Source organism: Meriones unguiculatus, chromosome 1 (assembly GCF_030254825.1).
Source record: "Meriones unguiculatus strain TT.TT164.6M chromosome 1, Bangor_MerUng_6.1, whole genome shotgun sequence".
In the NCBI taxonomy this organism is placed as follows: domain Eukaryota; kingdom Metazoa; phylum Chordata; class Mammalia; order Rodentia; family Muridae; genus Meriones; species Meriones unguiculatus.
Genome location: NC_083349.1, coordinates 56,719 through 176,746, shown reverse-complemented (window position 1 = coordinate 176,746; position 120,028 = coordinate 56,719). Strand labels below are relative to the sequence as shown.

Genomic DNA, 120,028 nt, shown 5'->3' with positions numbered 1-120,028 from the left:
CTGTTGTTCATGAGTGATCTTGAAAGTGAAAGTGAAAGTGAAAGGGAAAGTGACCTAATATACTTCTTGGGGCTTTGAGGAATGAAAGACAAACGTGGCGGTAATTGATGCTAATCAGGTGTTTCTTGGTAACTGCTATCCACTGTTATAAAAGGTTCCTGGGAAAGCATGGAGATGGACTCTGGACTCCCTCACACGTGTTGGCATAGGAGGAGAGGGAAATGGGGTCACTAAAAGCTCTTGCCCTTGCTAGGGCCACTTTGACCATTGCTCTATTCCTCCCCACCCCCACATTACCTACTGAGACTGTCCAGGTCTGGGCTTAAGGCTTAGCTGTTCTGATGCCTGTGGCATGCAGAATCTCCGCCTCCCTGACCCTATGACCCCCTCATGGTGGCTTGGTGCAGCACACGGCGAGAATGATTGTCCCACTGGACAGATGCAGAATCTCCTCTGAGCATGGGAAGGAAACATGATTCCACCCAATGGATGCAGAACCTGAGGCCCACTGTAAGTCAAGTGCCTGGGTCAGAGCAAGCCAATGGTCATCTTGCTTGTCCAGCTGGGCCTCTGTGCACTGGAAGAGCACTCTCATGGAGCCGGGGCTAATAACTTCCTAGACCATGGGGAAGAACTACTTTCAATCCAGTTCTATTGAGGAAGCTGCGAGGGTCACAGCTCATTTCTTGAAGACTTAGCCTCCTCCTGGCCTGCACAACAGCCCTGCTGTGGCACACACTGTGATCCCAAGGAGTCTGTTTCCTCCGGGTTTGGCCTTTGTCAACTGAGGGCTGGAGTGGCTGGCAGAATTCCTTGGGGATCCTTGGGTCTAAAATGTCATGGGAGGCCTGGCACACACCTGTAATCCCAGCACTTGGGAAGCAGAGGTAGGTGGATTTCTGTGAGTTCAAGGCCAGCCAGGTCTACAGAGTCCAGGAGAGCCAAGGCTACAGAGAGAAACCATTTTTTTTAAGATTTATTTATTTAAGTGTACAATGTTTTGTCTGACATGTACATGAGCATGCCAGAAGAAGGCACCAGATCTGGTTGTGAGCTACCATATAGTTGCTGGGACTCAGGACCTCTGGGAAAGCAGACAGTGCTCTTAAGCTCTGAGCCATCTCTCCAGTCCGAGAAATATTATAGATCTATGCTGAGGTTGTGCGTTCTCTGGGTGTGGGTGCCTGAGGCGGTAGGTCAGCGGAGGCCGAGGGGCTGGCCTGGCTGCCAGCACCTTGTAGGAGAGGAAGTACATGTTCAGTTTTCATTTCAGACAGGAAACTGGAGTCCGCTAGCACAGGGATTCTTCAGACTTAAATCTACAGGATAGCCCCTTCCCTAAGCCTTCCTCCTCTGGCCTTTGAAGCAAGGCTGGACAGGATCCAGACCTGTCTCCACAGACCTGCAACCAGGAAGGATTTTCATATTTAGTTGTACACACATATCCCATTGCCCACTTGGATGGCCCTAAGGTTGAAAGGAGCCAGCTATGCTGGGCAGGGTAGAATTACCAAGAATTCAGTCTCTGGGAAGCTCCGGCTCAGGAAGAACTCTTGCTGAGAGCATGGCCCTGGGAGCCAGAGAACAGATATGCAGAACCCATGGCTCTCTCCACGAATGAGACAGAGATGGTGCTCACTGTTGAGTTTGCCTTAATGCACAACTGTGTCCATCACTGCTTCGTGAAGAATGTACCAGACCCATGAGAAAAAGTTTGCCTTCGCTGGGGCCTGGGGTCTCCTTGGGGACAAGAGAGAAGCAAACTTCCTGCTGGTCCTTGGCTTACTATCCGGCTTCCCTGTCACCTCTGCAGCCTCTGGGGCAGCCTTCTTGCCTCAAAGTTGCCTCCGATCCCTTCTACACACTCCTGCTTGAGGTAAGGTTGACAAATAAGTCTATGACCAAATCCAGATGCTTTTTTTTTTAATTTTAAAATTGCTTGCTAAGTCAGAATATCTTTTTAAAAATACAATTTATTTTTATTTTATGTGCATTGGTGTTTTGCCTGTGTAAGGATGTCAGATGCCCTGGAATAGGAGTTAAAGCCGTTTGTGAGCTGCTATGTGGGTACTGGGAATTGAACCTGGGTCCTCTAGGAAGAACAGTGGTCTTATTCACTGAGCCATCTCTCCAGCCCACATATGGTGGAGTTGGTTAGTTACAACAGAAACTCAAAGTCTCAGAGAGCGTAAACAATCTACTTTGGACTGAATGCAGGTAATAGACAGAAGCTGAAAGAGGACAGAAAATGCTAATTGTTTCCCTAGTTCTAATTCTGTCATGGATTTGTTTGGTTTTGGTGGTGGGTAAAGCTTAAGAATATTCAGGGGGGCTGGCGAGATGGCTCAGTGGTTAAGAACACTGTCTGCTCTTCCAAAGGTCATGAGTTCAATTCCCAGCAACCACATGGTGGCTCACAACCATCTATAATGTGAACTGATTCCCTCTTCTGGCAGGTGTAAATGCAGATAGAACACTCATGTAAATAAAATAAATAAATCTTTAAAAAAAAAAAGAATATTCAGTTTGAGAGTGTAAAGTGTTTTTTTTTTTTTTTTTTTTTAATATTTCAAGACAGGGTTTCTCTATATAGCCCTGGCTGTCCTGGACTTGCTTTGTAGACCAGGCTGGCCTCCAACTCACAAAGATCTGCCTTCATCTGCCCCTCTGAGTGCTGAAATTACAGGTGCGTGCCACCACACCCATCGAGTGTAGTTTAATGTGAAGCCCCAAAGTTTTTGTTCCAAACGCCTATTCCAACTGTACAAAAGTTCACTGAGTTCTACAGGCTTTGGATCTGGAAAATTTTGGTGTTATATTTTTATTTGCAAGTTTCTTTTGATAATAAACTTTATATTTAAAAAAGTATTTACTTTGGCATCTTCTGGAAAACATCTGTGGACTGCTGATACAGATCATAAATGCAGCCTTGCTACCCTGCTTAGGTTTGCCCATGACTTAGCACATTGCTGTTAGCCTCAAGCCTCATCACCATTTTCTGCCTACTTTGGACAATTAATCCTTCCTCAAGCACATGTGTTTTACCAGTCCCACCATGAGACTGGGACAAGGCCATCTGTTTATCAGGAGAGGCCCAACTGGCATCACATTCTTTACTTGGTTAGTGTTGTAGACATACACTTTCCAGGCCTGTGTGTCATCTGTGGTTCCTTTAACCCTCCCATCTCAGGCTAGGCAGGGAGAGCCCCCACCCTGTCAAATGGCAGGGCTAGAATATGAAGTCAGATTTGCCTCTCGATTTCCTGAGGGGCACACACAGCCAGAGCACTCACTTAGCCTGGACGGCAGCTGCACACGGACTTCCTGTTGGGTGTTGGCTCAGACCCTGTACTGAACAGGCCCAGAGAGGCTTTGTTGTTTCCATCACTTCTCTCCTGTCACCTCAGCCGTTACATCCTCATGATTCCCACACAGACTGTAGTTAGGACCAAAGAGAAGCCTAGCTTTTCCTATAAAATTGAGTATCTCCAATGGGTTTGGGATAGAGGCCTGTGCTCCTAGCACTCAGGAGGCTGAGAGTTTAAGATCTGAATGGGCTTAAGCAATTTAGTGAGATCCTGTCTCAAATAAAATATAAAATAAAATAAAATAAAAAATAAAATAAAAAAGGTGAAAATTAAGTGTCTTGTTTTATGATCCAAGTTTCTGGGGGCTCAAAATTTATTTTAAAGCAAAAAGAAGCCAGACAGTGGTGGCAAACACCTTTACTCCCCACCACTTGGGAGACAGAGGCAGGCGGATCTCTAAGTTCAGGGCTAGACTGTTCTACAGAGTGAGTTCTGGGACATCCAGGGCTACATAGAGAAACCTTGCCTTGAAAAAACCAAGTAACAGTAACAAAAAAGAAGTCTAGCTTGCAATGAAGAGGGGCCAATACGGATGGCCACACAGCTGCCTTAAAGGAAGGAAGCTGAAGAATCCAGACAGTAAGCTGCTTGGCATAAGCTCTGCACTGTCCACACAATTCAGAGCTCAGGTGTAGGGAGAGTCCGTGTGGTGCCGATGGCCTAGGAAAAAAACACAGAACAGCTGTCTATGTGATGTGACAGTCTTTATCAACCAGAAGGGACTTAGAGCTACAGTGGACAGTTCATAGACTCACAGTGTGAATGTGGTAGAAGAAGTTGCTCCAAGTTCTCACCATTATGGGAGACAGTTGAACTGTCCCTGTAGACATGGTAATGCGGTAAAATGCCAGGGACTCGAGAAAATGGAATTCTATAAAACCTCACCAGTCTAGAGAGACATGGGAGCTTTCAGCCAAGTCTAGGTAAGATGGCTATGTTTAAGACGTATGATTACCAACGTGGTTTCCCGATGGTCAGTAGTTCATGTGTCTTCCTACATGAGGAAACTGAGGTACACCAGGAGAACAACTGGGATAACTAAGACTACAGCTAGGTGCCACAAGCCAGTTCGGAATAAAAATCCTGGTTTATCCAAATAAATACTATACTCCCCAACCTCTCCATGGTGGTGTGAGGAGCCTCTTCAAACATCTGACTAGGAATCCTGTGGCCACATAGCCAGAAATCTGGCCACAGCGAGATACTTGGGATAGGAGCCAAGAAGGGGGTTCTGACACACTCATGCTATGGATGTATCAGCACAAGACAGCATGTGTGCTGGGGTTCTGCCACACAAGAACAATGGGCATGATATATCTGCTGGCAAATGAGTCTCCACTACATAGAATCATTCTTTTATCTGAGTGTATCTATCTTCTCAGTCCTGGACATCAAAGTAGTCGATCACTGGCTCCTTCGATATCTTCTGTAAATTACTGCTCCCGGGAGTCCTGCAAAGCAATCGAAGAATAATTAGGCCTTTCTTCTCCAGGGGAAATAATCCTCGGTCTTTACAAAGTTAAGGGTGCATCTCTGGGACAGCGGGAACCCATGTACCAGCATGTGCTGAGATCTGCTAACAGCCTACAGGTGTTCATTACATTAATATTTTCTTCTACTCTAAAAAAAATTCCATAAGAAAGTTTTGTATAGCTGGGCAGTGGTAGCGCATGCCTCTGATCCCAGCACTCTGGAGGCAGAGGCAGGTGGATTTCTGTGAGTTAGAGGCTAGCCTGGTCTATAAAGTGAGTTCAGGATAGCCAAGACTATACAGAAAAACCTGTCTTGAGAAAGAAAGAAAAATCAAAATCACTGCCTGTTGGGATACACAGACTCTGCTGACCTGGTTTCAGTAGTAAAGAGAAGACACTCTTGGTGGAGGCTGTACCTGTGTCCTCTGCCCACACAAGTTCTGCTTGGAAAGCAGCTAGTTCTTACTTGTCTGTCTGGTGTCGGTGATGAGGAATCGGTGGTGGAGGCCGTGTCTGCATTTCTCTGTCGAGCACACTGGTCAGTGTGGTAGGAGGACAAATGGACTTCCCTCTGAGGAGTGAAGTGCAACTCTGAGAATGTGATAATGACAAGCAGAAACCGCAGATCCAGAAACCCGGCCTTTGACCGGGCAGCATGCTGTCAGCACACCCTAACTCAAGTGTGGTCAACTTGGTTTCAACCTGCCCTTTACACTCATCCTGGCCAGACCCACTTGCCCACAGCCTCCCATGCCATGCTTCATTGCTCTTCACTGTGACATTCTCTTGACACCGTCAGGTACAGATGGTCCTTTCTGCCCCCTTCCTATCTCACACTGCCACCTCCATTTCCTCTGATGGCAACACTGAGTCAGAGTACAGCATTCTTTCTGTCCTGCCACGCTGAGGTTAGAGCCAGGAAGGTCGGAGGGAGAAACAGGAGACAGAGTGATAGGATCACAGAAGTGATAAGGAGGCATTCTGCTCAGAGTCCCTCCACCTGCAGAAATGCCACCTCCAACATGTAAAATGGATGAGGGCAGCTGTGAGACCTGGGTATACTTGGGTTTATCTGTCCTGAGGGCTTTGCTCTCTGGTTTGGATCTTTAGGTAATGGTGAAAAGATTGTTCCAGAGAAATGGGATATGCCTGTCCTGCTGAAGAGCTCTCCCCATGATGGCAAGGTCAACCTACCTGATGGCAGTGACCACAACATTTCTCTTTGGTTCACTGTCATAGCTCACACTCTCCAGGCCATAAACCTGGGCCAGGTCATGAATGATGCGGCGGTGGTCCCTGTTCATAGGAGGGAAGCTGTAGCTTTTCTTAGTATTCTTTCCCTGTTGGAAGGAAAGAAGACTGCTGAGTACCAGCCCCTGGAAACAGAGTGCTCATGACTTATTCTTACCACAAGAACACAACTAGTGAAGAGTGGCTGAGTTTAGCTTTATTGTTTCCTGCTTCAATCTTTATTATTATTACCGTGTAGGCCAGATGATTACTTTGGGAGTTGGTTCTGTCCTTTTACTGTAGGCTCCTGGACTCAAACTCAGGTTATCAGGCTTGTATGAGCGCCTTTACCATGGAGTCATTGACTCAGCCTGCGACTCAATTTTCAGAGGTTGAAAATCCTAACATTCTGTGTGAGCGTGGGATCTCATGCGCTTCTTAACTTACAATGGGAAAGCAGATGGGCAGACAGACAAGGCTAGAGACTAGGAGTATGTGGTGGGGTTAGTGGTTCTTCCTGGGAGTCCATAACTTGGGAGTGATGGTCCCAAGAAACACCTAGATACACTGAAGGCTTCAAAAACAAGAAACCCTCACTTACTGTAGCAGTTAGTTCTACTCAAGCAACAAACATAGAAATACATTTGCTCAGGTTTCCTATGCAGAAAAGCAACAACTAAGCTTGTCCTTTAGGTCAGTGTCCTGCTGGAAGTAGAAACAGGAAGGGAAAAGGAGGGAAGTGGGAATCAAACACTGGGAAGGGTAGCCATCATTAGAAACAGTCCTAAAACAGCTGACCTCACACCCAGGGACTGAAGAGGAAGCCAGAGCAGTACTAGCTACTGCTTACCAAATCACTTTTTTTGAGACAGGATCTTACTGTGTAGCCCTGATTTTCCTACAACTTGCTATGTAGATCAGGCTGGCCCCCAACTCACAGAGATCCACCTATGCCTGTCTCCTAAGAGTGGGATAAATGATAAATGGCATCCATCATTATACCCAGTTAACTAAATTACTTTCCCACGCAGATCTCACTTTGCTATTCCTGGCAGGCTGAAGGCCTTCTCCTCAGCCTGTGCCCTGATCTTCATCTTTAGTCTCCCCACAGGGCTTCTGTCCCAACTTTGAGAAAAGGAAGAGAGTGTGCTCTCCTATCACAGGCAACTGAAGTCATTCAACTATTTCTGTTGAACAGCGTCCCCAACACACACAACACATACATGGTGGTTTCTCTGTGTAGCCTTGCCTGTAGACCAGGCAGGTACTGAACTCAGAGATCCACCTGCCTCTGCCTCCTGAGTGCTGGGATTACAGGCATGTGCCACCATGTCCAGATAAGGGTTATCTATAATGAAAGAAACAACCTAAGTTTCCATGTCTGGGCATTGGGAATCTGCAAACTTTTCCTACAAACATTTCCTACAACCCTCTAGGCTACCACTATTTCTGAAACATATTAGTTTTTTTATTCAAGCTGGTCTCAGAAATGCCTATTGGACGTGTTTACTTCAACCTTATTCACGGCCTCCACAAGTGTTTCCATTTCCTTCTCAACGTCACTGATAAACTTTAAGTCTTTCCTGAAATGAGAAATCATCAGTTAATTTCATCTGTTCTTGCTCTTCTGGGAACCTCTTCCACCCCCCTTCTGCCTACACAGTATAGAGAGGACAATGCTGGCAGAAGGTGTACAGAGGCGAAGAGCTGCCAGATAGTAGGAAGCATGGCAAAACATCAAAGAAGAGAGACAGATAGGAGAAAAGGAGGAGGAGAAACAGCCACCAGAGAGCCAGAAAAGGAGATGATACTGCCCCAGATAAGGACCTTATGATTGTGACTGTGAGGCAGGGATGAGACATGGCTCAGCCATCCATTTTCAGTACAACCTGAACCTGAGTAGCCCTTGGTAGGCTTAGACTCCTATTGTGGGGACCACCCCTCAACTAAGGGACAGCTAAACATGTGATTTCTTACAACATAAGTTAACTTTATCTGGCTTAATAATGGAAGGAAACATGTTAACTACCATATCTTATAATACTAGATAGACACACTCATGAACCACAGGCTAGGAAAGTGGATAATCAGTTGCTTACCTGGCATCATCTTTCAAACTGTCACTGAACTTTGATGCTGAAGAACGCAAATTGAAAGGATCAGAATCATCACTGATGTCAAATGCCTCTGCCAACCTCCTAAAAGTGATCGAGAAATAAGCAGATACAAGGGCAAGACAACAGGAAAATTATACAGCATTTCTCCCTTATTTACAGGTGGTTTGTTTCAAGATTCCCAAGAGATGCCTGAATCCAAAACATTTTGGCTTTAATGTACATGTGTGCATGCAGACAACTTGGGTGTTTTCCTCCATGGTGTCCACCTTGTTTTGTTTTTACTTTTTTGAGTCAGGGTTTCTCTGCATAGCCTTCACTGTCCTGGACTCTTATACATCAGGCTGGGCTTGAAGTCACAGAGATCTGACTGCCTCTGTATCTCTGAGTGCTGGGACTAAAGGTGTGTCCCACCACGCCCAGCTCCACCTTGGTTTTTGAGATAGGACCTTTTTGAGCTACATCCCTGGCCCTATACTGGTTGCTTTCTATACATACAAACCTATGATAGAGTTTAATTTATGACTTTGGTGAAGTAAGAGATAAACATTAGCTTGCTATAGATTATAGGAGTCTCAGCACATGTTTTTACACACATCAAGAACTTTCACCCTTTTTACTACAGAAATCACCCTGGACACACATTTTGTTTTTTTTGAGACAAGATCTCATGTACTCCAGGCTGGCTCAAACTCATTAAGAGCCAAGGAAGGACTTGAACGTCCTCTTTTTTTTTTCCTGAAGTACAAAAGAAATTACAATATTTAATTTATTAATAATAGGATATAAAAGAGATCATCTCAAATCTTTTGATTAAATTTGTTTTAAGTAAGCACTTTATTTTAGATAATTGTATATTAGTGTGCAGTGAAATACTATGAAGAGATGCCATCAACATTTATCCAGTCTCTACCCATGCTAACTTCTTGAAAAAATGCAGTAGAGTATTACAGTGAGCACACTGGCACCAATGTAGGAGTACAGGACATTTCCATTATTGCAGAGATCCCGCTGGTTTGCCTTTTAACAGCTATGCCTACTTGCTTTTTTCTTTTTGCCCCTGCTCAGTATCTGATCTGGCTGGTCTAGTTCTCATTTCTGTAATGTTATCATTTAAATTTCTGTAATGTATGATTATATATACATACATATTTATATATGTATATATATACACATATGTATGATTATATATATGTATTATATATGTGTATGTATATATAATCATACAAATATACATATATATATAAATATATATGTATATATAATCATACAAATAACAACCTTTGGACTTAGTCTTTTTTTTCTTCAGCCTTGAGTCCTGGAGATTCATCACAGCTGTTTGTCAAACAGAAGTGATAGAGGTGGAGGGCCATCTTGCTGGAGAACTGCATTTATGATTCCCCTTAGGGAAATCAGAGCCCTGAGAAAGGTGGACTTGAACTTCTTATTGTCTTGCCTCCACTTTCCAAGTACTGGGACTACAGGCACATGCTGACATTCTGGCTTTTTGTTTTGTCTTGAAACAGGAAAACACTGTATGGCAGGATGGACCTGCCTCAGTCTCTCAAGTACTGGCCGTACAGGTGTGCACCACCACACCTGGCTTATATTGTGCATGTGCAGGCTAGAGATTGATGTTGGGTACTTCCTTGATCAGTCTGCACTTCATTATTTTACTTTTTGAGACAGAGTCTTTCTGCACACCCCTTGCTACCCTGGAACTCATTATGTAGACCATGCTGGCCTCAGACTCACAAGATCCATCTACCTCTGCCTCCAGAGTCTGGGATCCGCTTTATTTTTTGAGACAAGGTCTCTTCTTGAATCCAGAACTTGCTGATCTAGCTACTAGCTGGCTAGGAGACCCCAGGCTTCCTTTGGTTCCTACCTTCCCCATGCTTAATTATAGGTGTCATGCCCAACTTTTCCGTGGGTGCTAGGGGCCTGAATCCAGGTCTTTATACTTGGATGACAAAATATCTTATAGACTGAATTATCTTCTCAGCTCCTTATGTTACACTGCAACAGAAAACCCATTCAACATTCAACATTTTTCATAGCCTCTCTTACCTCTGCTGAATCAGGAAGGTGGCTGGTCACAAAATAAGCTTACGTGAAATGTGTAATTTACACCACGACAAAACTACATAGCTCACATCTCTGAGTGTGCTGAAATTACCTGAATGGTTTATCTTAGACAATCCAATTCTTAGGACCACATTCCTCTGCCGATAGCAGTTAAGACTCAGAACAGAGGCTGAGTGAAAGAAGGGTTGCTCCTCCCATTAGCTACACAGGGCTCAGGAAGTCTGTAGCAAGCTATGGAAACTACTTACTTCTTTCTTTCCAAGGCAGAGCACTCCTCATCACACTGCAGCCTTGATAACAAATGAAACATGTAGTCAGGGCACAGCTCTACAGCTCCTATCTAGTAAGAACACTGCAGGTGGACTATAGGAGAACACAGCATCCCTTCTAAGGACCAGGAAGCAGTGATGAGGCCATGTGTTTTTCAGGCTTCACTAACACCCCACCCCCACCAGAGGAAAGTTACAGTGTTCCCTAAGCCTCCATTGTTGGCTCAATGGGTCCTTTTCAAGTGAGGATGGACAGCCTCCGGGAGCCTAGCAGCCCTTGGGAGGCTTCAGACTGATCCCCACTCCCCTTTCTAGATACAGTCACCACTTTGGATCTGGGTTCTGTGGGTCTAGCTACACAAATTCAGGACTCTGCCTTCTGTCAGCAGACTGAAGTGAGACCTAGAAACCTGACTTTGGTCCTTGTAGTGTCCCAAGCAGGACTCATTGCTGTTGTGCTGAGTCTCAGTACCCAAGTCTGTTGGATACCCACTGTGTGGGCTCTCTATTGCGGAGGGCTGAGATATATGGATTCCTGCAGAGACTGCTTAACTGGAGGAAGAAGGCACAGGCTTCCAGAATTACCTGGCTCGCTGTACTTCTTTCTTGGTAATGAACTTGTTGATCTCCACTGAGTCTCCAAGATGCATGTCTGTTATTTTAGAGGCCATAGAAATAGCAGTTATTCTGAAATACAGAAAAGAAGGAAGATGAGGCACTACAGGATCCTAGGAACCTCCCCATACTAGGGACACAGAAGCTTCCCTTAGAACCCACCAATTACAGGACAGCTTATGTGATTCTAGAAGCTCAGCTGTCATCAGTGTTCACTGAAGTAGTACATGTAAACTATTGATACACTATGGCATACACCCTCAGTTCAATTCTGAGCAGCTTCACAGGAAGTGAAGAGTTAACAGAACCATGTCTATCCCCAGAACATCCAGGCCAATGCCCAACAGACAATCAGGCAAGGCGTTGTGGCATACACCTTTAGCCCCGGCCTTGGGAGGCAGAAGCTTGCAGATCTCTGAGTTGGGGACAGCCTGTTATACACACTGAGTTCAGGCCAGCTAGAGTTACAAAGTAAAACCTTGTCTCTGCTGAGTGGTGGTGGCCCACTTTAATTCCAGCACTTAGAAGGTAGAGGAAGGAGGATCACTGAGTTTGAGGCCAGCCTAGTCTGCAAAGTGAATTCCAGGACAACTAGGGCTGTTACACAGAGAAACCCTATCTTGAAAAATCAAAAGGAAAACAAACAAACAAACAAAAACCCCCCATCAAAACCCCGTCTCCAAAAACAAATGAACAAAACCAACTAACAGCCAATCAGATACGTGTGTAAGCCTGTCCTATAGCTTTGGCATGCCTTCATGCCTAGTTAGAGATGTATATAGCCTTTTATAGCCCACCTCTGTTCTCAGATCTGTGAAACCATATGGGTGTCAATACTTTAGGAGGTCGTAAGGATATTTACTAGGTCAGAGAGCCTATGCTTGTGATGACACAGCGTGCCTTACCTGTGCCACCAACAAGGAAAGGCCGTGAGATATTACACCACCTTACCTGACTTCAAGACACCTTCCCTGCTATCTTACGCTGTAATTAGATGAAAAGGGGGAGGAAAGCATGAGAAAAGAGAAAGCAAAATATTTCCTTCTCCTCCCTTCCCCCCTAGACAGGGTTTTTCTGTGTAGCCTTTGCTGTCCTGGACTCAACTTTGTAGACCAGGCTGTCCTGGAACTCACAGTGCTCCACCTGCCTCTGCCTCCCTGAGTGCTGGGATTAAAGGCATGTGCTACCACGAGGGCTCACAGAATTCTTTTATAAATTATCAGAAAGAAAGGCAGTAACACATTTTTAGTTTCATTACTGCATATTCATGACTGCGTGTGTGTGCTGGTGCAGTGCACATGCATAATGCACAGGTGGAGGTCAGATGACCACTCGTTTATCTGTTCTTTTTTGTCCTCTAAGGGTAAGGGATGTCCCTCCAGGGTTGGAACTCAGGTTAACAGATTTGCACAAGCTGCTACCTGCTGAGCCATTTCACCAGCCCAGAAAGGCACTTAAAAGCACATCAGATACATTAGAATAACCATTTTCTAAAGATTTATTATTTCATTTATTTAATTAATTATCATGTGTGCATGTGTTTATGTGGGTGTCTGAGGTGACTGAATTCCCTGAAGTTGGAGTTATGCCTCATCAGGAGCTGCCTGGGATCCAGAATCAGGCTTTCTGGAAGAGTAATAAATGCTCTTAACAGTTGTGCTACCTCTCCAGCCCTAGATGTAAAATCCTACTTCAAAACAAACAAACAAACAAACAAACAAACAAACAAACAAACAAACAGTTCTAAGGGACTGGCAAGATGGCTCAACAGGTAAAAATATGCTTGTAGCCAAGCCTGGAAATCTCATTTTGATCCCTGGGACCCACACAGAGGTAGAGGTAGAGAACCAACTCTCCCAAGATGTCCCTTTGCTTTCATGTGTGCACTGTGACACGTGTGTGCACATGCAAAACTTCACAGAACCCACAGCAATGACAAAAGCCATCAACTTCCCAGGGCTGGAGCTATCCATCTGCCCAGTAGGTCTCTGGGATTAGAGAAGAGGCACATGAGTAGCCTTCAAGCAGACCCAGCAATTTTGAGAATGCATGTAAACACTGACCTCTGATAAGTACCGGACGCCTCAGAGCACATCACCATCTCCTTTCTTCTCCCACATCCACACTGTAACTCCACCTGAAGTATTAGTTATGAGAACTGGGTGAGAACCAGGCATGTTTCCTTTTAAAGCCTTTCCCAGATCAAAGCATAGGAGAGCACAACTGGAAACTGACGAAGCGGCAATGGGCATGCTACGGGGTGCATGCCCAAGTCATAGCACCCCTTTCTGGAACTACTTCTCTTCTTATTCCCAGTTCAAAGGACAAATCTAGAAGGCAGCTTGCTCCACTGAATCCAGTGTACACACCTGACGAAGGTCCAAGCCTCAATGACTCCAGATAAATCAAACTGAATCTCCCACTTACCTTCCACGAGGCCCTAATTACTCCCCCAGGAGAGCACAGTCCCAACTGCCTGAGTCATCACTGAGCTGTTATCTGTCCTGTCATATTGTAAGGGACCACATATCTCCTGCTCACTAGGTTCAGCACCAGCACCTCACACAGATCATGCAGACTGTATGATTTCCCTTAATGACTGGCAGTTTCTAGATGCACATATATACAGGGGCCACTGAAGTCAACTCTGGATTCACGAGTGGTCGAGTTAACACTTACCTTGGCCTTACAAGCTGACGCAGGGCAGGGTAAACTGGGGTGGCAGGGTGCCATACAGGGGTGGCCACAGTCAGCTCTGGGTGTGGTACAGGGCTGCTTGCAGGCCTCATCCACAAGACAGTCTCCTTTGTGACAGAGTCTTTGACATTTGTGCATCCCACAGGGTAGCATGGCACTGCAGGGTAATCCGCAAGAGATATCAACCAGGTGACAGGGGATGTTGTTTCGTAACTAGGAGAGACAGAAGGAGCCAGATTCTCATCTTTGTGTGGGTTCTGGGTGAGTTTTCATTCTTAGAATGCATTCTTTTACCTTTACTTTTGGCAGTACTGAGACTGAACCAGGAGCCCCAGGCAAATACTGTACCACTGACTTATGTTCCTAGGCTCTTTTGTAAATGAACTGAATGTTGTTTTGACATGTATTAATTTAGTGTGTGCGTGTCACAGTATCCATGAGAGGTTAAAGAAGAGTTTGCAGCTGGGTGGGGTGAAATACTAGCACTTGAGGAGACAGAGGAAGGTGGATCTCTGAGTTCGAGGCCAGCCAAGGCTAAACAAGAAATCCTGTCTTGAAAAACAAACAAACAAACAAACAAACAAACAAACAAACAAACGTAAGTTTTTTGCAGGACTTGTTTCTCTGTTTCTACTATGTGGGTCCCAGGAACTGAACGTAGGCCATCAGGCTTTCTGGCAGGTGCCTTTATCTGCTGAACAATGTGGCTAGCACTGTTTAACAGTTTCTTGAGACAGGATCTCTAATAGCCCAGGCTGGCCTCAAACTCAGAGTACCACCACTGCCTAGCAACAGATTTTCAAAATCTAAGTATCCGAGTGGTTAGGAAAGAAAGACAAACAGAAGCTGTTTAAGGATAAAGCGGTGGCAACAGCCATGTGTGATCCAACAAACTTACCAAGGTGGGTAATAAACAGACAAGACCTGGTAAATAAGGGATATTTTAAAAATGCTGTAACCACAATATCCTAGCATACTCAAGAGCTTAGGCAGGACGAATGAGTTTGAAGTAAGACTGAACTAGACAGCAAGACCCTGTTTTAACATTCCAACTTTTCCGTCCTCTCCCCGAAACTACTAATACAATCTAGGAGGAGATGGTGTCATCACCCAGTCTCATGGCTGAGTTGAGAAACTAACAGAGGTGTGCTTGGCAACTATTCCAGCACATCTCCCAGCTGATGGTCTCATAACCTAGGGTAACCCTGTAAAAAGGAAGGAAGACGGAAGGACTGGCAAGTTGGCTCAGTGGATAAAAGCATGTGCTGCCAAGCCAAACAAATTTAATTCAGTTTCCAGGACCCATACAGGAGGAGAACCAACTCCTGCGAGCTGTCATCTGACCTCCACACACAATTCTGTGGCACACAACCCTTTTCCCTATCTCTCTTACACACACACACAGAAATTTTTAAAAATGAAGAGGCAACAGGAACTCTCAATTCACTTTATTTCCTGAGAAATTACCTGCTTCTAGGCCTCCCATTGCTGGAAACACACCAGAAATTTATTACTAATCAAAGATTACTTTTTTTTTGGATCTAATAGTATAGGTTGACTATTAATAGTAAAGGATCTAATAGTATAGATTGACTTTTAATTCTTTTTTTAAAGATTTATTTATTTATTAATTATATATAGTGTTCTGCCTGCATGTGCACCTGCACGCCAGAAGAGGGCACCAGATCTCATTATAGATGCTTGTGAGCCACCATGTGGTTGCTGGTAATTTAACTCAGGACCTTTGGAAGAGCATCTCTCCAGTCCCAGCTTTTAACTCTTCAATCTGCTTTCACTCCCCCAAGTGCTGGGATTACTATGATCAACTTCAAGGTTACTTTTATATATCCACTCAAATCCTTTAAGAGCCCTTGAAATTTGGAGACTTTTTGTTTTCTATTTTTCGAGGCAGGATTTTTCTGTGTAACAGAGCCCTGGCTGTCCTGGGCATGCGTTGCAGATCAGGCTGGGGTCAAATTCAGAGATCCACCTGGTTCTGCCTCTGCCGGGATTAAAGGCACTTAGTCATCACACTTGGCTTGGAGTCAATTTTTATTCTATTAACACATGACTTCTTATTTTGACACGGAGTCTTGCTGGCCTCAAACTCTCGATCTTTCTCTCAGCCTTCCTAATGCAAAAATTACAAGCACGTGTTACCACATCCAGCTCCTGTGATATATAACTTCTAGATGTCTAGCTCTAAGAGGCCTCCAGATCTAGAACATACATGCTTCCAATTGCTTTGGAGTCAGGGATACCTTCTGCTCATGTTCTGTGCTTTTGTCACTCATCCCTCATATGATTTGCTTATTATATCTTAGTGCCCTTTACAGTGTTATTTCGTCTAGAATGCCTTTCTTTGGCAGGATGTCCCCCAGGACTCTTTATTCTGCACATAACTCTACTTGCAATGGTTTGTTTCTATCTGTCCACACACCCCTGAATCCATAAAAGCAGGGGTGTGTCAGTTTTGTTAACTTCCAAGTTACCCCACACTTACCCTGTTACCTGGCATAAAGCCAGGTATTCAATTATTGACTGAATAAAGATGATGTTTGGCTACATGGCAAGTTTGAGGCCAATTTGAGCTATATAAAATCCTGCCTCAAAGCAAGCAAACACACACACACACACACACACACACACACACACACACATTATAGAGAGGGAATGTGAAGGGCTATGACTTAAGAACTACCAAAAGAGACTGGGTGTGGTGGCTCATGCCTTTAATCCCAGCACTTGGAAGGCAATGGTAGATGGATCTCTCTGAGTCTGAAGGCAGCCTGTGATACAGAGTGAGTTCTAGGACAGTCAGGGCTACACAGAGAAATTCTGTCTCAAAATAAAACAAAAATAAACAGACAAAAAACAACTACCACAAAAAATAATTAATTGCAGAAAATGCCTATTCTGTCTGTTCTTCCAGAGGTCCTGAGTTCAATTCCCAGCAATAACATGGTGGTTCACAACCATCTATAATGGAATCTGATGCCCTCTTCTTGCATGCAGGTATACATGCAGATAAAGCATTCATCTACACAAAACATGTTACAGATATCAAGAGTTATGCTATGAGGTAACAAGAACAGGTCACAAAATATGTTGGAGTGGGAGAAGCATGTATCACATATCCATGGGATATAGTCTAGTCCCAGGACCCTTGCTATTTCTGTTGCTGTGATAAAATAGCCTGACAAAAAGAACACAGAGGAGGAAAGAGTTTATTTATTTGGCTTACAATTCCAGGTTACAGAGTTCATTATTGCATTGAAGTCAAGGCAGGAAAGTCAAGTAGCTAGTCATATCCACAGTCAAGGGAAGAGAGAAATGGATACATGCATGTTGCTTGCTTGCTGCTCATCGTGCTTTCTCCATTCATACAGCTTAGGGTTTTCTGCCTAGGGAACAGTGCCTCTCATAGTGGGCTGTGTCTTCCCCAATCAATTAACAATCAAGAAAAACCCCTGCAGACACACCCATAGGCCAAATCTGATCTAAGTAGTTCCTCATTAGCACCCTCTTTTTGGGTGATTCTGGATTGCATCAAGTTGACAGTTAAACCAACACAATTCATCCCTTTTCAAGATAACACACATATACGTCACTTTGAACAGTAACTTTGCATTTCTTGTCCCCAAATCTCATGGTAATATCTTAGTATAAAATATAGTCCAACTCCAAAAAAGCCCCCAAAGTCTTCAAAAATTCCAACACTTCAAAAGTCCAAAGTCTCTTTAAAAGTCCAAAGTTTCTTAATTGTGAGCTCCTGCAAAATAAAGAACAAGTTACATACTTAAAACATTCTTATTCCAGAAGGGAAGAACTAGGGCATAAAAGCAGCTATGCTAAAGCAAAACCAAAATTCTGCACTGTAAATCCAAATCCTGCAGGTCAATGTCCAATACGTAGAACTCAGTCATAATGTAATCTTCCAGGCTCCCGAGGGCTTAGGCAGCCTCAGTTCTTCAACTCCTTCAACAGGGCACATAGCTTCTTTTAGGTTGGATCCATTCCACACTAGCCGCTCTCGGTGGCATCTCCACTGCTACTGAGACTTCACCTTCACCAATGGCCTCTCCAGGACTCTTTGTAGGGACTTGGACCTTGCTACACGTTGTCTGGCTTCAGCTGCTCTCCATGACCCTTTTGTGCCTTCGAACCAGCATCATGTGGTAACTTACAATGTCAAGTTCTGCTGCAGGCCTGAGCTATAGCCTGGCCCCTGAACAACAGCTATGTTCACTCTTTTGTGCTGACCCCAAGAACCCTACTGTCTCTGGGAGACATGGTAGGTTTCTCCTCATCAATCATGGCTTTTCTTAAGACTTAGTCTGATCAGCACACATAGATTAGCCAAAATATTGTAAGAAAAGGCCCAACTCCTGATAAAGTCCCTGCTTCCCTCTGAAACCTCAAGAATCAGTCCTCACAGGGCACATATTTCTTCCAAGTTTCCACCAGAATGGCCCATTCAGTTCTGCCAACAGCACTCATGAGTCCAGTTCCAAAGTCTTCCATATTTCTCCTCCAAAAACATGGTCAGATTTATCACAGCAACAACCTCACTCCTCAGTGTCTGTTCTAGTCTCATTTATATTGCTGTGACAGAATAGCCTAAGAAAAAGCCACAATTCCAAATTAAATCCATTATGGCAGGAGAAGCCAGGGAGGTACTCAGAAGCTTATCACATCCCATCCACGGCTGAGAGAAAGGGAAAGGCTTGTCTGGTTCTTTGTTTACTTGCTGCTCAGCTTGATCTCCACTCTGACACAGTTCAGGAACCCATGCCTAGGTTTCCACAGTGCACTGGGGTTTCTCATACTTTAACAACTGACAGTTCTCCACAGACAAAGCCACAGGTCAACCTGTTCTAAGTAATTTTCTCTTCTCTGGTCATTGTAGGTTTATCACATGTTATTTAAAACTAACCAATACACCCAAAGTGCAAAGCCCTTGGTTTAGTCCCCAGCATAGCAAACAAAGAAAAACACAGCTATCTACAATCTGCAGAGGTCAGAGGATACTTTGAGAGAGCTGGGTCTCTTCTTCCACCATGTGATCCCAGGATTGAGCTCCGGTGCCAGGCTGGGTAAGCACCTTTTCAGGCCAGAGACGGCAAAGGATTCCTTGAAGTGGAGAAGTGGAGTGACAAATGCTGTGAACTGCCATGTGAGTGCTGGGAACTCTTCCCATGGAAGACCAGTAAGTGCCATCTTGCAGCCTTGTTTATATGCTATTTAAAATGTACTCTTTAAGAATTTCACACTCGTGTACAATGTACTTTGATGATCATGTTCATCCTCCACATCTACTTAATGTGAGTGCGTGCACACACATATGTGCATACACGGAGGTCAAAGAACAACTTGTGGGAGTTGGTTCTTTCCTTTCACCATATGGCTCTGAGGAGCACACTCAGGTCATCAGGTTTGGCAGCAAGTTCCCCTACCCACCAACCCATCTTGCTGGCCCCAATGTGCCCTTAAAAAAGTTTGTGTGGGGGCTGGGAGATGAGTCATCAGTTAAGAGCACATTCTGCTCTTCCAGAAGACCCAGGTTAGTTCCCACATGTGGTCTCATGGTCAACGCAGGTGCATTTCTTGGTTTCAATCAGATTTTAAAATGACAGAACAGGTTTAGAGAAACGGTTCGGCAGTTAAGATCACTAACAACTGTTCTAGGGACCCAAGTTTCACACCCAGCACCCAGCAGCTCACAACCCCACCTGTGGCTATAGTTCCAGGAGACCTGATGTCCTCTTCTGGCCTCCATGGGCACCAGGCAGGCAGACATACATGCAAATATACATGAAGGACACTCATACACATGAAATAAATAATTTTTTTTTATTATTACTGAGTGTATTTAGCATGTATGTATGTGTGCTAAGTTAAAAGGATTAAACTCAGATTGTCAGGTTTGAATGATAAGTGTCTTTACCTTCTGAGCCATTTTGCAAGGCCCTGGTAAATTTTAATGAAAAGATGATAACAGAAATAAACGATTAAGCAATTAAATTATACATTTCTGACTGGAACAAAGAAGAGCTAGGAGAGAAACTTACCTCATGCTTGCCCATGCACCACTTCTGAGTTAAGAAAGTACAAGGGGGACATTTCTCTTCACTATGACAAGAATGATATACTGCAAAATAGAAATATAACTTCAGAAATAATTTGGTCATTCTAATTGGTGTGTAACATCAAACTTCTAGAGTCAGGACTTTCTTTAAAAGGTCATTGCTGCTCTTCCAGAAGACTCATATTTAGGTCCCAGCACCCATATCAGTGGCTCACAATCAGGTGTAACTCTAGGAAATCAAGTGCCCTGTTCTTGTCTTTGCCAGCACTCAATACATACAGAACACACACATACACACACACACACACACACACACACACACACACACACACACACACACGCCAAACTGGGAAAAAGGCATGCTGAATTCAAAGAACAGAGTAGCCTTGCTATCACCCCCAAGAGAGCCATCTGGTCTGCTGTTCTGTTTTGGATTTTTAGCTTTATTTTACACTGCAACTGCTAACCAATGTCCAGACATCGTCACTTATTCTATGTAAATGCTTCTACTGTGGGCTGCTCTTCCAAAGGATGCCAGTTCAATTCCTAGCACCCATATGGTAGTCCACAACCAAATTTGTAAGTTCAGTTCCAGGGAATAAATGGTGCACAGGCATACATGTAAAAAAATGATTTGTACCACTTAGTGCCACTGATGTAAGTAATCTACTCTGAGCTTCCTACCTCATGTCTTTTCGCGTTCCAACACAGGGCTTGCCACCTTGCCCATCTCTATGTAAGGTTTTGAACATAATGGGAGAGTTCTCTCATCCTCTAAGGCTCCCTCTGCCTGACACCATGCTACATATTCAAAAGACACTCAAGAAAACGAAAACAAATGCTAACAAAAGCAGGTCAAAGCAAATTTCTTGCTAAGGATACTTCCCAGCAGGCTTTGGACATTGGCTAGTATTCCCACAAGTTGGTGGGAAAGAGGGGCTAGGTGGGAAGTGGGCTGGTGTGACTACCAAGAAAGGAACTTACAAACCACACTATTCTAAGATTCTCAAAAAAGGGCTTTTCACTTCCAGACAAATTTGTTTAGTTCATTTTTACTATGTTTACTTTAAAAATAAAAAAAAAAAGCTGGTCATCTAATTTTAAGTACAAGTCATACGGCTGGACTTAGTGTATTGATTGGATCTGGTGCCTTGAGTTACTTCCTAGGGGTTGGTAAATGAAATAATGCACTAGTGTGTATCAGTTTTCTCTAAGATTGAAATAGTCTATCCTTAAGCCTGAAGTAAACTCAAAATAGTTTCAGGAAGTACCTGAAACTGACCAGATTCACTAGGTTGGTCCCTCTCTCCCTCCTAGAGTGAACAACACAGAGACACCAGAGAGTCACTCTCAGACAGCCCAAGTTGCAAAAACACTGTGAGAAGACCAGCTGCCTGGTGGAGGCTTTGACCAACTGAACTTGCAGTGTGCAACGTGCTCCAGGTTCCCAGCTTTTGTGAGTTGTCACCTATGTTGGGGTGACAACTACATCAGCCATCACTGAGACATTTCTGTTCCTATAAACACCAATAAAATTCATTGGTTCACCAAGTCGGGAGTAGATGTCTCCTCAGGAAATATGATGTAGACAACAGTTAGCAACCAAGCTGAGCAGACCAAGAAAAACTGAAAACAATTGTCCAACAACAAAAAATGGTGGCCTAGCCAGTAACACCATGGTTCTCAACCTGTGAGCTGTGACCCCTTGTAGGAGAGGGGAGTCAAATGACCCCTTTACAAAGGTTGTCTAAGAGCATTCATAACAGCAGCAAAATTAGAGTTACAAAGTAGCTCTAATTTAATGGTTGGGGTTCACCACAACATGAAAAACTGTATTTAAGGTTTGCAGCATTAGGAAGGTTGAGAACCACTAATTAATAGGTCACTCTACTGATATTTTAAAAATAATGTTCGGGAGAGGGAGGGATGGCTCAGCAGTTAAGAATAGAAGACTTCAGTCTGATTCCCAACAGCTACATGGCAGTTTATAATCATTTGTAAGTCCAGATCCAGAGGATACAACACCCTCTTCTTTAGTGGACACTGCATGCAACTCTAAGATAAACAGACAAACACATAAACATAAAGTTAAATAAATCTATATTGGGGGGCAAGATGGCTCAGTGGATAAAGACGTTTGTCTCCAAATCCAACAACCTGAGCTCTATCCTCAGGACCTAAATGGCAGAAAGAGAGAACTGACTCTTGCCTTCTGTCCTCTGATCTCTATATGTGCTCACTTTAATGTACACATGTATATTCACAAATAAAATTTAAAATAATTAAGAGAGTAAATACAAATTGGCATTACATTGTTCAGATATGGTGCTGTATGCTTGTAACCTCAACATTCAGGATGCTGAGACAGAGGATCAAGAATCTGAGGCCAGCATAAGACATGGCAAGTTGGAGGTCAAGCTGGCCACAACTAAGACTCTCTCAACTCGTCAGAAAACAAAGTACACTTAAAAAAAAAAAAAAGCCAAGTTTAAAATCATTACATTCAGAATAACAAGTCTAAGAAAAAAAGGAAAATATACATAAAACACACATATATTCATATAGAAAATTAATTATTAAAATGTAACATAATGGAAAGCTGGAGAAATAGCTCAGTGGACTAATTCAGTTCTTAGGACTCTAACAGGCAGCTATCAACCACCCCGAACTTCTGCTCCAGGGGATCTGATACTGACTTCTGCTCTGCACTCCTGTACATACCCACACACACACATTAAAAATAAAATAAATCTTTTAAAAAGTGCCATAATAGCTGACTTAATATCAATCTTTCGGCTTAAATTCTTTTATAATTTGCTATCAGGATTGGTTTTCTTTTTCCACCTTAAGGACCAGGAAATTGAGTTCAGGGCGTCAAGCGGGAATACGCATGTCCGTCGTCTGTTCCCCCCCTCCCCCCGCTAGCTCACTGGCTCTAACTAAGTTAACATATGCACCAAAAGTAGAGGTAAAAAAGAAAGAGAAGTCTCTGAAAGAAAACAAAATAGGGTTTCTTCCAAACTGCTGGATGTGCTTGACAGCTTCAGGACTAAAGAAAGGAGAACTGAGCATGCTATGTGTTCTGGCTAGGGCTTAGATCATAGATACACCCTCACAGCAGCAGAGGAGCAAGGAACAGTTGACCCAGAGTGGCCAGAGTACTCTGCAGTTACACTGCAACATTCTATTCTAAAGGACAGGGTATGAGTAGGACACAAGGTATGGCAAAACAGAGTGATTCACCTGGATGGTCACATTCATGGCTCCTGGCACAAGCTTGGGTACACTCAGGAGGTCTAGTCCCACAGGGAACTGGTGGGTAGATCACAGAGGCACCACAGTGGCAGGTTAACTCATCAAAACCTGAGGGAATAGATGGAAAAAAAAAAAAGCCTTCACAATTTGTATACATGGATATAATAATACATATAGATATGTATTTATTTAATGGTTCTCTGTACTTTCATTATAGGAATGCACTACTGTGTTTGGTTAAGAATAACTAAAAAGTCTCAAGATGTTTGAAATAGTAAGGCTTAGTCCAATAACCCTTATCAATCTAAGCAAACTAGCTACTCAAAAAGTTTCTAGGAAACTTTTGTTTTTGAGATAGGGGTTTCTATGTAGCTTTGTCTACATGTGGTCCTGGAACTCACTGTGTAGACCAGGCAATCTCAATCTGACAAAGATCTGTCTGCCTTTGACTCCTAGTGCTGGGAGTAAAGACATGTGCCGCCACGACCAGCTCTAGAACCTAAGCACACAACGAAAATACTCACTGGCTTGCCAGCAGGTCTGACAGTTCCCTCGATGACAAGGTTCCTCACACCGATGAAGGCCACAACGGAGTTTCCTCCCACAAATCAAAGGACACTTGTGCTCCTTGTCCTAAGAGGAGAGATTTCTATTTGTTCAGGATATTTTCTCCATTTTACAAACAAGATGAAAAAAAGCGTACACATTTATGAATGAAAGGATGTGTGGGAAGGAGGGAAGACAGGAATGACTAGTCACTTGCTGCACGTGAGTCTCACTACACTATCTGCTGGTTTTTTTTTTTTAAAGATTTATTTATTTTACATATATGAGTGCTCTGCATGTATACTTGCATGTCAGAAGAGGGCATCAGATCTCAGTATAGATGGTTGGGAGCCACCATGTGGTTGCTGGGAACTGAACTCAGGACGTCTGGAAGAGTAGACAGTGCTCTTAACTGCTGAACCATCTCTCCAGCCCCATGTGTCTGCTTTTGTTTGAAATTTCTGATAATCAGAGGAAGTCTTTAGGCTTCCAAACTGACTTATCAACCTTGGTATAAAACACAACACAGTCACTTTTCACTTTGTGAAGACAATTTTTTTTTTTCCATATTATGTGTGTGAATGTGTGGAGCTGCCTGAGACAACATCAGGTGTCATCCTCAGAACACTGTCTGCTTCCTTTTCTCATTAACCTGGAGTTCATTCATTAGGCTGGCCAGCAAGCTCCAGGGATTCACCTGTCCTGCTCTCCAAAGCACTGGAATTCAAGAACATACCACTATGCCCTGCGTTTGTTATATGTGCTAGGGTTTAAACTCAGGTCGTCATGCTTGTCAGACATGCACTTTACTGACTTAACTGTCTGCCTAGCTGAAGAATATAAAAATTTAAAGAACAATATTGTGCCAGGTATCAGGGTGCATGCCTTTAATACCAGCACTTGGGAGGCAGAGGCAGAGGTAGAGATAGGCAGATCTCTGTGAGTTAAGGCCACACCAGTCTACTTTTCTATAAAGTAAGTTCCAGGCCAGCTAGTGCTACAAAAAACAAAAATTAAAACAAAACAACAAAAAACCCAACTTGTACTTCGTTATTAGTATTAGTCTGCCTTGTTTGATGCATATTGTATGTATCTGTCTATATGTGTGCATATATTTGTATAGATACATGTACACACACACACACACACACACACACACACACACACACATATTCATTGGGTTGGATCAGAGGCCAAATACAGCATCTCTATCTCTTTCTCGCTATATATGTGTATATACATATATGTAACACAATAACAATGTCAGGTAGTGGTCTTACAATTAATTCTATAGAAACAAGTTTTTTATATATTTTTAAATAGACTCTGTGCTTTCCTTTTTAAAAAAAGATTTATTTATTTATGATGCATACAATGTTCTGCATGTACACCTGCAGGCTAGAAGAGGGTACTAGTTGTCATCATAGATGGTTGTGAGCTATCTATGGTTGTTGGGAATTGAACTCAGGACCTCTGGAAGAGCAGACAGTGCTCTTAACCTCTGAGCCATCTCTCCATCCCAGAAATAAGTATTTTAAATAAATGAAACTTCAGCTAGGCATGGTGACTTTACGATACTAATCGCAGCACTAGGAAGGCAGAGGCAGAAGAATCCAGCCTAAATTCAAAGTCAGCTGGTTTACAAGGCAACTAAGTTTCTAGGACAACTAGGGCAATACATTGAGACCTATGTTTAAAAAAACAAAGAGAACCCTGCAAATTCATTTTGACCTCTGATCTGGCCCAATGAAAGCATGAAACCCAAAGCTCAAATTGTTAACTCCACGCCAGTCTGTGCTGGGCAACACAGTCACTTTCCCAGAGGACCATTCTTATCTAAAGTTGTCTTGGAACCTGGAGAGATGGTTCAACAATTAAGAGAATTTACTGCTTTTGCAGATGATCCAAGTTTGGTTCCCCACTCTAATGTGGCCTACAAAACTATAATTCCAGTTTCAGGGGACCTACCACCTCTAGCTCCTGCAGGTACTCGCACTCACGTACACATATCCCCAAACTGACCAACACAGACACAAACCCACAAAACTAAAACAAAAAGAAATCTTAAAAAGAAAAAATAAAGTTGTCTTAGGACTGGGGTTGGAGGCCTTCTCTATGTTCTCTTCTTCTTCTGGGCCAGTGGGTATCACTAAAAGCCTAAAAAAGGCTGTGCCTGCTTGAGTGCACACAGGGACGGGAGCTCTCTCATTGCTGCTTAGGGACTCCTGTTGATTTCTAAATCTGGGTCACATTCCAGAGGACTGAGGCTTCCAGATGAGCGGAATCAGATAACACCAACAAATTACAAGTCCACTTACCACACAGCAGATCTCGTTACATTTATGTCGTCCACACAATCGTTTCTTGTTACACCGCTTGTCACACATAAATGTAGCATCTGTTACAGCCAATTAAAGAAAAAAAAATAAACAAGCAAAAGATGTAAGCATTCATTCAAGACATATCTGGGTGAATTACTGATGAAAATAATTTAAAAATACTATTTCCAACTGTTGAAACAACAACAACAAAAAACCCCGAAGCTGATTAATGCATGGTATGGGTAAGAGTGTGCAGAACAGGTGCAATCATCCTTTGTAGATAGAGTACATGTGTATCCCTAGCGCTACATACAAAAGAAAAGACGGGTCCAATTCTCCCCTCCCCTCTCCAAAAAAAGAAAAGGAGGAGGAAGAGGAGAAGTAGGCGGTGGTGGCCAGGGCACCTAAGCACCTAAGGCACATACAAAAGGCAGAGAACATAAATTGGATTCAACAACAACAACAAAAAAGCTTTTGTGTATGACACTGAAGGACACCATAAAGAAATGGCAACAACTCACAAAACAAATGTTTGCAAAGCATATACCTCAAAAGCATACAAGATCCAGATATTGGATATTACAAAATAGCAACAGAAAGACCAACAACTTAGTTAAAAAAATAAAAAAATATATAAATAACTTAGATCTTTTTTCCCAAAAGACACACAAATGGTCATAGAAACATAAGGTGTATAATGTGTAACATCATTAGCCATTAAGAACATGAAAACAAAAACCCCACTTCACACCCAGTTATGACAGTCATAGTTGTTTTGTCGCTGTGTAGCCCTGGTTAGGCTAGAACTTGGATAAACCAAGTATGGTGGTACACATCTGTAATCCCAGGACTCGGAAGGTATAGGTAGGAGGATCAGAAGTTCAAAGTTATTCTTAGATGCATAGTGAATTCTAGGATGGCCCTGGATATGTGAGAGAACCTGTTCTAAGGCCCCTGGGGGCGTTGGTAACCAAACCTAGGTCCTCTAGAAGAGCAGCTAGTACTCTTAACCTCTGTCGTCTCTCCAGTTTCCCCTTTTATTTATGTAAAAAAAAGATTATGTGTGTGAGTATGAACACATACAGGTGAGTGCATCAGATGTCCTCTATAATTCTGCCTATTCTTTTGTGGTTGAGTTTCTCCAGTTTTTGTAGTTAGGCTGGAAGCCAGCAACATGTAGTTGCTTGGAGCTCAGAGTACAACATGGAGATGATGCCTGCCTTACTTCCTTAACTCTGGCTCTCACGACTGCACAGCAAGCACTCTTGACCACTGGATCATCTCTAGAGAGCCCCCTTTAAAACATTATTTCTGTATTTGAAAATACATGAAAAGCAGAGGTCAGAGAACAACTTTTGGGAGTCGGTTTTCTCTTTCTTCACCCGTTTAGGCAGGTATTTTGTTGTTTCTGTAGCTTTCAGACTGGCTGTCCCTGAGTGTCTAGCCAATTCTCTTGTCTATGCTTCCCATCTTGCATATCTGGCTTATGTGGGGCTTTAGGGTTGAATTCAGGTCATCAGCTTGTATAGCTTTTACTAGCTGAGATATCTCAGCCTTATTTTTATTTTAAAATTGGCAACTATATAGAAATACAATGCAGGTGTGCCTGAAATTGCTATGCTAGAGACTCAGCCAGGCTTCAAATTCTCAATTGTCCCAGAATGCTGGGACTATAGGTACATACCCCTTGACTTCAATTTATTTTTAAAATGTGTTTCAGAGTAAGCTGTAGACATGACTGCATTTAGCTCAACTTTTTAAAAAAGAAATCTACTAATTAGAATTCAATATATGACTTTTCTCCTCTTACTATAAGCTATAAACATAACAGTTATAAATTAAATGGACAAATCTTAATGTTTCCTCACTGAATTTTGACAAACACATAACTCAATATTTTATGAATAAATAGGACATTATCTTCATTCCAGAAAATTCCCTTGTGCCCCTTCACGGTCATACCTTCACTTTTAAGACTGGTACATGGAAGCTCCTACAGAAAAAGAAAAAGAAACAGTAGCTACTTTAGGAATAATTAAAAAGAGCCCTGCAGAAGAATACAAATTATAACACAGTTATTCACCAACCCCAGCCTGGAGCAGGCCCAATTATGTCAGTATGCTTCACTCACAACAGAATGCCAGATTTCCCAACGTTTCATGCAATACAATTCCAACAATCTTTGTTGTCTGGTCTTGAAACTCAGAGAGGATTAGGAATTACAAAGTCTGAAAAGAAAGGGGTGGCTAATGGTATTAAAATACGATTGCCTGACCCAGGGCACAGACAGAAAAACCCATGAAAAGCAGATGGAAGAATGGAAAATTGAAGATGAGCATGCTGCTGCACACCTGTAATCCCAGCACCTGGGAGGCAGGTCAAGACAAAAAATTCCTGATAGCCAAGCAACACTTGGCTTAATACATTGAAAATAGGTAATAGTCTGCCATCACTTAACATATGGTAAAACACTTAATGTGCTCCTGAAAATACCATAAACAAAATACAGCAGGCTTTTGAATGTTGAAACTTTATTTCTGTGGTTTCAACTCTGAGAGAGGAGCCCCAGAGGCTTATCCCATGCTATTTGCTGAGGCATGGTCATGTGGAACATGTGTAGTAAGGATGATGGGAACTGAATCGGTTCATATGAAGTGGCAGGAGCCTAGAGGCTTCATCTCCTGGGCTCATTTTGTAGAAACGTCTGTTTTACAAAACTGGCAAGTGGATCTGTAAATAGATGTGAAGAGGTGTAGAAAACTGAAGCTTCTTATTTGGGCATGATGCCAATAATCTCAGCATTCTGGAGGCCGAGACAGGAAGAGCTCTGAATTCAAGGCTAGCCTCGGAGGTACAGTGTGGGCTACTGAGACACTGTGTCAAAAGAACAAAATACAAACCAATAAGAAAAAGAAAGAAAGAAAGAGTAAGAAAACAACACTGCCACAAATTTGCCTTCTCCCATTACAAGAAACATTTTGTGAAAAATGCACATAGCCAGGCATAGTGATCCATGCTTTGCAGAGGCCAGAGGCCAGAGGCCAGAGGGAGAGGCGGCAGATCTCTGAGATCCACAGAGAGTTATTGGACAGCCAGACTACAGAGAAAACCTGTCTTGAAAAACAAAACAAAGAGAAAAATCAACATGGCTAAATGATGAGGCAATGATATCAGCTTTCTGAAGAGACTCTTTAACTTGTCAAAAGGGTTCACAGAATTCATACTGATAGTCAACTATAGAGAGTTTCAGAATTTCAATTTACAAAGCCTTTGAAGAATATACGCACTGCCATGGGTTAGTGAGCACAAGGACAGCACAAATGAGAAGCAAGAAAGCAGAAATGGCAGTGATGCAAGCATACAACAGTTATTTGTAGTTTGTGTCTGACCATACTTGCAACCCTTGTTCACAAAAGACACTAAGAGCACCCGAGGGCATTACAAAATCAGTGATCATTAAATCACAACATCTCAAACCTGTTCTTTTTTTTTTTTTTTTTTGGGTCTGGAGACTGAACTCTGGGCTTACATGCTAAACACATGCTTGATCACTAAGCTAAGCTACACCCCCAACCCCTTGACAGTCATTAATCTGGCATCGACAAAGTAGAAAGTGATGATTTGAAAGCTGGCATTTACTGTGACTTGCAAAAAAAATACCTCATAATAATTTCCGTCATATAAGTTGTGTTGTTTCCTTTTTTTCTTTTACTCTGAAGCTAACTAAGTCCTCAAAATTATTTGGGAATCAGTTGTTGCCCAGACCTTGGCTACTTTAGGAAAAACAATCAAATGCTGGGGTCTGTCTCCACCCCAGCTCTTCAGAGGAAGTCCTGATAGGCACTGAAATGACAGGACAGCTCATTACTTAGAAGGCTCTATCCCAAGACAGCTATCTTTAACTCTTCTGGTTAAAGATAGAAATGGGCACTAAAGTCTAACTCCAAAATGGCCAGCTGTCCCTCTCTCTAGTGTGCCCAGACACACTACCTAGGAATAAAATCAGAAACTGAAATCTGCCTTCTGGACTTGACTCTCAAGAGGTACTGTTTTGGTTAAATGCCATTATTTGTCTCTGGCTTGTGTCAACTGGAAAGTCTGAACATATGGCACAGAAACAGGCTTGTCACAGCGAATAGTCTTAGGGTCACAGAGTATGACGGTAAACATTCTAGACCCACCGGCTTTTGGGAGCCTTCCTGGCTGGAACATTCCCTACATATCACCACACACAGATACAGAGAAGGAAATGCTGTCCTGATTCCATGTGGAAAGAAAGATGAAGCTTCACATTTGGTCCTTTCTTGGATTCTTTCCTACATGTTTCATCTACTAATTCTAATCTGTGTCCTTTCCTGGCAATAAAACTACAACCATGACTATGACAGTTTTCAGAGTCTACCAAATTAGCAAGCTGTGACTGGTTCTGGGGCCCACTGGCCTTCAGCTCCGATGAGAATGAAGTGAGGAGCTTTGTGGGCCATGTCCAGCTCTCATGTGGCTAAATCACAGCAGTGATTTCTGTTTCTTCCTTTACAAGTGCACTTGGTGATGCCGCCTCACTTTCCAGCCTATCCATGGTACACTGGTGGAGGTCAGTGAATCACACACCACGGTGAAACTGGGCAATCACCATTTTAAAAGGTAATGACAACAGCGATTCTAACAGTCTTTAGACTTACCTTGGTTTTGAAAGAGCATCTACAGGAAATAACTGATGTGCGAGAGCATGGCCCACAGTCTCCTTCATGACAGAGCTTTTCACAGGTATGAATGAAATCTTCAATAAAAAGGAAAAGAATTGGCAGTGAAAACTGCAGTGACTTATTTTGACATTTCCAAATTTATTACCAACGCTGTTATTTTCACCTCTACTTTGAGTAACTCCAGAGTCAGAGCTGGGGGAGCAAGGAAGGGGTTAGTGCTTTGTCCTCAGCTCCCTTCATCCAGTAGGCTGGGTGCTTCCAGAGACACAACCTAACACCAGTCACTGGAATATGCTGAGGCAGAGCAGACTTTGGACCTTTGCTTTGTATTAGATTCGGACCTCCCAGACCCAGGACAAGTCCTCTTTCAGAGGCTCAAGGGAGGTCAACCAGAGTTGTCTTTATTTTTGCAATGCTGAGGATGATCCCAGGAGATTGTGCATGTATAACTGGGAGTTATACTCCCAGTCCAACTCAGCGGCTCCCTTACATTAATTCTTTTATATAGCTTATATTTATCCCATTTATATTTAAGCCAGGAGTGGTGACACATGCCTTTAATATCAGCACTCAGGGAGACAGAGACAGGCAGATCACTAAGTTTGAGGCTAGCCTGGTCTAGAGAGTAAGTTTTAGGATAGCCAGAGGTACACAGTGAGATCCTGTCTCAAAACAAGCCATGAATTTACATTTATTATTTATAGTGTGTGATGTGCACACATGCCACAGTGTATGCAGAGACCTAGTTGATCTTGAACTCTGAGACCTGCCTGCCTCTGCTTCCTGAGTGCTGGGAAAAGGCAAGTGACACCGTTTGTGTGTGTATGTGTATGAAATGAGACAATGTGGAGGTCTGAGGACAACTTGCAGGAGTCAGTTCCCTCTGTCCACCAGTGGGTCCCAGCAACTGAAAACAGTCATTCATCTTGGCAGCAGCACCTTTAAACACTGAGCTATCTCACTACTGCCAGCAGCACTTGCTTTTAAAGTCAACTGGAAAGAAAAATATAGTTTTGTTTTGGAAGACATGGTCTGAAAAATACAATGTAGTTCAGGGTAACATTGACCAGCAAATTCTCTGCTTCTACTTCTCAAGTACTGGGACTTGGTTTGTGTGGTGCTAAGGACTGAGCCCACAGCTTCACTCACGCTAGGAAGAAGTCTACCCGCTGAGCTAACAGTCTCAGCCAGGAAGACAATTCTACTCTATCCTTTAAAATGACTTTTCTAGTACTCTATTTTTTTTGAAGTGGACTTGAATTTCTATCTGTGTTTACTTGCTTTTAGCCTGCAGAATTACATTTAGTATTTATTTACTGTAAGGCTAGCAACGAATCTACAGTTTTTGCTTATATCACTTTCAAAAGATTGCCTAACTACACACAAGAGTCTTGTTAGAAGTGTCTTACTTTTCCTCTTTTTCCTTTCAGTACTTTGAATATGTTGTCTACCTGTGATGTTCTCTGAATGGCTTCTATGACAAACTCATAAGTGATCGAATAGGAAGGAGTTCTCTTGTAGGTCATAACTTATCTTCTCTTGATGCTTTTAAAACTATCTTTTTGTTTTTGATTGTAAATATTTTTATTACCTGTCTGGGCATCAATTTCTTTGCATGGATGACTTTCTTGATACATGTTTTCCAATAAATATGAGTTTCACCCATTATTCAAGCATTTTTCTTTTCTTTCCAACCGTCCTCTTAGTCCTTTCTCTATGTATAACAATGTGTTTAATAACATTTTCATGAGGCTCTATTTTTTTTTTTAAAGATTTATATATCTACTATGTATATAGTGTTCTGCCTGCATGTATGCCTGCATGCCAGAAGGGGGCACCAGATCTCATGTATAGATGGTTGTGAGCTACCATGTGGTCGCTGGGAATTGAATTCAGGACTTTTGGAAGAACAGCTAGCCAGTGCTCTTAACCTCTGAGCCATCTCTCCAGCCCTCTTTTCCTTTTTTTTTTAAATATTTATTTACTTATTTATTTATTTACTTATTTACTTACTTATTTACTTACTTATTTATTTATTTATTTATTATGTATGCACAGAACTCATTATAGATGACTGTGAGCCACCATGTGATTTCTGGGAATTGAACTCAGGACCTTCGGAAGAGCAGACAGTGCTCTTGACCTCTGAGCCATCTCTCCAGCCCCCCTCTTTTCTTTTTATTCTCCCTTCCCTGTTTCTTTTTTTGATTTTCAAAACAGGGTTTCTCTGTGTATTCCTGGCTGTCCTGAAACTTGAGACCAGACTGGCCTTGAACTCAGAGATCCGCATGCCTCTGTCTCCTAAGTGCTGGGATTAAAGGTGTGAGCTACCACCCTGGGCTCCACTTATTTTTTTCTAAGACAGGGTTTTGTGTATCTCTGAATTACTTCAAATTTGCTATGTAGCTGAGACTAACCTTGAACTTCTGATTGGCATTTACGTAGTCAAAGATGGCCCCAAACTCACAAATGCTCCTGAGTGCTGGAATTATAGCTACGTACTGTATATAAATTTTTATAAAGTGCTGGGGATCAAATCCAGCACTTTCTGCAGGTCAGGGAAGCACTCTACTGAGCTACATCTTTAGCTCTCACCCCCCAACCCCTTTTTTGTTACTTGGGATTGAAACCAGAGTCTATAACATACACACCAGGTAAGCAATCCCTCGTATTATCTATCATTTCTTCTGTCAGGTCACACCACTTGCGGAGCACCTTTAAATTTAGTTGTTAAACTTTTCAACTCCAAAATTTCCATTTGGTTCTTTTTGTTTTTAAACAGTCTCAATACACAGCCTCCTAGGACAGACAGGCTCTAAGTCAAGATCCTTCCATCTCAGTCTCCTGAATGCTAGGATTATGGGTATATGCCACCACTCTGAAATTTGTGTTTCTGTAATATGCCTTTCTCCTGTATCCCAGGATGGCTTTTAGGTCACGCTGTACTGAGGATGATCTGAACTCCTAATTCTCTTGCTTCTACTTCTACAGTGCTAGGAGTACTGTGTACGTAAAGTACCATGCCTGACTCCAGTTTCTTTTTCTTTATTGATATTCTCTATTTGATGTGACTCTACCTTATACCTTCTTTTACCTCTTTAACATGGTTTCCTTTGGCTCAGTGAACATAACGGGTACCTTGAAGTTTTTCCTAAGTCTGATATCTGATTACTCTCATAAGCAGTTTCTGTTGCTGCTTTCCTTGCTTTGCTTCTCTGCATACGATGGATTGCCTAAAGAGTCTCCCTTTTCCATAGCTTAAAAAAAAAAAAAAGCATTTATCCACCCACCCATCTACTTATTTACAGTGTATGTATGTTGAGTGGATGAGCATGGGAGTGCCATGGCACTCTTATAGAGGTCATAAGACAATTTGTGGGAATCTGTTTTCTCCTTCCACCATGTATGAGCTCTGGTGGCAAGTGCCTTTACCTACCCCACTGAACTGTTTTTTTTTTTTGGCTTTTCAAGCTAGGATTTCTCTGTGTAGCCCTGGCTGTCCCTGAACTCAGAGTTCTACCTGTGTATGCTGCTGCCACCACCACCAGGTAGCACTGAACTTCCATAGCTTTTTTTTCTTTTGAGACATTGTCTCATGTTGCCTGGCCAGGCACTCTTTAAACAGACTGGGTAGACTGGCTTCTAGCTCACAGAGACTTGCTGCCTTTGTGTCCCAAGTAAGTGCTGGGATTAAAGGTTTGTGATAACATATCCAGCATTTTTAGTTGTTGATTTACTTGTTTTGTGAAGTGGTCAGACTACTTTAGAGCTATCCACTTCCCTTACAGTATGAAGTCACTAGTGTTTTTTGGGCAGCAAAGCCTTAGAAGTACACACTTCAACAGGATGACAGCTATTTTAGCAGGTTTTTTCCCAACCACCTCTTTAAATTTTGTGCCTTGTCTGGACCACACTGAGGCTCCATTGACCCAACAATTTGCTTTTTTCTTTTTAAATTTAAATTTTTATTTTTTAAACTATACCCAGAGCACAGACTTCTCAGCAGTCTGATCCTATTAAATATGGCTAAGAGGACAGTCTTTGAGATTTATCCTGATTCCACAAAGGCTCCTTTTAGACATCTCTTTCCCTGGCATTTTTCTAGTGAAATAGCTGGCCTATACTATGGACTAATGAATTGCTCTTCTTTTGTTTTTTTTTGAGATAGGGTTTCTTTTTGTGGCCTTGGCTGTCCTGGACTCACTCTGTAGAGCAGGCTGTCCTTGAACTCAGAGATCTGCCTGCTTCTGCCTCCCAAGGCTGGGATCACAGGTGTGCGTCACCATGCCTGATTTGGTGAATTGTTGTTAATTAAGAGCATCTATTATTTTCTAAAGGGCCCTTAGGCTTCCACCTCTCAAGTGCTGGGGTTACAGGTCTGTATCACCACATTCTATTCTTTCCTTCCTCTTTTTTTGAGACAAGCCTCATGTAGCTTTGGTTGGCCCTTAGTCCTAATCTTTCTGCCTCCAGTACTAGGGTAGCATGCTGGAATTACAAGCATATACCATTACACCAACTTAAAAGATTAGCTTAGTTATTTCTTTTTAGAAGAAATAAGTTTCAAAAAAGTTTTTTTAAATACTGACCAAATATTATCAACAAAATATTTCATTAGGATGGGGAGATAGCTTATTAGGTAAAGTGTTTACTGTTTTGAAGACCTAAGTTTGGATCTGTAACAGCCACCTAGCAGCCAGGCTGGGCCAGACAGTCTAGCCAAAGAGCAAAGTTCATCAGAGCCCATGTCTGATGATAACTGATCTCTGTCCTCTATGTTATCAAGTACAAAAAGCAAGTTGGCACAACAGCACTTAGGAAAAGTCATAAACACAAGCATATGAGACACAAGCATATGAGACATGAGACTGTCTTAAAAACCAGTAGAGTAGTACTTGTGAAGTCAGAAAGGTGTACAGTAACTCAATTTTCTCCCACATATTTCCATATTGTTTGAAAATTTTAATGAGAATCAAGTGATTAAAAACCAAAGAAAATAAATATACAACAGTCTGTTAGGGGATGGAGATGTAGCCGAGTGATAAAGTAGAGCTTAGCCTGGGCTAAGTAGAAATATCAGCGGTGGCATAGTTACCAAGGTCCAGCAGCACAGCTTACTGCTGTCTCCTGCTGTACTCTTTCACTACCCATCACTAGTTTTTCTCTTATTGCCAGCAGCGTAGCTGAACCTCAGGATAGGGCTTCTGTGCTGTGAAGCTGGTATAAAAGCTCTTCCAGGAGCGTGGTCTTTATTTCACACACAAAGAAAGTTCAAGGTTAGCCTGGGCTACACGAGACTGTATCCAAACCAAACCAAAGAAAAACCTAAAAATAATAAATAATATATACAATTTTAAAATCAGACTGCGGAAAAAGAATTACATAGGGCTCTCCACTGATTTCTACTGGCATTCATAAATCCTCGCTTTTTACTTACATGCAACTGAACTAAGCCTGTCTACTGTTTCATAGGATGCCTACATTTATTTTTCTAAAGTTTTATTTTTCAACCCTCACTCTGCAAAGACACCACCAAGTAACTGCAAAGCTACATCCATACATGCTTCAAAGACCAAGCCACACTCAAAAACTCATATTACTGAGTAAGACAGGTGGTTCATGTCTGTAATCCTGCCATTGAGAAGCGCTGACGGAGGATAGTTGGCTTACACAGTGAAATTCTGTAAGAGCCTGAGCTACATACAAGATCCTGTCTCTGAAAACAAAACTCACAGTATTATTTCATATCTAATTCCAGTGAAATTTTCTGGTTTCTATATCCAAATAATCAAAAGCCACAAAAGAGGAAGAAGCAAGGAATCACTGCAGATCAGAAGGCAGCCACAGTAAAAATATTAAGAAAAATAAAAAGAGCCAGGGCCATATATCACCTTAGTAAGTACATAAAAAGCCTCAGAAAGCACACAATCCAAACTGCACACGTGTGTAGGACACATAGTCTGAAAAGCCTCAGTGGGCCCAAGGTCCACAAGAAAGATATCAACAAGCGGAAAGAAATTATCTTCAGTTACTGGTTTTTTACAAAATAATATGATCTGGGGATGGTGACTCCTATTTATCATTCTAGCCCTGGAGAGGCTGAGTTAGGAAATGATACCAGGCTGAGCTACACAGTACCAGTTTGCCAGGGCTATACAGCAAGACACTGTCTTGAAGGAAAAGTTTAGAAAAGTACTGAGGTATTACCCTCAACCTCAGCTATACAGGAGGCTCAGCTATAAAGCTTTCCTAGAATGCTTTAACTGGCTGAGATTTTGTCACACCTTAGAATTTCAGTTCATCCCATCCATTGTTGTTTTAGCATGTTCCTATTAAAAAAGATTACATTTGGGGCTGGAGAGATGGCTCAGAGGTTAAGGGTACCAGTTGCTCTTCCAGAGGTCCTGAGTTCAATCCCCAGCAACCACATGGTGGCTCACAACCATCGATAATGAGATCTGGTGCCCTCTGCTGGCCTGCAGGCAGAACACTGTATACATAATAAATAAAATAAATATTAAAAAAAAAAAAAAGATTACATTTGAACACCTGTGGAATGCTAGATTAGTAAAAGTATATATGGTGTTTATACTAGAGTAGGCTGCTAAGAGAACTGACAATGCTGGCGATAAAATTGGAGAGATCAGATTGTATTTTCACAAGTGTAGTTTTAGTAAAAGAAAAAAGCATCATTACTGCCAAACATTTATATATATATATTTTAAATAAATCTTTTTTAATTTTTACTTTATCTGTGTGGATATTTTGCCTTCATCTATGTCTGTGTACCATGTGTGGGCTGTGTGTCCATTTAGGTCAGAAGAGGGCATCAGATACCCTGGAACTGGTATGGTCCCCTACATAAATATTTAAAAACAAATTTATGTTAACTAATTACCTGAGGAGCCACAGGACAAGGGTTTGCCACACACTTTTCCACACGAAGGGACAGGGTCCATGCATGTTTTCCGACCATTACTTCCAAGTTCCAGCAACTGGCTAAGAGGGGTTTGGCCACAAGGGCAACATCGCACCAAATGGGGGAGGCGTGGGCAAGGCTGACAGGGCTGTGGGTGGCACACTTGAGAACAGGTATGGCTCCCACATTTCAAGTCCCTGTTGAGAAAAAGAAGAGACAATTACATAACTGTTACATAAAATGAAGCTTTAATCTAAAAGCAACTTTAATATAAGAACAAAAAAAGGGAAACCTTACTTGCCACATATCTTTAAACAGCTGAAGTCCCCATATCCATCAGACTTCCCCACATCTGTTCCACATAACATGTCCCGGGAGGTGCTGCCACAGTAGCACACTTGAGGACACAATTTAAAAGACAAATCAATAACCTATCCATGCATTAACAATATTCCCCAAAACCTATAAATGTTCATTAGTGAGACACAATGCAGAAATTAATGTGGTTGATACAGCAGCTCTCCAACCCACCTAAGAGCTTTACAGGGGACAAATAGAGCTCTGCTCCTCTGCCAGCCTCTTAGGGCCACTGTAGCCCATCCTGCAAACAGACTGCCCTGGGTTAAAAGGACACAATTCTGGATCTAAGGCAATGGTGGAACAGCAGGGGCTGTGAAGCTCCTGTATATGTCACGGGTGCCTGCCAGCTAACCTGGCAGCAGTAGTAGAGGGGTGCATGCTTACATCTCTATTTCAGCATATCCAAAATGGATTTGATACTTTATATTGAAAACATTAGTAATTTAAATAACACTACTGTTAAATTTGAAGCAAGGGTTCATTTTTATTAAACTATGTAATTTCTCTGGTAAGTATCACTTTATATTTTTCACAATGGATATTTATCACAAATTAACCTATGCATGTATACCTCGCCCATAAGAGCAGAAACAAGCTTGGCATGGTGGTGCATGCCTATAATCCCAGCAGAGGCAGGTGGATCTCTGTGAGTTCGAGGCCAGCCTTGTTTACAAAGTCCAGCCAGGACTACACAGAAAAACCCTGTCTCCAAAACAAAACAAAACAAAACAAACAAAATAAAACAACAACAACAACAAACAAGAGTAGAAACGAAACTGAAATTCTGTGGTAATTCCTTCCTAAGGGCAATTTAGGTTATCTACTGGCACAGAAAATTAACATCAGAATAAATGAAATTGATGTCAAGGCCAGACTGGTTTAAAAGCAAGTTCTAGGCAAGACAGGGCTACATAGTGAGAATCTGTTAAAATAATCATATCCATAAAATAAAACAGAATATATTAAACAGAACCAAAAGCTGCTTCTGGCACACAGTAAGAGGAAAGCCTCAAGTCACCGGAACATAAACTTGTTACATTTTAAAAATAAACATTACAGCTGGGCGTGGTGGCCGGACACATGCAATCTCAGCATTTAGGGAGTCAGGGGCAGGCAGATCACTGTTGAGTTTGAGGCCAGCCTAGTCTACAAAGTGAGTCCAGGACAGATGTTACACAGAGAAACCCTGTCTGGAAAAACAAAACACCAACCAACCAAATAAACAAGCCCAGTGCTGGAGAGATGACTTAGTGGATTAAGAGTATTGGTTGCTCTCAGAAAGGATCCAGGTTCAAATCCCAAGCACCTATGCGGTGGCTGTAACTGAGCACTAGGTATGCATGATACAGACACTGGCACACCTACACCCACACCCAAAGACATTCTGTCTTCTAATAAGAACACGTACAAGCCGGGAGTGGTGGTGCATGCCTGTAATCCCTGCACTCAAGGAGGCAGAGGCAGGGGGATCTACAAAACAAGTTCAGGATAGCCAAGGCTACGAAGCAAAACCCTGTCTGAAAAAAACAGAAAACAAGGGGGCTGGAGAGATGGCTCAGCAGATAACACCACTGTCTGCTCTTCCAGAGGTCCTGGGTTCCATTCCCAGCAACCACATGGTAGTTTACAAGCATCTGTACCAGAATCTTATGCCTTATTCTGGCATGCAGGTGTACATGCAGATAAAATACACATACATAAAATAAATAAAATCTTTAAAAACAAAATAAACAAAAAACAAAACAATCTATTTGGGGCCTGGAGAGATGGCTCAGAATTTTAAAACACTGGCTGTTCTTCCAATGGTCCTGAGTTCAATTCCCAGCAACCACATGGTGGCTCCCAACCATCTATAATGTGACTTGATACTGTCTTTCTGGCCTGGAGGTGTACATGCAAAGTATGTGCATCTTTATTACTCTAAAACTCACTTATCTCACCAAACAAACATTTGTCAGATAGATAGATGCAGGGAACAATGAATACTTTTAGAATCAGTGAATTGATGAACATACTAGCCTTGCCAACATTTGGTTTTCAATCTTTTTTCATTTTAGACACTCTAGCAAGTATAAATAGATGCCTCACTGTGAGCTTGATTTTGATCCCCATTCCTTGGATCCCCCATCTAATTCAGGTTTCTATGAAGCAGTCTTGTTGCAATGTAACCGACATACCACACAATTCTAGAAAAGCCCACAGGCATTGCTAACAGGTATGTACACAACTTACCCTGGTTCAGTATGATTCGGCAAGGCTGGCATTGACCCCCATGGCACAGCTCAGCACAGTGGTGCTGGCCACAGTTCAGAATATTCTCACATGCATTAGAACAGTGGACAGAGACAGCCTGGCCACAGCGAACTGTGTGCCTATAAAGACAGACACAGACACATCATCAAGTTCCTACTACAGACTAAAGAACGGTGACACCCACATCCTTCCCTCAACACCCATTAAATGTTTTTCTTGACTTTGCTGTTCCCAACTTTTTCTAAGAGTATGCTTTTGCAAGAGTATGTGAATACGGATACAGGTAGCCATGGTGGCCAGAGATGTCATATCCCCCAGAACTGATGACCAGCAATTATGAGCTGCCCAACACGGGCACTGGGAACTGAGTCAGATCTTTGCCAACAGTCATGCACTCTTGCCAGCCCCCTACCATTTTTTATTTCCTCAACTGTTCTCCCTCCACCTCTTTCTATTCTGTTCCTATTATCTACCCTGTCTTTCTCTTTTTGCTCTTTTCTAATACTGGTGAAATGCAGTTCTGAAAATGTATCCTATTCCATTGGACAGCATGCAGGAGGGAAAGAGCCATGGAAGGGTGGGTCAGACCTGGACTCCACTGCGACTCACACAGGAAAGAAAGGACAGGGTGCCCAGAGCTGATATACTTGACCAGAAGCACAATAATATTTTCTTGGGACCAAGAGTACTTATGCTGCATATGGCCATGACTCTAGTTCGTTCTAATAAATACCCTGATTTTGCTGCCCCATTGCCTTTTATCCCTAGAGGTCCTGAAACCAAGTCCCCAGGGGTACCAAGGGCTAACTTTATTTACACCCACCATTCATTTCTATTTGCTTACTAATCTTTTATGCTAGACACTCACAGGTAAATCATGAAAACTGAGTTTTTCTTCAGTCTAATTCTAACTTTACCTGGTCCGTCCACATTCACAAGTTTTAGTCGTAAAAGCAGGACAGGGTGGGCAGGGTCCAGGATGGCAGAGACTGAGGGGAAAAAGGAAGTGTCAGTGAACAAATCATCTCTATGTATTAAAGCTAAAAACAAAGCTGCCAGAGTTGTGTGCTACTATGAATATAGGCATGGCAGCTAACCTTGGTGTCAACTTGACACAACAGGGAAGAGGAAGCCTCAACTGAGGGACTACCTTCATCAGATTATGAATGCCTCTGGGGACACTGACTGATAACTGATAGGAAAGGATTAGTCCACGGTGGGTAGCATCACCCTAGCAGGCGGTCCTGGGCTTTATAAGAAAACTAACTGGCTGAAAACTAATAGAGGAAGAGAGCCAGTATGCAGTGTTCCTACTGGCCTCTGCTTTAGCCAGGTTCCCACTTAAGCTCTTTCCCTGGCTTTCTTCAACGATAGGTTCCCTTTTCTTCCCAAGATGGTTTTGGTCAGGTTTTTCTTTTCTTTTTTCACCATAGCAACAAAAGCAGACTAGGACAGGCAACAGTAAGTCTACTATGGAATGTCTTAGTATTTCTCAAAGCTACTTAATATTTTTAAAAGGATGAGATAGCACATAATCCCAGAACTAAGAAGGCAGAGGCAGGAGGATCACTGCAAATTTGAGGTAAGTCTGATCTACACAGTGAGTGTTGGGCCAGCTAAGGTAACATAGTAAGAATGCTTCAAAAAAAAAAAAAAATAATAATAATTTTTTTTTTTTTTTTACGTAGAAAAAGCTGACAGCATTATCATTTCTGAATAATAATCATTGCAGAAAAAAAACCTAACTCAAAATATTGGTTTTGTTTGGGTTTAAACTATATGGCCTTTGTTCAACTATAACAGTATGTATATAAAAATACTTGGCCACTCTTGGTGGCAGAGCACTTGCCTAGCATGTGGGAGAGCTGGGAGGAAGGAAGGAAGGAAGGAAGGAAGGAAGGAAGGAGGAGCAAGGAGGAGGAAGTGCTCTCAACCACCAAGACCATGACAAGAAATAGTTGGTGAAATAATAACCAGGCACTGGGCTGATGATGAAAAGGCTGACGTGAACGTCAGCAAGGCTGACGGTGAAAAGGCTGACATGAAGGACAGCATGCTGATAAGAAACAGAAGATGATGGGCACATAATCCTGGCACAGGGGCGAGAGGTTGTGGGAGAAATTGAGCTTAGTGATGTGCTCTAGGAACCAGATATCTGAAGAGAATGTTGAATAGAAGCTAGAACAAAAATAGGTTACAAAATGGAATTTAAATATATTCAGATAAATACTGTCTTTATGAAGAATCAGTGTCAATTATAGACTGGTTAAAAAATTTTACTTACAATATTTTTGGAACTTAAAAAAAATCACATTAGGTGTATGTTTATGTTTGTGTGTGTGCATGGTCCATGGTGCCCACGTGGAGATTCTGAGGACAAGAAGTGGGAGTCAGTTTTCTTCTTTCACTATGTACATTCCTAGGGTTCAAACTCAGGTCTCAGTCTTGGTAGCAAGTACCTTTACCCACAGCCACCTAGCTAACTCAACCCTATTTTTGGAATTTCTACAAACTGGAGGAGCATCTTTAAAAAAGTGAATATATGTCATACAAAACAATGGTTTCTGCTGGGCATGGTGGATCATACCTATAATCTCAGCACTCAAGAGGCTGAGGTATGACGATAACAGAGTGGCTGAGGGCAGTGAAGACGATAGCATGAGATCCTTGTCTTAAAACATAAAACGGGCTGGAAAGATGGCTCAGCAGTTAAAGGCACTGGTTATTGTTCCAGAGGACCAAGAGTTCAATTCCTAGAACCAACACGGTAGCTCACAACTATCTATAAGTTCTGGAGATTCACTGCCTTCTTCCTGCCTTGGAGACGACAGCGTGCTGCACATACACACACGCAGAAGAAATATTCACACACGGAACATACATAAATAAAAAAGCACCTCTTCTGCTTGGCCGGGCAGTCATAGTATGTAACCTTTAATTCCAGCACTGGGAAGGCAGAGGCAGGAGGATCTCTGTGAATTTGAGGCCAGCCTGGTCTACAGAGTTCTAGGACAGCCAAGGCTACATAGTGAAACAGTGTCTCAAAAAACAAAACAAACGTATAACAGGACGGTGGAGATGGCTTGCTCTCTGAGCCAGGTGACCTACTGGATTTCATTTCCAGAGCCCATGTGGAAGGATAGTACTGACTGGCCTCACAGGTACTGTGGCATGCACATACACAAACAATAAAGCCAAAAACATAGATAACGGATTTATGACAGCTCCATACCTGTATATCATGTATATTTGATGCTGCCTACCCTCCCCCACCAACTGCCTTCTCTTATCCCTCCTCCCAATCTAGTGGGTCCCCCTCTCCTTTCATGTCTTTTTCAAAAAACAAAAACAAAAAACTACAACAAAAACCTAGAATCTACAGACTAGAGGGATGCGTTGGTAGTTAAGAGCACTTGCTGCTCTTCTAAAGGACCTGGCTTTAATTCCCAGCAATTTGTATTCTGGGAGGGGCATACTAAATGATGGCAAATGTAATCCTTTGAGAATTAAGGGCAATTGGAGGAAAGTCTAATTAATCATGTGGGTAATGGAATTCCTTACACCTTCAGAGTAACTATCACATAGAATGCTGCACAAAGCCTTTTCCAGGCTATCTTATAAACACCTATAAAGCATCAGAAGCTCTTTCTCCTCAGAGCCAGCATGGTATTAGAGTGGAAGGACCACTGGCTTTTGATACCCAGTTCCATCACATCCTAGCATTTTAAGACTGGGTATGAGGCTTAGCCTTTCTGAGTCTCATCTGTACAGTGGAAACGATCATACCTACGTATCACTGGACTGTGAAAAGGATTTAACTACTTATGTAGTGTGGCTGCTAAAGATTCTAGACTCAGCAAATGGTTCACACCCCTCTTTATCCCATCTTGTTACACAACAATGGTAAGTGCACACAAAGCCACTTGCTAAGTACTCCCACTGGATAGCTGTAAAAGTCTATCTTTCCAACTTACAGGTTACAGGAATGTGGACAGTCCTGGCCAGGCTGTTTCTTTCTACAAACCTCACCACAACTATGTGGGATTTCATTTCTGCTCCATTCAGGATTCTTCACTTTGCCTACAACATAACAGATGAGAATCAACATAACAGATGAAAATCAATGCTATAAATTTCAACCACATTCTCAACTTTTATGAATCAACACAGTACAACTAGAGAGTGTAAAACTTAAGCGTTTTCAGCAGTACAACCATGTTACTGCATATTCTAAAACAAAGAGCTGGCTGCAATAAAGTCATCTTCTGAGCATGATAAATCTTAACGTCAAGATTACCTGAAAAGATAAAGTAATTTTTATCTGTGAAAATAACATTTTGACTATTGAACACAATCTGTTTTTTTAAGATACTGACTAGAGAACTAGAGAGAGGGCTCTTCCAGAAGTCCTGAGTTCAATTTCCAGCAACCACATGATCGCTCACAACTATCTATAATGAGATCTGGTGCCCTCTTTTGGTGTGCAGGTGTATATGCAGGCAGAACATTGTATACATAATAAATAAATCTTTAAAAAAAAAAAGAGAGATACTGTCTGGATAAACCACTAATAAATCCTCTTAGAGTGACAAAAAAGTGTCTATAGTAATGTTAAGAAAGAAAGAAAGAAAAAAAAAAAGAAAGAAGAAAGAAAAAAAGGGTTCGCAGAGTAGAGCATCTCCTTACCATATTCCATGGGCTGGGAGCTATTCTAGTACTAGGGGGGAGCTGAGGGAGTGGGTAAAAATGGGACAGAGGCTCTGGAGTGAACCAGTAAGAGGTTGTGAGCTGGAAAGACAAGAAACTCCTGCAGAGGAGGAGACCGACTCTAAAGCTTCATAGTAGGCAGAAAAGGGCTGCAATTTCATAGTCAATGTCACTATACAGATCTTCATGGAGACCTTCCTGTAGCTTGGACTACAGGGCAAAACTATCTGAAAAAAGCTAACATAAAAAAAAAAAAAGCATACCCTCTAAGGTAATTAAGCCTTGCTATTATTCTGTCTGCCTGATTCCCCAGTGACCTCATATTTCTAATTCACATTACCTTCCCAGTATGATACTCAAGAATATTCATTTCCTTTACTAATAGCAATTAATGTTCAAAACTCAGACTTTGGTAATAACACATTTACAATCAATAGATTCCACACATGGAGAGGCTAAAGTGAGAAGGGGTTATTAACAAAACGACCCTCCTTTGGAAAAAAAGGCATTTGAAGTGAGACAGGTAAATGGAGATAAAATGAAAAGGGTATCTGGGGATATAGCTCAGTGGCAGAGTGCTTGCCTAGCATGTGTGAGAGACCCTGGATTTGACCCTAGGACCAAAAAAAGGTGGGGAGTGAGAACATGTTTGCTAGTGAAAGAATCAAGGAATTAAAAACAGCTTGTCATCATGAAATAAAGAGGACTATGAGCAAATTGGTTAGGACAGACAACAAAGGTAGGATACAAAAAGAAATAGAACAAGCTCCTCCCCTCCCCCCCCAGGTTTTCTCTGTGTAGCCTTGGCTGTCCTGGACTCAATGTATAGACGAGGCTGGCCTCAAACTCACAGAGAACTCCCTGGCTCTGCCTCCCTGAGTGTTGGGATCACAGGTGTGTGCTTCTACACCTGATGCTAATTTTTTTTTTTTTTTAAATGAAGGGAATGGTCAAAGGTGTCAAGGGAGTCATGCTATCAAAATGTTAATTATATACATAAGCCCATATGGCCACTGCCACTGATGACCTTTGAACATAGTTTCAGTGAGACAACAAAAGCAGATGCAAAATCTAATGCATTGTTCAAAGGGAGAAACAAATTGTCAAGAAACAAAATCAACTGGAGATTAGTCACTAAAAGGAGAAAAAAAAAGACATACTGCTAGCAGGAGAAATTGGCATCTAGATCAAAGAAAGCTGCTGCTATTGTACAATAGGAAAAGTGGGCTGAACAGGATAGCACATCTTTTTTTTTTTTTGTTTTTTCAAGATAGGGTTTTCCTGTGTAACAGCCCTGAATGTCCTGGAACTCAGAGATCTACCTGCCTCTGCACGCCTTTAATCCCAGCATGTGGAGGGCAAAAGCAGGTGGGGCTCTGTGAGTTGAAATCCAGCCTTGCCTATATAGTAAGTTCCAGGCTAGTCAGTGCTATACATTAAGATCCTGTCTCAAAACAAACAAAACCAGGAAAAACTATTCTATATAGAGAGAAGATACAAGGATAGTTTACATTACTAGTTTATAGAAAGTCTCTCCATTATAAAGACAAATGATTGATTTTGTAAACACTATTTTTATTCATGCTGCTCAAATCTAGAATGTCAAAGCTGCTACACAGCCAGCACTGAGAGAGAACCCACATATCTTCCTCTGCCATGGGATTGTTCTGGGTTATGCTAAAACCCAGAGGTCAGCACCACAGCTTCAGACATGCATGGGACCCACCTCTAGAATAGCCTGCCAAGAGCACCAAGGCCTATGAGTTTACCTGGTGGCAGAATGCATGAGGACAACAGTAAAGCTTCTTAAAGACTCTCAGGCCTTATCAGTAACTTCTAAAATGAGCCTGGCAGACCACTGAGGTACAACGTATGAATAAAAACTGTCCCAGTGTATGCAAACAAACTTACCACAGAAACAAGTATACGTGTTAGGAACATGTGCAGAAACATTCTGACAAGCAGGGCACCGCCAACCACTCTGGCCATCTGAGAGAGAGAAAATATATATTAAATACAGTTTCTTTCCTCAGCATAAGTTGGATTAGGGATATAGCTCATTGGTAGGGAATATTTTTAGTCTATACAAGGCCCTGGGCTCAATCTTTTGCACCCCCCCTGAAAAAGCAGCACAGTTAAAAAAAAAATTAAAATCTGGCCAAGAATAGTAGCATACACCCTTAATCCGAGCACTCAGAAAGCAGAAACATATTACCTGTGAGTTGAGGCCAGCATGATCTAATGAGACCTTGTCTCAAAAAAGAAAAAGACAAGTAAATCTATTCACACCACTTAAGTAGTTAGAAGTAAACACTGAGTGTTATCAGCTACTTAAGCATCTTAAGTAACTGTCCCCAGAGCTGCCCCTCTGCAGTGCACTAATTCTGTCCTACTGCTTCTGAACAAAGTTCTCTTAAAAAAAATTCACAGTGCTGAATGTGTCATTAAGTCCTGTATTCAGGTTGCAAAGACCTATTAATATGGTGACTCAAGTAGGTTCCATGTTGTTCAACCACTTCTACCATCAATATCTGAACACTGACTTGAAAAGAGACAGCCCTGGGAGCCCACTATCAGCAATATCTGTATTACCCATAATACTAGTGTACTTTAGGTAGGGCCCATAGCACTACAAAGATCTGTGAAATGGAGAGACAATAATTGCCAAAGGAGAAATTAAACAAGTTATATAAATGTCTAAACATACTATATACATATTTGGTTCTTTTGGCTGGGTCTTACTATATAGTTCTGGCTGTCCTGAAACCTGCTATGTAGATAAGGCTGGCCTCAAACTCAGAGATACATCTGCCTTTGCCTCCAGATTAAAGGTGTGTGCCACTACACCTGGTAATGAATACTTTTTCAAGTAATTTTTGTATTAGGTTCCTTTTGTGTGAGCTCTCGAGAGCTGTGACACACGCGGAAGTAGCAGAGGACAACTTTCAGGAGCTGGTTTTCTCCTTCTACCATGCGGCACTTGGGCATCAAATTCAAGCTTGGTAGAAAGTATCCTTTCCCCTTTATGCCATTTCATTAGTCCAACAAATGTTTTTTTTTTTTTTAAATAATTTTTTAAAAAGATTTATTATGTTTTGCATGTACAACTGCATGCCAGAAAAGGGCACCAGATCTCATATAGATGGTGGTGAGCCACCATGTGGTTGCTGGAAACTGAATTCAGGACCTTTGGAAGAATAGTTAGCGCTCCCAACTTCTGAGCCATCGCTCTAGGCTCCCAACAAATGCTTTTTATGATTGCTATTCCAATGAAACCTACCATTTTCAATAAAAATTACTGATTTCATTACTATACCCTATTTTCATATTATGTTTAGCTAGTTTATTTAAGATCTACAACTTAAGTTCAGTAATAAAACATGAGATAAAGTGCTTAAGAGACAGGGTCTCTCTAGATAGCTCCAACTGTCCCTGAACTCAGAGATCTGCCTGCCTCTTCATCCAAAGTGCTGGGATCATAGGTGTGTGCCACCAAGCCCAGCTAGGAATTAGTATTTTTAAGCTAGGTTTAAAACCAAACTTATCAAAGCAGTGAGTGAGAACAACTCAGGAAACAGAAATAAATAACCTGCATGAGATGCTGGAGACCGGGCCCATTTCTTTATGCAGTTCAAATGGAAGACGTGAAAACAGCTCTGACAGCTCCACACTGGGGCTGTAACTTGAACCAGTTCACAGCACACCATACACTCATATTTTTCTGTAGTTAGTTGCTCAATTAGGGAACCTGTTTAAAAAAAAAAATGAAAGACAGAAAACGACCCCTCACTTTAGTCAATAAAGACACAGCCATTTGAAAGGATATTCTAACAGACTGAAAGGGATACCTAATTCTGAGTAAGTGGTTATTCAGACTTTGAGACCAAGAAAGGGCAGACGGTGTTGATAGAGGACAGAGCAAGGAGACATTTAGGTAGGGATTACTCAGAGCTGTAGCTCAGGCCTGTGGTAGACCTAAGAGTCATCTGCTGTATTGATCTTTTCCCTGTAGTGTTATTTTATTTACTTGTTTAAGGTTCCGGGACAGTCTTATATAAGTCAGGCTGGTCTTGAACACCCTTTCCTCCTGTCTCCACTTCTCAAGTACTACCACACCCAGCTAGATTTTCTCTTATTCAAGTAACTTTTGTTGCTGTTGTTGAGATAGTCTTGCTATACTACTCAGGGAAACCTCAGTCCCCCTGCCTCAACCTCCAGGGGGCTGCGACTGCCGACATGTACCACCATGGCTGTCTTATAATTATTGTTTTATAATCCAGTTGCAGTGAATTTGGGCTATTAAGATTTGTATCATATAGACATGTTGATGGATGGCTACCAACTGTGGAAAACCACAAGTTACTGCAAGTCTTTTATAAAGCTTTCTCATACTCCACATTATGCCAGCAACTTGCACATATGTCTATCATCCCATTTCTGATGTTCTCACTCTGACCTAAGCTGCTCTGGCCCAAGTTTGCCTGGATTATCGTAGCGCTCTACTTAGTAGTCTTCCTACTTTTGACCACAACAATGAGAACAGCAAACTAAGGGGCTAGAGAGATGACTCAATGGTTAAGAGTGCTGCCTGCTCTTCCAAATGGACCTGGGTTCAATTCCCAGCACCCACATGCCAGCTCACAACTGTAATGCCAATTCCAAGGAATCTGACATTTTCACACTAATGCACATAAAATAAATAAATAAAGAACAGCAAACTGCAAATTAAGTGTGGCCTGGTGGTTGTAAGCCAGCAATCTTAGCTACTCATGTAGCAGGATCACAAATTTATGACCTACCTGACACAGTAATGGCAAGTCTAGCCCACACAATTTAGTGAGACACTGTCTCAAAATAAGAAGAAAAAGGAGGCAGAAATACAACTCAGCAGTAGAGTGATTAATTCCCAGTTACGGTATAGGGATGGGTGGGTACAGAAAAGTAGATAAACTCTTCTGGTCAGTGCTTACCAATTAAAAAACAAAAATAGTTTATGTGTATGAGTGTTCTGTTCACATGTGCCTTCAGAGGCCAGAACAAAGTGTCAAATACTCTGGAACTGGAGTTATAGACTACTGTGTGCTGTCATGTGGGTGCTAGAACTGAACCTGGGTCCTCCTTAGCCCTTTGTCAAAAGTTTTCAATCTCATGACAATGAAAGCCCAAATCCTCCCAGTGGCCCCACATCTTCCCAGTCCCACTGCTCCTGTTCACACCCTACATGGTTCAAGCCCTCAGTGACTTCCTTCCTATTTCTCACACTGTCAGGCAGTTTCCTGCCTAGGGTCTTTATGCTCCATATCTGCCTAGAAGAATTGCCTTAGACACCTGCATGGCTCATCCCCTTACCCTCGCCAAAATGTGTCTTTCTTATGAAGCATTCCTTGGCCACACTTACAAAAACAGTATTCTTCAACACTGTGTTTTTCCTCAGCAATTTGTAGCTATATGATAGGGCCATCCATCACGGTACATTCCTGCAATCCCAGCACTCAGGATGCTGAGACAGGAGAATCAAAACTCTCAGGCTCACCTAGGCCTGACAGTGTGAAAAAATAGGAAGGAGGTCAGTGAGGGCTTGAAGAACCATACACGGTATGACAGGAACAATAGGACTAGGAGGAGGTAGGGCCACTGGGAGAATTTGGGCTTCTATAGTCAGTCTTATAAAAAGAAAAGGAAACAAAATCTACCTGATAAGCCATTTATTATATTGTTCATTATCTAACTGTATACACAGAATGTACTCTCTTTGGGAGCAAGGATTTTTAGTAAGAGTGGTACCTTAGATATAGTGAGCACCCACAATAAGACATACCAAATGGCTCCAAAGTGGTCCTAGAGAAACAGAAATCTCTTTGGCAATAGTAACTTTCTCTTTAGTTTTATCATAGCATGTCTAATGTGTAAAATATGGTAACTGTGGAATTCTAGAGCAGCTCTGAGCTGGTAAACTATCAGATTTCAGTGCCAAGCCTCCTGTACATGCAAGGTCAGGTCCTATCTAACCACTGGCCTTTTCCCACAAGAACTTCCCCATCACTTCTCAGCCATGGCCATGCCTATTGTATGATCCTAGTTGAACAGTGTGGTGGGAAAGTGAAAGGATATGCCCACTGACATCGACCTAAATGAAGTGCTAACAGACCTTCTACTTCTGTCTCCAGCCCCCAGCTCCCCACCTCAGAAGTCTCAGATGCTTATACCTGTAGTTATGAGGGCTACCCACCAAATAGCCCTGTAAAAAAGCCTCTATTCTAAGCATGCTTTCCCCAACACTTTTGGCTTTGCTTTCTCTAAAGCTCCCGACATATGGCTAACCTCCACATTGGCTTGACTCAGATCGTGTGCTCTCCCTGTACCCATTCTTTTCTCCATTGTTCTCTATCTACAGGCAGCTGCTGAGATTTACAGCTTGCTTTCCTGGGGTTTTTCTTTTAAACTTTAATAAAATTGTCCTTGAGCTTAAAAAGCAAAACCAGCAGCCAGGTGTGGTGGGTGGTGCACACCTTTAATCCCCGCACTCAGGTGGCAGAGGCAGGCAGGTCTCTGAATTGGAGGGCAGCTTGGTCTACAGAGTTTCAGGATAGGCAGGGCTTCACAGAGAAACCCTGTATTGAAAAACAGACAGGAAACTAAAGCTTTCAAGTTTCAAGAGTAAAGACTTTTTGAGATAACCAAGGGGTCTGATTATTGACTATGTGTTAGATAAATTCATTAACGTGTTGCTGACTTCGTGTGAGAGGAGCACTGCAACCATGTGAATAAACTGGCGGACTCTCTTTCGTATGGATGTAAACTGAGAATAGGTGTATGTGGGTAAAATAACTTGATTATCAGAATTTTACTTAAAATACAGCAGCAAAAAAATTATATATACAGAGCCAGGAGCGGTGGCACTCACCTTTAACCCCAACACTTGTATGGCAGAGTTTTGAGGCCACCCTGGTCTATACAGAGTTCCAGGCCAAGCAGGACTACAAAAGTAAAATCTTATGTAAATAAACAAATAAAATGGAAGGGACTACAATGTTGGTTGTACAACCTTGGTTGGCAAAGTGCTTGCACAGCCTGCACTAGGCTCTGGGATTAGAGTCCTAAGAAGGAATCAGGTGAGGAGGTGCACTCTTGTAATTCAATCACTCTGAAGTGGGGGCAAGAGGACCAGAAGTTCAAGACCATCCTCTTTCATAACTGTGTGGTCAATGAAAGGCCAGTCCAACTGAATAAGAACCCTGCCTTTATATTTAAAAATAATTAAAAAAAATTAAAATAAAAGCCCCTTTTCTCCTCACTGGCCCATTTTCAAGAGCGCCTTCCTTTTCTTAATAAACTGTCTCCATTTCTTTTTAAGATTTATTTATTTATTATTTATACAGCACTCTGCCTGCATGTATGCCTACAGACTAGAAGAGCGTACCAGATCTCATTATAAATAGTTACGAGCCACCATGTGGTTGCTGAGAATAAAACTCTGGACCTTTGGAAGAATAGACATTGCTCTTAACCTCTGAGCCATCTCTCCAACCCCAAATGTCTCTACTTCTAAGCAAACAGGGAGTAAACAGGAGAGTGATGAGCTAGATACCTGGCATCCTCCTCTGGCCTCTGAGAACATGACGACACAACTGTGGACACACACCACATACTATGTGGTAGAGTGCTGCGAAAGCATGCTGGGACCTTGAGGTTCAACCTCCAGTACCCACAAAGTAGAAATTCTGTCATGATGACTGAAAATCTAGCTCAGTGGTGAAGTATTTGCCATATTCATGGTGCCTGGGATTTCAATCCCCAGCACAAAGGAAAACCCACAAAGAATCAGAAGGTGAGAAGGTAAGAGCTATTTCAGCTGAAGGTGGAAGGGGCTTTAATGGTTACTGCACTGAAGGTAAAGCCATCCATTCTTAAATAAATTGATATAACCCAAGCATATGGTCAGCTACTTACTCTATAATCTCAAGAGGATGAGGGTCTAAAACTAGTAGCTAACTTGGCCAGGCCCTGCTTCCAAAGCAAACCTCACTTTACATGTATGTTTGAGTCCCCAAAAGGACGAGAGGTTAGTGAAAGCTGGGCATGGTGGCACATGCTTAAAATCCAGCAACTGTGGAGGCAGAGGCAGATATACCTCTGAGTTCTAGGCCAGCTTGAGCTACAAAGAAATGTTGTGGGGACAGGGTCAGGGAAGGGGGAGGCCAGTGAAAAAACAGGCCCAGGGCAGGTGGCAGCTTCATGGATTAGGTTAAAGTCTCACATTAAACCAAAAGGAGAACAATATGGTAAAACTCACAAGGAAGTGCTTACGTCCTGAAGTTATCTGCCCCTCAACACACGAAGGTCTTGCTAAGTACCATAGTCTTATCTTCAAACTCAGTCTTCTTCCCTAGTGCTAGGATTAAAGGTATGCTCAATGCAATACCTAGCTCTTTGCCTTGATAAAATATACACTCAGGGCAGAATGAGGAAGGACGGTAACTGAGGAGAACATGTACCTCTTCAGAAGATATAACCAGAGGATAGAATGTACTTACAGAAAGGCTTCAGTTCAGCATAAGTTCTGTGTAATAGAGATGATGAACAACTGTGTCCAAAAGTTGTGTGGCAAGAGAACCACAGAGGGAAAAAAGAAGAAAGAAAGCAAGATAGATATGGTATCTAGGCCAAGGATAGTGGCCATGCCTCTAATTCCAGCACTCAGAGGCAGAGAAAGGAAGATTTTTTTTTTTTGGTTAGTTCAAGGTTACCCTGTTCTAGATAACAAGTTCCAGACTGGCTAGGGCTAGAGAAGGGAACTCTATCTCAAAAACAAACAAAAAAAGAAGCTGGGTTGTGGTGGTGCACACCTTTAATCCCAGCACTCAAGAGGTCAGGGCCATATAGGGAGACTCAAAAAAAGTAAAGCATCTTCTTTTTAACTAGTCTAAGACTAGCAGCAATGTCATGGAAACAAATTATGGTTCCAAGTGATAAAGTTGGAGACAGAAGTAATATGATACAAATAGACATCCTTGTTAAAGACTGGAAGAGATAAATACTATAGGGGTAAGAAAGGGCTCCCTGGATTAGCTTTTGAAACATCCATAATTTACTAGTAGAACTAGAGTCAAGCTTTTCATCCAGGCACAGGGAAGGGCTGAGGAACTCTTAAAAGAGTTCTAGGCCAGCTTGGTCTATACAGGGACTTCCAAGCTATCCAGGAACTTACAGTGAGACTGTCTAAAAGGTGTTTACTGCTGAGGAAATGCCTCATGGTGTACTAATCTTGCTGTTCAGTTCCCAAAAGTCCCAGGGCAGCTCAAGACCACCTGTAACTTCAGTTCCAGGGGATCTGATACCCTTCTTCTGGCCTCAGAGGGCTTCTCAGCGCGCACACAAACACACACACACACACATTTTTAACTGGTTCTGGGGATGAACGCCTTTAATTCCAGCACTCAGATTCATGTGAGTTCAAGGCCAGCCTAGTCTACATAGCAAGTTCCAGGCTAGCTAGGGCTACATAGTGAGACCCTATCTCAAAAAGAAAAACAAGGAGCTAGAGAGATGCTCAGTGCTTAAGAGCACTCAACAGCTGTTTCTTTCAGAGGCTATGGGTTTCTGGGGGTGATGGTGGGGGGGTGTCTGACATTTTCTTCTGGCCTCCTTATGCACCAGGCATACATATAGGACACAGACATACATACACATAAAAAACTGGCGGTACATACCAGCAGAGGCAGAGGCAGAGGCAGAGGCAGAGGCAGAGGCAGAGGCAGAGGCAGAGGCAGAGGCAGAGGCAGAGGCAGAGGCAGAGGCAGGTAGAACTCTTAGTTCAAGGACAACCTGGTCTACAGAGCAAGTTCCAGGACAACCAGGGCTACAGAGAAATCCTGTCGCAAAAACCAAAAAGGATACACCAAAAACAAAACAAAACAAAAAAACAACCCAAAAACCAACCAACCAAACAACCTCCCCCCTCCCCCCCCAAAAAAAGCAAAAAAGTTTACCAGTGAGCTAAGGGGTAGGAACTCTAGAAAGAGGGAGCTGTGTACATATAGCAACATGGAAAGACAAAAACAGGAAGAAATCTGGAATAAAATGGTAGAGTAAGGCAAAAGAAGATGGAAATGCTGAGCAGAGCAGAAACTGGAGTCTCTAGTGGTGAGAACTAGAAAACAGAAGAATGAGTTCAAGATGTGTTTTGGAAAAACTGTTCACTGATGATGGAGCAAAAGAAAAGAAAGTAAGACATGAGACAAGACCATTGCAAAGATGAGGAGATACAGGCTACAATTAGCAGAGCCAACAGAATGTTAGCATGTCCTCCTTCTGCTACCATAACTCAAAAAAAAAAAAAAGCATAATCAGGTATCTGTAGCATATTTATTGGAGGAACATATATAAACTAAAACAATGCTGGGCCTGGTGGGACAGGCTTGTGATACCAGCTATTCAAGGTGCTGAGGCAGAAGGGCCACAAGCAAGCTCAAGGCCACCCTGGGTAATTCACAAAGATTGTGTTTCAAAAAAGATTTGGGGGTATAACTTGGTGGCAGAGAGCATGCAACCCTGTCCCAAACAAACTTCAAGCAAGCAAACAAGGAAAAATAAGTAAGAGATTACCAATGGCAGACAGCAATGGGTAGTTGACAGAGTCTGAGCAGATACTCAATTAAGTTAGAAACTTCACGGTGTCCTCTCAATTATGTGAATGCTCTGCTTAATAATTAGCACGAGCAACATATTTCCAACCCTGCAGGCACTCACCTGTGTGTGTTTCCACATTCTTCAGCACATGGCTCTGTTTGCCTCTGGGGAAGGGAGACAGCCCTTGAGGCTCCTGTCTCCTGACAGCATTTTTCTCTTGGTTAACCCTTCTGGAAGACTTGTTGACACCTGACAAATTCCCAGTGTCACAGGCTGACTTTGCTGGTCTTTCTCTGAGATTATCCTTTGGAATGGGGGGCATGCTGTTTTTGGGCCCTGCATTTATTTGTCGCTGACTCTCCTGTTTGGGTGGGTTCCTGCCTGGTCGTGGTCTGGCCCCCTCCACTTCCCAAGGAGGCCTCTTCTGCAGGAATCTTCTCTGCTCATTCCGTCTGGACACATATCCATCCACTACAGCTTTTCTACAGGAAGCATCTGAAGAGTCAGTGTGGGAAATCCCCACAGGCCTGGTACTTTCATCCTCAGACTTAGGACTCATTCTGTTACCCCACTCACACTTGGGTTTCCCTTTGGCTTTTGGTCCTCTGCCATAGCTGTAGGTAAGCTGTGCTGCCTTCTTGGGTTTGGCTCCCCTGGGATCTGCAATGACCACCTCCTTCTCACTCTCCGGAGGGCTGTGCTCTCTAGGAGGTGCGCCACTCTCTGATCTGGCTACACTTTCTAAACTCGATGTGTCTGATGTCTGCTCAGTGAGCCCTTGTGCTTTCTTGACTCTGTTCTGGAGCTTCTCATTCCTTAATCTCTGCCATGGCTGGTTTGGAAAGCCATGGTTTCTGAGGGATTTATTAGATGACTGGAAGAAAAGCTGCTGACTCTTAGGTTTGCTTCCAGAGTCATAGTTATGCTGATGAATAGTAGAGATATCATCATAAGGGACCTGTCTAGGAAGGTGACAGAGAGGTGAGGAACTATAATTTCTTCTGCTAATCCTATTAGAGTCTAGTCTTCTTTCAGTCCCACAATTTAGACCAGAATTTTTTCTCTCCTGAGGAATGAACTCAGCAGCATCTGTATTAAATTTAAAAGTGCCTAGGAAATAAGAAATAGACATCTGGTAAGAAATTAATGTCACTTATGAAGCCCACAAGACTCTAAAGGCAAATCTAAAAATTATTTTCCTAAGGGCATTGTATAAAATAGGCTTAATGAGGCAAGGTGTAAGGCTCTCAGTCCTTGTGGAGGATGGTTAGTAAATATCTCATGTCTAGTGGTCACACTGATAGCCACTGATGGCCTAGGCCATCCAGCACTATGAATACATATATCCAAAAGTCTTAGGAGAGGCAAAGCCAGGCATGTACTAGTAATCCCCTCACTTGGGATTCAAATTCTAGGAGATCCTGGGTTACATAAGAACCTATAACCAAAACCAAAACCTAGGAAGAGGGCATGCCTCTAATTCCAGCACTGGAGAGGCTTAGATAGGACCATCACAAGTTTGAGACTATCCCAGGTTTCAGAGTGAGACTTCGTCTCAATAAAACATCAAGGTCAGGTTTAGGGATGAGAAGCCCCATGTGGTCTTTCAAAACACCAAAGCAACATTGCATAACAGTAAGCACACAGGCTTTGAAATCAGCTAAAATGGGTTTGAAATCTGAATGCCCTTAGGGCTATCATCTGACTACCTATAGTCTTAGTTGTCTCATCTATAATAAAGAATAACAATGTTTATTTCAAAGGATCATTAAGGAACCTAAAAGATTCCACACAGTGAGTAAAGTCTCCCTCTTCCCCCTAGAATAGAGTTTGCTTTTTTCATATGTAACTCCTACACTATGTTTTTAAAATTCCCAAGTCTTAAAATTTAACCTTACTTTAATTTCAGCCCACTCAATTTCTCTGCAAGGTGATTCTGAGTACAGGCAGCTCAGTTCCCTGAAGCCCAAAAAAATCATCTGCCAGGGCAGGGACATGGTGGTGCATACTTTTAATCCCAGCACTAAGGAGGTAGAAGCAGGCAGATCTCTGAGTTTGAGGCTGATCTACACAGTGAGTTTCAGGTCAGCCAGGCCTACATAGTGAGACCTGTCTAAAGGGGGAAGAGGAGGAGAAAGAGAAGAGAAACTATTTGCCTACTGACACAAAACCAGTCAGTAACAAAGTCAGAGTTATAGTAGCAATCAACAGTCTATAAGATAAGAATTTAAGTGTGTTAAAAGCCTGTGGATTTAAAGTTTTATAATAAGGCCTGGCACTTAGTATGTGTCGCACAGTGCACTTTGCAGAGGTCAGCTCCCCCCAACCCCCACAGGGTTTCTGTGTTTAGCCCTGGCTAATCTGGACTCACTTTGTAGACCAGGTTGGCTTCTGTCTCCCGAGTGCTGGAATTACAGGCGCGCGCCACGACGCCCAGCTTATATATTACACTCTGTGTGTGTGTGCTTGGGTGCAGAGCGTGTACACCTGAGGCAAGAGTTACAGGAAGTTGTAAGTCACCTATTGTTTTAAATCATCTACCTTTCGAGAAAAGGCCTTATATGCAGCACAGGATGCTTTCAAATTCACTCTATAGCTCAGACTGGCTTCAAACTGACAACTCTCTTTCCTCAACCTTTTGAGTGATACAGGTGTGCACTATCATGTCCTGCTTTAATGTGGTACTTAGCCCATTTTCTTATATGTAATGGAGAACACAATCTCTACATCAGAGTTACTAGGGCTCCTAAATAAAGCAAGTTACAGCAGTTAAAATGGTGCCTTATCATTGCTCTTAGAGCTACTGACTGTCAACACAGACTCCAATGGGTATACTGCAAAACCTGTGGATTTCAAGTTCAGTAATAAGGCCTGGCACTTAATAGGTACTTAGTATGTGTCATATACTCTTAAGAACTTTGCATAGGTTAACTTCTTTATTCTACTTTAAATATGTATATCTCTCTGTGTGTGAGCATACACACGTGTGCTCTTGTATACACCATGAGTGAGTACTGCTGAGGCAAGAGAAGGTATCCAGTCTCCTGGAGCTCGAGTTGAGCCCTCTGGAAAAGCAGAAAGTGCTCTTAACAGCTGAGCCATCTCTCTGGCCCCATTAAGTCATTTAATCTTCAAATTCCTGATGAGAATGCTGCAGCAGAGTAACTTTTCCAAGGCCACAGGCACTCCAAGGCAAGCTCAGCAGTCTAACTTAGGACATGCACCATTGGTGACTGTGCTTATAGTCATGCTGCACACTGAAAGGCAAGGCAGCAGCACTATAGCAACATACTGAATTGCTGGTGAGATCATAAAGGCCATAGAGAAACATCTCACTCAAGCCAGGGTTTGTCCCAAACATTTTCACATAGGTAGTGTTCTGAAGGTAGAGGGAAGGGCTCACAAAATAGCAAGAGGATTGGACAAACACAGAGTGGCAGAGGTATTTGGAGACATGAGAGAGATTTAAAAGTGGGAATAGGTAAATGGTACCAAGTGGCACCATTTAAAAAGTAAGGATGTCAAAAGAGGGGCTAGAGAAAAGGTCAGGAAAGCTGCCCAATAGCCTGGCAAAGAATGTTTCACACTGAACTGCAGTGCACAGATCCAGACAATGCTGTCCCTAGCCACACATAACTATGTTTTCACTAGACCTACGCCAAAGCCCACAGAAAGACCCTTAACGGAGGTTGGTGAGATGGCCCAGCTCACTGGTTGCTCTTCCAGAGGCTCTTGGTTCAATTCCAAGCACTCATTTAGTGGCTTACAACTGGCTATAACTCCAGTTCCAGGGGATCCAATACCCTCACATAGATACCATAACAATGTACAAAAAAATTAAAAAAAAAATTATAAAAGAAAGAATGATCCTTAAAGAGACATAAGGAAAGGGACACATGAATCAGGAAGCTATTCTAAGTGGAAGTTCCTTGGTAAATGAGAGGTCTTCTGAGGAAGGCATCATTACAATTCAAGTAAGGAGTGCCAAAGACCCAACAAAACACTGAAATGTGAAAGGAATCCAACTAGTGCTGGTGTCCACAAAGTTGACATTAGAAACTCTGAGCATAAGAAAAAAAAATCATCCTGGATTAATCTATTTAAAGACCTCAGTCCTATGTGGTTCTCAACCTGTAGGCTGTAACCCCCTTGGGATCATAGAACAACCCTTTCACAGGGATCACCTAAGATCACTGGAAAACACAGGTATTTACAATTCATAAGAGCAGCAAAACTACAGTTATGAAGTAGGAACAAAATATTTTTATGTTTGGGGGTCACCACAGCTTGAAGAACTGTATTAAAGGATCACAGCATTAGCAAGGTTGGGTAACACTTCTTTAGGGAGTGGATAAGCTAGAGACGGTGGTAAGAACAAACACTGTAGAAACACTTTAGGGAGGAGAGGTGGTAACTTAGAGCACAGTCCCAGAGGCTAAAACTATGAGTTACAACCAGCCCTCAACTTAACTCTGCCTCAGATAGCTGAGGGTATGAAAGAAAGTCAGATGTTAACATGCGGATAAGAAGATCAGCAGATCTAGTTTAGAGGGTTAGTGAAGGCCCCAAGACGGTTTTTATATCCAAGTCAAGGCTAGGGCACACTGTTGCAGGAATAATTACACCTCACTTGCTGATTGGCAAACATGCAGCATTACAGAAGCACAGCTATATAGTTCAAGCCAGTGCTGAATGTGCTGCTGTGATGATTTTCAGGAAGAGCATTTAGTCAAATCTACGTAGTGAGTTGTGACAAGTGTTTTTGTTAAATCATAACGTTAGAGTAAGTTGTCGAAAGTAAAAGATATCACTGCTTCTCTACCTTTCATCCTGCCCTTCCTGAAAGAGGCTCTCACTATGTAACCCTGGATGGCCTGGAAGTGGCTATGTAGACCAGGCTGGCCTCGAACTCAAAGATCCTCCTGTTTTGGCCTCCTGATTGCTGGAATTAAAAAGTGTGCGCCACCATGCCGGACACCTCTGTAAACATTTTTGTTTATAAGAAACAAAAAACAAAAACCAACCAAACAAACAAAAATCCTGTGTGCGTGTGTTAGCAAGTACGTGTTGTGGTGGTGGTGGGGGGAAGCGGGATATATGCATCGTGTGTGCTGATGCCCTCCATGTCTAGAAGAGGGTGTCAGATCTCCTACAGCGTACAGGTGGATGTGAGTATTCTGGAAGAGGAGCTAATATTTTTAAACACAGCACTATCATCTCCCCAGTTTCTCGGTTCACTTTTACATTTTAGCAAGTGTGCACTAATACCCGGATGCAAAGTGTTTTTTTGATTGCTGTCCACCAACTTTGAAACCCCGGACCTACTAGCACACCATAAAGAAAATGGAAATAACAAAATTAATAGTCAAATGAGTCAAATAGTCAAATGATAGCCTTTTGACTATCCTCTCTACCTCAGGATAGCTCCAGGAGGGAAAGTGTGCCAACAATTAGGGATGGAAATAGGGAGGTTCCGGCAATTAGTTTACTAACTCCAAACTGACAGAGGAGAAAACTGAGACTGGATCACCCACTCACGCACGGCAAGATGGGATTTTAAACCACTCAAGGCTGGACCCGCTCGCGCGCTCAGCGCGCGCCCGCCACCCGGAGAGGCGGAGAGCACACCCTAGCACGGCGGGCAAACTCGTTGGATTCCAGGGCCCAAGACAGAGACTTGGCCTATGCCTGCCTGCCTGCCCGCCCGCCCGCCCGCCCGCCCGCCCGCCGCGCCGCGCCGCCTCGGGAAGGCCGGGAGGAGCCCCGCTGGCCGCAGGACGCCCGTGTCCGGTCGCTGGGCGCCGGGACCCGCCCGCTGTCCTCGGAAACCCAGAGGCCGAGCTTCCCCGCCCTGTCGAAAATGGTGGAGGGCTCCGTACGTGCAGAGCGCGTGGCTTGGCCCTTGTGAGCCACTGTCCCCGCGCAGCCCTCGCCCCCTCGATAGCCCAAACCCTCTGATCTCCTTGCCTACTAGATTGCCGGACTCAAGAGATCCCGCGTGGGGAGCCAGAAGGTACCTGAGACCGGAGGCGCCTCCGCCATCCCGTGCCGCAGCACCTCAAGCGAGCGCCGCGCGAGCGCTGTCACCTGGTCACGTGTTCCGGATTTCCGGCTCCTGCGTGCGCGCGTGGAGGGCCTCGGGGGTGGTGCCGCCGGAGCAGACAGTGGGATGGCGCACTTGGACGTCAGGCCGATACGACGGGCGGGGGATGGGGCAGGAGGGGTTCAGGACAGCGGGATCTAGGGCCGGCGCTAGCGTAGTTGCTTTTCCTTTCGAGAGGCACAGTGTTCTCTGGCTGCGACACTTTTTAGTCGTGTCCTGCCATCCGCCCAGCTTCAAACGGCCTTCAGAGAATCTCCCTGGAGAGGCCCACTCAGGCGGCAAGGGCCCCTCCCGATTAGAAATCAAAAGACAGTGTGGAGAAAAGACGGCAAAACAATAGGTTACCTGCCGACGGTGGTAGCGTACAACTCCGGGATGCGGGATGCTGAATGGGGGTAAGGCCCAGAACGGGGTTGGGGGTAGGGTGAGTTCCAGGCCATCTTGGGCTACCTGTCCTTGTCTAAGTAAAACTAAACTAAACATATCTAAAGGCTAATTACTTGCAAACGAGCCACAGAATGGTTGGCAGGTAACAAATACAAATGAACATCAACTGAGGGGAAAAGTTTGAAGTTTTTTTTTTTGGGGGGATGGGGCATGGTGTCACGATATAACCCCAGGTTGGCCTTAAAGTAGGATCTTCCTTTACACCAGCGTGCAGTAGCACGCCCAGCTAGAAATACAAACGTTAAGGTTTTAGTTTACTTTGGGTTTTGTTTTTTATGTATAGCCAAGGCAAGGTGTGGTGACCCAGGCCATTAATCCCAGCACTCTGGCAGCACAGACAGCGGTTCTCTGTTGAGCTAGGCCAGCATGTTCAACATAGTCCCAGGCTAGCCTGGGCGACATAGTATGATAATTACAAAGTCAAATGAAGATGGCAGTTTATCACTGACACCAAAATTTAGGAGCCCAATCTTATCTATCTACAACCAGAAGTTCTTTCTGTTGCAGAGCTCTTGCTGACTTTTTAAGCAGTGGACACCCCCACGTTCATTTCACAAAGTTCTACAATTAACTCTGAAGTGAAGTTCTGTAAAGGTTGAAGGTCCTACATTCTACAGTTTCATAATTGTGTTATCCTCAGTCCCTTTAGAGTGGCTTACCACCAACTTCTGTATCTGAAGTGACATCTTTATGACTGTTAGGTAAAACCTTGGAATGTATTGTTAAACTCAGCAGACTACAAGCTGCAACCAAATCTAAAGCTAAGAATGATAAAACATCTGAACTGTAACAGTCTCACCAGTCTGCTGACCCCCACCTACCTGATGTCCCCACTATTGTATCTGATCAAAGCATTGATTTAGACTTTTCATTCTGCAACTATAAGTTTCCATCACCTCTTTCTTTACAGTATAAGTCTTCCAGGGTAACCCTAACCGTTCTCAGGTCACAGTCATTCATGATTGGTCCTGAATATAAAATATCATTTATGTCTTTTAAGCAGGAACTTAGCCTGGTTGTGACTCAACCACCTGTAGATGAGAAGAAATTCTCTCCTACTTCCTTATTCACCCAAGTCTTTCCTGAGATGACTGAACAGGGCTCATCCACTTCCATTCACAATGTACACCTGATGGCTTGAACAAGAAAATCTGTAATTTACAGGATATCACTAAGAGTGGGCCATTCAAAGTTAGCTACATCAATCTCTGTCCAGTTCTTTGATACAATCTCCATTGGTAGCAGATCTTAGATCAGGCCTGTGTACGCTCTTTTCTGTCACTCAGCATTCTAATCTTTAAGAAAATGCTCATGGTTCAATATACACAATACCTGAACTAACTTTCAGAGATAAGATAGTTTAGAAAGCAAATACAATGTAAAAGTCCAATTTTGTAGAACCTAACTTTCCCTGAACTATACCACAACACTGCATTATTGCATAGGATAAGTGAAGACTATGCATTTGTCAAATAATTCAGGCTTCCCCAGGAACATGAAGTAGATCCATCCTGGAACTTTCTGTGTAGAGCAGGCTGGTCTTGAACTCACAGATCTGTCTTGTCTTCCCCTTCCTAGGTGCTGTAATTAAAGGTGTGTGCCAGCACGCAGACATGGTGTAACATCTTATTCTGGTTTTGTCTAAATTACTGAGTTTGACGATTTTTAAAAAACTGTTCTAATTATAAAGTCAAGTTAAGCCTTCAGTCTCATGATCATTCTTAGTCTCTTTACTGCTTGAGTATTGCTACACAACACAATATTCTGGGTTGAACTGGAACATTTCCTTTTTAAAGGTGTTTTAGAATTATACTGTGTGAGCGTGTGCACATGTGCAAGCAGATTTGTGTCATGATATGTATGTAGAGGTCAGAGGACAACTTGTAAGAGTTGGTTGGTTCTCTCCTTTCACCTGTGGGTCTGGGGGATCTGGCTCTGGTCACCAGCTTTAGCAGCAAGCTTGAACATTACTCAATGGCCTTGTGGATTTCCTCTTTTAAACTGCTTATTCATAGCTGTTACACATTTTTTCCTCCTCTTAGGGTTGCAGTGTTTTTCTTGCTAGTGGGCTTTCTTTAAAAAAATATTTATTGTTTGTCTTGTGTGTGTGTATGGCTGTGTGTATAAGTGAGAGCATGCTTGTCTGGGTATATATATGTACATCACATGTGTCCAGGTGTTCTTGGAGGCCAGAGAGGGCACTAGAGCTTGAGTTACAGGTGGTTGTGATGTCAGGGAACTGTTAGTAATTTTAAGTGATTATAGTTGACACACAGACACACACATACATACATATACCACATATACACACATATTTCAGAAAGATTAGTTGTATATGATAAATGAATTCAAGGAATTAAAATTGTGTGTGTAGAGAAAACAAGTCTTTCATTCCAAAAGATTATTTGACATATAGGTAGGCAAGTGAAAACTGAAAAGGGAACTGGGCTTGAGAAACGAGTTAAAGGTTTGAAGCCACTGAAATAACTTAGCAGAAAGGCATTTCCTGCCATGCCTGATGGCTGGAATTCAGTCTCCAGGACCCACATGGTAGGAGAGAATTGACTTCTCCAAGTGTCCTCTGACCTCCACATGCACACTGTAGCATATGTGATCCCTCCAAATAAGTAATGTGACTTTCTAAAAGCAAGGCTTAATGATTTCTTGGCTATGTAAAATGAAGCAAAATGTAAGATTTGAAGACAATTCTAGAGCACTGTTTAGGTGATAAGACAATAGTTTCACTAGCTGGAGGGCTAAAGATTTGGGTCTAGAGAAAGGTGATGGGCTGTCTGTCTTTGCCATATGACTGTGAGGTGCTTGTGAGAGTCCAGTAAAGAGCTGTGTATCTGCAGCTGACACAAACTACTAGAGACCCACAATTGGTTAAAATGTAAAGAATAAGTGAGCATGGGGTGTGCAGCTCCAATGGGGACATCTATAACACACTCTATAGCTAAGGCACGTGGAACATCTTAGTAGATGGAGTATAAAGATTTTAAGAGTTGGAGAAGCTAGGTGGATGCTTGCCATGAGCTAGACAGGGCAGAGACATTTCACTCAGGAAATCACAACAATATGGTGGCCTAAACAAGACCTGTACAATGACAACTGCAGTTGACACACCACCATGAATTGAGGAAATTTCACAAGGCCCCACCGCTAGATGAGGAGCTGCAGGCAGTCAATGCCTGCTGAGGAAGGAAGACAACCATCAGCAGTCTCCTGGATACATAGAAGTTATCCAGTCTCAAGTGTTCAGCCCTAAGCACACTGAGTGGACTCAGTGGGTTACATATATGTGCATGTAATAATTATAGAAGAGGTCATGAGTTCAAGGGAGTGGGGCTATAGGAGGAAGTAAAGCAGGGAGATGGGGTGGGAATGATGTATAGTGTACTCATAGATAAAATTCTCAAAAAAGTTAGAAAACGAACAACTAGGATTCTGAAACTCAGGAGAAAGACCAGAGCTAGAAGTATACAGAGTCAGTAGTGAGGCCATGAGGGTCTAGGGTCACTAAATAACAATTAAGCAAGGAATGTATGGTAAAAAACAAAACAAAACAAAACAAAACAAAACAAAACAAAACAAAAAACTAGAATCCTGGAACACTACCAGTACTTACTAGTACAGTTTCTCAGCTCATACATTCAGGGTCTCTGCCTAGGAATGATATTACCCACAGGGGCTGGGTTCCTGGATCAGTTAAGACAAAAGACCTGCGCACAGCCCAGGCAACATCAGTAATCCCTCAGACTCTCTTCCCTTAGGACTCTAGGTACTGTCAAATTGAAAATTAAAGCACAGACATGAAATGGAAACACCCAGAACTGAAAATAAGAATAGGGAGCTAAGGTTACTACTGACAATTATTTTAGGCCATCACTATGTAAGTAATCCTTGAAACAACTCAGGGACTGAGTGAGAGAGAAGAGTCCATGGAAGAGACTATGGGGCCAGATAGGTAGAAAAACTCAGATAAGTCAGGAAAACCAAAAAGTATTCAAGGAGGTTATGATAAGCACTGTATGTCTGCTCATGGAAGGTTTCTTGAGAAAGTGAGATTTGTGGGCATGGAGAAGGTTTACAGGTCTGTCCTATCTCCATTTGGTGAGCTTCTGAAGGGAGGGATGACTGCTCTTGATAGTCCCTGGACTGTTACAGAGGTTGAAACAGCTGGTATTCAACAAGTTTAATTGATTTGATCTGCAGACACATGAAAAGCTGGTATGCACAACAACATGAATTGCCAAGCCAGGTTGGTGAGGGAATAGATTCATTAAAAGTGAGGTTAAAAGAAAGAAAGAAAAAAAAATGTATTAGCTACTTGCCTGATTGCTGTGAGATAACACTTGATGAACAACTTTAAAAAGAAAGGTTTCTTTTGGCTCACATTTTGAGGGTACAGTCCATCAGGTGGGAAGTCATAGTGCAGAGGCTGAAGGCAGCTGCTCACACTGCATCAGGATCCAGGAAGCAAGAGTGATGAATGCTTGTGCTCAGCTTATCTTCTCCTTTATATCAGCCCAGGAACCCATCCTGTGGACCCCATCCCTTAGATCCTGTCTCATGGAAAGATGCCACCAACAGTTAGGGTGACCTTCCACCTCAACTGACCTAATCTGCATAATTTACCACAGGCATGCACAGAGGCTTGTCTTCTAGGCAATTCTAAATCCCATCAGATTGACTAACAAGATTAACTAACTACCTCAGAAGAATGAGTAAAGAACCTGGAGCTGGGGTCTGGAGAGATGATCAGTATTAAGAGCACTGGCTGTTCTTGCAGAGGACCTGGGTTCAATTCCAAGCTCCCACATGGTAGCTCACAACTGCATGTCTAACTCTAGTTCCAGGGATTCTGACAGACATACATGCAGGCAAAACACCAAACACAGAAAAAATTTAAAAATAATAAAGGCCCTGAAATGAGGTAGCAGCTAGATTTATTGTATGTATTAGTAGTTTAAGTAGGTCACAAGAAAGGGATGAAGCTCTCGTTTTTCCTTTTATTGTTAGTCCCTCATGGGAGAATGTCACATTAAAGTTAGTTTATGACTACTTCCTCACATACTTGTGAGAGCCTCATGAGACAAGTACAATTGTACTAATAAGAAATAGTAGTTAAAAAGTGACACACCCAAAACCCAAGCTGAGGCTGCTTTCTGCTCTTTCCTGTCCATCTCAGTGCTACTGGTTAAGCTTGGTCTCCATACTGGAGGTTTTAGGCTAAAGTGATTATTACAATTACAACCTTTTGAAAAATATTTATTGAATATAAATAAATGTCCTATATATTAAATATCAAGAAATATTCATTATTCATTACAAGTCAGGCTATAATACTGAGGGAACCATGGAATCAAAATAGCAACTCATGATTCAGTAGTGACAGTTCATTTCAACATTAAGCAGAGTATAACTTGCTCACATGACACAACAAAACCTATCAAAAGAAGCCATCACTTAAACCCACCTACAATATCACAATGGACAATGGTTTTGAAGCATACTATCAACAGTCTCAGTCTCACCAATAATCTTTACCTTATCAATGTATCAAGTCACTGAGACTGCATTTAAACTACCATAGAATTTAGCGTTTCATTTCCTTGGTTTTATTTCAAACTACTGTTAATTAATGGAAACAAGTCATACAAAGTCAAAGGTACTTTTCAGTTAGTCTTTCCTAAGAGAAAAAAAAAATCAAATTTTAGTGAAAGAAAGCTTCCTCCAAAGCAATGAAGTTCTTAATGGAAAAAAATAAAAAAAAAAAACTAACAAACACAGGAGCAGTATAATTAGCTTTTCCTTCAAAGAAAGGAGAGAAACCTAAATCTGTTTGGCAAATTAGGAAATATTTCCTAGTCCCAGAATAGGTTTATTTTTGTTTTGTTTTTCGTTTTTGTACATCACGTGTTGGATGCTGCAAGTCTACGAAGCTGGGATCTGTGGCAGTCCAAATTCATCTACCAGTACTCCATCCTGTGAGAAGAAACTGAGGATCAGGGCTGCTCTTTGACTTGGTAAAAAAATAATTATTTAGTAGTCAAAAGTCATGTCCAAATGTTTAAACAATCAGAACTAAAATCTCACTCAGAAACTGACAATGAGCCTTTCCATGAAAGGGAAAGGGCTTGATGAATGACGAAAAGAACTAAAAAGGATTCAAGGGGGAGGTGCTGTGCAGGGTGAGGAAACAAGAGGAGGAACTCGGGAAGAAGAAAGGTGGTGGGCAGCCACAGAAGACACAAGAAGGGCCCTTGCCTCTAAGTACATTATTTTTACCTTCATAGACTGGAAAATCCTTGAAGGGAGTGTCTCAGATGGGCAGTCACTTCACACCCTGTGCTCTGCCATCTTTACAGTGGAAGAACACTTGCCCAGTATATGTGAGGCCCCAAGTTAACATAACACAGATGCCTCAGGGACTTGTCACGAGGAAACCGAAACGGTGAGTCATACCAGTGTCACAAAAATAGCCTCAGTATAATTACAAAACAGTACACAATTATAAAATTTACTTAATTACTGTGCACCTGGGACTTTAAGAAGTCAGAAGTGATAGAGTGGAGTGGGCAGAAGACAAGGTTGAAACCATCCATTCTGAACCCAAGGGAGGAGCACATTCACAGAGGCCGTCTATGAAGACCTAGGAAACTCTCTGCTCCCCACATTTTATAGCGAGGGAAAGTAGTATTTAGAGCTATGCTGCCTAGTTTGTCAACTTGATACAAGCTATAGTTAACCGACAGGAGGGACCAAACTGAGAAAATGCCAGCATGAGATGGGCAGTAGGCAAGCCTATTGAGCTTTTTCTTAATTAGTGATTGATGAGGGATGGCACAGCTCACTGTGGTGGTGCCATAAGAAAGCAGGTTGAGTGAGCCATGAAGAGTAGGTCAGTAAGCAATACCCCTCTCCACAGCCTCTGCATCAGCTCCTGCTTCCATGTTCCTGTCCTATTAGTGTTCTTGCCCTGAATTTCTTCAGTGATGAACTATAATGTGGAAGTAAAAGTTGAAGAACTCTTTCCTTCCCAATTTGCTTTTGGTCATTGTGTTTTATCATAGGAATGGTAACACTAAGACAAGAGAGAAACACAAATTTCTAATTTGCTCAGAACTATATAGTTAATAAAGGCAGATTTAGGACTGGACCCCACACTCAAACATTCTGTCAACTGTACTATGAGTACTCAGTGTCCTTATTAAGACAAAACCAGGGCCATAAATATCCAATGCCAAATAACACATTACGCTAGCAACTAAGAGGGAGTGAGATTTTATAAGCGTAAAGGTACTATTTATGATGACAATTATGCAATATAAGGTAGGGTTTTAAGTCCTTCACATTTCAGTTCATTTCACTTCATATACAAGACCTTAATTGCTTTAAGTAATACTCATGTGAGATACTTCATGTATGTAAGCAAGCAATAGAAAAGCTCAAAGCAGCTCAGTGATGCCAGTGTCAGGAATCCTAGTTTGCTTCCTTTGTTGAACTAGGTTCTTTTAACATGAAGCTTCTCTCCCACCCCAAAGCAGGGTCTTTATGTACCTCAGGTTGGCTTCCAGCTCACTGGGTAGCTAAGATGTCTTTAACTTCTAATCCTCCTGCCTCTACTTCCTCAGTATTGGCATTACAGGGGTGTGGCAGCACACCTATGTAGGAAGCTGGGGATTGCGTCCAAGCCTTTTTGCATACTAGGCAAGCATTCTGTCAACTGAGCTAATCTCAGCCTTACTTTTTAAGTTTTATACTTAAAATTTATACTTCATAGTTTAAACAATCAAATACACAATTAAGTAGTATGTCCAGAGTGGGTGTTCTTTCTCATCTTTCCCTCCCTGCACCCAATATTTCTTTACTTTTTGTGTATGAGTTCCTGTATATATGCCTGTGCACCATGTACATAACTTGTGTCTGTGAAGGCCAGACAAGGGCTTTGGATCCCTTGGAAACTGCAGTTACATATGGTTGTGAGCCAACATGTAGGTGTTGGGAATTGAACTCAGGTCCTCTGCAAGACAGTGAGCACTCAATTACTGAGCCAACATGTTAATCAGGAGTGAGACCACTCAAAAGCTAAGTAGAGAAGTGGGTTGCCTACAGGCTCAGCTACCTATGAGGCTACGGCCAAAGGATTGCTTGATTTCAGGAGTAAAGGACACCTGAGACCCTGTCTCTAAATTAATTTAACAAAACAAAACAAAAACCAGACTGGGAATATTAATCAGTAGAATGTGCTTGCTTAACAAATGTGAGTCTGTAAGATAAATTACCAGCAACACAAAGACACACACACACACACACCAAAACAACTAATACTTTCACTAAGCAAGGCTCATGTACGTATCAACAATGCTTTCCTAGGAAATGGTAAAACCTGTAAATACTACGCAGTGCTAGCGTACAAGCTGAGGACATATATTGTACAAACTGTCATTGTATATGTAAAGATAGCTGGCCTACTGGTAGAGGCCTGAAAGCTCAGAAGCAGTCTGGAGAAGTTGATGAGACCCAACTCAAAAGAAGATATTGCTTCGGTGAAAGAGTACTTGCTCAGTAGGCAGAAGGCCCAGGAAAAACAAAACAAAACAAAACAAAACATTTGTTAGCCTCAGGGCATTGTTTATGCAGCTAATTAGTTGCCCAGTGCAGGAACACTGGACTGCCAAGGGTTTCTAAAACAGTCCACACAGCTGTTAAACTTAAAGATCCTATTTTAGATTTCCAGATTGGTGGACATAAAACCTTTATCATGTTGCATAGAAATACTTAGTATATATGCATACATGCAGGCAAAACTCATAAACAGAAAATAAATCTTAAAAGGAGAACACCTCACCTTGTGGACACAAAGTTTTCTGTTAGACTGTTTGCACTACAGACAGTACCTTGAGGACAAATAATACCTTGTTTTTTGTATCAGTGGGAACACCTTCTGGAATTGCAGGTGCGGAAGCTGCTTCGTCCAGGTAAGAAGTATCTTCATCAGCCAGAAGCTCATCGCCCAGCGCATCCAGCTCTGAAATTAAAGAGGCTGTGTTACAGTAAATGTGAAGAGGAACTGGCTGTTATGTCACAAAGTCAGCAAATGACTTGTTATGAGTAAATACAACGCAAAGGGAAAGAGACTTTAGTTCTTTTTGTTTTTAAGATTTACTTATTTATTATGTATACAGTGTTCTGCCTGCATGTACACCTGCATACCAGAACTCATTATAGATGGTTGTGAAGCACCCATATGGTTGCTGGGAATTGAGCTCAGGACCTCTGTAAGAACAGCCAGTGCTCTGAGCCATCTCTCCAGCCCCATCAACTTTAGTACTTAATCTTTTTATTTGTTCTTTGACACAGGGTCTGACTTGTAATCCTACTTGGCCTGGAACTCAGAGATACACCCATGTTGGGAAAGTGATTAATTTCTAGTTGCAAAGTGAAAGGTGACCATAAGAAAATTTCAAGGAAACCAGTATATAACATTTATGAAAAACAAAAACAAAACAGTCAATCAGCTCACCACAGGTTTACAGGGTCCCTGACTTAATGACAAGGCTATCCTTGTGAGTTGGCAAATTCAAACCTGATAATTCTAACACAAATGTAAAAAAAAAGAAAAAGAAAAATCTCATTTATTGATGGACTTAAAGGAAAGCAGTGCAAAGAGGTGCAGGGCTACCGAACATCATTAGATGTTCAACCATTAGGTGAAGTCAGGCTGTAGGAATAACTGAAGTAAAATACTAGTAGCAGGTAGGGAGTCATCAGGGGAAAACTTAAGACAGAAAATTAAAAAAATAAATTACGCTAAAGGAGAAAATGCTCTAGGTAAAAATGGGGATGAAGAGGGAAGGAGGGGAAAAGGCAGAGTGTGATAGAAAGCCATAGAAAATCCAGTATGGGTTGGTTCAGTTGTGCTATAAACTGACAACGGAGATGATACCTCCCTCTTCTGCATTCAACCAAAGGTCCATCTCTCTGTGTCTGCATCTCTCTCTGTATCTACATCACACTATCTACACCACCATCACTCCTCATGTAACTAGAACAGCTTTATTCTTCCGCCTTCCCACTTGTCATCTCAAGGTCTCATGCTTGTCCCACACCACCACCAGGTTACAGTCCTTGTTCTGTGCTTTCAGTGGCATCTCACACTTCTTCCCAATCATGTATGTGCTTACAAGTAAGGATCACTGCTAGTAGAGAGGTTATATAAATGCAAGGGTGAGGCTGGTAAAATGGCACTGCAATTAAGCCCTACAACTAATTTCAATCCCTGGGATCCACCTAGTAGAAACAGAACTGGCTCCTGCAGTTGCCCTTTGACCTCCACAAGCATGGCCAGGGACTGACATGTCCCTCCATAAATAAATAAAGTGATAACAACAACAACAACAAAAAGAATGTGGGACTCACATTTGTTTTCTTCAACATACCATAAAAACCTCAAGTCAAGAGGAAAATAATAGAGAAAGGCTAAGCCGAAGACACAGACACCAAGCACAGTGAACCTTAGGATTTCTCCACCCCAGTGATGCTGCTCAGGCAGGAAAGAGGATGCAGCTGCCTCACAGGCTCTTTGCCTACAAACTGTACTATAACCAAATCCTAGAGGATCCTGATAGGGATCCTGATAGGAACTGTTTTTCGTGTTTTTTTTTTTTTTTTTTTTTTTTTTTTTTTGAGACAGGGTGTCTCTACATAGCCCTGGCTGTCCTGGAACTCTATGTAGACCAGGTCAGCCTTGAACTCTCACAAATCTGCTTGTCTCTGCCTCTAGGATGTTGAAAGTAAAGGCATATGCCAGCATGCCCAGCAGGCTGATAGGAATGTATTTTTTTGTTTTGTTTTGAGATAGGGTTTCTCTGTAGCCTTGGTTGTCCTGAAACTCACTATGTAGATTAGGCTGGCCTTGAACTTTTAGAGCTCTGCCTGCCTCTGCCTCCCGTGCTGAGATTAAAGGTGTGTGCCACCACTGCCCAGCAAGGCTAGGGTCTGACAGAAATTTTAAGCAGCTTTTGGGTACAGGTCCCAGGCAGGTACTCCTGTCCAGGCTCTGAAGTAATGTACACAGCACTCCCTCACCTGCTTCCAGGTCATCCTCATCCAACTCTGGGGTGCCATAGCTGCGCCCCAATGCTTCTTGGATCTCATTTGCATCTTCCATCATATCTTCCAGTTGGTCTTGTAAATCCTACAGAAATACACATGACAGGGTTTTCTTTCTTTGCCTTTTAAATGAGTTTAATTCAAGGTGACACAGAATTCATAGTAGAACAAAGCAGGCTCTGGAATGACTCAGACTCAGTTTATTCTAAACTGACAGCTGAGATAGTCTTAGCTGAATGAAAAGTAGAGACAGTGAGCCACTGTATAATTTTTTTAAACAAAAGTTAATTATAATGTACAGCAGGCACTAATTTTAGCTATAGGTGGCATAAGATGTCACCGCAGGAACTTCAGATACTTAAACAGGAATGGAAAAGGGTCACTGTCATCTCAGGTAAAAGGAACAGCTTACTTTTTCCCAGATTTCTCAATTCCTCTGCTTTGGCTTCTACCTCCCAAGTTTCTTCTGCCCATCTTTCTGTTTCTGCCTAAAAGCCTTATCTTCCTCGTCCTCCTTGGCTTTTCTTTGACCTTCTGGCCTGACATGACACCTGTAGCCCTTTCTCAACTCTTACTTTAGCATTATTTCTATTTGTGCATCTATGTATGTGCATCTGCACATGGCTGAGGAGGCCAGAAGAGGCTGACAGATGCCTTGGAGCTGGAGTTATAGGCAGTTGTGGGACTCAAACTCTGGACTCTGGTCCTCAGTAACAGCAATATGTGCTCAACTGCTGATCCATCTCTCTAGCCCCATCATTACTGTTATTTATATTATTATTGCTATTATTACTATTTGAAGTGTAAGGAAGCAAGTCTTATTGAGAAGGCCTTATTTTCATCATCTAGATTTTCCCTTGAATCTTAGAAATGAGAATTATAATTATAAATTATTTTTAAAATTAAATTTATTTATTTATTCATACGCACGTGTTTGTGTGTGTGCATACAGGGATGTCGGAGCATGCCATTAGTGCACAAGGAGAAATCAGAACAACCTGCAGGAGTTGGTGCTCTCCTTTCACCGTGTGGGTCCCAGAGACTGAACTCAGGTCATCAGGCTTGGTGATATTTGTGCTCACCTGCTGGGCCATCTTGCTGGCCCCAATGAAATTAAAGCTGCCAGTGACATAACACATTCTCAGGAGCAGTTCACCTCTCTACAGGATGGTAGCTAGAAACTGGCTTCAGTAGACCAGGAAGATGCTCCAGAGGTCTCCTGAAGGTGGCCCAGTTGGACCTCAAATGCACTCTGTAATTAAGGACCTTAAATTCTTAATTCTCTACCTCCCGAATTCTGGGATTAAGGTGTATGTCACCAGGACATCTTCTGGCTTCCACTTTTCCTTCTCCTCAGTACTTGGAATTGAACTTCTTCTTGGTGGTGGTGGTACTGGAGAGTGAACTGGGGCAGTGTGACAAAGGTGTCCTCTGTGGGAGCATTAACCCTGAGCTAAAGACCCTGCACAAGTCTTGTACTGCTTAATGAGAAGCAGTATCAAAGCCTTCAAGGGCTGGAGAGATGGCCCAGTGGTTAACAGCACTGGGTTAGTTAGTGGCTGTTCTTCCAGATGACCTGTGTTTGATTCCCAGCACCCATATGTAACTCCAGTGCTAAGGGATCTGATGTCCTCTTCTGGCTCCTGTGGGACAGATGGTGCACAGACATACATGTAGGCAATCACTAATACACATAAAATGAAAAAAAAAAAATTAAATCTTTTTAAAATCTATTGTTGTTGTTGTTGTTCTGTTTTTCAAGACAGGGTTTCTCTGTGTGGAACCTTGGCTATCCTGGACTTGCTTTTGTAGACCAGGCTGGCCTCGAACTCACAGAGATCCACCTGTCTCTGCCTCCCAAGTGTTAGGATTAAAGGCATATGCCAACCACTGCCTGCCTAATATTTTAAATCTTAAAAACAAAACAGAACACAAATAAACAACAACAAAAAAACTAAGTGCCACCACCCTTCTGGTGGTTCTGGGATGAAGCCAGAGTTTTGACTGCAGTCACCCAGTGTGCCACCACTATGCTCTGGCCTTAGCTCTGTTATTCTCATTTGGATTATTGGACTAGCGATATGGCTTACAGTTAAGACCACATACTGTTCTTCAAGGACCTGAGTTTGGCTGCTAGCACCCATGTAGGAGGCAGTAACTCCAGATACAGGGGACCTGATTCCCTCTTCTGGCCTCACAGTACAACTACACTGACTCACATGCATATACATAATTTAAATCTTTTAAGAAGAGGAGGGGTTACTTGGGTTAATGCTTTAGCAGTTAAGAGCACTTACTGCTCTTGTAGAGGACCTGGGTTCCATTTCCAGAACCCCCAAGATAGCTTACAACTACCTGTAACTCCAGTTTCATGGGATCTGATACCTCTTCTGGCCAGGCACACATATAGTACACATACAAACATGCAGAAAAAACACTCATATGTATTAAATAAATAAACAAACCCTTTTTTGTTTTTTTTTTCAAGACAGGGTTTTCTGTTTAGCCTTGGCTGTCCTGGACTCAATTTATAGACCACGTTGGCCTCAAACTCATAGAGCTCCACCTGCCTCTGCCTCCCTGAGTGTTGGGATTACAGGTGCAGCACCATACCCGGCTTAGTAAACATTTTTTATGGGATCATTAAGAGCCATATTTCATATGGCTGCTGTAAAATTTATTGTAATACTGTATACAAAACAGCCCTTCAGGCCAGCCTGGGCAACTTAGTGAGACCTTGTCTAAAAACTAAATGAATTTTAGAAAGTGGAAAAAGAGAGATGAGGCATAGCACTTGCCTAGCATGCACAAGGCCTTATGTTCAATCTTCAACCACCAAGACCAAAAAAGTGGGCCAAGCATCAGCACGCTCTTAACATACAGAGTATGAAGACACTAGCAGCTTTCCTTCAGTACCAGAGTTTCCTATAGGAGGCATGTAGGTATGTGTACTCTCAGATAAGCACCTGGGAAACCAGGAATGTTAAACAAGAGGGGCTGTCTTTTCAAAGGGAGAGAGATATAGCTTGTTTTTTGCCCAGAAGGCTGGGAGCAGAGGCAGCTAAGAGCCTGGCGACCTCTGAACTACTGGATGGGCAGGCCATAAGACTCCCCGAGCCTCATCATTGGCATTTTACTTTAAGCCTGATAAATTAGTTAATTTATAGAACCTACCTTTATAAAAGTGTCACTTGTACTTTATAAGAATTTTGATGTAATCATGTCTTAACCTTTGTTATACACATGGGATTGAGTTAATTATGACCAGGATTTTTTTTCCAAATTGTGCTGTGCTTATGTATGCCTCAAATAAAGGTCCTGGAGTCAAAATCACAACGTTTGAACCAGCACCAGCTACTGAATCATGTTGAACCAAATTTTCTTCTTGCCTCCCCCCGCCCACTCTGCTGACCATGGTGTTTGCAGTCATATAAAAGCAGCTCACACGTATCTGTAACTCTCACTCCAAGGCATCCAACACACTCTTCTGGCCTTGGAAGAGACTGCATGCACATGCATAAACCCCATACAAAGAATGCCCTTCATTCCTACTGAAGATAGAGATGACCAAAGAACACCTTTGTGAAATTAGAAAAATGCCTGGGACATAGCAACTGTTCACACAACAAAACACTGCTTGACTAGAACAACTAGTTGTTGCCTTTAACTACTACATACTTTCTGGGCCCTAAATGTGGCCAGGTATCGTTCAGAGCAATGGAGATAAAGACTGAATGAACAAAATCTAATCCCTTCCTTCAAGAAGAGACACATTTTGGCCAAGTGGTGGTGGTGCACACCTTTAATCCCAGCACTCGGGAGGCAGAGGCAGGTGAATCTCTGAGTTTGAGGCCAGCCTGGTCTATAGAGTGAGCCCAGGACAGCCAAGGCTACACAGAGAAATCCTGTCTCAAAAAACAAAGAAAAGAAAAGAAAAAAAAGAAAGAAGGGAAAGAAAGAAAGAAAGAAGACAGACATTCTAATGAGAGGGTAAATGCTCTACTGTAGATGAAGAAAAAGAAAGCCTTTTTCCTTTAAGGGCATGACTCACTCCTGCCACCTCTGCAAGCCATGTAGGAAGTTTACCTGACAGCTCACTAACTGTGTACCGAGACTCACAGGTTTAAAACCTAAACCCTAAAAGAAATGTTCTTCAAGAAGCTAATTTATTACCAAAATGTAAAAAAAAAAAAGAAAGAAAGAAAGAAAGAAAATTTACTAGAAAAGGGGACTAACTTGTGTTAAGCACTTTACACACATATTCTCATGTAACATCTGTGGTGCACACCTCTAAGCACTCAGAAGGTTTTTTTTTTTTTTTAATGGAACAATAGTCAAGACAGTTCACTTATTCTAGCTGTATAACAACTGTGTGTGGTGTTAGGGTCTTTGCACTAGCAGTGAGGGAACTGAGAACTCTGGTGTCTTTCCCTTTCCTGAAGTCACCACACCAGCAAACTGCAGGCCCAGGACTCCATTCTTTTTTATGTGTTTCTCACCACATACACTTATTCTCAACCTTGCAACAAGCACACATCTTACAAAAACCAGTAGACAGCTCACCTCAATCTGGTCAACTCTCACTTGCTTATATGCCTTCTTCATTTCCTTTACTCCCAATTTCATGGCATCAACCTAATAAAGGGCAGAAGAAGTACAATGTATTTGTTGTTTTATATTAAAAGACCAAGAAGTTGAACTCACAAATACTAGGCAACCATCCTACCACTGTGTTTCATCCCCAGCCCAGAAAATATACTATATTGAGAAGTCATGTTTGTGATGGAGAGATGTCCCAGTGATTCACAGCATTTGTTGCTCTTACAGAGGACCTGAGTTAGATTCCCAGTATCTACATGCTCACAACCATCTGTAACTCTGGATCCAGGGGATCTGATGCTCTCTTCTGACTCCTTTGGCACTAGGTACACATGCAAGCAAAATATTTAAACACAGAAAGTCATATTTGCTATCCATCTTTTAAAGTCCACTGGAAAGTATATGAGGTTAAAAATTAAAATGAAGCTGGGAGGTGGTACTCAGGAAGCAGAGGCAGGAGGATCTCTGTGAGTTCAAGGCCAGCCTGCTCTACAGAGTGAGTTCCAGAACAGCCAGGGTTACAGAGAGAAACCTTGTCTCGAAAACCAAGCAACAACAACAACGAAAATTAAAACAGGAAAAGGAGCTTTGGGCATACCGTGGTCTTAGTGTCCTTCAGTGACTGGATGGTGTAATTAGCTTGCTCCATGTTAAAGGACTGTTGGGCAAGGTTGTCTCGCTGTTGCTCATACCTTTTTGGAGTGAAAATTAGAAATGTGAGCCAGATATAAACCCTTAAGAAAGCAGCCTTAATACAGACAAACAAGCCAAAATAAAAATCATTTAAGAACTATCCTCTCTTACAAAACACCTCCAGAATCGTTTTCCCTTTTATGTACTTGAGTTTTAACTACCCCACTTAAGAACATAGTGTTTGCTCCTTTTTTAAATTTTTGAGGAAGGTCTTGTAGTCAGGCCAGACACAAACTTGTAGTGATCCTCCTGCTTCAGCTTCCCAAATGCTGGTAATGCAGGTTTGTGTCACCACTCCCAAAACTTGCTCTGTATCTTATTTCATCTTATTTACATTTTTCTAATTATTTCCAAAGATAAATTCTCAGAAGTGAAATTTTTGGCGCAAAGGGTAAGACTTTATTTTTAAGGTTCTTCATATATATTGGTAAGTGTTTTTCAGGTAGACTCAAAATAACCCTGTATTCATAACTAGGTTATCCAGCAGACTTTAATATAATGTCTGATACTTGAAATAGCCTTTAAAATAATGTTTTGTATCATATTATAATACTATGTCAAAGACTATGTCATCATGATCTTTACACAACATTAGGAAACTCTCAAATTAGCAGAAAAAAATTCATGACCTAGGAAACTGGTAGATGAATTCATTAAGTTAGTCATGGTGACACATGGAGGCTGAGCCAGGAGACTGGAGGTGGGGGCCAGCCTTGGGTACATAGCAAAATCCTGTCTCTAAAAACAGACACAGGGAAAAAAGGAAAAAAAAAAAAAAAGATAGCTTATATAGAAAACACAATATAGTTTTAGTTTCCTAGGACTCTAGATATATTTTCCAAGTTTCTGCAATAAATCTATATTTCTTTCCTTTTTTTGTTTGCTTATTTTTATTTTTATTTTTTGAGGCAGGGACTCATGTAGCCTAGGATGATCTAGAATTTATTAGGCAAGGGTAGCTTTGAACCCCTGTTCTTCTTGCCTCCATATGACAAGTGTTAGGTTTACAGGTATGTACCACCATGCTCAGTTTATTTACTTGAGACAGGGTCTTATGTAGCCAAGGCTACCCTTGATTTCTCTATGTAGCCAAGGCTCATAGGCTCCTGGTCCTCCTTCTTCTACCTCCAAAGTGCTAGGATCACAAGCCTAGGCCAACAAAGTCAAACTGTATTCCTTCCATAAGAAAAAACAAAATATTTTAAAACCAATTGCTACTAAGGTTAATAGTTCTAATGTAACATATCTTGGTCATTCTAGACATTATTAGTTCTTTTTCCTAGTGTGATTTAAGACTTTTAAAAAAATGGAAGACAGCATCTGATATATTGTTACAAACTCATTTTAAAATTGGAACACAGCCATCCATAATTTTTCTGTTTTCCTACAAGCTGATTATACCTAGCTTCTACAACTCCACAGATGATCTCATAGGCTGAGCAGTCCACGTATTAGTTGGGTTTTTCACAAACACTGGGGCATAGTAGTCAAAAACAAATTCTGGACATTTATTCTGGTGAGAGAGAATTAATATTTAGTACCCTAACTTTACAAACAAAACCAAAAAGACCATACTAACTAAACAATTGGACACCAAACAATATAAACCTGGCCAGCCAAAATAAGTCACTGGTACCATATGGCTACTTAAACTTAATTTAGTAACATTAAATAGTGGAAGTTTTTGGAACTCTGTAAGAAAATCAAGATTATTTAGAAAATGATATGAAAGCTGGAAAGAATGGAAGACCTTTGCTTTGGGCTTAAACTGTTCTTAGAAAGGAGATGGTGCATATGACTTACATCCGCTTTTGCTTTAAAACCCTCAGGGCTTTCTGTTTGACCATGTTCTGAGGAGAAAAACAGACTTAATAAAAAAAGAGGGAACACATATGGCAAAAGAAGTCTCCCATATGCTCAGACCCGCACACCTACTTGCTTTCTTCTCCAGATAATAGACACAGAGGTTCCTTGGGTCTATTCTTCCCTTCAAGCACAGGCAAGCCTTAGTGCCCTTCATACCCCACACCTCAGTACCCTGAACTACTCTTCCTTTTCCTGATGCATTTTATTTCCATTTCCAGCCCCCAAAGTGCCCTCTGTGTATATCCAGCTGCCTTCAATTTAAACACAACATGCTCAACCTCTATCATGTCCTCATGTTTGAAACAATTTATAATGGCCCCACCAATCTCTCCCTTTCAGAGTCTGAAACCTCTACATCAACCTTTGTTTCCTCCCTTTGTTGGTTCTTCATGCAGATTTATCAAATACTACAATATTGTAAACATAGTGCCATGTAGGTGACTTGTTAATCTTCACACTATAATATATGAATTATTTTAACAGATGAGAATATTGAAGCTCAGTGATGCACTGGCTCACACTGTTAATAAGTTAAGTAGTTGAAAAAAAAAAGATAGTTATATATATCCATAGTCTATTAAGTAGCGATATTATTAGAACATTGGTCTTACATGCTAATTCAGTACTTTTTCCTTGCCTGCCACTGTATTATATATATATATATATATGTATCCTGACCCGATCAGACTGACAATATCTGGATTCTGAGAACAACCAATTCTTCCTCTCCAGAGTGAGACCTTTTCAGTAGAGCATGTTATGCTTTTGGACATGTGATCAGCATCTTCTACAGCCTCCCTCTTGTATCTGGCTATTACTCTCTCTTCTCTGAAGCATTATGTCCTCCCATTTCTCTTCACCAAATTGTGTGTGTGTGTGTGTGTGTGTGTGTGTGTGTATATATATATTTTTTTTTTGGACCCTTCACCATTCCCTACACAGTACTTCCTACAGTTGTCACTAACCTTACCTTGGCAGGACCCTCTCTCATCTTCTTGATTTGATCCTTATATTTCACTAGCTCAGCATCCAATCGGGAAATCTTTTTGTCAATGGATTCTGCCCTGCTATCCACCTGGGAGGAAAATGTCAAATGCAATGGTAATTATTGTAATATCTTTATATGAGCAGGAGGAGAGGAATATAGATAAAACAAACAGGATACAGCAAAAGGTGGAAGTTAGTGGTTTACTTAATTTAAGTGTGCGAAGTTCCTGCCAGGACCTTTAGAGGGCTTCATAAACTCTCTCCCACCTCCCAGAATCTGATGTAGCAGCTCTCCCTCGAGACAAACTGGGCTGGCTGAGATTTCCAAGTGGGAGACTAGTCAGTTTGGGGACTCTGCATGAAGGTATATGCAACGAGCCAATGGACGCAGTTAACATCAAACCTAACGCCATTTCCACCATCAGGTTTAATCTGGACGGGCCAATGTTCAGAATTTTGTGCTACTCAAATCCAGGACTAAGGTACAGATATGCTAACCTTGACATGGGTGAGGAAAGAGGAATGAAAATAGGATTGTTAAAGGGCCAGGTAAGACGAAATGGGGTGTAGGGTCCTAGGTAGGATAGGTTGGAATGTGAGGACCAGAGCGAGAAAGGGATGGGGCACAGTGGGCATCAGAAAGTGCAGTAAGGTGAGGTAGTGATGACGTTAGGGTGTCTCTGGTTTGTGGGTTCAGGGACGACCTAGAAAACAGGAAGGAAAGGGTGGGGATGGAGAAGATTGAGGTTTAATGGGCCCGAACCAAGAATGGGGTGGAGTAGGACTTCAGGATGGGAGGCTCGGAGAGTCTAGGTATACAAAGTCAAATGCCCACCGTCCCAATGCAGTCAGTCAGGCTAGGTGGCGGAGCCTTGGGTTTCGCTTTTCCGAAGAATCGGTTCATCTTGGCCGGCGGCGTAGAAACAAACACTAGAAGAAAACCAGAAACGGAAGCGTACTCGCTCCGGTTTCAGTTTCCGGGTCCCTCCCACCTTTCCCCACATGCGCAAGCGCAATGTGGCGCAAAGTTTCCCAATCCTTTTTCCGGGTTTTCAGCTCCTCCTTCCGGAGAAGGAGCGCGGAGCTCTGGGAGAGGTGGAAAGACTTCTGGGGGCGGGGCTTAGTGAGGGCTAGGGCGGTGCCTTGGAGGAGTGGGTGGGGCCTACTGGCTGGGCGTATGGGGCGGGGCCTGAGGCGGGGGTCGGTTCTGAGGGCGTGGCGAGTAGATGGGGCGGAACCGGTGAGTAGTAGGGCGGGGTTGCAGGCCTGCGCGCTCGGCAGCCACTGCTGGGCGGAGAACAAACGCGGGCCTGGCGGATCGCAGCGGCGCGCGAAGACCGCGAGGCGACCCGGAGCCGCTGGGACTCCGGCTGCGCGCCCCTCGGCCCGGCCGGGAGCCGCGCCAGTCGGAGCCCCGGGCCGAGCGCGGCTTGCCTCCCTCTCAGCGTTCATCTGTCTGCAGTGCAGCCAGCGGGCATGACCGATCCACCAGGGGCGCCGCCGCCGGCGCTTGCGGGCCGCGGTTGAAGAAGAAAGTCCGGCCCCACTCTACTCAGAGCGAGTACGTGGCTCACAGCAGGGAGTTAACCAAAGGTAAGAAAGCGATCCGCAGCAAGAAAGTGACCGGGGCCAAGGAGGAGACCCAGCTGGAGGAGGTGACCACGATCGAGGAGGCAACCCAGACTGAGGAGGTGACCGTGGCCGAAGAGGTGACCCAGACCGAGGTCATGGCCCAGAAGGAGGAAATGGTCCAGACGGAGGAAATGGAAACAGCCGGGCTCAGCGTGACCGTCACCCACAGTGAGCGCCAGGGTGGTCTCCGCAGGTCGGGTTCGGCCACGTGTAGGAAGCACAGGTTCTTGGCTATATCCGTGGGGATGTTTTTATGCCTGACGCTGGTGTCAGGACATCTTTCTGTGTTTTTTCCTGTTTTTTCCCTGGACTTTGTTGGCTCCTCTATTCGGAAGCATAGTTGAGAGTGTTCCGCTAGTAATTGTGGGTCTTTGTGTCAGGCTTGTATTTGGCGGTCCTGTATGTAGAACTTCTGAGGTTCTGGACATCCACCCGCGTCTTGAGTCCGAACTTGGTGCGTGTTTGGGCTGGTCATTACTTATTGAGTACTTTCTGTGTTGGATGTCATCGAACGGCAGGTTCAATGGGCCGTGAGTCCGAAAGTTACTTTCTGGACCCCTGCTGAAATTAACACAGAACTAACACTGGAAAGTACACGAGCTGAATCCACGAGATTTCCTTAGAATTAGGAAAGACTAATATACTTTGCCATCTTGGAACTGTGATTCTGTGTCTGGAAGATTTAAAAGGACCTTGAGATGGATCTCTCTCTCCCTCTCCCTCCGATTTCTGGTCTATGAGGCACAGATAGGAACTAGGGCTCATTTTGATCCTGGATAGGTTGGGAAAGCAGTCTAATAAGCTGGACTTGCACTCCACCTACATAGAAAAGAATTGGCACCTGTGTTTAAACAAAACAAAACCTCCTCGTAGTTTGATTAGATTCATTCATTTGTCTTTACTAAGCATTAACTATGGTGTACTTAGGTGTGCCCAGTAAGAAAGACTTGGAGGAGGAAAGCAGTCCGTTGCTGGTGACTTCATGGTTTACAAGACCAGTGCCACAGAGACACAGGGCTGTGTGGCCACAGGAGGCAGGGTGGCTTGTGATGGAAAAGTGTGGACTTTGGAATCATTTGTATCTAACGCCAAATTGACAGTTGAAGGTTTCTCCAAGCAAGTCTTAATTAGACTGATAGCTGCTTTATGGTGTTGTCCTGGGGTTTTAAGATAATGTATGGAACAAGTCTTATATAGCTTATTATGTATAATTGCTTAAAATGTCAGCTGTCATTAAAATGGTCTTTTTATTTTAGGGGAGACAGATCCTTGAGAAGGTCACCAAAGGCAAGCTTTGTAATAAGCAGCATATGAACTGTGCCTTGGATCTAGTGTGAGCTGGGGATAGGGCTCAGAAGTAGAGCACTGGCCCAGCAAGCCCCCAGCACTGTGTTCAGCTCAGCTCCCTAGGAATGCATCTGCTTATATTCTGGCTTATGTGGAAGAGTCACCTTAATTGAATGCTTTTTTTTTCTGCAGGCAATGAGAGGTATGACCTTCTTGTTACCCCACAGCAAGGTAATAGTGAACCAATTGTCCAAGACCTGGCTCAGCTTGTTGAAGAGGCCACAGGGGTTCCGCTGCCTTTTCAGAAGCTCATATTTAAGGGTAGGTGTTTTTCATTCATCTTTGAGTACTTCTGGCTAAAGGACAGATTTCATTTTATTTATTTATTATTTTTTTTCAATATAGAATTTCTCTGTGTAGCCCTGGCTGTCCTGGAACTCACTCTGTAGACCAGGCTGGCCTGGAACTCAGAGAGCTGCCTGCCTCTGTCTCCTAAGCTCTGGGATTAAAGGTGTGTGCCACCACTGCCCAGCAAGGACATATTTTAAACAGCTTAGTCTTACCTAATGGTGACTTTCAGTTTTCTATGTGTGTGTGTGTTGGGTGGGGGTTACTTGCTTACATGTCTGTATACTGTGTATCTGCAGTGCCCACAAGTCTGGGAGAGGATGTTAAACATCTGTACAGCTAAGTTTCAGAGGGTTGTTAGCTACCATTTGGGTGCTGGGACCTGAACTCTGTTTCTCTGCAAGAGCAAGAAATGCTCAACCACTGAGCCATTTCTTTAGTCCTCAGGGTACTCTTTTACTCACTCACTCACTTACTCACTCAACAGATATTTGTTAAGGGCCTTTTCTACACTAGATTTTGCAAACATCTGGGTGAGTATCAGATTTGAAGTGACATGATGATGGAGATGTCAACTTTTTTGAGGAAACAATGGACAGTCTTCTCTGGCTAGGCTATATATCCTTGTTCCATTATATGTTCATTTGGTACTCCTTACTACTTCTGCATGATTGTAGTTACTGTTAAGTTGCCTAGTATCTGATTTCTGTTAGTATGACAACAGAGATACTGCTTTTGCTGTTTTTCCACCATGCTAGTTAGAGAGGTTCTCAGCAAACTGGCTGTGACCCTGGACAGAGCATTAGATGATGCTGATGATGCTGATTTCTGAGGCACTAGCACCTCCCTACCCCTATCCTTTGTTTTCCCACTGAGGCACTAGCACCTCCCTACCCCTATCCTTTGTTTTCCCATTCCCATAGGAACCCATTATTTTTGGTAGGGCCAGATTTATCTCATTAGGTTTCAGTCATTGTAAAGAATTTAATAATGAACATTATGGCCGTGGTAGAGCTTTTAGCTATAGGAATAGGAAGCATTTTTATTTATATTTCATATTATAGATATTTGCTTTTTTTTTTTTCTGGGTAGGAGAGTGGTGGCTTCTTATATAGCCCAAGCCATCTTGAAACTGGCTATATGTAATATGCACCATGTCTTATTTATTTTTTTAAAAAAATATTTAATTTTGAATGATAAAGGCAAAAGAAATTTATCTGTCAAAGTTAAATATGGCAACTCACACCTGGAAACAAATCAGCTCCATGCCAACCTGGGTAATATGGTCAGACCCTGTCAGAGAGGAGGGTGTGGGGAGACAGGAGGAAAAGGAGACGGGAGGAGAAAGGAAAGAAAAGAAGATCAAGTCTTAAAATAGAAAGCCTGAAAAAGGAAATGTTCCATGGATAAAGCTTTTTTTTTTTTTAAAGTGATGTTCTTGATCAATAGAACATGCTAGGCAAGTTATCACTAACCCTATTCTCAGCCCATGTATTTTACACTTCACTTTGTATTATATCGAGTTCACCAACACTCATTGAAGTATCCTCAGAAAAAAAGAGCTTTCATGACTATAAAATCTTTTATTATACAGAAATTATCTGTTGGGGCTATAGAAATGGCATCCGCATTCATATGCACATACACACACAATTAAAAATAAAATAAAACCTTAAAACAAAACCTTTAGGAACTAGAGAGGTGGTTCTGCAGTTAAAAGTACTGACTCTTCTTCCAAAGGACCCAGGTTCAATTCCCAGTATCCTCACAGAGGCTCTACACTGGTCAGTAACTCCAGTTCCAGGGGATCTGACCTCTGCTAGCACCAGGCTCACACATGACACACAAGTGTACATCCAGGCAAACTACCCTTACACATAAAAAAAATAATAAAAAGTTTTAAAAAGAAATTTATCTATTATATGAATTATATTATTCCTTTGTCTCTTAATATTAGTTTTAGTAACTATTATTTAAGTACATTTCCAATTATTTGTTTAGGATAAATATCTCGAAATAACATTATCAGATAGAGAAAGCTTCCAAAAAAATTCCAATTTATCCTTTTTTTTTTCTTTTTTTCTTGTTTGGTTTGGTTTTTTGAGACAGGGTTTCTTTGTGTAGCCTTGGCTGGAACTCATTCTGTAGACAAGGCTAGCTTTGAACTCAGAGATCCACCTGCCTCTGCTTTTCAAGTGCTGGGGTTAAAGTCGAATTTATCCTTTTCTTGTTAGCAAACATGAAGTGTTTTATTTGTTTGTTTGGTTTTGTTAGTTTTTGAAACAGGGTCTTATATGTAGTTTGTGCTGGCCTGGAACTTGGTCTTGGTCTACAGACATTCTTGGCTTGAACTCACAGAGGTCTGCGTGTCTCTGCCTCTTAAGTCCTCAGAATAGGTGTGCATCACCATGCGCAGTTTTCTCAGTTGTTTGGAAGAGCAGCCACTGCTGTTAACCATTGAGCTATATCTCCAGCCTCCTTTTTAAAATTAGATTTGCATATCTGTTTTTAAATAATACTTTTATTAGTTTTTTGAAAATTTTGCACTTTCTATTTGAGCTTATTAATTTCCTTGCTTGGATCTCCCCTCCTCCTTCATTTGAGTTCAATTTGTATTGCCCAAATACTCTTGGGTGCAGGCCTGCCCTGGACTGAGGTGGGCCTATCAGGGGTCACACCCTTAAAGGAAGTTGACTCTTTTCCACAGCTGGAGGTAGGGCTTGAATCCCACCTCTTTCTCTTGTATATTGGCAGAGTCTATTTTCAGTGTTGTACAGATGTTAAAATTTGATGTGCATTTGTTTTTTTCAGGAAAATCTTTGAAAGACATGGAGACACCATTGTCAGCACTTGGAATACAAAATGGTTGCCGGGTCATGTTAATTGGAGAAAAGGTGAATTGCTTTTTCCATCAAAATTCTTGAGAACTGAAAGGCTAAAGTCTTTGATACATGTTTTTGTGTAGAAGGCCAAGTTTGTTACCCTGTTCAGCATTGGTGACATGCCTCCTTAAATGAGGCCTGATGACATCACCCAGTTTAGTTGTTCCATTATTTGTGGCATTTCTATTCTGTTGATTAGGCTTTTGCTCTTGAACTGAGGAACCACTGTGTTGCCGCAATGATGCAGCTTTTGTATTTGTTGACTCTGTCTAGCTAAAATGTGCCAGAACTAGGCTTTCCTTAGAATTCTCAAGGGAACATTTGGTAAAGCTGTAGATACCACAGTGAGTACCCTTGGTCAAGTTTCTGGAGCCTGCCTTCCTGTAACTGCCTCTTTTACTAAAATCTACAGGAAGAAACCCAACTTTGAGTGGAAAGGTTCAGACTTAATAACTGAGGGGGCAAGAGAAGGAGTTAGTTGGTGACAGGTGAGGGCTGTGGCCCCTGAGGTGATGGACACTGTGCCCAGCCCTGCATTGTGACACAGTGGCATTACTGAACTTCAAAAGGTTTCTTAGTGATGTGGCTGAGTAGATTGAAGACAAGGATGAGCTAAATGGGAGCAATGAAAGTCTAATCTTGATTTGGAGCCTCCAGGAGACTGGGCTTGAGATTTGGCCACAAAGAAGAATGAACAGTTTAGGGAAGTGTAACAAAGCCAGAAGCTGCTGGCCCTGGTTGCCAGCTGTGGGAGAGAAAGGATACTGATGTCTGGCTGAAGCTTTTGAGAACAGCATGGCAGCAGGCAGTACCCATGGTCTCAGTTTGCAGAAACTGTGATAGTTTCGGTTAAAACTGGTTAGGATCAGGAGCCATATCTAAATTATAGTCTGTCCCTCCCCTTTGGGCATTGGGACTTTAGGTCCCATTACTACAATAAGCCCCATTTTCATTATAAAACAGTTTTTACCTCTTAGGGTTGTGGCAGGGCTTAAAAATAGCTTAGGTAACATGGTGAGCATAGTCCCTGGCATATGAGGAGCATTCAATAAAAGTATTATTGTCACCATCATATTAAATAGTAGAGTTCAACATTTCCATTTGAAAGGATATAGTCATAAACCAAACATGGTGACACATGCCTGTAATTCTAGCCTGGGGAAGATACAGGCAGCTGGATCCGGAGTTCAAGACCATCCTCCCATTTCATAGTAAGTTGGAGGCCACCCTGTGCTATTTAAGACACTGCCTGGAAAAAGAAAAGATTTGTCATACTGCTGAGCGTGGTAGCGCATCATTTGTAATTCCAGCACTTAGGAAGCTGAGGTGGGAGGAAAGACTTTTCCTATTTTATGTGTATGACTATTTTGCCTGCATTTCTGTGTGTGTCCTATGTGTATGACTGATGCCCATGGAGGCTATAAGAGGGGCTGGACTCTATGGAACTGAATCACAAAAGATTGTGAGCCACTGTATGGGTCCTGGAAACTGAGCCCAGGTCCTCTGGAAGAGCACTGAGTTCTCTCTAGTCCTTGCTTACACTGTTGGAGTTGGGGTTAGCCCAAGGCTAAGGCTGAATTTGATGCTTGGATTGGCTCCATTCTCTGTGCATACATCGTTAAGATTCTCACCAGATGTTTGCTTCACAGCCTCCATCGCCCTGGGCTAGACTTTGTAGATAGGAAACTTTACAGTCTAACCCTTTACCATGCTTTCCAAGAAGTATCAGAGGTTAGTTCAGTCTTCTGGGTGAGTGGTTTAACCCAGTTGTGGTCTGATTTTCTGCTGACAGACTTCTGTTCTTCTTTGTGATTACTGACCTCATTTTATTCTTCATGTTAGAGCAATCCAGAGGAAGAGGTTGAGTTAAAGAAGCTGAATGATTTGGAGGTAGCTGTAGAGAAGACAGCTAACCACCTGGAAGAGTTGAATAAAGAGCTTTCTGGCATCCAGCAGGTGACATTTCTGTTCTGTAGATATAGTGCTATGGTGTTGTTGCCTGGTTGGCTTAAAAAAAAAAGAAAAAAAAAAAAGAAAAAGATTTCTTTGTAAAATTACATGTATATATATATGTATGTATGTATTTTTGTATGTGTGCATGTCCACATGCACATGTGTGTCTGTGTGAGAGTAAGTGCTTATGTGTGCTGGTGGGATTAGAGGAGGGAGACCAGAAGTCTCAGATTCCTCTAGAGCTGGAGTTACATGAGGTTGTGAGCCTCCATGTGGATTCTGGGAATAGAACTCAGATCATCTAGAAGAGCACTACACATTCTATATACGCCTGCATGCCAGCAGAGGGTGTCAGATCCCAGGATGGTTGTGAGCCACTGTGTGGTTTCTGGGAATTGAACTCAGGACCTCTGGAAGAGCAGACTGGTAGTGCCCTTAGCTACATCTCTCCAGGCCTGTTTTGTGTTTTTGATTATAAAATTATTTATGATACTTACCTAAAAGTTTTAAATGTACCTATAAATTCAAACTGAGGCCTATCACATCCTAAACTCTGTCCTCTTACTGTTGCTTCTTGTGTACACATATTAACTTGTGATCCAGAGATTCTATTACTCTGAAAAATGTTTTACCTCTATCATATTAAATTTTAATATGATGTACATTTGGTAAATTTTTTTATTGACTAAAATTAACATTTTCCTGTGTCATTGAAAGTGAGCATATTTTATTGCATATGAATATATCGTGGTTTACCTAACCTAGTCTCTATTCTCTGTTGTTTTACCTAATTATTTTTTCTGTATGTGTGATGCTTCTTTTGGTGCCCTTAGACCTTAAGTCTTTTTTGAGCAGTTGTGACTATTCTTGATGGGATTGAATTTGGATTTTTGAGTGATGTTTGAACTTCTTGCTGTATGTTGTCAAATATGCATTTGTCACTCTGGCTTGATAGTCCCTTTTCAGAAAGTCCTGCTTTTCAGCTCAGTTACCAGCTAACTGATGATTAGGCAGATGTGAATAAGCAGCAAATGGTGTAAAGCCTAAGTGCTGCTTGAAGCAGTGTGGTTTGCACTGGTTTGCACACCTGTAATTCCAGCCCTTCTGAGATGGAGAGAGGGGAGTCAGGGAGCATTGACTATGCAGTAGAGACCAGCTTATACTTCACAAGATCCTGTCTCAAAACAGGACTAAAATGAATACTGCCATCCTCTGTTATCATTTGTATCTGTCTGTGCCATGAGTTACTTGAGCATCTACACATCTGCCCCTTCAGAGAGCAGTGAGACATGGAAAGTTTAAGTAACTTGTCCTGTTGGGAAGCATGGCAGCATGCAGGCAGACATCGTATTGGGGAGGAGGCTGAGGGTTCTACACCTGGGTCCACCAGCAGCATCTAGAGGAACACCCTGGGCTTTTGAAACCCCGAGCCCTACCCCCAGTGACATGTTTCTTCCAACAAGGCCACACCTCGTGGTTCCTTTCAAGTATTGCCACTCCATAATGACCAAGCATCCAAACATATGTGCCTATGGGGGTCATTCCTATTCAAACCACCACACAGAGAATGTTTGACAAAGTCACCCCCTGCCAACCTTTGATGTCCACATGCTGTGTACATGCCATTGTGCTAGCATTTAAGTGTGTGTTCTTAATGTCTGTCTAATGTACAAGTATACACTTGTGTTGAAGGCTATACCATTGTTAGGCCTCAGGAGACATTCAGAGCACCAGTGGCCTGTGTGAGAGAGAACAGTCTGCAGCCTGTAGAATTCTTAGACTGGCCAAGGCCACATTTCTAAATTTCCCAAGGGATGAAGGTCTGAGATTCCACCTGGCTTATTAGATCAATGGTGAACTCTGGGTCGCTTCTCCAGTCTATGACATAGTTTTCCATGAGTCTCAAGAAACACTTGCATTGGTCCCTTATTCCTTCACAGGGTTTTCTGGCTAAGGAATTGCAAGCAGAAGCTCTCTGCAAACTTGATAGGAAAGTAAAGGCTACAATTGAACAATTCATGAAGATCTTAGAGGAGATTGACACAATGGTAAGTAAATATTCAGCTCACAATGGTAAGTAAATATTCAGATACTAGTCTTTAATGACAGTATTTCAGTCCATTCTATCATCTTGTACTTCTGTTATCTGGGAAAATCTGTTACTTGGGGGTGTCAGGCATCTACCTGTGTGCCAGGTACTATATGCCATAGTTAACCTTAACTGTCAACTCAGCACAGCCTAGCGGTACCTAAGAAGTGCATCTCAATTGAGGGATTTTACTGATCTGGGTGGTATATGGGCACATGGGGACAAGGTTGTTTTGGTAATTGATATAGCCCATTATGGGCTGCATCCTTCCTGGGCTTTGTAAGAAAGCTAACTTTGAGCTGGAGAGATGGATCAGTGGTTAAAAGTACTGGTTACTTTTCCAGAGAACCTAGGTTTGATTCGCAGAACCCACACAGTGGCTCACAACCATTGTAACTCTAGTTCCAGGAGATCCAGTATCTTCTTCTGGCCTCAAGTACCAGGCGTGCATGTGGTGTTCGTATACACCCATGAAATAAACCTTAAAAAGAAAGAAAGCTAAGCGTGGGCCAGAGTGAGCCAGCAAGCAGTGTTCCTCCATGACTTCTGCTTCATCCTGCCCTGACTTCATTGATAATGGACCGTGACCTGGAAGTATAAGCCAGATAAACCCTTTCCTCCCCTAACTGATCAGAGTGTTTTTCCACAGCAGCAGGGAGGAAATAGGATAGCGTGCTAGGTTCTGGGTGAATATGTGGATTTTCTAATCTGCAGGCATTTACAGCCCACCAACACAGGGCTTTTGTAATATATCTGATGAGTGTGTGCGCGTGTGTGTGGTCATGGACTTGGAGCCCAAGAAGTTTATGATCTTGTGGTTAAGGTTTTCCTAAGGCTTGGGTGGCTGGTGATGTTGCTGAGCTAGTGTCTGTTACAGATTCAGCCACATACAGATCCTGGGAGGCTGTGAAGCTTTGACCCAGGTTTCTTTAACAGATGATTGTTGTAGTAAATAAAAAATAAAATGAGTGTTGGGCTATATAATGTTTATCATTTGCCTTAAGATTATGATGGCAGTATTATTTAACTCACTATCACAAATAATAAGATGCAGACACCTGTTAGATTTTATAATTGCCTTATTTCCCTTGGGCTGGGCAGATAGTTCACCTACGCTGGCTCAATATCCTCACCATCCATCTCCAAGCCCCATCCAATGCCATCCACCTTCACCATTCCTATTTGGACTCTCTTTCATCCATAATCCCAAGATACTTGCTTGTATCCTTCATCTGGGCCTCTTCACACCATTATTGGAGTCCTTCCTCCAGGCCCCATGTGGGTCCTTCTCCAGCCTAACCCACTGTGGCGTCTTCCTCTCTTCCTGTGATTCTCTCTTGAACCCAGAAGTCTGGGAATCTTATCCACGCCTACCCCATTCTGCCCTGCCCAGGTATAGGCCATTTAATCAACCAATCAGGTATGTATTAGGCAGGTTTATGAAACAAAGATAGGTGTAACCAGATCTTGAGGGCCAGTAACATGCATCAGACCAACCTCCAACAGAAGATAGTAAGCGGGTCTCTACCTGGTACTTCACTCTTGAGACTGAATGTCTCTGCTGTTCTGGCAGAGGGATTTAAAAAAATCAAAACAACCGAAGGTACTTTCCCTGGCATAGTAGTATCCATACATAGGAAACAAAGAAAACCCAAAATCTGTTCCAAACATCGCAACCAAGGGAGGGAGCAGTCTTAGGAATAAGAGCCATGAGAGGAGTCACACAGAATGCAGACCTAGAGAACTGTACCTGAAAACGCTCATCCCACTCTTATTGCTGACCTGTTTGGTGTATTGCATGCAATTCCAGTGTTTCATGTCATTGTCACTGCTGGCGTCAGTTGTCTGGTGTCAACTGTTTCTTCCATAGGTCCTACCAGAAAATTTTAAAGACAGCAGGCTAAAAAGGAAGAATTTGGTGAAAAAGGTTCAGGTGAGTTATGTGGTAGTACATAACAAGCTATAATATATTAGTGTATTGGTATGCATGTTTATCTGTTCGAACCAGGGGTAGTGTAGAACTGTGATAAGAGGGTGGTCTGTTATTGTTTATTAGCATGAACCCAAGAAGGGCATTCTTGTCCTCTTTTTACCTCATTTAATCAGTTCGGGCACATTCACTGGAGAGCAGGTAGGGCTGGCAAAGTTCCGGTAGGGGCCAGTGGTGTGCTCTGTGCCCAGTTTTGAAAGGCTGCTGGGCTAGAGCATAGTCAGAAACCATGGCCCTTTGTCTCACTGTTCTTTACCCCTGTTCCCTTTGCAGTCCAGTCTGCGAGCCCATGTCCATCCATGCACATGTCTATTTAGAGCCTAATCTACAGTTCCCCCAGGGTGGCTAAGTAAAGCACCTTTTACGGGCAATGGGTGGCCCTGAATTTCACTGCCTCTGTCTGTCTTGTAGGTGCTTCTAGCAGAGTGCGACACAGTGGAGCAATACATCTGCCAAGAGACAGAACGGCTGCAGTCTACGAACTTGGCCCTTGCTGAATGAAGTGTGGTAGAGAGTGTGTGTGCTGGCCTAAGGGCAGCTTCATAGCCCTGCTCACTCTGAAACAGAAGTTGCTTGTTTCTCTAGGGTGGCCAGAGGCAACTGGTCAAATGTCAATTTCGCTATTCCTCCATCAGTTCTCAATGAAAAAGTACTGTCTTTGCAACCTCAAATAGACTTCCTGTTTTCTCATTGTGTGGTTGTGCTGTCCCCCAGCTGCCTTTGCAGGAGAGGCCGCCCTGCCCATGTGTTACCAGCTCTTGACACCCAGTTGCTTTCCGAGCTGGGAAGAACTCTAGTTTATCTGGAGCTAGTTCCAGGTTTGTAGGACACTCTCTTCTTCAAATTCGTGACCTTGTGACCTCAGTTTGTAGAAGTAAGAGCAGGAGGTTGCGTCCAGGTGGGAATGTTGGATACAGATTTGGTACCTTGACAATCCGCAGACTACCTTGCTGTTTTGCTGTGACCTGATTCTAGAACATCTGACTGCATTGATGGTTTAAAGACCTTGTCTTCATCCTCCACTGCCCCTCCTCATTCTCCACTGCCCCTCCCTATCCTCCACTGCTTCTCCCCATCCTCCACTGCCTCTCCCTGTCCTTCACTGTCCCTCCCTGTCCTCCACTGCCCCTCCCCATCCTCCACTGCCTCTCCTCATCCTCCACTGCTCCTCCCCATCCTCCACTGCCTCTCCTCATCCTCCACTGCCCCTCCCCATCCTCCACTGCCCCTCCTCATCCTCCACTGCCCCTCCTCATCCTCCACTGCCCCTCCACATTCTCCACTGCCCCTCCCCATCCTCCACTGCCTCTCCCTGTCCTCCACTGCCCCTCCTCATCCTCCACTGCCCCTCCTCATCCTCCACTGCCCCTCCTCATCCTCCACTGCCCCTCCTCATCCTCCACTGCCCCTCCCCATCCTCCACTGCCTCTCCCTGTCCTCCACTGCCCCTCCTCATCCTCCACTGCCCCTCCTCATCCTCCACTGCCCCTCCTCATCCTCCACTGCCCCTCCTCATCCTCCACTGCCCCTCCTCATCCTCCACTGCCCCTCCACATTCTCCACTGCCCCTCCCCATCCTCCACTGCCTCTCCCTGTCCTCCACTGCCCCTCCTCATCCTCCACTGCCCCTCCTCATCCTCCACTGCCTCTCCTCATCCTCCACTGCCCCTCCCCATCCTCCACTGCCCCTCCCCATCCTCCACTGCCCCTCCTCATCCTCCACTGCTCCTCCTCATCCTCCACTGCTCCTCCCCATCCTCCACTGCTCCTCCCCATCCTCTACTGCTCCTCCCCATCCTCCACTGCCCCTCCCCATCCTCCACTGCCCCTCCTCATCCTCCACTGCTCCTCCCCATCCACTATGTAGCTCTGGCTGTTCTGACATTCACTATGTAGACCTGAGATCTATCTGCTTCTTCCCTCGTGCCAAGTACTGGGATTAAAGACAAGCACCACTATGCCTGGTTTCAAGGTGCTTTTTCATTTCCTCTTTCCAGTTTTTTTTTTTTTCCTTCTTTGAGACAGGGTTTCTCTATGTAGCCCTGGCTATCCTGGAACTTACTCTGTAGACCAGGCTGGCCTGGAACTCAGAGATCCATCTGCCTCTGCCTCCTAAGTGTTGGGATTAAAGATGTGTGCCACCACCGCCCAGCTTCAAGGTGCAATTCCAAGTTGGGCCCTGTAGTTAGATGAATGACCTTGCCCCCAAACATATCTCCAGAATGTTCAGAACCCAATGTCAAGTGAATCTCTGCCTGAAAGCAGTTCAGAACTGTGGCTTAGGAAGGCCAAGATGGTAGTTTGAATGTATGAGGGAGAAACCAGATGACAGCTTCTGTTAACCATACCCTCTGAGCTCTGGTCCCTTCTGAGGCTCTGCCTGTTGATTTTGTTGACTTCCACTTCCACTGTTTTATTTTTACATTTTTTACATTATATATTTTTATCTTGTGTATATGAGTGTTTTGCCTGTGCGTAGGCATGTGCATGCAGTGCCCTTGGAGGTCAGAAAAGGTTGGCAGATCTTGAAAATGGAGCTAGACACAGTTGCTAGCTGTCATGTGGGTGCTGCCTCCTCCCTATCCTCCACAGAGCCAGCGGTACTTGTACTGCAAAGCCATCTCTCCAGCCCCTCCACTGCTTTTAAAGCCAGTGTATGTGCTATTATCAAGTACAAGAGTATTTGGAATGCACATACTCTCTCTTTCTCTTTCCACAATGCATGTGTCCCTCCTTTGGACAGAGTTGCAGTACATCCTAGGCTGGTCTTGAACTTGTCTTCCTTTGCCTCCTGAATTCTTGAATTATAGGTGTACACAACTGTATATAGTGTTTATTTCTTGTTGTTTATATGAGAAAGAAAAGACTTAGGGCTTGTCAGCATTTACGTTTGATGAAGCTGAGAGTGATTCTGTCTCTTTAAAGCTAGTCAGTTCGTGTCAGCTCATTTTTTAGCACAGTACTCAGGAGACAGACTCTCAACAGGCCACTCTGAGGCTTATAACCAAGAGGGATTCACTGAAGTCCCAGTGATTTAGAACTGAGTAGATGAGACATCAGACCTGGTGGTAGAGGCAAACAGGTAGACAGGCCCCACTTCCAACTTCACTGGAGCAGTTCATTGTCTGTGTCATGTGGCAGTCATTTGGCCCTGTTACTGTGGGATTTGAGGAGATAGCTTAGTTGGTGAAGAGTTTACTACACAAGGAAGAGGATCTGAGTCTCATTTCAAAGCTCATGTTTTTTGTTTCGTTGTTTTGTTTTTTGAAGCTGGCAGTAGTGGCACATATTTGTAATCCTAGCACTGGGAAAATGGACAGGCTCACTGGGGCTCAGTGGCAGCTAGTCTCTGTTTAAAAAAGAATAAACAGTGTGGATGGCTAGTGAGTAACAAAGTCTGAGGTTTTCTCTGGCACTGCACACACAGAAAACTCAGCTACTCAGCACAAGGCACTGGTTTTTTTATATCTCAGTGATCTGATCCTCACATAATAAAGAGGGAGAGGACAGGGAGAAGGTGATAAAGCTGGGCACTTGTGTCAGAATTCTGTGTGTGTGTGTGTGTGTGTGTGTGTAATTTGTAGTATGTGTATGGAAGTTTTGATTGCATGCATGTCTGTGCTCCATGTGTGTGCTTGTTGGCTGCAGAGGCCAGAAGGGGACATAGATCCCCTGAGACTGGAGTTATAGACAGTTGTGAGCTGCCATGTGAGTTTTGGGAATTGAACTTGGGTCCTCTGCATGAGCAGCCAGTGCTCTTAATTGCCAAGCCATCTCTAGCTAGCTGGCTTGAGCTCTCTCTCTCTCTCTCTCTCTCTCTCTCTCTCTTTCTTTCTCTTGTAGTGCTGGGACTCAAACCCAGGGCCTTAGACATACCAGGCAAGCTTGTTAACCATCCTCCAAACATGCTGTTAATCCCTGCTTTCTTCCAAATTGGCATGGAGTCATACATACTTGTTCTGTTCTTTAAGATATATTTTTATAAAATGTGTGTGACACACACTCATGATAGCCACAGAGGCCAGAGGTGCTGGTAGCAGTGGTTGTGATTTGCCTGCCGTGAGTGCTGGGAACCGAACTCGCGTTCTCTTACAAGAGCAATATGCTCTCAACTGCAGAAAAACCATATCCAGCCCCTTGAAGGTTAGTGTTGTCAACTTGACAATATAGAAACCTGGGAAGGTTAAATTAGGTTGGCCTGTGTATAAGACTGAGCATGTTAATAAGTCTTGAGTATGTTAACTGAGGTGGGAAGACAGATCAGATCCACTGTGGGCGACACCAGACCCTAGGCAGAGGATTCTGAACTGTATGAAGACTGAGCACTAGCATGCATGCATTCAGTCTCATGTATGCAATGTGGCCAACTTGGAACTAAAGAGCCAAATAAACCCCTTTTCCTAAGTTGCCTTTGTTGGGATATTTATCATAGCAACAGGATACAAAACTAAGACAATTGGTCTCTGCCTCTCTCCAGTTCATTCTTAGAGCACCCTAAGTGATGCTAAAATATGTGAGAGTTCTATTTAGAGACCTCCAGTGGCTCCAGTGCTCCTTAGGATAAAGACCCTACAGTCCCTGCCAGACATGGTAACTTACATGTATAATCCTAGCACCAGAGAGGCTGACTCGGGAGAATTGTCATAAGTTCAAGGGTACCCTGTACCACATTGTGAGATCCTGTCTCAATACCTGTCACACCCTTCAGAAGAAAAGATAAGAGTCCCTTTCTCTGTCTTCTCTCACGTTATCCTGGCCCCTCAGCCATTCTAGTCTTTCAGGTTCCCAGATTCATGGTGTTTCCTACTGCTCTGGGGGTCTTTACACTTCCTGCTGTCTCTGTGGACAGCCTCACACCAACTTTCCTCTACTCCTTTGTTAGGTGACTTCTGTTCATCTTAGGACATCATCAGATTTCCACAGAGAAATCCCACCTCTCTGAGACTCTGTTCAGGCCCAGCTGGTGTGAGCCAGTCACAGTGGATATGTCAGCAGGGCAGGGATGCTGGTCATCCTGCTATGCTAGGAGCTGACCTGAGACTGAACTTGAGATCTAGGGCTCTCCAGATGATCTGTGTAGGGAAGCACTCACATTGCCCAGTTGTGAATGTTTATTAATACATACCTAGTCCACAGCACTCAGGAGGCTTGGGCAAGAGGCTTCAGAGTTTAAAGCCAGTGTGGGCTTTTGTGTCTCAACCAAAAAAAAAATTTTTTTTTTTTGATATTATAAGAAGTAGTTGAGTTGTATGGTGCACACTGCCTGAATGCCAGCTGCACCCTGTCAAGCACGTGTGCATGCATGTGCCTCCAAGTGCTGGTCAGCTCGGGAGAAATCCGTGCATGGATTCAGGGCCATTTCACCTCATACATGGCATCAGGATGCTCCTCTCACTTAGGTTCTTGGCCTGAGGTAGGTGGAGCACTGGGTGGTGCCCTGGGGTCAGTCTGCCCTCAAGAAGATAGAAGATGACTGGAGCCCTAACCTGGGACGTGTAACAAGGTTGGGGACTGCCAGGGCAGCTGGGTAACATTCAGCTGGGAAGCTGATTGCATACTTTTGGCTGTCTCCCCAGAGTTCCCAAAGACTGGTCCACATCACCGTCTGGGGCTGCATGTTTTATTTCATATCATAGCCTCTGGAGCATCAGTGTTCTTCAGCTTGAAGTTTCATGGCTTGAGTGCACCTCTGAGCTCAGCATTTGCCATCCTTTATGATCTGGATGTCTTTTCTGGTTTTCCTAGAATCAGAGAAGACAAGGATGAGGCCATTAACTGTAGGAACTGTAAGAGATGATTCAAAAATGAGGTCCTGTCCAGGTAGAGTCCGTGCTGATCCCAACCTTGAACTGTGCCGATGCAGATTCAGGGATCTGCTAGCACACCCTCTAGAAGCTGACCCTCTTAGACATGCTCTGAGAACTTCTAGCTTCCTGGGGTCTCAGCTACCACTGTTTGCTGACAGCCACCAAACCTCTGTTCTGTACTTGCACCTATAGCATGGCCTCACCAAAATATATCAGAGGCCAAACTGTCCATAAACATCATTGCATCCCAAAGCTGTCCTTAGAGCCTCCATCTTACCACTAGCCATCCCAGGCCATAAGTAACATGTACTAGGGCTGGAACCACAGGGCTGGGATCCCCTATTCAGGAGTCTGGGCAAAGAATTTTAATGTCAAGGCCCTCCTGAGATTTATGAAATGAGTTCAAGGCCTGTTTAAGAATGAAGGGTGCAGGTGTAGCTGAATGGTCGAGTGCTTGCCTAGCTTATGGGAGGTGCTATGTTCAATCCCTAGTACTGAAACCAAACCAGACCAGGAATTCAAGATCAGTCTGGGCAATATAGCAAGACCCTGTTTCAGAAAGAGTAGAGAAAGGGAAGGGAGGAAGGTCAGTTGTTCTTTATCCTCTCTCCTCTCATCCTCCAATCATAGACTGAGGATGTCAGTTCTGCCCCCAAATGTCCCTTTACCATAAGCTTTGATCATGACCAGAGCCAGGACCCTATTGACTTACATTTCTTCCAGTGCAGACTTTCACATCTGCCTAAAGAGCTTGGCGTTAGCCAAAGATCTCTATCTCCCTGATCTCACTAGGCTCTCAGTCTGATAATTTGACTGGTGAGGATACTGAGACCAAGGTTGTGGTCTAGCCTCTGCTTGTCTCATTTATCATTTCTTTCCCCACTTCACATTCTGCTATATCCAACTTCCTCTTCTTCCTTAAGCATAAACTAACTTTCCTTTAGAGACCTTTTCAAATTTCCTTGTTCCTGGAATTACAATTCTTCCTTTTCTCTAGCTGATTTCTGCTTATGTTGCAGGGATGAGCCTGGGTTTTACCTCCTCTAGTCTTCTCTGGCCCTGCTCATTTTCTGCTTCTGTGTAACTCCCTCTGAATCTTGAGGGAGCTGACTGTTGCCTTGGTCTCCCTTTCTTAGCCTATTCCCATAGACTAGAGAGGCTCTCAGGTAGTAGCTGTAGTTGGCTAGAGGAATGAAAGATCAGATGTGAGTGTCTAGTCAGGGACAGAACAAGGAAAATAACAGGGTTTCTGCAGCACTCTACCCAGTCAGTTTCTGGCTTTTGACCTGGATCCCTGTGCTTTCTTTGAGTTACATTTAGCTCATTCTGTTAGACAAATGCCTGTGGACTCTTCTCTGGCCAAGTCAGTGTGTGTGAAGGAAGATGAGGTCAGGCCCTGCTCCTTTCAGACTTGCATGACCCAGAGAGGGGGCCACCCAAACAAGTTGGACAGGGGGAGGGAACTTACATCCTGGTAATGCAGAGGTGGCATTCATTTTTATATGTGAGCCCATCAGTGCCACAGATCAGGTTAGGTGCCTGGGAACAGTTTGGAGGATCTGCCATGTGCTCACAGATGGGCTGTGAAAAAAAGAAGTAGTGGATGATTCAGAGGCAGTGCTCATGGGCCGAGGGTGCTGCTTGGAACATGAAACCAACCCTTCAGGACTCCATGGTGTGTCTGCTTGTGTGTGTGCATGTGGAACCTGTGTCTGTTGAGCTGTGGTATGTGACATCCTGCGTGTGCTCGTGTGTGTGTAGGAAGTCTGTGCCCCTCAAAACTTCCAGGGACTGATTCACACAGTCATCATTGGATGTATTTAGAAAATCTGCTCTGGGTCCATTTGTGAGCCCAGTGACCAGCCATCCATCATTCCTAGGAAATGTCTCACTTACCAAGGCCAAAATGGTCTTTTTTATGTGTGCATATGTGTGCATGTATGTGTTGGAGGGGGTGGGGAATAATGTATACGTATTTGTAGAGGCCATTGAACATCAGATATTGTTCCTTAGGAACCATTCACATTGTTTTTGTTTGTTTTGAGACAGGTCCTCTCATGGCCTGGAACTCACCAGGGAGAGCAGGCCAGTACCCTGCAAGCACTCGGGATGTTTCTGTCTCAGCTTCACAAGTACTAGGGCTATGTGAGCACTGGAGGTCAAACTCAGGTCTTCACATTTACAAGGCAGGCAGTTACTGACTGAGCTCTCCCAGCTCTTTATTGCCTTTCAGGACTCTGCAGGAAGGCTGGAGAAATGATGCAGGTCTCATAGCTTAGTCTCAGACTGAGAGGTTCTCAGGCCGAGGGAGAATTGAGTCAAGACTGGGATTGGAGCCTGGGTCAAGGAGAGGGCAAGAGAGGCAGTGCAAGGGTAGCAGTAGAAACCCATGCTCTGCAGCTGGGTGTGGTGGCGCATACCTGCAATCCCAGCAGCTGGACAGTGGAAGCAGGAGGGATACAGTTATTTAACTAGTCATTTAACTAGTTAAAAATCAGCCTCCACCACACGAGGCCCTGCTTCAAAAACAAAACAAAACAACTAAAGTCTGCATTCTAGCGACCCCAGTTCAGCCACTGAGGCTTTGTAAACTTGGTAAGCTATTTACATTCTCAGAGCCCCAGTTTTCTCCTCAGTGAAAATGATAGATGACAGTGTTCCTCTCACATAGGGTTAGCTGAAGCCATACATATAAAGTATTCAGTTCTTTGGAACCAAGTCAGACTGGGTTCAAAGGACTAACGAATAGGGAAGATCCTGAGGTGATACTCGGGCCTTGTCTTTGGAGGTGTGAGACCCAAGGTGGAATCAGGCAGCCTGGTGTTTGCCCACTTACAAAGTGAAGGGGCAAACAAGGAGCTGTGCATGGTAGAGGCCAACATGCCCCTCAGTGTGTTGGGGTGTGACCTCTTTGGGGTCTGAAACCTGTGACCTGTCTTGTGCTACACAGCACAGCAGGTGCTGCCACGCTGGGTGAAGAGTTGCCGCTGAGGAAAGGACCTTGGAGACCAGGGTTGCCAGATCCTGAGGGCTTGAGGCCAGGTTTGGAGCTTGAGCCTGCTTAGTCTGGAGGAGGTGTCTGAGGAAAATGCAGGTTCAGGAGGCAGCCTTTGGCCAGTTGAAGGTGTCAGCAGAAGGGCAGATATGCTAGAGTGCATGAGAACTCCAACAGAGTGATGGCCTTACCATTCTTGAGAAAAGAAGCCTCCCTGCTGACACTTGCAGCTCTGAAAGACAAAATGAGCAAAATAAAGTGCTGTGCTGTCAGCTCTGGCTACCTGGTCAGAATGTGAGAATGCCTCCTGTGGAGCACCTGACCTAGGTGCTGCCAATCTGGACTTCTCAAAGAAAGGGAGATGCAGATGGTGGGACTAGTAGACAACTGACATATTGTTGGGTTATATGAATAAAGACAGAAAGTCTGGAATTACTTCTAATTACTAATTACTCTAATTACGCAGATCCCAGTGGAATTTTTGTGTTCCATCAAATAATAATACAAAAAATCAGCTGTTACTGCTGGAGATTTCTCAGAGGTTAAGAGCACTGACTGTTCTTCCAGAGGTCCTGACTTCAATTCCCAGCAACCACATGGTGGCCCCTAATCATTTATAGTGAGATCTGATGTCATTTTCTGGTGTGCAGGTGTACATGCAGGTAGAATACTGTATAAATAATACATATTTTAAAAAATCAGTTAGCTGTATGTCTTTTGGTTCTCTCCATACTCTCACCACTGTGTAACAGAAGGAAGAGTGGAGGAACAGAAGGAAGAGTGAATGCTGTATCTGCTACCCAGAGTCCAGCACATGTCTGAGGAGTGCTGTCTGTTCACAGCCAGTTGCTTCCTAGGAATTATCCTTGGGGAATGGAGCTGCCTCACCTTACCTTGCCTCCCCTGTCATGGGTCCTAATAACGGTGTGGCTGCAAGACCCAGCCCTCATGTCTTTGGAACATGCTGGAGGGGCCACCCAGCTCCAAAGCTTCCTGCAGGGCCACCTGACATATGCATACATTCAGCCAACTTTCTTGTTCTGGGTGTGTAGCATTTCTATACTTCCTAGCAGTCTTGGCTCTGTTTGCTGGAACACTTAACCGACCTGCGATGGACCTCAGAGAGTTTGAATAACATGGTCGGATAAAGCAGAGCTATGAGTCACACAGGTTTGCCACCCCAGGCCTGACTCCTGACACACTGTTGTGGCCCTCAAGGTTTGCCTGAGCTGCTTATCGGATGTGAATGAGCAAAGTGGTGTGTCCATGGGCATAGCAGGTGGGCGAGAGAACTTGGGCTGTGTCTAAGGCCCAGGTGGAGAAAGAGAGGCTCTGAAGGTTGGAGAAGGCATGGATACTTCTAGGTGACTCTGAAGGGCTGTCCAGAGTCTGATGGAGAGATGGGCTCTTCCTGCCTCACGTTAGGATCCTGTCAGTGCAAGAGACTGTGGGAAGGTGGACTACATTTCTGTGTGGAACAGAAAGCTGTGTTACCATAAAGAAAGCTGTCTCCAGCACTAGAATCCCACATCTACTGCAAGCTTATCTTCTGATTTGACCTTTTCTTGGGGATTTTCCAGACAAAGATAAAAAGGCATAGATGAAAACTGCCACCTCTAGTATGCCTTGTCAGCTTGGCAATGGGAGATCAAAATGTAAACCTAAGCTTGTCACCATAGTGTTTTCTCTTATAATGGTTATAACTAGAAATGACCCGAATGTCTTCCCAGAAGAGAACAGATAAGGCATGAAGCATATATACAGTGGAGTACTACACAGCAAGGAAAACAAAGCACATGCAAGAGCCAGTTCCGGAGTATCACCACAAGCCCAAAGCCAGCCTGAGCTACAGAGTGAGTTCTAGGTCAGCCAGGCTACAGAATGAGACTGTCTCAAAACAACACCCAGATAAATAGCAAAAAAGCAACTAGTGGCTGCAGTGTGAGTGTGTTACATAATTTTTGTTGCTGTAATGAAACATCATAACCAAATGAAACTTCTGAAGGAAGGAATTTATTTTGTCTTTTGGCTCCAGTGGGATAAGGAAACATGGCAAGGAAAAATGGGAGCAAACAGGAGGCACAGTGGCTGGAGCCAAAGTGAGAGCTCGCATTCTCAACCACAAGCACCAAGACTGTCAACATTCAAAGTTTGCCCCCAGTACTGGACTTTCTCCGCCAAGGCTTCTACAGCTTTCCCAAACGGCACTCTAACTAGGGAGCGAGGATCCAAATACCTGAACCTGTGAGGGACATTCTCATTTAAACCACCATAATAGAAACACTTGAAACCCCAGTACTCGGGCTGAGGCAGGAGGATCAGGATTTGAGGTCAGCCTAGACTACATAAAGAGATCCCGTCTAGCAAACAGGGCTGGAGAGTTGGCTTGGCACATACTGCTCTTGCAAAGAACCTGGGTTCTGGTCCCAGCACCCACACTGAACAGTTCACAACTGCCTGTAACTCTAGCTCCAGGGTATCTGATGCCCATTTCTGGCCTGCTCAGGCACCTGCACTCATATATATATATATATATACCCGCCAAACATACAAACATGTACATTATCTTCAAAGTAAGAATTTTAAAGATAAAACACAGTAACAGCAACAACAAAAGCACCCGATATACACAGTGAAGCTAAGCTGCAAAAATATTTGGCTGAGCAAAAGGAACACATACAAAAGACTCCATGTAGTGGGATTCCAATCGTGTTGCATCTAGAACAAACCTGCCAGTGTGTGATAGAAGGCAGATTGGAGTATTGTGTGTTTGTGTGAACCACTAGGTACTGAACAGTACTGCTGCCTATGAGACAGGAAAAGGCCAGGATGGACTAGTAGGAGTGAAATTTCTTCTAATAATTTTTAAAATTACATTTATTTTACATCTGAGTCTTCTCTCTGCGAGTACACCTGTAAGCCAGAAGAAGGCATCAAATCCCTATATAGATGGTTGTGAACCACCATGTGGTTGCTGGGAATTGAACTCAAGACCTCTGGAAGAACAGATAGTGGTCTTAACTGCTGAACCCCAGGAGTGAAATTTTTGGAGGTTTGGAAATGTTCTGTATCTTGTTTGTTTGTTTGTTGTTGAGATAACATCTTGCTATGTAGCCTTGGCTGGCCTAGAAATTGCTATGTAGATCAGGCTAGCCTTGAACTCTCATATTCAGCTGTTTCTACCTCAAGTCTTGGGATTACAAGAGTGTAATCCTCGACCAGCTGCATTCTGTATCTTATTTAAGTATTATGTATATGAACGCTCTGTCTTCATGCACACCAGAAGAAGGAAATAGGCCACATTACAGATGGTTGTAAGCCACCATATGGTTGCTGGGAATTGAAGTCAGGACCTCTGGAAGAACAGTCAAGTGCTCTTAACTACTGAGGCATCTCTCCAGCCTCCGAGTTCTGCATCTTGATAGAGATTTGGAACATATAAGTTTGTGTGTTGTCACAGCACATCCATAAGATTTTCTGAGCAAAAATACTGTGTGTTTCATGGCCTGTAACTATTAGGAAAAAAAAATACTTACAAAGGCTGAGTGAGTGGAGGAAGGGACCTATAGTCCTTGCACTTGGGAATTTGAAGCAGAAAGATCAAAAGTCCAAGATGAGACTGAAGTACACAGCAAAACAAAAACTTCAAAAATTTAAAAGGCAGAACGTCCCTTCTCTGGCTCTCATCACTGAGTCTCACATGTTTATTAACTCCCAAGACTTTGCTCCCAGTTGCTTCCTTTCCCCCTTCCCCCTTCCCCTCTCCTCTCCCCCTCTTCTCCCCCCATCTCCTTTCACTTTCCCATGCCCTTTACTCCCTCCATCCACACAGTACCTTAAACATTCCAGACATGCTTCTACCTCAGGGCCTTCATATCGGTTAGTCCCCTCCATGATGGGGAACTTTCTTGTCCAACCTTCACTCCCTCACCTTTTTCAAGTGTTCCTCAAACCTGAACCTCTCTAAGAGACCTCCCCTGATTTAAAACTGCAGCTCCCTCTGAACCCCAATCTCCTAGTGCCATACTTCCCTTAGCCTTTATTGTGTACTTACATTGTACTCATTGTCTATCCCCTCCCCTATCCCACCAAGTTTAAGATCTGCTGGGACAGTGCTTTTTGTTTGTTTGTGTTGGTCCCTAATATGTTAAAGGGCCAGAAAAGTCCCAGACAGTAGCTGTGAGACTGTTGAGGTGCTCCAGGCCTGCCTGAGGAATCCCATCTCTGCTGTATATGTCTAGCCACCCGAGGGCCCCCACCATATGTTCAGATGGCTTCCATTCTTTACCTTGTCAAGGCAGAACAGGACCATGAGGGCCCAGGCCAAGTCTCTCTTAGCACTTGACACCCTATAGTCAACCTGAGGCTTGACTGCTCGCTCTGTCTCCTCAGCCTCCAGTCCACAATGAGGACTTGGCAGTTCTGGTCCAGAGTCAGGACTGAACCCATTTCTTTTTTCCCACTATTCTAGAATGAATGCAGAAGAAAGAACTATGCAGAAAGCACGGGTCTCACAGGAAACTGTAGGCCTTGCCTTGCCCCCACCCCTACAAGTTTACCTACTAAGATCAAGCTTCTGAGAATTCAAGTTCTATCCACTCACCCCTGTCCATGGCAACGAAGGAAACCACGGTCAGGGTGACCAACCACAGATGCATAGCCATGCTGCTCATGAGCTGGTGTGAACTCACCCACTGTGGTCTGGGCACAGAGTGAGGCTGGTGCCTATTTATTGTGCCGATCTACACCCTTATCTTATCTGTGGCCAGTTGGCAGCCAGAGTGTCACCCCAAGTTAATCTCTTCATCCTGACACCTGGAAAAGGCTTGCTCAAGGAATGATGCAGACTTTATGGTGCTGGGGCTGGGGCCAGGGACAGAGCTAGGGCTGGCAGGTGTTCAGAGAGAGCAAAGGTTTTTTGGATGGTTTGCAAAGTTGACTCCACTTATTAAGGAGAGAAGTGGGAGAGAGTGGAAGCAGGGAGAAACACAAAATAGATCAGAGATGACAGCAGGGGATGAGAAGTAAGTGGCAGAGATAGAGGAAGAGAATCACAGTGCCTTTGTCAGGGCCACCTCTGCCAAATCCATGATTCAAAAAAGCTGCTTTCCTTATTTGGAACTCAGTCGAGTGTTTCTTTGGTTTTAGTGCCCAGGACTGAGTTTTGTGAGGGCTGGGCAAATGCTTTTCTGCTGGTACATTCCCCAACCCCCTTTTTACTCTTTGAGACAGGCTCCTGCTTAGTTGCTTAGTCAGGCCTCTTATTGGCTCTGTAGGGCAGATAAACCTTGAACTTGAACTTTCTGCTTCATCCTTCTGAGCAGTACAACCAGGCCTGCCCAACTGGGCCTCAGTTTACCAACACATGAAACAAAGATGACTGTTCTGGCTCTGCTTCCATTCTGGGGCGGCATCGAGTGCGGTGGTGATACCAGGCAGGAAAGCATTTTGCCAAATGCGGAATGAAGTACTGATTTTAAAACCTTTTTAAAGCATTTTTTTCAGAGTCACTTATTTTTGTTTTTATGTGTTTGAATGTTTTTCCTGCATGTATGGGTGTGTACCATGTATATGCTTGGTGCCTTCAGAGGCCAGAAGTGGGTGTTGGATACCCTGGAGTTATGGATGGTTGTAAAACACTGTGTGGGGGCTGGAAACCAAACCCAGGTCCTCTGCAAGAGCAGCAAGTACTCTTAAACAGGGATCCACCTCTCCAGTCCCTAAAACTTACTTTTATTTTTTTTAATGTTTTTTTTCTTTACATACGTGTTTATGTGTGCCTGTGTGTGGGTATGCACATATATGAGCACAGGTGCTTGTAGAGCTCAGAAAGATTGGATCCTCTGGAGTTGGAGTTGCAGATGACTGATGTGGGTGTTGGGGACTGAGTTTGGGCCCTCTGCAAGAGCAGCATATGCTCTTAACTGGTAAGCCATTCATCTCCACTCCTTTTTTTGATACCATGAAGTGGGTACAACTAACTGACAATATATTTTGTTTTAATTACAGCATATTGAGGTTGGAGAGATGACTCAGTAGATAAGAATACTTCCTGTTCTTTCAGAGGACCCCGGTTTGATTCCAAGCACCCATATGATTTACAAACATCTATAATTCTATTTCTAGGGTATCCAAAGCCCTCTTCTGACTTCATTGAGCACCAGGCATGCATGTGGTGCACATGTATTTGCAGGAAAAGCACTCATACACATAAAATAAATAAATCTAAAAAAAAAAAATAAAACACAGCACACTTCACATGCTCTATGGCTTGGCCCTATACCTGTGACCTCCTCTCAGTAAAACATAGTAAGAGAGACTAAACTGGCCATGGTGGCATATACCTGCCATCTCAGTGCTTAGGAGACTGGGGAGGGAGGATTGCTCCCTGCCAGAGCCAGCCGGGCAGAGTCGAACGGTTCTTGAGTTGGATGTGAGGATTAAAATTAATAAAATAAACACACAGCACACAGGAAACTTTTTAAAGGTCCAGACTCGACAGCCACAGCAAAAGGCAGACTGCTGCAGCAAGCAGTGCCAGCAGCAAGTCTCAAGTCTCTGCCTGCCTCCTCTGCCTCCAGCCTTCTGACCACTTTATTTTTTGAGTAGTTACTTTTAGCCAGTAAAACATCTCAGAACAATAGGTTAATTTGCACAAGGAGCCTGAGGAAGAGGTGTAACCCTCACAAGCTGTCCCACCTGTTGTCACAAACAAAAGGAGATGGGCTTGCAAGTTCTCCTCTGCCATTAGTAAAGGCCTCCTAAAAGCCATCTCTCCGCTGAGATTTAAATATCAAAGCAGGCCGCTGAGTCATGATGACATGTCCCCCTTTTTTATATGTTTAAAATTGGCCATAACTTAATAGTTATGGAGCAGAAGATTGTGCCTGTCTTAGGTTGTTTCTCTCGAAAGGTATATATTTTTTATTCATGTCCCCATTTTTGGGTTAATATTTGTACATGAATTTTCATACACCCCAGAGAAAACTTACCTGTCTTTGACTACCAACCTCTGCTAGGGTGGACACTGTGATATGATCTTGTGCAGATCAGCTCAGCTTTGACACACCAAAAGGCCTTCAGGCAGATATTAGTTGTCACTGATAGGAGCTTGTCTCCTATCACAAGCCAAGTCCAAAGTAACACTCCAAAAGTGACTAGCAGGTGATTCCCTGTGTAAATTACCAAGTCTGAGAAACATTTAGAGGAACCACAGTAAAAGGCTGTCGAGCAAACAGAACCATTTGAAAGCTTAACATCTCCAAACAGCAAAACAAAAGGAGCATTTACGTAGGCAGTTACAGCCCCCCCCAAGAGTTCCTGAAACAAGTCTGTTTTGCTCTGCTGAAAACCAGAGCCAGATTAAAGTTTCACAGTTAGTTCTCTTTTGATTTTGTTGAAGTTTGTCCTTATTAACAAAACAGTCAAGTCCAGTTTATTATAAGAGGTTTTTCTTCATGATGTCTTCTCCCAGGAGCAGAATGAAGCTAAAGCGGTGTCAGGAGCTCAGGTCCACTGCAGCTTTTCAGTCTAGGTCAGGGCAGAGTTTACGGCTGTCAGCAGCGGGAACATCTCTCTGGGGAACAACTGCAAACCGTCCCAGCCTCTCTGGATCCACCTGGCTCCCTCTGCGTCCTGTGGAAAATCACAAACATGCCCTCTTCCCCATATTAATACAGGGTCGGGGCCCTGCCATAATCCAGTAATTGGAGCTTTCCATTTTACTTGGGCAAAATTATCTTTGGTATTAGGATGCCACAATCGATCAGCCGCAGAACGGCCTTGTGTATCCACATTCAAAAAATTTAAAATAAAGAGAGCATGATTAATATTTGGGGATATGACTCCCCCTTTTTTATTTTTTGCAATTGGTTATTAAGAGATCCATGGGCTCATTTTATAATATTTTGGCCCTGGAAATTACATGGAATGCCCGTTTTATGACTTATATTAATGGAAGGTATACCAATTGCAGCAAGACACTTTAAGCAATGACTTATAACATGTTTGGTGGCTTCCCCTGTTAAGGGAGTTGCCATGATAAATCCTGAAAAAGTATCAATTGTTATATGAACATATTTTAGTTTCTCAAATTCTGGGACATGAGTTACATCCATTTGCCATAAATGATTGGGAGTCAAGCCTCTAGGACTTGTAAAGCTTTAGCTATATAATGGCTATCAGTATACAAGTTGAAAGAGGTAGAAGCCAAATTTTTAAAGACTGCAGCAACAGCTTGTAATTCTACAACTTGAGCTGAGGCTGGCAATGTTTGCAAAAAAAGTTTGTCCCTCTAGTACATAAGCAGCTTTTCCATTTGAAGATCCATCAGTGAACACTGTTGGAACTTGAGGTAATGGCTTTTGTTTAATTATTTTAGGAAATACAAAAGCATGCTCATTGGCAAATTGAAGTAATTTATCTTTTGGATAATGATTATCAATACGTCCTAAATAATGAGCAAAAGCTATCGCCCAACAATCTACATTTTGAAATAATCAATCTACTTGCTGTTTGGTAAAAGGGACTCCAATTAAGGAGGGCTCTCTACCAAAATATTTATGAGATTTTGTGCGAGCCATTTGAACTAAACTAGCCACTGCTTCATAATATGGTGTCAGAACTTGAACAGGAGACACAGGCAGGTGCAACCATAATAATGGTCCTTCTTGCCACAATACAGCAGTTGGAGTATGAACAGTAGCCAAAATATATGCACCCCATTCTTTTGAATAATCAATATATGGAACATGCTGCTTTTCAATAGCTAATTTTATCTTTTGCAAAGCATCACGAGCTTCTTTGGTAAGTTCCCTTTTTTGACAAAGGATTAGCCTCTCCTTTTAAAATGTCAAAAAGTGGTTTTAGTTCTCCTGTTGTTAATTTTAAATGGGGTCTTAGCCAATTTACGCTGTAACAAACAAAGCCCAGTTGATTATTTTAGTTGATGTTTCAATAAATTGGTGGACCCTTACCAGAAAGAGCTGACCTTGCAGCCAGAGAGCTTTGAATTTTAGCTGTTATTAACCTAATTATTTGGATGAGTACTATTGTCTGTAACTTAGTACCCCAATCCTTGGCCTTTTCCCCATTTTCTCGTTTCTAACAGGTCTCAAGGCTGCTTGGCAAGCACTGTTAGCATTCTCATAAGCCAATTGTTTCACTAATAACAGTCCAGACTTTTTATCACTTATAAGTCTGTTTGCTGCTTGCATTAATCTTGCCACAAAATCTTGAAATAACTTATTAGGTCCCTGACAGATTTTAGACAAATCCTCCACCTGTCTACCTGCTTGTGGAAGCTTATTCCAGGCCCTCCGGGCAGCAGTATTGACCTGAGCATAAACGGCCACATCAAAATCCAATTGTTGTCCTATTTCCCTGTAGATTCCTTCTCCAGCAAGCATGTCATAAGTTATAGGAATTTGCTGAGCTCAATTAAGTTCAGCTGTAGCTTGACAATGCTCTGCAAAATCTGACTTCCATAATAGATTATCTCCTCCTGATAAGCATGCTCTTGCTAACCGTTTCCAGTCCTCTGGGCAGAGAGCCTCAATAGACATGGATTCCAGCAGAGGCAGGGTGAAAGGCGCCGTAGGTCCATATTGGGAGCATGCAGATTTTAATTCTCTTATCTGTTTAAAAGGTATAGGAGCATGGACTCTCACCATATTACCGTGTCCATCGGGTTGCTCCAAAACTGGAAAACTATAAAACTCAGATACGTCTTCTCCATTCTGCCTGGCTTCTTGTAAAGAAGCTTGTAAAGCAGATACAGATGTTCATACAGTGGACAAAGGGAAAGGCCTTCTGGGCCATTGCAACTGTAGTATTCCCAGGAGGAGGGCCTAAGCCTTCCACCAATGATGGAGTTGGAGTACGAGATTGAGCTTTATTTTCTCTAGTAGTTAATGCTCCAATTTTTCTGTTTATTTCCTCCAAACCATACTCCAGTCTTTTGATTTCTTTTTGCCAAGGCTGACGCTTTTTAACAAGCATAGCCTGAATTGGAGGGTATCTCTCAGAATAGTGCTGATCTGGTTCTTCCTCCAACTCTGCAACGTCATTAGGTTGCAAGTCTTCCTCAAAGTCTCCTTCTGGCAAGAAATTATTGTCATCAGAAGGGCAATACAACTCCTCGGGAGGAGCTGATGGTATAATAACATTTTCTCTTGAAGCCTGCCATCTTTCTAACCTCCTTCTCTCTGAGCCTGAAAGTTTAGCTTTCTCAGTTTCCTGTTGCTTATACAGACTACCTTTAATTAAGTTCCATAAAGAAAACACTAGGCTAATGCCTTGTCCCATTTTTATTCTGGGATTTACTCACCGCACCCCTTCTATTTAATGCGAGCTCTCGAGCCAAACACTGCGGTGTCCTTCATGGGTTCCCTGTATCTCAAGTCCCACGTCCGGGCGCCAATCTGCCGGAGCCAGCCAGGCAGAGTCAAACGGTTCTTGAGTTGGATGTGAGGATTAAAATTAATAAAATAAACACACAGCACACAGGAAACTTTTTAAAGGTCCAGACTCGACAGCCACAGCAAAAGACAGACTGCTGCAGCAAGCAGTGCCAGCAGCAAGTTTCAAGTCTCTGCCTGCCTCCTCTGCCTCCAGCCTTCTGACCACTTTATTTTTTGAGTAGTTACTTTTAGCCAGTAAAACATCTCAGAACAATAGGTTAATTTGCACAAGGAGCCTGAGGAAGAGGTGTAACCCTCACAAGCTGTCCCACCTGTTGTCACAAACAAAAGGAGATGGGCTTGCAAGTTCTCCTCTGCCATTAGTAAAGGCCTCCTAAAAGCCATCTCTCCGCCGAGATTTAAATATCAAAGCAGGCCGTTGAGTCACGGCTCCCGACAGCTGCCAAGTGTTGTTCATAGACCAGCCTGGAATACAACTGAGATTCTGGCTCAGAGAAACAGAAGTACTTTTGAGGAGGCTCAACAGATAAAAACACAGGTAGCGCAAACCTGACAACCTGAGTTCAATGCCCAGAAATCACGTAAAGGTAGAAGGTGAGAACAGATGTACAAAGTTGTCCTCTGACTTTCATCATGGTACAAGAACACCCCCCCCCCGCCAGCATGCACTTGCATACAAACACACAATAATAAAGAAGTGTTTATTTTAAAAAGATTTGTTTTGCTTTTTATTTCTACAGTATTCTGGCTGCATGTACACTTGCAGACCAGAATATGGCAGCAGATCTCATTATAGATGGTTGTAAGCCACCATGTAATTGTGGGAATTGAACTCAAGAATTTTGGTAAAACAACCAGTGCTCTTAACCTTTGAGCCATCTCTCCAGCCCCATAAGTAAATGTTAAAACTTAAAAATTTGAAAAAGAAAAATGCTGTCATGCTTTTCAGGTCCTCTGTGCCCATTTGCATTTTTACGGGATGCAGACAAGATTCTTTTCAAGAAAAGCAGTATCTATAACCCCCCCTTACCCATATAATTTATATGAATGAGTAGTTTGATTGTCTGCTTTCAAGCAATTTCTGATGTATTAAAAAGAACAATTATATTTACAAACTATTTTCTCCATAGTTAGATCAAAGTTAATAAGCTCTACCTGCAGATTAATTTTCCCTGGGAAGATAATTTAAAAGTGCAGATGCTAACCAGTAGTGGTAGTGGAAGCCTGTAATCCTAGCTACTTTTTAATGCTGAAATAGATGGGGACAAGTTTGAGGTCAGTCTGGCAATCTAATATGTTGTCTCAAGACCTCAACCTGGGGCTGATGATGTGCCTCAGCTGGAGTTTGCCCAGTGAGCATGATGTCCTGGCTTTGATTCCCAGCACCCTATAATGATCACTTTTAATCCCAGCACTTGGGAAGCGAAGGCAGGAGAATCAGAAATTCAGTATCATTGTCAGCTACTAGAAATTTTGAACCACTCTGAGATACATGAGATCCTATATCAAAAGAAAAACAATGTTTTTGTTTCTGTTTTTAAGGCTGGCTTTGTAGCTTATTCAGAGAGCACCTGCCTAGCATGAATGATTTTCTGTACTTGATCTCCTCACCACCAAAATAAATACATACCTATATCAGCGAATAAATAAAAACAAAGCACTGCTTTTTCTTTTGCTTATTGTGAGTTACTTATTTTGCAAGATTCCGGGCCTCAGAGTTGTACGAATAGTATAATGAACCAAGAGGAAGATACTTTGGGAGTCATCAGGCATCGAGGCAGACACCTCTGCAGCCCACATTGCAGTAGAACCTTGCCTGAAGTGTGCCCTGGTCTTTGACTCAGGTTCAAAATCCTGTTCCTCTTTGGGAACTGGCAAGGGTCTGTGGAAGCCTTTGAGGTAGGTAGCAGAGTCCCTTACACAGCCGAGCCATGCGAATACTTCATGATGATTTCCTGATGTGAAGCAAGGTAGAGAGGAACTCAAAATGGTCCTCAAAATCAGGTCATCTACCTCCACTCAGGATTTCCCCCCAGCAGCTCCAACCAGGAAGCCATTGACCCTGCAGTGATGTGGCTGGAGCACACTACCGACCACTCTTGCCACTGGAAGGCTTTGAACAGAACTTTTACCCAAGAGATCTGCTATCCTGAGGCTCGTGGGGTGGGGGTATGTCCTAGATTTGACTCTGGCCTCCTGAGCCGCAGAAATACCAGTGAACAGATGTGTCCCTTGCCTGCTCCCCCTCCCTTGCACACAGAGAGACTTCTGGAAAACAATTCATTGTCTATCTGATCTCTTGCCATGTCTGTCATTGTTCCACATCAGTGTGAGAAAGGGACAGAGGGGACACAGGATGGAGGGGACACAGGAATTTGTATATTTTATCATTTTGAACTTCAGATCTCATGTTGCAGGGATACTACCAGTGGCTCTCCTTGCTGCAAGGAAGCAGGGGTCTTTAACTGTGCATCCTTCAAAGTACAGAGGGCAGTCCATGGCATGTCAAGTCCACCACCACCCTACCCTGACAAAGATCTGTCTCTGGGCACTTTCTAGATTCATTCCTAGTAACTTCTTAACCTGTCATCCTGTTCAAGTATGGGCCTCACTACTGTACCCACCTGCAGCTGCACAGCACCCCATGACAGCCAGTCCATTTAGACAAGCCCATCCCATGCTCCACCAACATCTGAGGGACCTCAGAAACTGACCCTTAGTCTTGTTTGACTTACTACTGAGTGTGCATGTCTGCTTCTTAAGTATTTCTTGTCTGTTTTCAGATAGGGTCTCCTATAGTACAGGCTAGCCTCAAACTCACTGTGTAGGCAAAGTTGAACTGCTGATCTTTCTTCCTCTACTCCCCAAGTGCTGGGATCACAGGTGTGAGCCAACATGTCCAATGATTGTGAGAGGTATCTCTCTCAGCTCTTTCAGTCTCTCTCTCTCTCTATCTCTTGGGAGAGGGTTTTTCTGTGATGCCTTTGCTGTCCTGGACTCACTCTGTAGATCAGGCTATCTTCAAACTGAAAGAGATCGGCCTGCCTCTGCCGATTAAAGGCGTAAGACACTACTGCCAGGCCCTGAGTAACTCTTATACCTTCTCCTCCTCACCCAAATCCACTGGTATACCCTAGACCCACTACTACTGCATCTATCTTGGCCATTTCAATGATGCCTTCAAGTCATTTCCTTGGCTCACCATCTGCCACTCCAAAATCATGCAAAACAAGCCAGTTCACCTACGCCCCAGACACTGCAATGTTGGCCACTACTGACAGCATTTGGCTCAAGTTCCTGAGTCAGGCATGCAAGGCCCTTCAACATTGAATTCCACCCTATTTTCCTCACTGTTCCTTGGACTTGCATTTTTTATTTTTTTAGTTCAACTGCATCCTCTGTGGATTGTATCCCCTTCTCTCTCTCTCTCTCTCTCTCTCTCTCTGTGTGTGTGTGTGTGTGTGTGTGTGTATGTGTACATTCGCTAGGGATCAGACCAGGTCCTCAAACACTATGTGGGTGCCCCCCCCTCTAGCTACTTCCCTAGCCCTGTGCAATGTGTTTCTTGCCAGTTATGCTGAGTCTTCCTCTCTGAACCACTCCCCACTGCAGTCCCAGTCCTTTGGAACAAGTGCTAGAAGCTCTTCTGAAACCTTCCCTAAGAGCCCCTTCTTACTCAGCATTGCTGTCATTGGCCACCCCCAATGCCCTGCTCCTATGACTACATCTCCTCTCCCTTGCAGCCTCGCTTTGCTGACAGCTATGAGAACCCTAAGAGAGAGGGTGATACTTCTTTTATCTGCACACACACAGTATGTGCTCAATAAATGTTGAGTGATTCACCCAAGAGAAAGCAGAGGGCAGAGAAACTTGCTGATAACCCCATACTTCTGGGTGCCTGAGACTGCCAGACACAAGTGCAGGACTTGGGTCAGAGTGTCTGCTGTGCCTTAGTAAGGGATAAGATCACTTTTCTGAAGCCTGAACCAACTTCTCCTAGCCCTACTACTCTCTTGACAGCTCTGGGATGCACAGAGGGTCTGAATCAGGAGTAAGGTAGACTGGGTTTGTTCATCTGTTCAACAAATGCTTGTTATGTGTCTCATGTTCTATGCAGTTTTTGAACCATTGAGATCAAGTTATAAGCGGGATAAAGTCCTTGGCATGTGGCACTTGGATCTATTGGGTAGACAGACATCAAAGACCTCAACAGTGAACACGCGGCATGCTGTGTAGGAGAAAAACCAGGCACTTTAAGGCAGAGAGATGGTGGGGTGAAGGCTTTTAGGTAGAGCAGGTGGGCAGAGAGTGAACGGGCCTTGAAGATCTGAGGGAAGAACTTTCCCAGCAGAGGGACATAAGCACAAAGGGCCTGTGGTAGGAATATGCTCCGCATCCTCAAAAAGTAAATACCAGGAAGTCTGTTTCAGCCAAGTGAGAAAAGTGAGAAGATAACTTGTGGGAGATGAAAGCTACCACACTCAAGTCCCAGACAGCCACTGTCCACTTGGGGAAACTCGAGTGCATGCCTCCTCATTGGGCCTGCACATGTTCACCCATCCAAGAAATGGGCTTGGCCTGGGGATATGCTCAGTGGTTGAGGGTAGGTGCTGCTCTTGTACAACTGCCTGGAACTCTAGCTCCAGAGGACATGCCACCCTCTTCTGGCCTCTGAAGAATCTTATGTTCACATGAAAATACCATCCCAGAAGTACACATAATTAAAAATCAAAACAATCTTAACAAAAAGATAGGCCTGAAAATATACACCACCAGTAGATAACTCCCAGAAGGCTATGAGAGCCCTGGAGAGAAGAATGTCAGATGAGCCCCCGCCATGACAACAGGGAAGGGAACTGAGCAAGGATTCCCCAAAGGAGAGAGCTCAAGCCTAGACAGGTGCTGGCTTTGATACAGTTAGAATACAGTGCTTACACCTGGCACCAGAAGGGATGCCAGCCATTTCTTTATCTGTGCTATTGAGGGAAAGGCAAGGACATGTGTTTTGGTTATGCCAACACTTCTAGCCTCACCAGGGGCCCTCACGCCATCCTTTCAGTTTGGGACAAGGCTAGCTTTCCTGGGAGCACTCGCCAATGACAGCAGCAGCTCATCTGTGAGGTCTGAGTCACAATGCCAGTTTATAGGTGGAGGGAGCAGGACCTTGTTTGGCTTGGGATGGATTAACTGAGCTCAAGCAGGCTTTGGGCCTGCCAGATGGCATGGCCAACAAGGCCAGCTTGTCTCTGGACCACTTTCCTTGGCCCTAGCCCCATATCCTGCTCCACCCTTCCTGAAGTCTAAAGTGTCCTTCCTTGCACATGTGCCTGCTGTGTCAGCACCCACTCTAACTAGAGAGGCTGGTCTGAACCCAAACAGCTGCACAGTGTGTACTGTCCAGGGCTCCTCAGACACCTGACTCTGAAACTCACCATTTCCATTCTACTTCATTGGGCCTCTGCTAGGGGAGATGGATGCCATTCATTTGTCTGAGCTTTGAGTCCAAGGAGGATTTTCTTAGCTTGTTGTTAGCAAGGATTGCAAGCATGTGCCACCACGCCTGGTCTGTGTGTGCTTGGGAACAGAACCTGGGAACTGGAACAAGCAACACAGGCACCCTACTAACCGAGCCACATTCCCGGCTGAAGGGGTAGTTTTTTAAAAAAGATTCCATCAGGGATAGCTTGGTAAATTAAGCAGTTAATTGGAGTTATGTAGAGGAGTCCCACAAAGCCTCATTTCTGTTAGTGTTTGGACCTCTGACATACTTCAACATTTCTAACTGGGGCTGGGTGGGGAAGGGTTGGTGGCTCCTCTTACTTCAACTCTCACACTCTGGACACTTGACTATCAGACGGGCCACCTTCAGGCTTCCTTCTGGATATAGCTTTCTTTGTACTGCTCCCTCTGCTGTACTTGAAATCCTCTTTCTTGATTTTCCTTTCAGCCTACCCTAGTTGGGGTGCCATCTGACCAGGTACCTATTCCTATGCTTTCTGCAATGCTCCTGACCCTGTCTTGTCATGTGACATATGTAACTGTCATAACTCCCAACAGAGAGGAATAAGGACATACGGTTCACCTTATATCCCAGTGATAGTTCTGCACAAGCTCTGGTGTCTTTTTGCCAACTCTGTGAATATGACTGGCACTGGGTAAAACCTAGAGACAGCAAGAGACCTAGTTCCAGAGTCTTGGTCTGCTGGCCCAAGGGCTTCAGGTGTTCTGAGTGCCCAACCATTGGGCATGCTGCATTGTGTACACACAGTAGGAAGGAGGTGATGCTCTGTTCCAAAGAACCACTTCTCTGGGCAGCCAAGAACCCAGCATGTCACCACCAAAACAAAAATGTGGTTCTTTATCTAAAAAAAAAAAACTACCTAAAGACCATCTTCTGGGCTATAGGTAGCAGTTTCAAGGACGTCTCTTCTGTGCTGGTGTAAGGAGGGAGTTCTGCTTTGATACCACAAAGTTGGAAGGACTACCATCCAATTCTCACCTTCAGAATGAACCTGCATGAGAAACCTGGTGTTCTGGAGTTTAGGGAGCTGGAGAGATGGCTCAGAGGTTAAGAGCACTGTCTAATCTTCCAGAGGTCCAGAGTTCATTTCCCAGCACCCACATGGCGGCTCACAGCTATAACGAGATCTGGTGCCCTCTTCTGGCCTGCAGGTGTACATGTAGGCAGAACATTGTATACATAATTAGTCTTTAAAAACAATCAAAGGAGTTTCCAACAGAAGCTCACAGGATCAACTTCTACTTTTTGTTTGTTTGTTTGTTTGTTTTTCGATACAGAGTTTCTCTGTGTAACCTTGGCTGTCCTGGAACTCACTCTGTAGACCAGCATTGCCTCAAATTCACAGAAATCTGCCTGCCTCTGCCTCCCGAGTTCTAAGATTAAAGTCGTAAACCACAACTGCCCAGCTTCATTTCACAGTTTTGAAAGTCTTGTGTGTGTGTGTGTGTATATATATATATTTTATATTGGTTCTTTTTTAATTTCACATCACGTACTCTAATCCCACTCATCTTCCTGTCCTTTCATATTGGTCCTCCACCCTTGCAACCTTGCCCCCCAAAGAAAATTAAAACAACAGCAACAACAACAGCAACAACAAAAAACAACAAACAAAACCCCTATCTCTTTGTGGAAGCTGTAATGTGTCACACA

At 43.2% G+C, this 120,028-nt stretch overlaps 4 protein-coding genes across 8 annotated transcripts; 1 reads left to right on the top strand and 3 right to left on the bottom strand.

Annotated features, from left to right (window-relative positions):
* Positions 1-2,618: 2,618 nt before the first annotated feature.
* Nfx1 (nuclear transcription factor, X-box binding 1) lies at positions 2,619-61,828 on the bottom strand. Of its 4 annotated transcripts, XR_009589981.1 has the most exons (25): positions 61,655-61,828; positions 55,758-56,747; positions 48,598-48,756; positions 46,920-46,997; positions 44,276-44,381; positions 41,219-41,290; positions 40,281-40,420; positions 37,986-38,085; positions 37,668-37,885; positions 30,746-30,843; positions 28,026-28,056; positions 26,061-26,140; positions 23,721-23,829; positions 23,185-23,304; positions 19,925-20,004; positions 13,836-14,066; positions 13,220-13,293; positions 11,127-11,228; positions 10,521-10,562; positions 8,170-8,268; positions 7,587-7,653; positions 6,035-6,180; positions 5,307-5,411; positions 4,124-4,819; positions 2,619-4,028 (listed from the first exon to the last, which is right to left on the bottom strand). XR_009589981.1 is itself a non-coding variant. In XM_060377921.1 (24 exons), the coding sequence occupies exons 1-24, from the start codon at positions 61,677-61,679 to the stop codon at positions 4,747-4,749; spliced, it is 3,345 nt and encodes a 1,114-aa protein (XP_060233904.1). In that variant the 5' UTR covers positions 61,680-61,828; the 3' UTR covers positions 4,056-4,746. The 4 variants fall into 4 exon arrangements, 3 of the variants coding, with proteins under 3 accessions (XP_060233904.1, XP_060233913.1, XP_021490100.2); XM_060377921.1 differs by lacking the exon at positions 2,619-4,028 and having other exon boundaries at positions 4,056-4,819; XM_060377930.1 differs by lacking the exons at positions 2,619-4,028; positions 4,124-4,819; positions 5,307-5,411; ... (3 more) ...; positions 10,521-10,562; positions 11,127-11,228 and adding an exon at positions 12,116-12,140.
* A 5,614-nt stretch (positions 61,829-67,442) lies between these two features.
* Positions 67,443-82,417, bottom strand: Chmp5 (charged multivesicular body protein 5). Its single transcript, XM_021634491.2, has 8 exons — positions 82,286-82,417; positions 81,434-81,538; positions 80,401-80,447; positions 78,503-78,596; positions 77,869-77,940; positions 73,282-73,390; positions 71,109-71,221; positions 67,443-68,175 (listed from the first exon to the last, which is right to left on the bottom strand). The coding sequence occupies exons 1-8, from the start codon at positions 82,352-82,354 to the stop codon at positions 68,125-68,127; spliced, it is 660 nt and encodes a 219-aa protein (XP_021490166.1). The 5' UTR covers positions 82,355-82,417; the 3' UTR covers positions 67,443-68,124.
* A 249-nt stretch (positions 82,418-82,666) lies between these two features.
* Bag1 (BAG cochaperone 1) lies at positions 82,667-94,302 on the top strand. 2 transcript variants are annotated; one of them, XM_021634484.2, is made up of 8 exons: positions 82,752-83,250; positions 84,562-84,690; positions 87,529-87,611; positions 88,754-88,810; positions 89,442-89,555; positions 91,493-91,600; positions 93,512-93,574; positions 94,043-94,302. In XM_021634484.2, exons 1-8 carry the CDS (start codon positions 83,178-83,180, stop codon positions 94,130-94,132), a joined length of 717 nt encoding a protein of 238 aa, XP_021490159.1. In that variant the 5' UTR covers positions 82,752-83,177; the 3' UTR covers positions 94,133-94,302. The 2 variants fall into 2 exon arrangements, with proteins under 2 accessions (XP_021490158.1, XP_021490159.1); XM_021634483.2 differs by lacking the exon at positions 88,754-88,810 and having other exon boundaries at positions 82,667-83,250.
* A 4,933-nt stretch (positions 94,303-99,235) lies between these two features.
* Positions 99,236-107,194, bottom strand: Spink4 (serine peptidase inhibitor Kazal type 4). Its single transcript, XM_021634493.2, has 4 exons — positions 107,037-107,194; positions 102,625-102,665; positions 100,907-101,019; positions 99,236-99,372 (listed from the first exon to the last, which is right to left on the bottom strand). The coding sequence occupies exons 1-4, from the start codon at positions 107,104-107,106 to the stop codon at positions 99,327-99,329; spliced, it is 270 nt and encodes an 89-aa protein (XP_021490168.1). The 5' UTR covers positions 107,107-107,194; the 3' UTR covers positions 99,236-99,326.
* Between the last annotated feature and the right edge of the window lie 12,834 nt (positions 107,195-120,028).

Excerpts from the sequence above, each read along its gene's own strand:
- Nfx1 (XM_060377921.1), bottom strand. The coding sequence starts at position 61,679 with ATGGCGGAGGCGCCTCCGGTCTCAG. Across the intron at positions 7,654-8,169 it reads AGTTTGAAAGATGATGCCAG|GAAAGACTTAAAGTTTATCA; the intron begins GTAAGCAACTGA and ends TTCTCATTTCAG. Across the intron at positions 4,820-5,306 it reads CACCGACACCAGACAGACAA|GACTCCCGGGAGCAGTAATT; the intron begins GTAAGAACTAGC and ends ATTGCTTTGCAG.
- Chmp5 (XM_021634491.2), bottom strand. The coding sequence starts at position 82,354 with ATGAACCGATTCTTCGGAAAAGCGAAACCCAAGGCTCCGCCACCTAGC. Across the intron at positions 80,448-81,433 it reads TGAGAGAGGGTCCTGCCAAG|AACATGGTCAAACAGAAAGC; the intron begins GTAAGGTTAGTG and ends TTTTCTCCTCAG. Across the intron at positions 71,222-73,281 it reads TGAGGATGACCTGGAAGCAG|AGCTGGATGCGCTGGGCGAT; the intron begins GTGAGGGAGTGC and ends CTTTAATTTCAG.
- Bag1 (XM_021634484.2), top strand. The coding sequence starts at position 83,178 with ATGGCCCAGAAGGAGGAAATGGTCCAGACGGAGGAAATGGAAACAGCC. Across the intron at positions 87,612-88,753 it reads TCATGTTAATTGGAGAAAAG|CCTGGGGAAGATACAGGCAG; the intron begins GTGAATTGCTTT and ends CTGTAATTCTAG. Across the intron at positions 89,556-91,492 it reads AGCTTTCTGGCATCCAGCAG|GGTTTTCTGGCTAAGGAATT; the intron begins GTGACATTTCTG and ends ATTCCTTCACAG.
- Spink4 (XM_021634493.2), bottom strand. The coding sequence starts at position 107,106 with ATGAGCAGCATGGCTATGCATCTGTGGTTGGTCACCCTGACCGTGGTT. Across the intron at positions 102,666-107,036 it reads CTTCGTTGCCATGGACAGGG|AGCTGCAAGTGTCAGCAGGG; the intron begins GTGAGTGGATAG and ends TTTGTCTTTCAG. Across the intron at positions 101,020-102,624 it reads GGCTTCTTTTCTCAAGAATG|CCCATCTGTGAGCACATGGC; the intron begins GTAAGGCCATCA and ends TTTTTTTCACAG.